The following is a 144,179-nucleotide window of genomic DNA, read 5'->3' on the forward strand; positions in this document are numbered from 1 at the left end:
AATTTATGGGGCTATTTTTGAGACTTCTGAAATAGATTAAGATACAGATGTGTGGGTAGTTCGGGTATCTGAAATGTCTGCAGTTATTTTCTACTCCACCGAAGTTTTCACCAGGGCCTCCTCTGGGTAACAAAATAAAATGGTTTGATTGTAATACTACTTCTCCATAGTCTAACCTCCCATGTGAAGAATAGTGGCCCATTAAAAGCTGACAAATCCAGAGAAGAAGAAGGGAATGGGAGCCTGGGTCATCATTAAATGTTGTTATATCCAACCATGAATAAATGAGATGATTTTCTTTTCAGCTTTGCCATCAGCTTGACCTGTGGTGACTCAGAAGATCCTCCCGCCGATGTGGCAATTGAACTCAAAGCTGTCTTCACAGAGCGGCAGCTACTCAGAAATTCTTGCATATCTGGGGAAAGGGGTGAAGAACAGTCAGCGATCCCTTACTTTCCATTCATCCCAGACCAGCCATTCAGGGTGAGTGCCTGGAGAGCTTCAGCTCCAACCCCTGGCAGGAGGGTGATGTTCTCATCCAGGGTGTGCCAAGAACACTCTAAGCAGCCAAAATTTTTGCATGTCCAGGAAATTTGTCACCTGATGGTGAAAAGAAGAAAAACAATCAAAAAAGCTCTATTTGCCAATATGAATTAATAATTAATAATAGCTCTTGGCTCTGTTTAGCCAATACATGTAAATAAACCCACATTTACATGTCTAGATTGTTAAGAGTAAATACATTTCTATGTAGTATTCAACATAGTACTAGGCATATAATAGATACCTGTCCCCAAATATCTATTTGATTAATAAATAAGTATCTAGTATTTTCCTCATTTTCTCCTCAACCTTTGAGTAGTACCAAACCATATAAGTTATGTCTTTTTTAAGAATATAGTGATTATCATTTTATTTTCTCTTGTTCCGTTTGCTATTGAGGCCTGGTCATGTCCTTGTTTCCCTTTCTGGGTTAAGTAGCCTCGGTCTATTTCATTGTCACAGGCCGTGTAGCTGACAAATTCCTTCCCTTGGGTCTGGATGAGTATAGATTTGCTCCTCACTATCTAGCAGGCAGGAAGCGCAGCTCAGACTTTCATTCCAACCAAGCAGTATTAGCAGCACCTTCCTCTTTGATGGACAATGCATGCCAAGTAAGACAGGCAGGTCAGTAATGTGTTAGGAAAGGATTTGTTGACGTGTCAGACCTGGTGATGAAGTGTCCGCATTACACCTTGTTAACATACATCACAGTAATGACAATTCAGTTAAAAGCTCTGTGTTGCATGTATGCCTAAGAAAGCAAAACTACCCTTAACCTGTTGTTCCTCATCTAGAAATTTACTATGGCCTTATGAATAAGTCATAATTTATCTTGCCATCTTACAGTCTGGGGGAAAAATAAGAATCCGCAACTTTCACATCAATGATGTAATTGAGACTGATTGCTCTTCTAATCATACTCTGGGAGAGGCACCCCTCCCCTTCCTTCTCTAGAATGGAAATGACCCTGAGCCTCCCCTGGACTGTGACAGTTTCTTAATTGTGAATTTTAATTCAAAGCTCATGAGTGTGAGTAACCAGAGCTTCTGCCAAGAGGAACAATGCTCCCCAACAACAAAACAAATAAAATCAACCCTTCTTGGTGATTAATTTTAGTAATAATATGAATTAAATGTGACTAATATCACATACAGAGTCTCTCCTTATATGATGAATACAAATGTTTTTAATAAATACATAGCACAGAACCAGTGATTAAACTCTATGGTGAATTACTTAAAGAAAAGAGGAAGAAAAAGCTTTTACCATATGGAATCAGTATTTCTGTTTGGCTTAACAAAGCCTTGTTAATTACACATCCTTGGTCCAAGGGTAATCACTGTGTGACCTTCTCTCTTCTTTAGTGTTTACCATGCTAGAGTGTCTAAACTATTATTACACATTACTAGTGGGTACCAGTTCTGCCTTGTGAGGGGCTTCTCTGAAAGTAGAATAGAATTGTTCAGGGGATGAGGGTGGAGGCATTAAGTGCCATATAAATAAATCTTTACATCACTTCTAGCATGCAAGAAGAAGGGAGAAATGTTAAAGCAACTTTAAATCTTTAAAGGACATGAAATAGTGTAGAGCAGTTGTTCACAAAGTATGTCCCTCATTCCAGCAACACCAGCATCACCTTGGAACTTGGTGGAAAAGCAGACTCTTTGACCTTACCCTAGACGTACTAAATGGAAAATTTGAGGGGTGGAGCCCAGCCATCTGTGTTCTCACAAGCTTTCTGTACGATCCTAGTGCACTCCAACATTTGAGAACCACTGAAGATAATTGCCTTTGTCTTAAATGAAGTGTTGCTTGTTCGTTTTCTCCAGCAGGGTTCATTGGAATTGTGAACTGAGATGGTTATTCTGTTTCTTCCAGGTGGAAATTCTTTGTGAGCACCCACGTTTCAGAGTGTTTGTGGATGGACACCAACTTTTTGATTTTTACCACCGCATTCAAACGTTATCTGCAATCGACACCATAAAGATAAACGGGGACCTCCAGATCACTAAGCTGGGCTGATGTTTAAACCACATCTGTTTCCGATAGCATCAGGGGCCACAGCCATCTGACCCTTGGTCTGGAAGAAGTGTCCCAGCAAGACCTGAAGACTGAAAGGGAAAACAAAAATGAAAAGGCTGGCTTCACTGTTTCTTCTTCCTGTGCAGTTCAAACCCAAAATGACTTCAACGGTGATTTGCCCTTAGGAAGCTGTCGGAACAAAGACACCGAGCCATTATTCCCGGAACAAAGTAATACATTTATGCTGGATTTTATTCAGACTAAACTGAAATGGATTTGTGGTGATCTGTGATTTGGTAGTAAGTTGTTCATCTTTTCAAAGCAAGGTGATACTTAGAACAAAAGTGCTAAAGACTTAACAACAAAGACGGTACACCGAAATCAACTCATTTCTGCACTGAAGTGGAATTGTGTAGCACAACCAACATTTTAGTCAGGGTATTTAACATAGAATGTAGGTTGTTCCAGTTTTGGGTTTTTTTGTTTGTTTGTTTTTTGTTTTTTTTTGCACAGCATAATGTTAATTCAGATTTTTAAAGCTTTCTTATAGTTATTTATTTATACTCAATGTACGTATTAGGGAATGATTAATGTCTCAAGAACAGCAAGTTATAAACTTTTGAATGTACAATTATCTTAGGTGTGAGGGGGGAAATTATATATTACAATCATGAAAAAGGTGAATTTCTACCTTAAAGAGTTGAGTCTTCCTTCATACTCCTAAATTTAGGATCTCTTGATACAAATTGCTGTAAGTGCTTTTGGGAAAACTTTGCAATGTTTCGATAAGACTGCTTTTCACGTTTTTGATTATGTAATTCTGTTTACATTGCTTTTTCTCCTTACTGTGAATTAGCACAGTATTGGCTTCCTTCAGACTGATTAACTACTTTTCCCTAGATCTACATAATAGCTCATTAAGTTGTTATTAAGCATATTGAAAACAGGTAAGAGGTGATTGCATAGACAATTTTTTAAATGACTATTACATAAACTTTTAAAAGTCTCATATGAAAATGATTCTGGAATGCAGTGGAAAGCAGAAGCAAATGGCCCCAAATAACTTACTTGGAAATAATTTATAGCAACTTAAGCTGTTAGCTCACTGTATCACTTATTATGTGACCCTCACCAATATCCCTTAGCAATGCCTTTGGAGCTTCAGAATTGAGGGTGCTTCCTACTGTGTTGGCTCTGCTGAGATATTAGGATAAGATGGGATCCAAATTAGGAAATGATCCAGTTAGGTTATCTGAAAGGTTAACTCCCAGGACTCCAGGTCTTGCAGTCTAGCCAGTAGCTAGACTGAATTGAATGCTTCCAATTAAGCTGTAGGAGTTTCCCTGTACTTGTAGAACTGACAGACAGCAGGGAGTCTCCGGGGAAGCCTGCAGGACTCTAAACGTCACCACAGGCAAGGGATGGTTGGAGTCCTGGGTGCTGGGTTTCACATACTGCATTGGCCCTGGAGAGAAGAACCCTTGGCATTGCTTTGGTCAGGTAGTTTGGGGGGAAGAGGGAGTGCTGGGGTAGGGGTGTATTTATATATAATTTAGGTTTTGTTTGTACAGCATACTGCATCTTGTTATGACACGTCCTTGTCCTGCTTTGCTTTTGAGTTTTTTTACACAACATGCAGAGGCACTGAAGTGGCCATGTCATTTTCACGTGTCAAGAATGTAGACAGTGTTTCAGTACCAAAGTCTAAGAAAAAGCAAACTAAAATCGTGCATTTTTTAATAGATGATATATTTGGATTCTTCTCAACTTTGAAACTGTTTAGCACAGTTCCATTGTGTTATATAAGAAGATGCTTTATCCAACAAGACTGGCTGAGCATTGAAAAGCTTTATGTACCTGCTGACTAAACCAGTCATATTCAGCCAGGAGGGCTGTTCTGTGGCTCCGGGTATTTTTGAGCCTGTGATTAACTTGTAGAGCCACTAGATTTTGAGGAGTGTTTGTAGAGAGACTTAGAGGGCCCCCTGAAATATATTTATAGGGGTTTTGATTCTCCTTATGGTGGAAGACCTCCATAGGAGTTCTCCTTTGAGTGGCCATCCATTCCTACCCATTGCATAATTCAGCAGAAACTAGAGAAGTTGGGAGTGTAACTTCAAATTGACACTATTCTACCTATCAGCTAACTGGTTAGCAGCCAAGCCCTTAGGCAGCTTAGTGTAAAGATACACTGTTAACCCTTTGTTTCTTTACGAGGTCAGTGGGAACCTCTTGGTTAAGCCTGTTGAAACTAATCTAAATGAAGTGATGGTTTGATTCAGGTATGGTTAAATTAGCAGGGGGCTAATCCAGCTGTACTAATCATTAGTTGTAAACTGGAAACAATGTTCACATCCTCTCATTAGCATGTGAGGTCTAACGTGGGAAGTCAGGATGGAAAGTGCAATTTTAAGCTTCACAGGAAAGCATTTGGGTGTGTAAGGTGTTACTTCTGACCAGAGCCCTAATTTAGCAATATGACCAAAACCAAGAAATATGAATAACAATCAGGCTCTGGGGGAATAATAGACAGGCTTTAGACAATCTGTCCATTTCTGCATCAAATTGGAGTGAATGTATATAACTACTTAAAAAAAATAATAGGCTTTAGACAATCTGTCCATTTCTGCATCAAAATTGGAGTGAATGTATATAACTACTTAAAAACTAGTAGAAGTGACTTCTACTTTCTGGGATAGCCCGGAATTGTCTTAATTTCTTTTTTAATTTGAAACCCCATTTCAAAATCTTGCCAACCTCAGTTCAGAACCTCCTAAGAGATCACTCTTAGAATTGTTAGTGATTTGTTAAAATGGCAAATCCTCATTTGTATTAAAAAAGAAAATGTCCAAAAAGGAGGGAAGGAGCCCTGTTGCCTTGAAAGAAACAGCCTTGGCATTTTCCAGCTACATTATTAATGTAGAAATAATGTTCCTATGATGACATATTTTCAAAGAAACACTTTCTTACTTACTGCGTGGTGTAAAATGTTGCTAAATGTGTTCTTACGTTATTATGTCACTGCTGAAAGTTATTTGCACTAAAATAAAGGAATTTTCTACAAAATGGTTTCCAGTTTGTAAGGTGCTAAATTTGATACCAGGTGTGATGTACTTAGGTTGGACCATACGGTAGGGCAGTCCTCCCTCACTTACACACACACTCCAAGACCACTTGTTTGTGTGTTGCCCACATTAATAAACTGACCAAGGAAGGTAAGTGTGTCAAGGCACTCAGAGACCTAATGTGTTCATGTTGTGAGTGCAATGGCTTCTTTTTTAAATATAATTTGTGCACAGTAAATTCACATTTTTCTTGGTGTGCAGTTTTATGAGTTTTAACACATGCGTAGATTCACATAACAATCACCTCAATCAGGATACAGAGTCTTTCCATCACCCCAAAGAATTCCCTTGTGCTACCCCTTTGTAGTTAAGCTTATCCTGCACTCCTAACCCTAATCAGGCAACCACTGACCCATTCCCCCTCCCTATAGCTTTGCCTTTTCCTGAATGTCATATACAGAGAATCATGCAGTATATAATCCTTTGAGGTTGACTTCTTGCATAATGCATTTGAGACTCATATTGTGTGTATCATTTTTTCTTTTTTATTGCTGAGTAGTATTCCATTGTATAGATGTCCCAGTTTATTTATTCACCTAGAAAGTGTGCAGTGGGTTCTTCATAAATCATTCATATAGTTTTATTAGCACAGTGCACATACAAAAGTGAGACTGCATTTCACTTGCCTTCTCTTTCCTGTGGTTTGAATGATTAGGAAGGAGACTTGATCCCTTAGCTATTTTGACTACAAATCAAACTATGGCTTGTAGAAGTTTGCCAACCTTCAGTTATGAGTGGTTTAACAGATAATTTACTCGCATGCTGGATTTAGGGTCCTACCTATACCTAAGTTGGTTTTATTATTTCCTTCCTTTTTTTTTTTCATTTTTATTTCTTAAGGGTGTAAAGCTGTCAGGCTGGTCTTTTTCACAGCTTTTGCAGTGTAGTATAGGCAAAGAGAGGTCTGTCAAGGTGAGGACAATTTGCTGAGGCTGTTGGGCAGAGAGAGGAGAGCTTCCCCTGCCCCCTAGCCTAGACAGGATGGTCCCTTGTGGGACATGACATTATAGTTAGTCAATGACAGCATATTGAATGGGACAGTCTGGAAGATACTTAGAACTGGAGCCGCCAAGTACCAGAATACTTGGGGCCTTCATTCATTCAGCAGGTATTTCTTGAGCTGTGTCAGCTTAACGTGCTTAATTCTCACCCAGGAAGCCTCCATATGGGGCAGAAGTCTAACCTTACCCTGGGTGGTTATGTTTCAGTAGGTCTGGAGTAGTCTCAGGACTTTGTGTTTATAAGAAACACCCTGGATTGTGTCCGTAGTCCCAGATCCCAAATTAAGCAGCTCTGCCTTTGGGAATTCCTTAAACATTCACTGAATCAATCTGTTGAATTGTGCCAGACTGTGAGATTCGGATTTGTGGATATCTTTCTGTGAAAACACTGAGGCATCCTGCTCTGCCAAAAAACAACCATGCAACTGTCACTATCTTCATCCCTGATTTAATCTCTCCTCACTCCCGCCCCTACCTCAATATAAACACTGTAGGAAGTGCCTTTCAACAGAGTTTTTTAAAAATCCTCCTGATTGGGATTGGTTTAGGATCTCAGTAGCACGCTGACACCTATTTTAAGCAGTGGATGCTCCGAGAAAGATTGAGGTTCTGGGGAAAGCCTCCCTTACTTCTTGATAAGCATTTCGATTAGTTAATTCATTGCAAAATCTCCAGGGTGGGACTTAATTGTTCTATAAGGCAAATACACAAAGTGGCTTATAACTTGTAAAGAGGACAGCGGGCAAGTCATAATGGCCCACATGAGCTGCTCACAGCATTTTGGAAATGATTTTCAGGTCTTCCTTTCACAAGAAAATGCAGCTGAGTTTGTATACTGCACAGCAAGCCTGCCTTACTCCCTAATCACCATGTTAGTTTCACAGTGATTTTTTTTCCTTAAAAAAAAAAAAAGGCTCCTACAAAAAGCAGAGAACTGTCTTGCAAGGCATGTATTTCATAATGAATTAAAATGGGTGTATACAAGGTGCTGAAGCAATACTCAACTGAGAGAGAGAAGTGGAAGAAATAGCTGCTGACGCTTCGTCTTGCTTTGATACACCCTTCCATCTCCCAGGGAAAGATGGTGACGAGGTGAGCAGGCAAGAAGGTAAGGAGGCATCACTGTTTGACAGGACAACACAGACAGTTCTTAAATAATAGGCCCTGGGAAGCGGCAGGCCGACCACAGGCCTTGGAGATGATGTGGGGTTTTGGGGACCTTCCAAGTTTTCATGAGTAAGAACAATAACAGACACTTGCCAATACAACCTACAATGGAAAAGTATCTGAAAAAGAATATATATATGTGCGTATATATGGATATGTGTAACTGAATCACTTTGCTGCACACCTGAAGCTAACACAACATTGTAAATCAATACTTCAATTTTAAAAAATTTTAATGAAATAATTTTTTAAAAACGAAAAGCAAAATAAAAAAAAATTGCCAGTAACTCCAGCAACTCCTTTTCTGTTGGTATTCTATCATTAATTCTAAAAAGACAGATGCAAATAATCAAAGCTTCTCTGAACACTTGGCCTGGGAACGGGAGGGAGAGAAGCAGCAAGGCTGCGAGCGGGCTCAGGCAGAAGGCAGGGCCCCAGGCCTCAGGGAATTGGTGGGTGTGCTCAGGTGGGCACTTTAAATCTCCCAACCTTCATTGGCCTCCTGTGGGAAATGGAAATAATGGCACTTGTGACATTGTGTTTGGAGAGCCAGAGGTGATGATGGGTTGTAAAACATTTCTCACAGCTGGTAAGGCCAGAGTTAAAATAATCTGGTACCAATTTCTACAGTAATCCATCATGATTTTGTAAAGAAACAGCATGAAAGGTGCTAATCCTTGAGACTGTGTCTAATTCATTGGAACACACTTTTCATATCATTTCATTAAAAACTATTTTATTTAAAATCTAGCCAAAATTAGCAGTGCATTAGGCAACATTTAGAATGATGTTTGTAAAATGTACTCGGATATTTTTTTTTACTCTGAATTATTACAGCTGTATCAATATTACAAAGCATGGATTTCTCCCAATGCAATGAAAATTTAACTCAGCACAAAATGATTTTTAATGTTGTTTTAAAGTGAACAAGGATGATATGCACAAAATATGGAGAACCTACCAAAAAGAAATAATTTTTAAAAATGAGACTTCATAGAGGCATGTGGTCTGTTACTCTAGGATTCTAATTAACCATTCATTTATCCTGTATTTTTTAAATCCTCAAATTAAAAAAAAAAAAAACCACGCATATACACTATGAAACACAAGACCACAGTCTCTTTATTTGAGGTTAGACAAGACCACAGTCCCTTTATTTGAGGTTAGAAATAAACCTGCTCTTATAAGGCTTCAATCAAAGTCAAATTTGAGGAATCTCATGGTTTGGGGTTTTTTTCTTTAGGCAACTAACATTCTTTTTGCTTTTGTAAGTGATGTAAATTCCTGACTTGGGAGTCCCCTTGCAAACCTCAGCTTCAAAATTAAGTAAATGATTTTTAAAATTCAGCTGGCTAAGTTGAAAGGGCAAATTCTGGCCTTTTGAGCAGTTAATGCTCTTAAAGCCTGTCTGTAGGGTTAGTTCACATCCTGTGAGAGAATTACAACCGATACGATTGAAGCTGGACAGTAAAGCATCACTCTTAAGTGAAGGCACCATGTTAGATTCTGTGGGTTATAAAAAGAGATGGGTGATGTATGCCACCTGCCCTTGAAGAATTTATGCTCTAACTGGAAAGACAGGTCACGTACATATAAAATATACATGAAGATGAACGTCAATAAACAGGGCCAGACTGAGTGGGCAGAACATTGCACATTGCAGGAGTTTCAGAGGACACAGCTTGCTGCTCACTGGGGTGACCCAGGAGGACCTCTGGGTCTAAAGGACTCTAGCTGGGCTTCCAATGCCCCTTGCCCTCTGTGCTGCCCTCAAACACCCCAGGATATATACCAAGCACAGTTTCCCTCTCTGAGAGACCAGTGTTGTGTTTTCCAAAGCTCAGTGAAGTAGCAGAAGTTCTGGCCTCCCAGAGAAAGAGTTCAAGAGGGAACCTGATATTCTTTAGTTACAAAACTCTTGGAGCAGGGAGGGTACAGCTCAAGTGGTAGAGCACATGCTTAGCATGCACAAAGTCCTGGGTTCAGTCCCCAGTACCACCTCCAAAAATAAATAAACCTAATTACCTCCATCCCCCCAAAAAAACTAAAAAAAGACTAAACTTTATTTAAGTTTCATTAGCTTAACTTTAAGTAGCTACACGTAGCTTGTGGCTACCGTACTGGACAGTGCAGGTCTGGAACATTGGACCCTGTTGGGCTTATGTTTGGTCTAGATCCTCAGGGAATATTGAAGGTAGAAGTTCCTGTTTGAACCTAAGCCATGTTCACCCTCAAATGCAGGAAAGTCTAGGCACTTTCTGAAGGCTAGTGGAGGCCTATTTATAGACGAGACCAAGGTGCCCACCCCTGGGAAAGAACTCACCCCAGGAGAAGAAAGAGCCCACAGGGTGGTTTGTTTCAGGAAAGCGGGCAAGCCTCAGAACAAAGTGGCAACTCTGCACTCAGTTGTGTTGTCACTCACGTTGTCCCAGGCCAAGTTCAATGGAGCCATTCCTGAATCTCAGAACAAGGGGCTCCAATAAACACCCTGCTTTCTCGTGAACCCCTGTCCCTGGAGCACTGAAGGACAGGGGAGCCGCAGCACAGGCAGCATTTAGTCGTGCGTCCAGCCAGCATTCCCTGAGCTTCTCCTAAGTGCCAGGCACGGTGCCAGATGCCAGTGGCGCTGACAGCTGCTGCAGCACCTGCCGGGGCCTCGGCCTTCAGCAGCCTCTGTACAGCTGTCAGCAGTAACGCTGATGCCGCTGGTGAGCATGAGGGGCACAGCTGTCCATTTCGGAATTGCAATGGTGATCCGAAGCGTTTATTTATCTTTATGATTAACACCTTTCTAGTCATGCGTTTGTCTAACCCATAAGTGGCTGGTCTCCTGTGAACAGCCTTGTGTTCACCTGAAGCCAGTCTTGAAGGAGGACATACCCTCCTTTGTCATATTGTCAGAAAGCCAGCCTACTCCAGAAAGCGTTAGGGAGCAAGAGATTTTACTGGCCATTTTGTGGGAGGAAGAGCATTTCACCACACATTTCACCACCTGTTAGACTTTTTTCTCCCCAAGTCCCTCTTTAGCTTCTAGCCCTCTCCAGCTCTCTCCTTGGCTGCTTCTTCCATCTCCCCAATTCCCTTCCTTATGCAGAGCAATTTGGCCACTACCAGCTCTCCCAGGGGGCTTTTTAAAGCATTCACCCAAAGGTCATTTTCTCCAGTGGGTAGATTCTTCCCCTAAAAAAAAAATAAGAATTCTCTATCATTTCATTTTTTTTTAGTTTATTTAACACCCTGTGTCGTTTCCAGAAGAACAAAAGGCAGCCAAAAGGGAGGGTATCAAGAACTTCTGGTTCTTTCCATCCTCGAGACTCAGGTTTAATGCTTCTCTTCAACTTCCCCAACAACTTAATTTTAAAGACGCTGACTCCTCCCTCTCAATGATCTCTTACTTGTTTGTTTGCCTGTTTAATGTCCATCTCTCCTGCTAAATGATCACTTCCCTCAGGGCAGGTGCCAGACTGATCATGCTCACTAATATATCCGGAGCATGTAGTTTGGGGCTTTTCATGATAAATAATGGATGGATATTGGATGAGTGAATGGTAGATAAACGCTGTATTAGTCATCTATTGCGGTGCAACAAATCACCCCCAAATTTAGAGGCTTCAAACAAGAAGCGTTCATTGTCTCACACAGTTTCTGTTGGGCAGGGATTAGGAGCAGCTTTGCTGGGTGGTCCTAATTCAGTATCTTTCATGATGTGACAGTTAAACTATCACCAGGGCTACAGTCATGTGAAGGCTTGACTGAGGCTCTAAAATGGGTGCTTTCTTAGTATTTGGCAACATTTTCGAGAGGAATCAGTTTCTCTCCACTGAGAGACACTGCAAAGGAAAAGAGCTTAGAACAGACAGACTGGCATTCAAATCTTGCCACTTAACAGCTCTGTTATCCCTTGTATAAGTTTTGAGAAGTCTGAGCCTCATTTTTGTCTTCTGTCATATGGGATTACACAAATCTTCTTAGCAAGTTCATTGGGATTAAGCAGAAGAAGGTCCATAAGGCACTGAGCATAGTGCCTGGTGTGTAATAAAAGCTCAGTGAATGCTTGTTGTCAGAAGTACATCAGAGCAACGACTCCGCCACCTGATATGTTCTACTCTGGACCTCAGCCTAGCAGGTCTGAAGCTACCTGAATAGCAGAGCTGGCAAGTCCTCATGTTGCAGGTGAGGAAAACAAGTCCGGAGCACTTAGGTGGCTTGTCCACGGTGTGGCTTTGCTCCTTACTGCTTGCCGGGACCCTGGGCAGGGCGCTCTGAGGAGACACAGTGGGAACCAGCTCGGGAAGGGTGAGGAGTGGCCAGAGACAACCATCTTCTGCCTGGGCTCCCTGAGGCCATTCTGGGGTGAGCCGGGGCTCTGGTTACTGGCTTGGTTGATTCTTCAGGGGATGCTCATGGACCTGACCCACCTCCCAGTGATGGGTCGAAGGGATTAATTAGTGGCAGGTAAAACAGCAGCGACAAGGCATCCTTATTCCAATGAGCCACCTGAGGGCATCCAGCAGCTACACCCAGATGGAAAAAAAGCACCTAGATCTTAATGAGCTTGCTCGGATGTAATTTGGAGGAGTCCTGAGAGCCTTACAAATCATCCTATCTTCTTATTGTTATTGTTTGGGTTTTCTTGGTTTTGTTGTGGTTTTTTTCTTTGTTTGATATTCTCTTTTAAGGTTTTCCTCACTGGGCAGGTTCCTGCTTTGATTAGTCATTCAGGCTGTCACATTCTACTTTCTGGGTAGATTTTTCAGTCATTTGCAAATGTGAGATTATGAGACTGGGTTTATATTTGCCTAGTTTCAAACTGCCTTCAATTCACCTGAAAGGCTTCATTCTTTAACCCAAAGACCCACACACTTCGTTTTGAGTCTATTCTAGAACCTACTGCGACCTACCCAAGGCTCCAGAAGAGAAAGGGGCCAGATTTTCTCTTTTTCAGAAAAAAATAACTCTCTGGTTAAGCGATGAATAAGGCACCAACCCTTTTTAGGTCAGGAGGGTGGGATGGGGTGTCCCACCAAGATTTGTATGAACAACTCTGTATATGAGACACCACTGTGAAAGTTAAAGTCAATCTGTGTTCACACTACTATAGGTTCAAGACCCACCCCACCGCCCCACCTGTGGCCTAAAAGAGGGAAAACTCCTACTTAGACGTGAAGTATCTGGGCCAGGAGAGGGCCACTGAGACGAGCAAGTTCTGAGCAGCTGATTACTTGCCATGGAGGTGGACCCCACAAAATCAGGCTCCAGAATATCACTTGCCCACCCAATGTAGGACGTGGTGCTCCCACCAAGAGAGTCAGACTCCAGAGGCGGAGTCAGCCCCACCTCTGGAAGGCACCTGGGGAGAATTCCAACACAGTATCTAGAAGGACAGCATACTGGCCCTGCAGCACTGGGCCTTGAAAGAGTGGGTCTAAAGTGAGGGCTGGGGACAGGGGACGAGGTATAGCTCAAGTTGTAGAGCGTGTGCTTAGCATACGTGAGGTCTTGGGTTCAATCCCCTAATCCTCTCAATCCTCTAAAAATAAAGAAATAAACCTATAGCTCACAGCAAAAAAAAAAAAAAGTGACAATGAATATATGTATGTTCATGTATAACTGAAAAATTGTGCTCTACACTGGAATTTGACACAACATTGTAAAATGACTATAACTCAATTAAAAAATGTAAAAAAAAAAAGCTGAAGGAAAAAATAAATAAATAAACCTAACTGCCCCCCACCACAAAGAAAATAAAATTTAAAAAATAAAAAATAAAGTGAGAGAGGGAACTCAGAGGAGGCACAGTTCAATCTTGAGGTGATCTGATATTGCCATTTTACAGAGGAGAAAACTGAGGCCCGGGTAGATGAAGTCAATTGCTTAACATCATACAGTTTGCCAAAGGTAGATACAGAGATGGACTATAGATCTCTTGATTCCTAGGAGCAGAGGTGAGACGGAAGCTTCCAAGGCTGCCGGAGAGGCACTGGAGGGCAGGCAGCTGGGTACTTCATGTGTTTTCCAAGGAGAACCCCAGCTTAACAAGTAATGAAGGAGATCCTCCAAGAAATTGAATTTTGCTTCAAGGGTAAGGAAAAAAGATGCAGAAAGAGAGAAAGACCTATTCAATTTAGTTAGATGCCCTACAAAAGCGAAGGGCTGAGATAAAGCACCATCAGGTGAACTTGGGGAGCTGTGTGCAAATACAGTAGTCTGCTGGAAACACTGCAGGCAGTTCAGCTCTGTAGAGATACTTCCAGCAGAAAGTCTTGAAAGATAACAGATAAATTGATCATCTATGGTACCTAAGAATGACATAGTTATCCAAAGACGGGTGCCAAAGGCCAACTTTGCCAAGCGTGTCCACTGCCCACATTCCCAAAAGCAATTGGCTTCCAGGGATGGCTCAGCTGTGGGTCCTGGGATTCTCCACCTTGTGGAGGACTGTTGAAACAGGGAAGGGCAAGGGTTTCTTAGGGATCTCCCATGTTAGGTGGGCAAATGGGACTATGGAGGGGAAGAGGGTAGGGACAATAAGGAGGATGGAGATGTTGGACCCCAAATTCCCCTTAATGTATCGGGGCCACACTCATACACTGCAGCAGGGCCCTGAACAGTCCATGTTGCAGAGAGACAGTGTATGTATTTGGCTCCCTGACGGGTAGGAAGCCCCACTGCAGAGTTGAGACTGTGGCATCTGTGTGTGTCACTAAGGCCAAGGAGAACAGAGAGAGGGCACTGGGTTCTGCAGGGCCTCACATCTGCTATCGGGGCGTCTGTGGTTCTGCAAGGTGGGCACTTGTCCTCACAGCCAGATCCTCCAGTTTCTGGACTTGTCTTCACCACCACATACCCAAGAGGATGAGCATTTCATTTCTTCCCCCAGTAGTGGACCAATAACTTAATGTGAGAGCTGTGGGTGATAGTAGACACCATGGCCAAGTGTAACCTGGCTTGGCTCTGTGGCTGGGAAACTTTCTCTTCATCACACCCCACCAACCTCCCCAGCCCTCTCCACTTTAGACAGTATGCTGCAGTCATAAAGAGCCTTCGAGTCTTAGTGACTGAAAACACAAAGGTTTACGTCATGCTTATGGTCACAGGTCTATCTCAGGTGGATGGAGGGTGTTGGGCTCCCCATCACCATCACTTGAAGACCCAGGCTGATGGAGCCTCCACCATTTACAAAGTCACCAGTTCCCCTGACAGTAAGCACTTAGTAAATGAACCAGTGTTTTCATCCTGGAGTCGGTTCTATCAAAGATGGTGGAACCATGGATGGAGAGGATGAGCATGTTCAGGGCAGTGGGAAAGCCACCAATAAAGATTCAGGAGACTCATCCCCAATTTTGAAGCTGCCAGTTACTAGCTGGGTGACCTAGGGCAACTCATACATTTTATGAACTGTTTCTGTGGCCTTGATTTTGGTCATTGTGCTGATTACATTATCCTCAGTGTGAGTCTAAGGCTTTGTCATCAGGCGTAACACATTCTGGCTCTCGGTTCATTGGTGGTTCTCAGGTCATCGGTGATGAACCCAGTCATCTAGGGCTTTGGCCCATGCAGGACTCAGGTCCATCTCCATTCCCAGGTGGGAAGGAGCCAGGGGGCAGCTTTGTGTGTACTCACTTGGCCAGTGTCACACTCCTGCAGCCATCTTATCCTACGGCCTCTGATCTCAAAAGGGCTCAGTTTCTGGTGAAAACACAGCAAAAAAAAGTCCCTCTGCTTGTCAAACTTCACTTTGCAAGTTCCGAGGGGTGTGGACACTGAGACGTCCTCTTTTCTGTTCCTGGTCTGACATGCAAAGGGCAGCTGATGGGCCAAGAGGCTGTTCCAGATCAAAGACCCCCGGACAGGCCTCCCGTGTACCTGCCGGCACACCGCCTCCTGCTGCACAAGATGCCCAGGCCCATCTTCCCTGTCAGGAGTCTCACCAGCACAGGAAGAATCAACAGGCTTCCTGAAAGCATTTGATAAAGTGGAAGGGAACACTTTTGAAAAATCAAACCTTTGAAAACAGACACTCTCAAACAGCGCTGAGAGAAGCGAGCATTGCAGAGCCATTTGGCAAAAGGCATCAAAAACACCAAAAGTGTATCTGCAATTTGAGCCAGAAATTCCACTTCTAGGAACTTACCCCAGGGAAACTAAGATGTGCCCAAGATGGAGATGCCAAGGAATTCGTTATAGGCTGTTTAGAATAGAGAAAAAGCTGGAAATGACCTAAAAGGAGAGCAGCTTCTACAAATAAGTGATCATAAGAGGAGTCCTACCTAGGCTGCCACTAGAAGTGATGTCCCAAAATACTGTAAAGTGACACAAAGGAAAACGGAGGTGGGGGCATGGAGGAGGGAGAGAGAGAAAGGAGGGAGGGAGGGAGGGGAAAGGAAACAAAACTGTATGTACAATAAAATCCTATTTTTGTAAAAATGTATGAAGGACACATTTCAAGAGGTAGTTGTGTGACTATGTGTAAATTTTATTGTCTTCCTTTTGCTTCTCAGTACATTCTCATTTTTCTGCAGAAACGTAAATTCACTCAATCTTTCAACAATATATGTTGAGTAACTACTTGGTATCAAGGGCTGGGCTAGGTCGGTATTGAGAGATAAGATTCATGTCCACCAGAACTTTTTGGTCTATTGCTACTTGTGCAATTTAAAAAAAAATGTTTTTAATTGTACTATTTAGTACCATAGTACTAATAGTAGGAATCATACAATTTAGGGATTTTTCAGTCTAGAGTCCAGGAGGTGAGTTTATACCAGAGGCTCTCCCAGCGTTTTTGTCTACAAAGCACCTTGCCATGCTGAAAAGCCACAGCCGTCCTGCCTCTTTCGCCCACACCCCACTCCTGCTTGTCATGGCAAAGCACACAAAAGCTTTGGAAGGGCAGGGGTAAAGCCAGACCTGCTTTGGGAGAAGCCTATACTTTTGTTAAATATCAAAAGGCATCACTGATTCATGTGGGAAACAGGATACCTGCGGTGACAGATGGAGCAACTGGATGAGGAGCAAGGGTGGCTGCGGTTCCAGCCCAGTGAGATGTATGGGTGGCTTTCAGAAGTTCACTAACATCTCGGGGCCACACTCTCCTTGTGGGAACGTCTGCCTTGCCAGTGTTGCCACATGTATGAAATGAGGAAAACCAATCTGCCCTGTCTACCCACATAGGCATCGTCTCAGGATGGGCTGTGTTTCAGACCCAGAGTGGACACCACCCTCATACAGGCCCAATCAGATTTCCTCTCCTGGAATTTTAGAATGAGCACCAGGGGGCTCAGTCTCAGTCTCGGTGGGTTTTTTGAAAGGAAGAAATGGAAAACCTCAGTTTCTGGGCTTAGCCATCTTTGAGAGAGGAAGCTGGGTTATGGAAGAACAGAGCATCTCTCTGGGAGAGACAGAGCTGAGAGACAGTCCTGACAAATTTCCAGTTCCCAAACCCTGGCTTGGCCAGAGGCTGAGCTTTCTTCCTAGCTTCAAGCCTTTACTTTTTATCATAAATTCCCCAACTTTTCTTTTGGTAGCTTAAATGGTCACGGCTTCTCATAACTAAAGGGTTCAAACTAATATTTTTGTTCACAGAGCTACTATGGAAATCAAATAGTCTCTTTTGAAACATTTGAAAATTCCTTTAAAAAGATCCTGAATTTGCAGTTAGGATCTTAGCTCCTGACTGGCTTTTTATCCCAAAATTCAAAAAATTCTGCTGATTTCAACTCCACCATCCCCTCATGTTCAAAAGTACATGTTAGAATATGAAAGCAAACATATGTGTATATATGCATAACTGGAAGTTGTGCTGTATATCAGAAACTGACACATTGTAATGGACTGTACTTCAATTAAAAAAAAAAGTACATGTTGCATCCAATTTCTGAGTTTGGGGGGGGGGGCCCGTGACACAAAGTAACATGATTCTTGGATTCTATATTACAATAGGTAACCCCAGCTGCTTTATCAACAAACCCCTAATTCTCAGTGATTCGCAAAATAAAAAGTTGATGCCTGCCTCATGTCAAAGTCCAAACGTGTTGGCAGGAAGCTCTGTTCAATCCTGTTATCTGGGAACTCAGGTTTCTTCTAGCAAGTGCTTTTGCCACTTTGCATACCTTACTTCCAGGGCCTCAGAGTTTCCACTGGATCTCTGTACCCAGCCAGCACACAAAGGAAAAGCAAGTGAGAACACAGAGATCTCCTGGGAAGACTTTAAGGGGCTAGGACCGAAAGTAGCATACTTCATTTCTGCCCATATTCCACTATTCAGAGCTCAGCCACATGGTCCCATCTAACTATGAGAAAGTCTGGGAAAATGCAGGCCACCCACACATCCTTAAGGAAAAGGAGATGCCAGTGACCACAGCAGTCCTGGACTCCATTCTTCCAGCCCCACTTGCCCCATCTCTGGTTTTCAGCTGTCTCTGGCCTGCTGTCATTTAACCAATAATACAAGGACTGGCAAACAACAGGCTGTGGGCCATATCTAACCCATGGCCTGTTTTTGTAAATAAAGTTTTATTGGCACACAGCCACACCCATTTGTTCACTTACTGTCTTTGGCTGCGTTCCTGTGATAATAGCAGCGTTGAATAATTTTGACAGAGATCATGTAGCCAGCAAAGCCTAAACCATTTAGTACCTGGACCTTTACAGAAAAATTTGACAACTCCTGCAAAAATACATCAGCTTTCCAAATTCCAAAAGTGTGCTGATCTCTCTGGACTGTGTCTTTTCTTCTGTTTCTTTCCCCTTGCGGGTCAGCATGCTGTGCTGGGCAAACCAGCAGATGAGAACCCCTCTGGAGGAGGGTTCCAACATGCTGGGGAAGAACTTGGATGCTTGCTTATTCCTGGGGTCACTGGGGCCATTCTGGTCATTTTTGTAACATTGCTGGAGTTTTCCACATTTTTAGGTTTAAGGAAACTCTTTCTGAATTTAATTCCTTTCTTTTATTCAACCTCCAAATGAAGTTCCCATATCACCTGGAAGTTTTATATATATTTTCAACTAGTGGAACAGAAAGCAAACAATATGAATGTGGTCAACTAAAGGACATAAGATGGGTTATAGGAAGAGCGAAAATTGGAAAGAAAGATGAGGAATGTTATAAGGCTCACAAATTGCGACCTCTACTCTAATATCACCTTACATTGTTACTGAAAAAAAGACTAACTGCAAGAAATGATTTACTGCATAAATTGTGCTATCTTTGTAAATTCAAAGATTGTATGTCACTTAGGTCATTTTTAATTCACAATGACTATATGTTGCTTCATTTTCCTTTATTATACATAATATTATTAAATTTTGCTGTATGGTTAAGTCTTCTTGGACCCTTTATTTAATAAAGATTTTGAGACCTCAAAAGAGCCTGCCTTCCCTCTCAGATGGCCTCTTCTTGCCTGGATTTCCTGTGATTCACTGAAGCACCATTCAGCTCCCCCGGGGGCTGGGCCAAGCCCTGCTGCAGAGTCTCTAAGGACAGAGGTTTGGTTTCAAAAGCACTGACACCTCCCGTCTCTCCCAGCGCTCAGAAAATGTTTCCACCTTCTGGTTTAGGACTTTGGCCAGAGCCCATGCTTTGTTGGCAGATGTGCTGAAAGGGATCACAGGACCTCTGGTGGAGGCACTGGAGTGGCTGGTGGGGAGGTGATGTGGTCGCTGCCCCGCCAAGTCACAGGGATACTCTGGGTTGGGGCTGGAAGATTTGCAGGCTCTTCCACTGGGCTCCACCTGAAAGAGAAGTTCTAGTCTATGAAGCAGGGGAGAACTTTTTGTTTTCTGCTTTGTCTTTTCCACTAATCCTCCTTTTCCCTGGATCATTGAGGCTGAGAACAGTTTCCAGGTGTTCTTGCTGAGACCAGAGGAAAGGATCCTGCGAGAATGTCAGCTCCATAAAGACAGGGACTTTGTCTCTTCACTGATGGATTCTAAAACAGTCCTAGTACGTATTAGGTGCTCAATAAGTATTTGCTCAATGAACAGCTCTTAGATTTCTAATCAAATGGTACGTGGGAATGACTCTGTCTGCTTACTGCTGCTTCTTTTTCATTTCTTAGACCAAAAAACCCAAAACACACAAAAAAAGATTTTATTTAGGGAATATTTACGCACAGAGAAATGTACAGGTCTTCAGTGCACAATACGATGAGCTTTGAAAAATATATTCCCTCTGCAACCAATATTCCAATCGAGATTTAGAATATTTCCATCACCCCAGAAAAGAACAATGCCGTTATCAATCACCTTGGGGTCCTGCCTCACTTCATATATCCCCCTTTACAGCTCTCATTCCATTTTTCCCTATTATAAGAACTCAAGTCAGCCTTCACCTACCAAAGTATAATCTCAGTGAGGCTGGGGATACTGTGACCCGTCACAGCCTCTCCAGAGCTAGGCAGCTAAGTAAGTGTTGAAGCACGCACTCCTGGATAATCCAAAGATAAGGCTTACATCAAGGATGCACTGGGGTGCATGTGACCTACTTCTGAGTGCAGTGCTGGGTGCAGAAGCACAGAGAGGATCCTGGGTGGGGAAGGAGAAGCTCCCTAAGTTAAAGAAAGAATAAAACTGTTCAAGAAGGTCCACACGAGGGGAGAAAAAAAAAAAAGGAGGAAGGGCCAGACTATGGGACACACAGAGACCTCACAATTTTGCCTCCAGCCAGATCTGTTCTTAAGCAAAAGGATGCCCTTCCCAACCATTCAATGAAGGTTTCGCATGCTTAATCTCCACACCAAAACCCACAACCCAGGTTTGTGAGTTATCAGTACCTGGCACCCAGTAGATGTTCAACACAAGATTCTTCAATAGAGTTTATTGACTACTTATCTATCTCATGATACAGCTGTACCTGACCCAGATAACTAGGACCCAAAGGACCCTGCAGGAAATGGGCGAAGATTGAGAGCCAGCCGAAAGCATCGCGGGGAAGAACCCGGGCACTGGAGCCAGCTGGCCGCCTTCAGATTCCAGCACCACCACTAGATGTGCAGCCAGGCAACCTCTCCCTTCCACGGTGGCCACATTTGTAAAGCAGGATGACCAGAAGGACGAGCTTCTTGTGAGGATTAATGAAAACAAAGCACATAAAGAGCTTAACACAAGCCTAGCGTATTCTAAGCACTCGGTGCAGGTTCTCATTATTAGCAACTCCTGGCCATTTTTGGCCTGATGAGAACACTCCCCCTGCAGGAGTTGAGCAAAAAGTATCTCATCCATTCCGGGACCAGCTACGACATCAGGAAGATGTGTCTTCAGCAGGTCATAGTCTCAGCAGAGAAGGAGCCTTGGAGAATCCGGTAGGAGGCAGGGGAACAGCCCAAGGAGCAGGGACAGAAAAAGCTTGGAATTCAGGGGCAGTGGGGATGGAAGACAAGCCTGGGAGAAATATTTAAAGAGAGGCTGGAAACTGAAAATGAGTGACTTGCCCTAGAAATGGGGAGGCAGTTCTGCCCCCATTTTTTTTCTTATTAGGCTATCACACCAGGTATGTGCTCAATACTGTACATGCACAAATACACCACATGTCTGTCATGATGAAAAGATTATGGCAAGAAATATAGAATATTGAAAATACAAATGGAAGAAAAAGAATTTGTGATATATTTCCTTGTTAGTGGTCCCTGCTAAAATGTGATTCTTGTCTCTATAAATTGGATTAATATTGAAATGCAACTGTCAGTTGGTCAGGACTGTGAGAGGTGGGTCTGGAAACGAACTAAGCGTCACGGCCTCCCTAGATCAGAGCAATGCCTGGCGAGAGGGCACAGGCATGTCTTGGATGAGAAGCTGGTCCATGTAATTTTGTTCCTTTTACAGGCCACTTTCTCAATAGGACAATTATTAATTATCCATTTCTATACTTCCTATGAAGGATCCCCTCCAGGAAAAAAGCAGTTGACCTTTAAAAAAAATGTAGTCCTTTAAAGGTTTAGGGCTATGCCTGTCTGCTCTGTGATGTTTAAAAATGCTTCCCTCAGCAATTCAGCTATGACTCACGCAGCACAGAACAGCATTTCAGAGAAATTATTTTCCTGTCTTTGAACCTGGGCCTGCAGTCTAGTCTCTGTTCTAGGTTTCTCTGGTTCAGCTGTTGAGACTTTATGGTGCCATCTTGGTGAAGGAATTGTTACCGAACCAAACCTGGGTCCACTTGACCACACACGCAGTAAACCAATCTACTGACACTGAGTTGTGGTGAAGGTTTATTGCAGGGCGCCAAGCAAGGAGTGCAGGCAAGCTAGTGCGTAATAGGCCCGAGTTCCCGAAGGCTTTCAGAGGAAGTTTTTAAAGACGGGAGTGGGGGCTGGGGGGTAGGGGAGGGGGGATGGGAGGTGCGTGATCAGCTCGTGGACGTTCTTCTGATTGGTTGGTGGTGAGGTAATCGGGAGTCAACATCACCAACCTTCTGGTTCCACCTGGTCTGGGGTCTGCGAGCTTGTGGGCAGCATACAGTTAACTTCTTCCACCTGGTGGGGGTTTGAGTCTCTGCAAAACAGCTCAAAGGACATGGCTCAGAATATTACGTATAGCCCTTGAGGAGGAAATAAGGTCCTTGACTTTGCTTGATAGTTAAACTTTTATTATTTTGTCTTGCTTAACTGTTCTCCTCTCTGCATTTTCTCACTTCTCTGGTTAAATGTGCTCCTTGGAACTTGAGGAAGCCTAGGAGACTAAAGTTTTTCTATGGATAAGAGGCAGGTGGAGGACATGAGGGGAGTGTCTGTCCTGGGATGGCCCCGTAGGGGTCCTGCTCTGTTGCAGAATCAGAGTTACATCTGCAAATGGAACCCCTCCACGCCATCACATGTCCAACTTGGTAGCAGGAGAAGCCAAGGCTGAGGGTTCTTGTTTCTTGGTGAGGAGGCCTGGGACATCCTCTCTGGGCCCTGAAATTCCTGGTTGGCCTTCTCCGCCGGGGTGGCTGTTGCAGGCGCCTGTGGCAACAGGTGGCACTGCGCCGACCCTGGCACGTTCAGCCTTTGGTTTAATACAGAAGCAATTTGACTTGGAGAATGAAGAAGGGATTCCTTCCCCAAGGGATCTGCTTAGCTGGCAGGAGGTCTCATTAGAAACTTACCTGTTGGCACCAAAAGAAAAGAACTGAGTGAATTCTGTGAAAACTGTACAATCAAACAGGTCAGCCTTCTCAGAATGAAGGCCTAATGTTGGAATCGGCCCCATGCCCCACCAGCAGACAAGCACGCCTATTCTTGGATAAAAACAATTACCTGTGTGCTGCAGCGGGACGAGCATGCTTTGCTCGTGCCCCATCACTGCCACTTCCCTGCTATGTGATCTTAAGAAAGGTATGTCAACTCTCCAGGCTTCAGTTTTCTTATCGTGGAATAGAACTAATAAAACCAGCCTCGTGGGGTTTGGGGAAATGATTAAATGAGACCAGTCGTGGAAAGTGGGTTGCAAAGTGCTTGACACATAGTAGGCCCTCATTATTGCTAGTTTCTCAGTGGATTTCTCTTCCCTCTTCCTTTCCCTCTCCTGCTGGCTTTTATAAAAGCATAGGTCATAGAAAGAAATAAAAGATACAAAGAAAAAAGTGCAGTACAAACAGGGAGGAAGACAGCTGGAAGGAAGACAGAGCTGGAAGGAAGAGTCTGAGAAGGAAAGCTTAGGACATCCAAAAACCAGAATAATGATGGTATTTTGTGTTCTAGTAGGTTCTGTGCCAGACATCTGTGTATTTTTTCTGCTCAGTGTCCTTCCTCCCTGTATTGGTTTTCTATTGCTGTATAACGACGACTCCAAAATTTAGCAGCTTAAAGCAATGCACATTGATTATCCCAGAGTTTCTGTGGGTCAGGAGTGTGAGTGTGGCTTAGCTACATCGTCCAACTCAGAGTCTCTTACATACTGCAATCAAGTAGTTGACCAGGGCTGCTCTCACTCAAGGCTCAGATGGGGAAGCACCCACTCCCAAGCTCACTCAGTGGCAGTTTCTTGTGGGCTATTGGATTGAGGGTCTCAGTTCCTTGCTGGTTATTGGCCAGAGGTGACCCTTCATTCCTTACCACATAAATCTTTCCATAGGGTGGCTTGTAACATGGGAGCTGGCTTCATCAGAGTGAGCAAGGGGAAAAGGGGGAACACAGACTTTGGTAAAATAATGTCAGAAGGGATATCCCATCACCTTTGCCATATTCTGTTCATTAGACATGAGTCACTAGGTCAAGCTCACACTCAAAGGGATGGGATTACATGAAGGCCTGGACACCAGGAGGTGGTGATCACTGGGGACCTAGAAGGCTGATTACCTCACTGCCCTTCTGGTGAGAGCAACCCACGTTCCTCTAAAAAGGCTCATGTGATTCTGATAGGACTGCTCTCCATAATACCTGCCGACCCCCCACCCCACAACACAATAAGATAATGTGAGACCGAGGTCACCAATCATCACAGCACCTCTAGTTGACCAAAGTGAATGGTCCAGGAAATATCCATGTGACCCAAGCTGGGCCAATCAGAGACCTTCCCTGAGCTGTATATATACTGAAACAAGGAGACAGAAGTTGTCTCTTTCATCCAAAATCACTAACATGGAATGATGCAGCCTGGGGTTTCCTGTGGCCATATCCTCTACCAACCATATAAAGGAATTCCAACTGTACCAAAAACAATTGAAACCATCACATTTTGAAGTAGGGACAAAAGGTCTGAGATTAAAAAGAGCATAAACTAGTGACACTTATATTTAATCCCTGAAGTTATTTCTACCCATAGATGCTAATATATCTCCCTTTCTCACTTGAGATAGTTTAAATTGGGTTGTGTCTCTTGAAGTAAAAAGAATCTTGGTTAATTCAGCCTCAGTTTTTGCATCTGCAGAATCAAGGAGCTAAACCAAATGATCTCCATGGCTTTTTCCATATTTCAAGTTCTAAGCTTTGGAATTGATCCGTCCAATCCTTTACTAAGAAACAGATTTTTCAGCAGCGGGGAACAAGTGGAAGGAGCAGCCTGAAGGAAGAAGGGTGCATAAGAGGGACAGGGGCACTCCTGTGACCAGTGGGAGTCAAAGACCAATTCTGCCTTCTTCATAATTTAGCAAGGCTCCAAATTTTAACTCAGAACTTTAAGAATGCCACCAGAAAGGATTCATGCCTCTAGTGACCCAGGGTGAGACTCAGATATTTGCTTGTTTCACGTGCTGCTAGAACCATGATAACACAGTCTCAGGGACATGGGCTTTAGAGGCAGTAGCCCTGGGCTTCATGATTAGAATAATAAAATAGTAGTACCTGCTATTTACTGAGCGCTTACTGTGTCCCTGGCGATATCTCACATCCCAGCTTCTTGACTTACTAGGTATGTGACCTTAGGCAAGTGACTTAACCTCCATAAGCTTCTGTTTCCTCATCTGTAGAATGGGGGTAATAACAATTCCCTTGTCACAGGGCTGTTTTGAGCACTGCCAATGAGTCAATGCAAGTAAAGCACCAAGCACTATACCTGGTATGTGCTGTTCTTCTGAAACTGTTCCTTCTTGCCTTTTACACCCAGTTCAACTATCAACCACTCCACAAACCTTCCCCTTCCTCTGCCTCCTCTGTGCTCCCACAGCACTTTACTGCTGCCTGCTTTTCTAGCCCTATGGTCCTGCATTCCGTTTACCTGTTCACATAGTTATCACTCCTGGCTGACCGTCCCTTATTTCTTTGGGTTCCTGAAGCCTAGATCCATGCCAAACACATGCTAGGACCTCAACAAATCCAGATGGGTTGGTAAGCACAATATTTATCAGTCTCTCAAGCAGAGGAGTAGACAGTCTGATTGGGACCAGGACACACCTCTTGGTTTCACTGCCTCTTTGGGCATTTAGGACTTCTGTCAGGCGAAACTCTGATGTGTGTTTGTAAAACTGCTCCGCCAATGAAACCACCTATTGCTCAAGTGAAGAGCAATGATTCCTCACAACCGGCCAGCCAACCCATCAGTAACTAGCATGGATCCCAGTGGTAACGGGTGCGGTGCTGCTGGTTTGGAAGCTGACCAAAGAGACAGTAGGTAAACATGACGGTTGCCCGGGTGCATAAACACCAAACCAGCTTCTCACTGCCTCATCCCTGAGACGGTGTCACAGCATCCACAGATGTAAAAGGCAAATAACCCCCACACGCGTGGTTACTTGTCAGCTCCTGTCAAGTGCAGCGGCAAGGGCCAACCACCCCCCAAAATGTAGCTATTAAGGACGAAAGCACAGTAACAGCAGTTTTCATAAGCTAAGCTGTGTGTGTGTGTGTGTGTGTGTGTTCAGAAAAAGTGGTATTTTTCTAAGGTGAGGATAAGACAAGGGCCTGTGTTAAAAGAGGAAACATTCCTCTGCTTCTAGGACCACATTCTTTTCTCCAACTAGAGGTGAGCAGGGCTAGCAGGGAATATTTGTTAGAATTTTGTACCCACTCAACCGACTACAGGAAGGCCCTCTAGGGGACAGTCTGCTGTATTACATGGGGCTGACTGTGTGCACTTCACTTCTCATTAGTGTGGGTTTTAGGGGAACAGTACAAAGTGCTTTTGGAATCTGTAAGGAGAGTAGAGAAGGAAATGAGAGCATGCCTGACTGGGTTGGCATGAATAATGGAATAAAAGATTTCAAATATAATTTTTATTCCCTTGTGTTGGTTGGAATTGAACTCCAGGGCATAGTAAGGCTTACAGGATTACAGTGGGTGGCCTCCCACATGACAGGGATTCAGTGAAACTCTCTTACCCCCAATTCCTCTTCCATATCTGTTTCTTTCTGTTCATTCACTTATTCGTTTATCTATACTCTGCCTGGTTCCCAAAAGCATTGCAGCCTCATACTCTATAGGCCCTAGGGAGCTACCAGTGGTTTTCAGGCAGGGGAACTCCATGGTCAGATAGGAGTTTCAGAGCACCTAGAATCTGCTAAGGATGGAATCAGAGAAAACAGAGGCTTGTAGCCAACCAGATGAGTCCTAACTAGTAGCTGCAGAGGGGAGAGGATAAAGATGATTAGAGATAGAGAATAATTAGGATTGCTTGGCTGCCTGAGTGTGATGGAAAGTTAACAAATAGCTGGAAAGTTTCTTGTTTAGGTGATTTTGTGAATGATGACACTACTAAAGAAGACTGACAACACAGGAGGAAGAGAATTTTGAAGAACAGAAGATTAAAAGTATGAGGAACCTCTTTAGTGAAAAGTGACGTATAATGATGTGTCCTGTTACCAGTGCAGGGGACAGATAATATTGTGAATGGGGGTCATTTGTGGCTCCAGTGGTCTGTTGTGGGTTGACCTCCAGCTGCATCACGTCAGGTAGCTCGTTCCCACGTCCATAGCTGGTCTTACACGCTGATCGTGCCCCATGGTAGGATCATTCCTGCCACTAGAGGAACTTTGAGTGTGTGAATGGGGCAGACCAAGCCGAGGGCCACCCTTAGAGACCCAGCCAGAAGCCCTCTCCTATTGATAGTGGGCCCTGCCTGTACCACTTTCCCGTCTTCTAAATATCTGGAGGGTGGACAGAAATCTGCGGGTAGTGAAAACTGTGTACAGTAGGATCGGTAATCTGACTGTTGTGATCGTCCTCAGGCCCTGCCTTGAGTCTCTACCCAAATCTGACCTCAGAGCCTGATGGATGGAGGGGGAAGAGGAATCCTTTCCAACCAGCCTCTTCTCCTCTCTTGTCCCCAAACACCTTCTGTCCACCTCAGAGCCTCAGCTGCTCCTTCCATGTCCCCAGAATGGCTTTCTTTTTCACACTGGGCAAGCTTCCTGCATGGGAGAGTTATCTGTTGGGGCAGTCTTTGCTTGCTGCTCAAATAGAAGGCTTTCGTTCAGCTTGCGAATTTTTTTTTTTGTATCGCTTATTTATTCTCACCTTGTTTTATTTTTTCAATATATTTTTAGTGAAGTATAGTCAGTTTACAATGTGTCAATTTCTGGTGTACAGCACAATGCTTCAGTCATACATGAACATACATATATTCATTTTCATATTCTTTTTCACCTTAAGGTATTGAATATAGTTCCCTGTGCTATATAGTACAAACTTATTGTTTATCTATTTTATATATAGTAGGTAGTATTCTTACCTTGTTTTAAATAAAAGTTTGAGGCATCTTGCAATATTATTGGATTTTTATTTTATTTTTTGTAAGAACATAGGGACTGAGGGATGCCTTGCTTGGGGCTGAGCGCCCAAGGAGCAAATGTAGAGGCTCCCCCTGCTGGCTAGTTTTGCTCCTGCAGCCCTCTGCCCGTCAGATCGCTTTAGTCTTTGAGAAGTCCTGTGCAGTTTCACAGGCGAGAATCACCCAGCTTCAGAAGATCTTGCTTTCTGAGAAACAACGGTCAGTGCCCCTGGTAGACTGACCATGTTTAAAACTCATTCCATCACTTTCTGCCCTTTTCTTTCACTAGCTATTGTACAAATATTCAGGGTCTTAATTTGTAGGTCTGGAGAACGCTTCCTGGGCCCTGACGCTGAGCCAGCACTTTGCTAGCAGTGGGAACATTAAGGCGAACGAACCACACTCCCTGCACCGGGAGTCCAGCATTAGCAGAGCTGCCCTCTTTCGGTAGCAAAGCCCTAGCCAGCCCAGGCTGGGAACACTCAGACTAAAGGGGCTCCCCTGCCAAGCGCCCAGACCCAGGCGGGTGAGGTAACCTAGCATCTATTTAGGATTTTCAAGAAACGGGAGTAGTTTTATTGGGAGTTAACTCCGCAGTTATCCCGGTCCTTCCTCCAGGCTGAGGCAGAACCAGGCTGCCCCCTACAGGTAGGAGGGAAAGGTGCGCATCCTGAAGGCTGCGCTCCACCAGGTGATCTTCCTCTCAGAGGGCTCCTCCCACTGGGCGGAGGAGGACGAGAGCGGTGATGCTCAACGCGTGATCCCCAGACTAGGACAGCGGCAGCACCTGGGAACTTGTTAGAAAGGTAAATTCTCAGGCCCCACCCCAGTCCTACCGAAAGTCCTACTGAAAGGGGGTGGGGCCAGCAGTCTGCTTTAACAAGCCCTCCGGGGGTTTCTGATGCACTGGTCCGGAGAGAGCGGTGCGGCCGCCTCTGGGAGCCCTATTTGATAGCTTGGTTTCATGACACTTGGCCCCTCCTGCCTCATATCAGCCTCAGAACCACAGCATTTTAGAGGTACCTACTGCACACCCCTTTACAAATGAGAACAATTAGGTGCAAGGATATGTGATTTGCCCAAGGCAATCCTGTCAGGGACTTCTCCCCCAAACCTTCCACCTTGTATGAGAGGAAAAGGGTGGCTAGTAAAAGTGTCCCTCCCGGGGTTCCTCAGACCTACCTGCTCCCGGTTTAAGGGCTCTGGTCAGCCTCTTGTGCGGGTCTGCTTCCCCCACGCCCGTGCCTGGGGTGCTAGGAGCTCTGGGCCCACGGGACAGGCTCTCGACCCCCCACCTTTTCTTCCTTTCCTCGGGGCAATGTTCCATTCAGCCTTCTCTTGGATTGCGCTGGTCCTGCCGGCCACTCATTCAGAGATGGAACAGGAAGGGCCCAGCTGTGAAAGGATCACGACAGGATTTGTTTTTGTTTTTCATCAGTCTCCAGCATCTAAAACTGCTTGTCAATCACAGAAAGAGAGGAAGTCACTAGAAAGACAGGAAGGATTCAAGGATGGAAATGCCTCCCCCTCAGCCTGGTCACAGTGCACAGATGTCTTTGCAGATAAGCGCCAGGGTCTTGCTGGCAGGCTGGAATTAAGAGGATGCTCAGCCTCCCCCTCCTCACAATGTTCACGAGCATTGATTTTCTAGAAGGGAGATGAGGGGAGGAAAAAAGGAGAAAAGAATAACATCTTTATCAGTACGAGTATGCTTGTTAACATCATCAGAGGGCTTGGGTCCCCAAGGGGAGGTTATACCTTGAAGAAAGCTTTCTCTCAAGACTGGAAAAAACAATCAGCCCCTTTTCTAGGCCTGCACTCAGCCACAGAGGGCCCTCCTCTACCTCTCTGCTTATTATGTTGCAACGGGTCCAGGGCTCATTTGTTTCAAACATCATCACAAACACTCTTCGATCCTTTCCCCAGTGGGTGGGTTGGGCAGCGGAGGCCACTTTCTACAGAGGAAAAGCTATCTTCATCAAAGGTGAAGGAGTCATTTTTGTAGGAGGCTTCAATCGAATCCTGCAGCTGAAAGTACTGAGGAAGCTCTGGGGGAAATCATCCAGTAATGGATGATTTTTTTTAAAATTTAAGAACAGAGGGACTGAGGGATGCCTTGCTTGGGGCTAAGAGCCTAAGGAACAAATGTGGAGGCTCTCCATGCACTTAGCCACAGAGGATCCTCCTATTCCTCTCTGCTTGTTGTGTTGCACTTGCAACATAACACTTGCAGTGGGAGCTCTGCTCCCTCCAGCCCCCTTGCGAGGTGAGCTTTGCACAAGCCTGTTCCATTCGGAGGGGCTTCAGCATGTATGTGTAGCATGGCCGGACTTCGGGACCAGAATTAAGACAAGGAGAGGGTCTCGCAGAGGTGTGGGAAGAGGGGTTCAGGGCAGAAAAGACTTTTTCATCACACACCCACATTCTCACATGCAAAGCTAATTCTGTCTTGTTTTCTAGATATCCCAATTCCTCATTCCAAGAAAGTGGCCAGTCCTTGTATTTCTTACCCTCAGAAGTACTTGCTAAGTGGAAAGCTGGTGTTTCTAAAAGATAAACTCTTCCTGGCCTAAATGAAAGTTTAATCTCACTGAGGATATTATGTTACTCTGGAAGCAGGCAGTGTTTAGGGAAGGGATGGGGGGTAAGCTGGAGGAGGAGGCAGATTCACGGGTTCATTGAGGACTGGGACACACACTCTGTGCTCTCTCAGTGCCCCCGGGGGGAGCCAGCATGCCTCTGGGAGAAGTGATGCACCTGGGGGAGGCTAGATGTAGGTCTGGGGATACCCGGTTCTCACGAGGAGAGTGCAGTGCTTAAAAGAAATCAGAGGGCCTGAGTTTAAACTCAAGCTCCGCCACTTGCTAGCTATGTGCCGTGGGATAGTTACTTCCCTTTGTCTGCCTCAGTTTCCACATCTGTAAAAGTGAAAATTCTTTACATATTTCAAAAGCATGTATTGAGCTATATGCCAGGTAGTGTTTTAGAGGCTTGAGAGATAGAAGTAAACATAGACCCTACCCTTGCAGAGCTTACATCCTGGTGGGGGGGATGCAGACAGGACACACTATCAGTATGTAAATCGCAGAGCCTAGAATCGTAGAAGGTAAGTGCTAGGGGACAAAAGTAGAGCAGGGAGGAGGGATGGTGAGTGTGCGGGATGAGGCGCTGATGCAGGTAGTCAGGATGGGCCTCACAGAGAAGGTAATGTTTGGCAAAGACTTAAAGAAGATGAGGGAGACCTATGAGTTATCTGGGAAAAGTAGATTCTAGACCAAAGGTTAGTTGGTTCATATGAAATTTATTTATGTAAAGCAGTACTGAGTCCCTGGTGCTTTAGTAACAGTCTATAAACATTTGTTGTTGTTGTTGTTGTTGTTAGTTTCATGCCCAAGGGTAGCCCAGCGGCTACCGGATACCAGGTCGCCACTTGGTCTAGAACGGTGAGCTTAACCACAGCAGCCAGCCTGCGCTGGACTCGGGGGCCCCCTCCAAGTATTGTGCTCTGGATAAGAGCCCCAAGACCTTTTTCTGAATCTGGGATGAGGGGAGGAATCCCTAATAAGCACTAAGACTGAATTTCCCTCCAGCCCTGCCAAATGGGGACTCAGAGTTAGACTCTATGATGATTTAAAGAAAATAATGTAGCTCTCTAACCTGCATTGATAAAGTAAGGTTCCTACCCATCCCAGAGGAAAATGGAAGGAGGCAGAGAAAGCAAGCACAAGCTAGACACACAACAGGGTCCTGGCATGGAAGATCTAAACATGTTTTAGTGCTTCAGATCGAGTAGCTATGACTTTGGTGAGGTGTTGGAACAAGAGAGGGGAAAAACAAATAGGAGTTGGGCTTAGAAAGAAGAAAAGTGTGCCAATAAGGATCAAGTTGGAGGACACATCTGGAGATACTAGAAAAGAGATACAAGTGGCTTTGCCAACAGGAGCAGGTCCTGCACATGTGACCAGAACCAGCAACCCCCAGTGGAGGTGCGAGCAGTAGACACTGTGAGTCAGAGGGGCTGGTGGTGATCGGGGCAGAGTGGCGTGTGGTTCCAGGGAACCAAGTTTGCCCACAGTCAAAAATGTCTGGGCTCCATAGGTCAGTGGCCTTACATGTGTTAAGAGTGCTGAAATGTTAAAATCCTGGAAAGGGTTTTACCGCTTATCTCATCTGACCCCCTCCTCTTTCTCAGTGAGGAAGCAGAGACTCAGAGACATGAAGCAGCTTGCCCAAAGTCACATTAGACTCATCAGAACGCTTCCATTCACAACGACAGAAACCTAACTCAAGCCAACTTAATCAGCAAAAGGGAGCGTATTGGCTGGTGTAACTGTGGGGACCAGGACTGGTCCCCAAGCCAGGACTGGGACAGAAATTTGGGTGCGAACAATTCTAGGATTTATAGCAGAGACAAGGTGAGAAGTAGACTTCTGTCATGGTATCCTGTGAAGATACAGGCAGGCCAGAGGCTCCCTGGAATTTACAAGACATTTCTTAAAAACTCATTGTCATCCGTTTCCCAGAACACAATACAGCAAATATCTGCTTTGTGAGAGGCAGGAAACTGCTTGCAACTCTCAGGGGCACTTTTCTCCAAAGACTGCTCAGTAAGGGTCTAAAACAGAAGTTGTAAACTCATGACCCATGAACTAAATCAGATCTCCTGCTGTGCTATGTCTGACCTACGTATTGGGATGTTTTAAAAATTCATTTACTTAACAAATAAATGTTGAACACTTTCTGTGTGCCAGGTATAATTCTAGGCACTCAGCATACAAAAGTGACCAAAACAGGACCAAAAAAAAAATCCTTGCCCTAGTATACTTTGATTATATTGGTAGGAAATAGACAGATCAATAAGTTTTTTAAATTATTATTTATTTAGAAGGTAATAAATAGTATGGAGAAGGGGGGAAAAAGGAAGGGGGAGAGAGTATAAGGTGGGAGGGAGAGGGAACTGTGGTTTTAAAGAGGGTGGTCAGGAAAGGCTTTGCTGAGAAGGTAACATGTGGGCAAAGTCATGAGGAGAAGAAGAAATAGCCTTGTAAGTGTCTAGAGAAAGAACATTCCAAGCAGAAGGATCAGCAAGTGCAAAAAACCTTGAGGCAGAAACATACCTATGATGTTTAGGAAAAAGCAAGGATGTCTTTTTTTTTTTTTTTTTAATCCATATGAGCTTCCAACAGTTAAAAACTTGGGAGGTTTTACATCCATATTCAGGGTCCCAGCTTTTCCTGAAAAAAAAATTCAATTAAGAGGTGGCCATACTGACTATTTACAATAGCCAAGACATGGAAGCAACCTAAATGTCTTTTGACAGATGACTGAAAAAGTGGTTGTGGTATACATATAATGGAATACTACTCAGCCATATATATAAAGGAATAAAATAATGCCATTTGCAGCAACACAGATGGACCTGGAGATTGTCATACTAAGTGAAATAAGCCAGAAAGAGAAAGAAAAATACCATATGATACAACTTAGATGTGGAATCTAAGAAATGACACAAATGAACTTGTTTACAAAACAGAAATAGACTCACAGTCATAGAAAACAAACTTATGGTTACCGGGGAGAAAGGTGAGTGGAAGGATAAATTGGGAGTTCAGGATTTGTAGGTACTGACTACTGTAAATGAGAGAGAGAAACAAGATCCCACTGTATAGCACAGGAAACTATATTCAATACCTTGTAATAGCCTATAATGAAAAAGAATATGAAAAGGAATATTATATGTGTGTATAACTGAATCTTTATTCTGTACACCAGAAATTAACACAACACTGTAAACAGACTATACTTCAATTAAAAAAAAAAATAAGACCTGGCAATGCTGGCCGCAAATTATCCCATAAGAGGATAAGCTAGTTCTGAATAGCTCTTCTCCTATAATGGGACAAGCTCTCCAGCTCAGCATAGTCCCCTCCCCATCCCTGTCCCTTCTGGTCAGGCTCTCCGCCTCCTCATTCATTTCAATTGCCTGCTGGCCAAGCCCCTGCAGGCATTTAAGGCCTTGTAGCTACAGAGGCCAGACTACAGTCATAGGTAAAATCTTGACAGCTCAGTGGCTCAATTTAACAGAAGACTTATTTCTTGTTCACACAAAATCCAGGAGAGGTGGGGTGATTCTTCCAGACATCTGTCCTTCATGAAGTGATTCCAGGATCCAGGTTATTTCCATCTTGTCACTCTGCCATTTCAACTTGTGGGAACCTTACGGTGTTTTGACTTTTGCAGCACATTCCTCAGACAAGCCAGAGAGAAAGAAAGGTGAGAGGGAGGAATCACATGGTGTTATGGAAACCATGGTAAGAATCTGAAGAAAGAGAGAATATCTAACTTATCTTCCACTCCTGGATATGGTCTTGGATTTGGAGTAACTTGGGTTCTTTAGATTAGAAAAAATTGGGGTGAGCATTATCGATATGCCTAAGTCCAAAGAAGTAAGGGAACCTCCTTGTGGGCTCTGGGGTGTCTGTTTAAAACCCCAAAACAAAAGCCACATGGCCATTCCTCTGCCCAGGCAGTGTTGCATCCAAGCCCACCAGGATGGACAGGACATGCTGTCCTGGCTCTCACAGTGGGACCTGGAAGCCAACTCTGTTCCCCTCACCCTCCAAAGAAAGAACAAAGCCCAGGGCCTGGTGTGTTTCACTCAGCTTTACCTCTTCAATGACTGCTTGCAAAATTGTACTTCCTTCTGGAGTTTCATTTATCTCCTCCTCACTCGCTAATCTCCACTGTCCCCCTTTTCTAAGCATGGCCCACAGTCAGGAGTGTCAAGAATTACAAAAATTGTTGGATGTGGTGGTTAAGCAGATCATTGATAACTTATGAGGGGCCCGTTTTAACAAAAAATGTGATGTAAATCAACTAGAGCCTACACTTTCCAAAAAGACAGGTTAGATTCTGATATGGAATAATAGTCGTGCTGTATAGGATTCTGCAGTCAAGAACTTAGGGTATATTTTCAGGGAGCTAGAGGAGAATGGGAACTTGAAGATGCCAGAAAGAGGGAGATAGTAGTCAATGGAGGTGGAGGTGGAGAATTACTGGTAAAATCAAGAACTCCAGAAAAGGTTAGCATTGGGAACAAGGATACCATATGGCTTCTCTGGGAGTAGGTAGAAAGAAGGAAGGAAAAATAAAGGATGGATGATGATGTGGACAAAATTGAGACCCTGGAGAGGAGAGTAGAGGCCTTGACCTCCTCAGTAAATGAGGTGTGTAGGTCATGTGTGGTGGAGGGGTGAGAATTTCTTTGAGAAGAGTGAAAAGGATTTGGAACAGCTGCCTTGAAGAATTCAATAGAAAGTCAAGAGGAATAAAAATGCTCCTCTAACAACAAAATGACTTATGACTCTGAAAAACAAACATGTCTGGATAATGCATTGGGTACAGATTGATTTCCTCCAGAAAAGTCTTTACAGGTTTCTGCCTATTGTAGTGCTTGTTGGAACATCTATCTGAATGTCTAAGTCTGATAGAAATCTTTGGCAGACTAACTAAGGCTGGGATAACTATTAGCATGCACTTCTCAATACTTAGAGAAGTGAAATTTTCCACTCATAGTAAGCTGTTAAAATCCTAATTATCCCCTTGGAGCCCAGCCCTCGCAATTTCAGAAACTAGCTCCTTTACAAAGGAAGGAAATCTCTCTCTCACACACACACAAATACCCATTCATACACACCATGAGTAAAATAAATGGATCTTCACTTCCTCAGCCAGTGAGGTACTCTAAGTCACTCCTTGACACGCTAACTTTCTGGTAATCCCATCATTGCTCATTCCAAACGAAGTAAGCTTTCTACCAGTTCCAGTGACAGCAACCGCTGGTTTTTGTTGGAAGATGCATTTATGTCAACTATGGAGAACATTTACTCCCACTCCCACTGTGTCCCATACCACACTGTGGCCAATTGTGAAAGAAAGGCCATTTCCTTTCCCCCTGGGCTTTTGTGGAGAGGCTGAGAAAATCATTTCCTGGGGAAATGAAGGTTGAAAGCCCTGGCAGGGGAGAAGATAGTTATCCAGAGAGGGGTAGGAAAAGTTTGGCAAGGGGAGCGATGTAAGGGACTGATGCCAGAAGTGAGGTACCAAATGATGACGAAACCTTCTTCCAAGTCCTAAAGGGCTTCTCCATGGGCTCGAGCTTCCAGCAAATGGTAGCCTGTGCAAAGCAGCAAAGAGAACTGCCTTTACTTGTTTCCGAGAACAAAGCCAGAGTGATGCAGCCTGCGAAGCCCCAGGTCAACCAGAAGCCTGGTGGCAGGTTGCCCAAAGTGGACTCCAAGAACAGAGTAGGGCTTGGAGGAAGTTTGGGAAGCAGAGCTATCCATGCTTTGACCAACAGGTGAGCAATGATAGAAGGAAAGGGAATAAAAAGCCTCCCTGCATGGTCATCCCTGCACAGGATATTGAATTAACTAAATTAAGAGGCTCAGGTAATACTCTACCATATTTAGCATTTGCAACATTTTGTTATTTGGGAGCTGGTGTTAGATTGCAGTTAGACATGTAGTTTAGTATATACAGATCATATCTGTTATAATTTTTATGAATCCACCAGTGGTTAAAAAAAAAAGAAGAAGGAACTGGCAGGGCTATGAGGAGGAGGGAGGCTATGGGGACATAGTTATGGACAGTTAAAGAGTACAAAGAATATGGAGCTAAATGAATGAAATGGGGCTACCCCCGGGAGATAGAGGTAAACAACTGAGTTGAAGCACAACAAGACAGGTGATGTACTGTGTTCTTTCCCAAGGTTGGCTGTTCTTTAATTGTGCTGTTTATCTCTTAAGAACACTTGAGTGTTTGCAAAGCAAACTTCTGAGCTGAGAACTGAAGAACTCTAAGTCCACTTACAGCCTCCCGATTGCTGTAGACACCTTGGTGTGGAATTAAGGACCTTCCTCAGATTGGCCTCAGCCCACCTTCCTGAACTAAGGCATAGAAGAGCCAGTTGGTAAGGTACTAGGAGGAAAAAGATGAGTTAACATTGGACCTCTCTAATACTACGTTGGTAGTTGACAGAAATTACTGGTTGCCTGAAAAGGAGTGAGACGGTGGGAAGAGCAAGGCTTGCTGATGGGTCCTGGCATCGTCCCACCTCCCCTGCTGCCCTCTCCACTGCCTCCCTCCTTTACTCTCACCCCATTTCCAAGGCATCCAGTTGTGCTCTGGAGGTGCTTTCTGAAGTTACCAGAATATCCACAACTAGGCTGCAGCTCTTTGACATGTTCCATATTACTACCTGTCTTTCTTCCGCTTTCTACCCCACTCCTTAGACAAATCCATCAAGAAATCACAGAATTATTTGTCAGGGCAAAACACAGTAGAGACACCTTAATGCTAATCATCATGGGAACTGGTTAAAACAAATTATAATCAGCATACTATGAAGTACGATGCAGCCATAAAAAGCGTCATGTGTAAATTAGTGGAGGAAATGTCCAAAATAAATTGCTGAATTTAAAAAAAAAAGTAATTTGCTCCAAACTGTGTCTGGAGTCAAATGATTCCATCTTTGTAAAATAAATAAAACAAAATAGAAGTTTATAGATGTCTTGAGACCCCAAGGGTAAGCTTGAAGAACAGAAGGTGGTCTGCTTGGAGAGAGCCGGAGGTTCACCTTGCTGGACTGGGTTGAATATACACACACTTGAGAGGATCTGGAGGTGGAGGTGGTGGAGAACCAGAGCCGGTTCTGGCTCAGAGAGGCTGGCAGGAGGCAGGTTTGGCAGGAGGATGGGCAGGAGAACAGAAAGGGCTAGAGAGAGGCCATACCATAGGGAGGGGGACTACTTCAGGGATACGCTGACAGTTACTCTGCAAATCACCTAGGGCTGTGGTGCGATTGCCACTGTCTAGAGCCAGTTTCTCAGTTCAGATTATTCTTTTGTGCACTGTGGAAAAACAGAAGTCCTCACTGAGTTTTAGGTTTATGAATTATCAGAACTTTTATTTATTCACTTTTAAACCACTGCAGAAGGAAGATAACAGAGCTGGTGTTTGCTGCTTCAAACATCAGAAATCACACTGTATGGTCTTAAAGAAAAAAAACTCAGAGAACAGTGAGAAAGGAGAAAAAGTGCTTTGAATTTAGTGGAAATTCATGTCTGTATCTCCATGTGTTAATAATAGGTATTTCATGAACCATCATCATCTCGTCTAATTTTTTATTAATTTCCATGACTGTCTAAGCCTTTATCACAAGCCTTTACATCCATACGGATGTAACAGATTTGCGTTTGTAGAAAAACCATTTGACAACAATGGCATTTTTATCCCTTTATAACTAATGAGAACACCTGTACCTTGATGGATATCAGTGCACAAATTTATTCTAATTTGAGACCCGCAGCTTTATCCCCGTAGTCAGCTCACAAAGGATTTTTGTTTAGTTCATTAGGTCCTCATTTCAGCTTCCTTATCAGCAAAGAGCAGGGCATTTACAATACAGCACTGAATAAACAAAATATTTTAGGTGCAAGTGATTTGTTTCATAGATTCCATTTAATAAAAACTGATTCGCTTCTTAAGAGAAAATATACTTCTGGTTTTTTGTTTCAAATTCAAATAGTCTTTTCTGAGTTATCCAAAACGTTCCCAACTGCTGTGTTCTTCTAAGGAAGAATCAGGGTGTCTCCTCAAATAAGAAAGCTGATCTTAATAGTGGGGTCACCTTCGGTGACCAGGTCGACCTGGCTGGACCATATCCCTGGAAGAGGCCATGTCATCCCAGCATCTCAGTAGTTTCTGCTAAAAAAAAAAACAAACAAAAAACAGAAAGAAAGAAAAGAAAAAATAGTACCTCAGTCAGAGTTTTACTTGCTCCTGATCATTTTGTCACTGTAGCCTCTGTTTCCCACAAAAGACAGAGTGTAAAGCACCCCAAAAGTTTATATATCAGTCAAGATCCAGTGAGAGAAACAGTAGATCAGTAGAGGGGATGGATTGAATACAGAGAACCAGTTACCAGCATTGGCAGAGCTGAGATACCAAGCCTGGGCAATGCTGCAGCGCAGGGATTTGCAGTAGCTGGAAGTCTCCACCTCCCTTAGGCAGGAGGGATAAAATTATTACCAGAGCCCAAAGCCAAGGCCACCTGGTCAGAGGTGGTGCCACAAAGAGGGGCTTTCTCATGGGAGCTGGACCACAGAGGAGGCACAGATCTGGTTGGAGAAGCCACTCGAAGCAGATAAAAAGGATGAAGGAGAAATACTTAGGCCTCCCCCTTGCACCGTCCATCCAGCCTCTCACCAGTGCCTCCCATGAACTGAAGCTACCCAGAAGCCACTGGCAAAGGAGCCTAGGAGTTAAGCAAGGCACCATCGAGGCACTAGGTCCGCTCTGAGTTTAATCCAGTCACTGCTGTCTCCCACTTGACTTGTGCAGCATCCATCTACTCTCCACCAGCCGGCTTTACACTGCTGCTTAAAGCTCCCCAGTGGCTCCTGGCATCCTCAGGTGCAGTCCAAGCCAGCTCCACCACCCTCCTGATCCACCCTGCCACCCCTCCTCCCAGACCTCTTCCAATCACCATCCCCAATTCTATTCTCCCACCAGACTAAACCTGCTCATAGGGTTTTTTTTCCTTTACGAAAATTTTCAAAAATACAAAAACACAGAGAGTAATATAGTGAACACCCATGTATCTACCATCAAAAGACACAAAATTTTACAAATGCAGTTGAAGCCCTCTGTGCAATCTTTCCATGATTACATTCCCCTCTTTGACCCACAGACAGTGAAAGTCATTGTCCTGAAATTGATGTTTATCATTTCCAGGTACGTTTTCATGCATTTATTACGTATGTGTAAGTATCCCTAAATAAGCAATGATATAGTAAGGTTTTCAGATATTACATATATAATACATTGGATGTGTCCTCTGGCAATTTATTTTTTTCAATCAACACCACATTTAAGAAACACATATTGTCACCAGAAGGGAGAGGGAGAAGGGTAGGGGATTAAAAGGTACAAACTACCATGTATAAAATAAATAAGCTACAAGAATATATTGTACAGTAAGGGAATATAGTCAATATTTTATAATAACTATAAATGGAGTGTAAGCTTTAAAAATTGTGAATCACTATGTTGTACACCTGGAACTTACATACTATTGTACATCAACTATACCTCAATTTAAAAACTTTTTTGAAAAAGGAACATATACTGGAATATACAATGGAGAAAAGACAGTCTCTTCAATAAGTGGTGTTGGGGAAACTAGACAGCTACATGTAAAAGAATGAACTTAGAACATTTTCTCACACCATATATAAAAATAAATTCAAAATAGATTAAAGACCTAAATATAAGACCAGAAACCATAAAACTCCTAGAAGAAAGCATAGGCAGAACCCTCTTTGACATAAATGGCAGCAATATTTTTTTGGACTTGTCTCCTAAGGCAAAGGAAATGAAAACAAAAATAAACAAATGGGACCTAATTAAGCCTAAAAGCTTTTGCACAGCAAAGGACACCATCGACAGAACAAAAAAGACAACCTACTAAATGGGAGAAAATATTTGCAAATAATATAACCAATAAGGGGTTAATATCCAAAATATCTAAACAACTCATACTACTCAATATCAATTAAGCAACCAGGTTAAAAAATGGGCAGAAGATCTGGATAGACATCTTTCTAAAGAAGACATGCAGATAGCCAATGGCCACATGAAAAAATGCCCAACATCACTGAGCATCAGAGAAATGCAAATCAAAACCACAATGGAATATCACCTCACACCTGTCAGAATGGCTATCATCAAAAAGACAACAAATAATAAATGTTGATGAGGATGTAGAGAAATGGGAACCCTAGTACACTGCTGTGGTAATGTAATCTGGTACAGCCACTATGGAAAATAGTACGGAGATTCCTCAAGAAATTAAAAATAGACCTACCACATGATCCAACAATTCCACTCCTGGCTATATATCCGAAGGAAACAAAAACACTAATTTGAAAAGATACATGCACTGTAATATTCATAACAGCATTATTTACAATAGCCAATATATGAAAGCAACATAAATGTTCATCAAGAGATGAGTGGATAAAAAAGATGTGGTACCTATGCGCAATGTAATATTACTCAGCCATAGAAAAGAATGAAATTTTGCCATTTGCAAAAGATATGGATGAACATGGAGAGTATTATGCTTAATGAAATAAATCAGACAGAGAAAGATAAATACTGTATGTTATCACTTATATGTGGAATCTGAAAAATAAAACAAACTAGTGAATATAACAAAAAAACAGACTCACAGGTATAACAAACTAGTTGTTACCAGTGGGGAGAGGGAAGGAGGTAACAGCAAGATAGGGGTAGAGGATTAAGAGGTACAAACCACTATGTATAAAATAAATAACCTACAAGGATATATTGTACAGCACAAGAAATATAGCCAGTATTTTATAATAACTATAAATGGAGTATAATCTATAAAAATTTTGGATCACTATGCTGTACACCTGAAACTAATATAATATTGTAAATCAATTATACTTCAATAAAAAAATATGTAGTTTATACATGTAGCTCCATGTTGTTCATTCATTTTTTTATTGAAGTGCAGTTAATTTACAGTGTTAGTTTCATATGTACAGCAAAGTGATTCAGTTACACATATGCATACATTTTTTTTTCAGGTTCTTTCCCATTACAGCTCATTACAAGAAACTGAATATAGTTCCTTACGCTATACAGTAGGTCCTTGTTGTTTATCTATTTTGTATATAGTAATGTGTATCTATTAATCCCGAACTCCCAATCTATCCCTCCCCTCCTCATTCATTTCTGTTCTATACCATATAACAGCACCATAATTTATTTATCCATTCTCTTGGATGGTGATATAAGTTGTTTCCAAATTTTTGCTATTACAACCAATGTTGCCATCAACATTCATATTCTTGTCTCATTATACTGGTTTGCAAGTGTTTCTCTGAGATGTACTCCTAAGACACAGTTGCCACTGGTTCATGGGGGTACATGCTATTTGTTTTACCAGATACTGGCAAATTGCTCTCCAGAATGAATGTACCAATTTACATTCCTACCAAAATGAAAATGAGAGTCCCTGTTGCTACACATTCTTACCAACACTCAATGCTGTCAGTTGTTTTTTTTTTTTTAATTTGACAAACTAATAGCTGTTAAATTGTGTTTTACTGTGATTTTAATATTTTTTCCTGATGACCAGCAAAGTTGGGAACCCTTTTATGTTTATTGGACATTTGAGTTTCCTTCTTCTGTGAATTACCTGTTAACATTCTTGCTTGTTCTATTTTGGGATGTTTACCTTTTCCCTGTTTATGTGTAGGAATCATTTATATATTCTGGATATTAATACTTGTTAAATACATTACAATTTTCCTCTCTTGGTTTTTGGTGTATCTTTATACTTTTAAAATATGATGTCTTTTAATTTATTAAGGTTTTAAGTTTTAAATTTTAATGTAGTCAAATTTATAATCTTTTTATCTGTGGTTTACATTTTTTGTATTTTATTTAAGGAATATTTTCTTATCATGAAGTCATAATATATTCTCCTATGTTTTTCCTAAAAGTTTTTGAATTTTGCTTTTCATTTTCAGGCTTTTAACATCTGGAATTTATCTTTCATTTATTTTGAAGTATAGTTCTAATTTTATATCCAAACGGAAAATTCAGATAACCAGTTTTGCCAGCATCATTTATCCCATTGCCCATACTTTCTCTACTGGTCTGCAGTGACAGCTCTGTCATATATCAAGTTTCCATCTTTGTGCAGATCTGTTTCTGAGCCCTCTGCTCTATTCCATTGGCTCACCTGTGTCTCTCTGAGCTAATATATACTGTTTTCAAAACTATAGCTTTACATTAAGGCTTGATCTGATAGGGTATATCACCCACCTTGTTCTTCAAATGTTTACTTTTCCTGGCCCTTTGCTCTTCCAAGCAAATTTTTAAATCAGCTTCTTAAATTTTATGGAAAAAAAAGACATATTTTGATTTTTGTTGGGAACTCATGAAATTCGTAAATTTATTCGTGAAAAATTGACTACCATATTGCAGCTTCCTGTCTGTGAACAAAGTATTCCTCTGCATTTATTTGTTTGTTTGTTTGTTTGTTTGTTTGTTTGTTTGTTTATTTATTTATTTATTTATTTATTTCCTCTGCATTTATTTAGGTTGGCTTTAGTACATTTCAAAAAAGGATTTATCATCTTCCTCCATAGAATCTTGCCCATCTTTAAACATTTTTTCTTTTTGTTGTTGTTGCTATTATGAATGACATGTATATTTAAATTATACTTTTCTCACCGTTGCTTATGTATAGTAATGCAGTTGATCCTTGCATATTAATCTTATTTCTAGAAAACTTGTTTAGCTCCTACAATTTGTCTATAAAGTGTTTTAGATTTTCTATGTTGTCATTTATAACTTTTCTTCCAATTTTCCTTTCTTATTTTTTCTTTTTCTTTCTTTCTTTCTCTCTCTTTAATTTTCTTCCTTTCTTTCTTTCTTTCTTCCTTCCTTCCTTCCTTTCTTCCTTTCTTTTCTTTTCTTTTCTTTTCTTTGTTTTCTTTCTTTTCTTTTCTTTCTCTTTCTTTCTTTCTTTCTTTCTTCCTTTCTTCCTTTCTTTCCTCTCCCTTCCTTATCTTACCATGTTGTCTAGGACCTCCAATACAATACAGAATAAAGCAGTGACATCTTTGCTTATTCCTGATTTTAAGAAGAATACTTCTAAGATGTTACCACTACATTTAATATTTGTGGCAGGTTTGGTAGATACCTTAGTCTCCTGTTTTTCTTCTTCAAAGGGGAAGTGGTCTACATTCTTACTTTTTTTCCATGGACATCTAGGAATGGCCAGGCTTGAGTAAGTTGATGCTTGCTGACTACACTTACGAAAGACTGACTAAGAGTGTCAATTAATTACTTTACAATAAGAAGGATAAATATAGGGTGAACCAGATACTGGTGTATTTTGTCTGTGGCCAAATCTTTCTAAGAAATCAAATTATTATCAGAAGGTAGCTTAGTGTGTGGGAAGAGTTCACTAAAGTGTCATTGACTGTGATAGTTCATTGCTCCCTTCTTCACTATAGGAAAAATCAACTTAAACAGCACGTGGTCAAAAGCCAAGGTTCCTCTGTGCTGGACAAGGTAATGCTGTGCTTGTTTCTTCTACTTTTTGTTTCATGGGTCCGTTACTGGCCAGCCTTTTTCTGTGTGATATATCCTGCAGTTTGCTTGTAACTTCAGTCATATTAAGACCTGTTCTGATGGTTTGGGGAGAACTTCATATATTTCTCCTTTGATCCATAGTGTGTCAATTTCATAGTTTGACACTCATAGGTCAATTCTATTTCACCTAATTTTAAGAATCTGGATCACCCAAAATGTGTACACTCTTTAATCTTGCCATTTTAATTCTAAGAAATGGTAGGTTAAGTCTTCAAAGATGCGTGGGTAGAAATGTTGCAGTGCTATTTTAACATTTAAAAATTGAAACATAAATATACCCTGACAGGGGACTGGTTACATTAATTAGGTCTATCCATTCAGTGAAATACAACACAGGTGCTAAGGAGACTAGGACAGGTTTTTATATTCTTATACAGAAATAGGTACCCAACATAATTCCAAAATTTCTATAATTAGAAAAAAAGCAGATCATAAAATAGTTTTTATAATATCATCTTACCTGTATTTTTTTAAATGTGTGTGTGTTTATATAGGCCAAAAAGCCTATGGCTACATCCCCCCACATATTATCAAGCTGCTAACATGGGTTCTCGCTGAGAGGGCGGAATTGTGGGGTCAGGGTAGGAGGAACTTTCCCTTTTTCTCTATTCCCATTATAACGTACTATCTGACAGAAAACTATTTCTGGATGTTTTTGCATTTTTATAATTTAACTTTTATTTTAAATTATGTAATATAAAGGCATAAAAATTACAAGTATATGTTATGGGGGTAAAAAATAAAATACCTCAGACTCAATTTCAAAGCAAGCTTTTGCTATTTATAAGAACTGCGCTGCCAAAAGGGAGGAGGAGAGGGCTGCTGGCCAACGGCTGGGAACCGCCAGCCCCAATTCCTTAGTGCATTGATTTCATAGGTTCTCTTTTATACCCAAGTACAACCCGACATTCAGCCTGGTCACCGCCCTACTCCAGGAAACACTTTGGGAACTACAGGAGAGGAAGGGCTCTGTGACACCTGGAGCACAGGTCCAAACAAAGCACCTGCTAGGAAAACACAAGCTATTCGTCTTTGGCAAACACCCAAGCTGGAGGAGAGAAGTGAGATAATGGAGACCCTGTCTCCACCCACACTCGGCATTAGTGGACTCATGACTTGCCTATTAACAAGCTTCAAACACTTATTTAAAAGGAAAAACTGAAAATACACACTTGAAAACAAAGGGAGTGAATATTTGTTCAAAGAACAAGTGTCAGTAGGACATTAAGGAACTCTTCATTTCAACCTTTAGAATGTGTGACATGAAGTTTTTGATTATAGAAGGACTTTTTCCTCGTTACAGACCCCCACCCGCTTTTGAGACTATGCAGATGTTGACATTTGCCTTCCTTACAACTGTTATTTCCTTTTTTTAAATTAAATATGGCAGATAAAACGAAGTCCTCCCCTGAACCTTCCCCTCATCTCCCTTCCCAGAAATCATCACAAACTCCCAATCCATATCTCCCTTTCCAGAGATCTCTCTCCATTATCCTGAAGTTTGTATGTAACATTTCCCATGCAGTGTAAAATAGCATGCACCCTATTTTATGTTTAAATTTATATGGACAATTTTCATGCTACATGTCTCCTTTAGCTACTTGCTTTCTTCAGTCAACCTGGTTTTTGAAATGTATCCATTTGTGCATGTAGATCTAGTTCATTCATGGTAAGTGTGGAGAACCACACTTTATTTACCCCCCTCCCCCTCGCAGGAGAACAGTCAGATTGCTTCCACTATTTCGCTGTTATAAACAGAGCTGCAATTCTTACACTTACTCCTTGGACACAGATGCTGGAATGGTTCATGGGAGTTATTGCCACAGACTTTATGAACTTCTTCCTCATGAGCTCATAGGAAACATTGAAATGAATATTTTATTTATTAAAATAAAAACAACATTATTATTTGTAGAACATATCCACCATTCTATGAGTGTGTGTGGTCTCAAATGTCTCTGGATGTGTATGGTTTGATCCCTCAAAGTTTGTTAAGTTAAACTTATACTAAGATGAAAGAGAGTAAAGTCAGTGATGATGGCTCTTTGCACCTTAGAGAGGTTGAATGTTATATCATCTAACCCCTGTTTGTCTTTTTATGTATTTATCCTATCTCACCAGTTAGCCCATGAGCCACTTGTCAGAAGTAGCTAAGTATTAGATTCCTTGGAATTCCCAGCAGCTAGAAGGATGCCCTTCACATAGTATAATCTCCTTGTTACTCAAAGTGTGCACCTCAAACCAGCACCATTGGCATCACCTGAATGCTTGTTAAAAATGCAGAATCATGGGTCCCACCTTGGACCAACTGGTTCAGGTTCTGCATTTTAACAAAACCTCCTGTGACGTTAAAGTTTGAGCAGTGCGGGTGGAAACAGAACGTTCCCTGGACCTTACCAGCAGGTGTGGCTAATTTTGATTGTATTAACCCCGGTAACTGATATTCCCTAATCCTCCCTTTATTTTGTTCTCAAGGACCTTAAACCTTAACTATTACTGTGCCATGTGATGTGTCACCCAGGGTGCTATGGGGCACAGAAATAGGGCATTCTCAGATGGGTGAGTTAGAACATCTTCCCAAAGTGGCCGATGTCTTAGCAAGTCTTAAAGGACTCATAGTCATTAGCCAAGTAGGCAGGGGAAGGGTGTTCTAGGCAGAGGAATCAAGTGAGAACATGTATGTGTGTTTGAAAATATTTAGGGAGCTCCAAGTAATTGAGTGCACATGAAGAAATAGTGCAACAGGAAGCTGAAGGCAGTTTATGAAAGAGCTTACTAAACAAGAGTTGTTTTTATCATTCAGGCAGGTTGGGAGAAACGAGCAAAGTATTTTGGTAATAAACAACACAATTACATTTGTAATATAGACAGGTCACTCTGGAAGTAGTTTTGAGGTTGAATATGGGGGACACTGGACTGGCAGAGAAAAAACAATGAGTGGCAAGGTGGCCAACATACCCAGAAGTGACCTGCAGACTGGAGTCAGCAAAGGCAGGCTTGAGAAATACTCTCCCTACTTGGATGAAAATTCAGAATCCACGTGACTGCAGATCTAGCTGCCGATCTGTGATAGAGCTGGCGAGAGTGAGCTTCAATAACACTTCTCCAGCTTGGGTGTTACAGAAGATGTTAATTTAGATTCTCTCAGCAGGTGCCTTGGTAAAATCAGTGCTCCCGTTGTTCAGGACAGACACATTTCTGGGGAAGGTAACACAGACTTAATACTGCTGATGCATTTGAGATGTATTTGCTCATTCATTCAATAAACATTTGAGCATCACATGGGCATTATACTGACAGAGGGATAGAAGCACTATGGTAAACTCATAAAAGCTCCCAGGGGACAGGAATTGCTAGTTCCTCAGTGCATGGATTTTACAGGTTCTCTCTCACACCTGAGTACAACCCAAGATTCAACCCTGTTTCACCTCACTCCAGGAACTGCTTTGAGAACAACAGGGAAGAAAGGGCCTTGGGACAGCTGGAAAACTGATCCACTTGAACTCATGCTCAGGAGTCCTGAGGCGGACCAGAGTGTTCAAAGGTATGTCATGACTTGTCTCTCTCAAATTCCAGGCAGCTGATGTAGCAGGAAGAGATGGGCCCTGTCTCCCAGTCGGTAAGGGATGCAACGCCGTGGAATAACCACAACATCAGCAACAGCCAACATTTGCTGACACTTTCATGTCCCACGTCTTGTGTTCAGTACTTTATTCACAGCATCTCAGCTAGACCTCAGACAGATCCATGAGGTAGACACTATTATTTTTTAACAATTGTTTTCTGGAGGTATAACAGATAGAAAAGTGCATAAAACATGCAAAAATCTTTACGTGTATGTGATACCAGGCTGCAGACTCCTAGAGGACAAGGAGCATCTGATTAACCTTTGTGCCTCCAGAGTTCCTGGGACGGCGCCTTGACATTCTAGTTAATGCCGTTAAGTGGTTAAATAATAAGCTAAGAGCCAAAAGAAAAGAGTCCCTTGTCTTAGCAGTTCTCAACGTTTGGTGTATCTCGCCATCACCTGTGGAACCTCAGATGACACAGCTGCCAGTGCCCTAGGCCTGGGGACCCTGATGTGGCGGGAGAATTTTGACCCAGTAGTTAAATTCTGGACCATACAAATATTTTCACTCACCTTTAACCCCGTGCTCTTCTCAAATGAGAACACGTTGGACACGACTTCACTAAATTATAAGGTCAGAAGCTTGTGTCTAAAGTGACTTTTCTTATACGACTCTTGCTCTCAAATACTTAAAGTACTCTAGGGAATAGCACTAAATGGCTTTTTAAAACCTATACTTCCAACGTTTTTACATCAAAAAAGAATAAAAGTAATCATTGGGATAACAATCAAAATTTCTCTGGCAGTGCATAAAAGGGGAATAGTTACCAGGTTGAGATGGAATCTATTAAGATTATGGATATAAGTAATATCCAAAAAATTTACAGAGGTAGTTCATAAAAGCAATCCTCTAAAATTTGCTCTATTTTTTATTGTCAGTAGAACTTTATCAATGTTCTATTATAAGAATGCAAATGGTAAAAAAAAAAAAAAAAGAGAGAGAGAAAACTTTGAAATGATGCCTATTTTATGTTCAGAGCTGTTTTAACATACTGAATTTCATACCATCAGTTGCATTCATTGAATTACTTATTCATTCCAACAAATGTTAGATGAACACTACATTAGGCACTAGAGATACAGAGATACAAAATACAGTTTTTTCCTTTAAAGTCTTGAGTTTAATGGAGTAGACAGTTTCAGAAATAGGGAATTACAATGGCTATGAGAAGAGCAATATTATGGACATACATAAGGTACTATTGGGGCTTAGAAGAGGGGCAGTAAATTTGGGAGGGAGTACAGAGAAGATATCAGTGAAGGTTGCCAGTAAGAGTAATTCTTGAGCTTTGAATTTTATCTTAAGGATAAAAAGAGAAGCCAGCTAGTTTCAAAGGAGTATCTGTCAGAGTCCTTAGTCACAAGCAACAGAAATTAAAATTGGCTGATTAAAGAGAAAAGAAATTTATTAAAATGATAGTAGATAGCTCACAGAATTTTCTGAATGACTCAAGAACCAGGCTCAGAATCCATGCAGCCAGAAACATCTCCCAAAATCATACCAGAGATCTAGTCCAGTGAGGGTGCTACTGAAGCTGGAATTGTCAGGGCCACTGGCCCCAGATATTCAACAGCAACTAGCCCCTGCCGCTTCAGAAGTTCAGTCTCGCTGCAGCTGCTACCATCACTGTCAGAAAAAAATTCTCTGTGGTTCTCACTTCTGTGTGTCATTAGCTCCTAACTCAAATTCTGGGAAGAGGCATCTGGTCAGCAAAGCCGTGGCCACATGCTACACCAGGCTGCAAAGGAAGTTAGGAAAGCCAACATCTGCCTGCTTTCTCTACCCACTGTTGCATAGCAAACCACTCCAAATCTTAGTGACCCCAAGCATCAACAATCAATATTATATCTCAAGATTCTGTTGGTTGCCTGAGCTCAGCTGGACAGTTCTGCTCCAAATGGTATCTGCTGAGTCTAAAATCATCTGAAGACTCATATGCCTGGAATGTCTAAGATGGTCACTCACATGGCTGGCTGTTGGCTGGGAGCTCAGCCAGCTAACTAATAATAACATTTTAATAAACTTATTTTCTATTTAATTAGCCAATTAGATTGACTGAGCATTACTCGGTTAAGGAAAAAACAAGACTGAAGGAGAGATGGAACTGTAGCAGGTCAGTTCTCTTCCATGGGCCTCATCGCATAGCCTGGGCTTCCCCACAGCATGGGGCTGCATTTCATATGGTGTCTCTCTCTTCCAAGAGGGAGCATTCCAAGCAGGAAAGTCAGATACTTCAGATCTCTTAATGTTCAGCCTGAAAAGTTACACAGCACCACCTCCACCCCTTCTGTAGGTCAAATCAAGCCACAGGCTAGCACTCAAGAAAAAGGAAGATGAACTCCTTCTCAAAATCAAAGAGTTGTGAAACAAAACCAAAACAAACAAACAAACAAAAACAAAACAAAAAAACAAAACAAACAAACAAAAAAACCAAAACCCTGCAGCTGTCTTTAAGTTCCCACACTGGCACTCTTATCTCTTACACTTGGCAGAAGTCTTTGCCTCCCACCTAGTCTCATAAGTTAGAGATTTTCCTAAATGTATGAAAAGGGGTTCAGATGCTGAGCCCTAATAAAGAAGACAATTGTCCACTGTAAGAAGCAGGAAGAAGGGCATTCCACGCAGAGGGAACAGTATTGGGAAGTCACGGAGAGGGCTTCAGTTGATCCTGCCACTTAAATAGTGTACTACTCGTGATAACATAATTCCTCCTCTTGTCTTTGCATCACTGCATTAGAACAGCTCTCTGTTGAGCAGAGCTGTAATTCTACTGTATTTGTGCGTATTAGAAGGTTTAAACTAATTACAATTGATTTGGAAGCTGCAGTCCTTGCTTTTTTCTCCTTTCTACATCTTTAAAACCCTTTACAAGCTCACTATTTACAAAATCTGCTCTAGAATCAGAAATGTGTATTAGACAATGATTGCCTAAGGGGTACAGTAATTTGGAAATAAGTGTAAAGGAAATCCAAACTTTATCTGTATACTCAGCTATTTTTAAAGTATAAAAACATTATAAAATAGAAGTAGAAAGAGCAGTACAATAAACACCAAGCTATCTACCACCTTGATTCCATAATTGCTAGCGTTTGCCATAGTTGCTTTATCTCTATGTACATGGGGGTTTTTTATTTTAAAATAAATTATGTACGTCATGACATTTTAGGCACCTCCAAAAAGTAAGGACATTCTTCTACATATCCATAATTTCATTATTATAGCTTTTAAAAAGTTCATAATGATTCCTCAAGAGGATTTAATGCCAGTCCATATTCAGATTTCCTCAGTTATCCCCAAAATGTCTTTTATAACTTGTTTGTTCAAATAAGGATCCTTATCAAGAGTCACGCATGGCATTTGGTTGTTATTTCTCTTAAGTCCCTTTTAATCTAAAAGAGCCCTTTTGAAGAGACCGAGTTATTTGTTTTGTAGAATAATCTGGGCACTAGACTGATATGATTGTTTCTTTGTGGTCCTGTTCAACTTGTTCCTCCAGTATTTCCTCTAAACTGGAAGGTAGATTTAAAGGCTTATTTAGGTTCGGGGTAAATATATTTGGCAAGAATACTGTGTACTCCTGTGATACGTGTACTTCATCTGTGATCTGTGCACTTCATGCTGAATCACATCAAGAGGCTCATTGTGGCCATTTGTCTTTGTCGTTTAGTTTGGGGAGGGGAGAGCAAAAGTAATGTACACCAGGTTGGATGAGGCAAAATAGTCTAAGACAGGGTCACAGCAGGACTAAAGGTGTGGAGAGAAGTCATAACCAGCCCATAGGGATGTTGTCTGCTTCGGAGCCCTAAGCTTCAAGCTGATTTGCTCACATAAAAGGAGAGAGATTCATCTTGATGCTATTAATGAAGGGAGACAAAGATCCCAGCTGGGGTCTGAAGACAAGTCCTCCTCTCTAGGTCAGAGAAGAGGAAGGTCCCAGCATAGTCCCTGAGTAAGTCTCTGTTGCCCTGTTCTGCGAGAAGTCTGGCCTGATTTTCTAACAAGGAAAGCAGTACAGAAAGATTCACTTCATGGAATCTACAGAGTGGTAAGAATTTCAAGTCTGGTGTACTTAAATGGGCCCAGAAATCAGAGCACCAGAATTATTGTCTCTGTCAGCTCTAACATACCAGTAAGAAGCCCAAAATGGCAGTAAGGAATCCTCTGGCAAGCTGGTGCAGAAAATTGGCTCCTGGAGTACTTTTAAGTTTTTAGGTACGGTAACAGACACTTGAGGGCCCCAGTGTTAGCAGCCCCAGGGGACAGAATTAGCCAAAGCAGTACAGTAGCAACTGACAGCATCAGGGTGGTCTGGAAAATGATTTATGTTATTTTTTTGTACTAGGTCTTCAAAATTCTGTGTGTATTTCATACTATAGCACATCTCAATACAGACTACACACATTCCAAGTGCTCATCAGCTACATGTGGCCAGTGGCTACCAGATTGGATAATGCAGATCTAGTTATTTTTAAGTAGCACATTTGATTAGCCAGTCACTTCTGTGATGGTTGTTTCAGTATGTCTGTAAATGAAAAATACTGCAAACCATATTAGTAAACAAAGAATGCTGAAGCCATCAAGTCATCAGCAGCTGCCCGCACTCCCCACAGTGAGCTCTGTGTGTGGACAAGCCTGCAGCCCAGTCTTGCAGCCACCCTGAGGGGATTCAGAACAAGAAAGGGCTGCTCACTGGCCCTAGATAGCTAGATGCTTGTCAAAGGATGACTTCAATGAGCTCAAATGTTTGCTCCCTCCCATACATAGAAAAGCGCTAAATTCTTTAACTTGAGATATCTGGTTTTCTTCAACAGTAATCTTTAATGTTCCGACTACCTGGTCTTTATTGTAAAACTCCTATATATCCTGGCTCCTCCCCTACCTCTTTGGAGCAGTCCCTCAGATCAATCTGGGAGGCTGTCATCCTGGGCTCGAAGGGGTTGTGTCCTCAAAAATGTCCATCGAATAAAACATAACTCTCAACTTGTAGGCTATGTATTTTTATTTCAGTCAACATGTTGACTAAAATGCCAAGTAAAGAGGAGTCAAGTTTAGGCATTAGCCCTACTTCCCCCACGTCTAGGAAACGTCTTTGGGGTCCTTAATTTAAATGTTAAATTGTCACTTAACTTCTTAGGACATTATTAATCTTACCTGTAAAATTAGAGGGGGAGATGGGGAGGAGACTGCTTTCAGACTAGGTGATTTCCCAAGTTGCTGAAATTTTTTCCTGCAGATTTTTCAATGGCTGAAATTCTATATACATAATACTTTAGATTGTAGTGAAGTTGTGTTCCATTTATTAACTACGTTCATTGTGAGAAGGAAAAAAAACTCTATTAGAAAATAATTGAAACATTAAAAAAAAAGAAACTAATCAAAACATTAAGACAATGGGGACAGTGTATTAAATGACGAAATGAGGCAAATTGTTTTTACTATGAGGAAACTGAGGGACTATAGCAATACTCTTCTATAAAGTGAGAAGGCCAAATGGTGCAGGAGGAAAGAATTGTGAATCAGGAAATTACACTTCCAGTCTTAATTCCACCTCCACCTTTTCAATCTTGTACAAATCCCAAAATCTGTGATCACATCTTCTGTAAAATGGCATGAATTGGCTCTATGGGGGTCTATCTGAGAATCAGAAGAAATAATATATTTAAAAGCACTTTGAAAATCTGTGCAAGTTTAAGGTATTAGCATTAGCATAATACAACAGGAACCATCTCTAGAATGCTGTTCACAATTCATGGTTTTAAACTAACTGGTCTGGAAAAGTTACTTTTTAACCATGAAAAAAATGAAGGCAGAATATGTCAGAGAATTATATAACAAACACCCTCGTTCCCTCTACCTGGAATTCAGTGTAAATGATTTGATCAAAACATCAAGTTTTACGCCTTAAATATATACAATTTTTATTTGTCAATTATATCTCTATATAGAAAACAAAGAAAAGACGTAATGGTTTTTCACATTTGTTTCAGATTTTTTAAAAGATATAAAACATTGCAATTACATATAAAATCCTCTGTAGAGTTTTCTGACCCATTCCATACTAGCTTGTAATAAATGATTTGTGTATCATTCCAATCCATATTTTTATACTTTGTTATTAAAATGTACATCCATAAATAGTAAAATATTGGTTTATTTTTAAAACTCATATTGTAAAATAGTATTATGTTATACTCATTTTGAAACTTCATTCACTTTTGTTTTTATAATCTAACCATATTGATAGTTAATAGTTTTAGTTTATTTAAGTGCTGAATTGTATCCTATCTATGAATATATCACAATTTATCCACTAAAAAGTATTATTTAGACAGAAAGTGTTTACTAGGTTATAAAATAAAATCATAGGAAATGTTTAGATGTGGGAAGGACCTTGGAGATCATCTGGTGCAGGGTTTCTTAAGCTGCAACATAGAAACTCTTCCATGAATGAGAGTTAGGAAGTCTAAGAAATTTGAGCAACCATGGGATGAGCATTTTCTGCAGAAAGGACCAAAGCTTTGATTGTGTTCTCAAAGAGATAAATATGCTAAGTAGTTATTTGTCCTAAGAGAGTTGAGAATCTGTGGTCTAGTTTTACTCTCACTTAACTGAATGAAAAGAAGACTGAGCTCTAGAGAGATTAAGAAATTTACTCAAATCATAGTGATAATAAAGCCTATTCACAGACCTTTTCCAAAATACCACCTGGGTGGGGTTTTCTGCTTGCTTGTTTGTTGATTTCTTAAACCATGTATCAGTTAAGTTCCTTTCAACTTTTAGTCTAGAAAGCACAATTCAATCTTTTTTTTCTTTTAATTATTATCCACTGCTGGTGAGGAGGTCGTAAAATTGGTATGCTCCTATATTCCTGGAAGCATAACTGGTTTATATAGACTTTTGGAAAAATAATATGAGATGATGAAGTGTCAATAAAACGTTCATAGCTCAGTCATTTTTACACTGAGAAAAAAATTCCTAAAAGTGGGGAAAGTCACAAGCACAAAATGTTCAATACAGTATCATTTGTAATAATGGGAAATACCCACTAGTAGGATAATGGATAAATCACAGTACATCCACTCCATTGAAGTACAGAGGCAATTAAAATTAAGGTTTTATAAAAAAATGTTAAGCAATAGAAGGAAATGCTTACAACATAATATTAAGTGAAAAAAGGGATACAAAATCAGCTTACATTATAATTTTGTAAAAAATCTGCACAGGAGAAAAAACTAGAAGTAAATACAACAAGTAACTGGTCATTTAATTTTTCTTTCCTTGATGTAAAATCTTAAGTAATGTAGTTTTGGGTTTTTTTTTTTAAGTAATTAAAAACAATACCATCATTGGATCCAAGTGCAAAGAATTTTAGTAAGTATATTTCCCACAGATTCATCATCTTAAAAACATTCAGAGATACTTTCCCTTTGTAATACAATTTCATAACCATTGGAATGCTGTCTTCAGAATTATGTGTAAGATTACCAATTACAAGTTCGTTGCTCATTAGTCAGCTGGCCAAATACCTACTCAATTTCTATATACAAAGATGAAGACTGATTTTTGAATCGTCCTTAAGTGAATAGAATTGGCTTCTGCAGTCACCTGACAAAAATTATCATTTTGTAATCATGTTATTTATGAAATCAGGAAGATTTTTTTTTGAAAGCATGGTTTTCTTTTGAATATTGTGATGTTTAAATCTGTTATTTCAGTTTAAACATTTTCTCAGTGTAGGGTCTGCTTTAGGATTTTGTCATAGGTTTTTATCTGATATTTCTGTTTAGTTGACTTATCAAATTAAAACAACTATGTGTCCACCTAAAATAAATTAATTTCGGGCGGGGGGGGTAGGTTATAGTTCAGTGGTAGAGCACGTGCTTAGCATGTATGAGGTGCTGTGTTCAATCCCCAGTACCCCCATTATAATAAATAAACCTAACTACCTCCCTCCAAAAACAACAAAAAAATTCTTTAAAAAATTAATTAATGAATAAATAAATTCATTTCCATTTTCTACACACACACATTTTTTTTCTTTCCTTCCTGGTCAATAAACGTTTAGAGTGACTTACGTATTTTTAAGCCTGCACGCCAGCCAAACCAGCAGGGGGCGAAATACAATAGGAATAAATTTGACAAGCCATATAGATTTTTTCTTGCTTTAGTGACTGAGCAATAATAAAAAATCCAGCACCACCACAAAGCAATTGGTACTCCAATTGAAAGTGATGCAGTCTCCGTATATCTTACAGCGATTAAGTTGTAAAGAGACAAATGCGGGTCTGTTTTAGCTCTCCAAGTTAATTTGTCTAGAACATTGCAGAGGCGGGATAAACCGTTATGAACTGCTTTTGTCCTTATCTTTCCCCTGATTTGTATAATTCCTCCACTCAAAGGGGTGGACACTTCTCTGTGGCTGAGAGGGTGTTTTCCATCCCTGTTTCTTTGCATAGCTGCTGAGCTTTACTGTTCTGGAACTATTTTAAATTATTCAAATTGCTAGCACAGCTTTGGCAAAAGTAAGCAGAATGAGCACCCACAGGGTTCATGATTGCAGGACAGGATCCCGGGATCATCATACAACAATAATCCTTACAGCTTTGTAGTCTGGTTTTTACAGTGGCCGGTGTTCTAACAGATAGTCATGATAAAGGAGGGGGAAAGGTTATAAAAATATAAACGACCTAGACTGATGAGAAAAAAAATATGTTATGACCTCTGTTAGAGAAATGCGGAAGTCGACTTGATTTCTTTAGTTTCATCGAATCGTTTCCCACAGCATTTCTGAAAAACGAACACCGTCTCGATCCGTTAGCAAAATCCCCCCATATTTTTGTTGCTGGTGGTGGTCGTCTCGAAGACGATTTGTCAGTTCTGCGGCTGCTTTCACTCCTTGCGTTCTCATCTTAAGTTTGATTTATCTCTTCTTTGTTATATATCGGCTGACTCTCTGTCAGCTTAAATTAAAAGAAGAAGGGATTTAACCTGTGAAAGAAAACGTTTTTCGGAGCGAAAGGGCAAGCTGATAAGTGCTCTCCAGCAGGTTTCTGATGGAGAAGATACGGTTCCGTATTTCAAAACCTTTGCAATTTTATTTGCAGAGCAAGAGACTTAACTCGGTCCTGAGCAGAACGTAAAAGTTAGCCGCTGAGGAGCACCTGTCTCTCGCTGGGAGCGCTGCCTCAGGGGCGGCGGAGGGCGGGAGGACGTATTCCCCACAAAACTCGCTGGGAAGTCAAGGAAAAGGGCAGTTTGCCCGCATCCAAAATGGCGGCCGGAGCTTTGCGCAACGGCGCCTGCGCAAGGATAAGCGTTCTGTGACACTGATTCCCCTCGAGTGTCCTCCCCCACCCCCCCCAGCGCTCACCAGCGCATGGCCCCGACCTAGCCACCTGCGCCCGGAAGTGACGTGTTGGAGGCAGCGGTTCTCCCGCTGCATGATGGGAGAGTGTGTGGAGTGGGCGGGGGGTCTCCGCGGAGGAGGAGGTGGAGGAGGCGGCGGCGGCGGAAGAGGGCGGAGGGTAATGGGATGGGGGTCTCGCGGCAGCGCTGAAACTCCGGGTGGGCGTCCATGGTGCTGCCTCGCTGACAGGGCTGTGAGCAGCCTGCCTTCCGCTTTCACCACCTCCGTGTCGGACTAGCCGGTCCTTCCCCGGGGAGCCAGTTCCTCCCCGGGCCCCTGAGCCATGCCCATCGCGGCCGCCCCGGACGAACCAGGTAAGCGCCACCGCTCCGCTCCCAAGCCGTGCGGGGCAAATAGAATGGGGGACCCGGCCCGGCCCGCCGGCCAGACCCTCGCCCGGGCCAGAGGCACCTGCCTGCCGCGGAGCCGGGGGCTGCGGAGACGGTGCCGGCTCCGCGGGCCTGCGGGCTCCGGGCTTGGGCTCTGTCCGCGTCCGCGGCGGGTGCGCGGACGCCGGCGGCGGCGCCCGAAGCGCACTGCCCCCTCCCCGCTGTCCCGGGCACCGGCCAGGGAAGTGAGAGCGAGTCCCACCTCCACGGACTCCGCCGCCTCGCCCTGACCCTCTGCTTCCACCTGCCCACAGCTCCGCGCCGGCCCCTCCCTCCCGGGAGCTTGCTGAGAAGTTTGGGGCTTTGCTCCAGCTTCCTCCTTCCTCCCCCACTTCCTCGTGACAGGTGTAAACACTGCCTGCTTCTCCCAGGCCCGAGGCCGGCTGTGACCAGGGTGTGCTGCTTCCTAGGGTTTCTGAAACAAACTGGTTTTGAATCCTCCAACAGGCAGAGGAGACGACCCCGAAGCTCGTGCATCCCTTCCTGAGAAGGACCTTTTCTGTCCCCTTCTTGTACGCCTCAAAAAGTCATCCGCGTCCCCTCCCCAGACTGCGTTAGAAAAGTTGGCCATTATTCTTTAAGTGCCCAGTTTGGCAGGTGTTACGTCTCTTGCTTAGGCAGGGAACAGAGTATAGGGTGAACGGTGCTAGGATCCTTTCACCATTAGGAAAATACTGAGAATGACCAGGTTTTTCTCTTGTTGGTTAATGCAAATTACAGCTTGGTTTCCCAATGAATCTTCTATTGGGGCCGAAGGAAGGACTAACCCATATTGTAAATATCTTACTGGAGGCAGGGGAGGTGGGCAAAGAAACAAAAGCAGTGGTTCCGTTTCAAAGTTCTCACTTTAGGAGAAGAAAAGTAAAACTTTACTCTGAACTTTAATCTTCCCTTTCACCAGCCACGTTCCCGTTTTTTTGTAGGATAGAATGGGTAGACAGTTTAATCCTTGATGTTACATTTAATTGTTGCTTTCGGTTAACCTTTTAGACATAAATATACGCTTAACTCTAAGGGAAACAACTGTTTCAGCGCTATTGTGTTGATATAATCTACACAGTTTATCTACATTTTATATACTTTGCCGACTTAAATGTTGGCTTTTGTAGTAGTCATTTTTAACTCTTTGCAGAAGTAGATGTATCAGATTTTGTTCATAAATTAAAACTGGCTTAAAAAGAAGATTCTGGTAAAACATCTAGCCCAGTAAATGGCACCTATTAAATGCTCATTAGATGTATCATTAGATATATTGATCTTCGAAGCAGAAGTACATTTTATAGATATCTATAAAAAACATATTTTGGTAAAAAGCATAGATAAATATTTTTAAAGCTCTTGAAAGAAATTCACTCGAAATTCACATAATATGTAGGACATTTAAGTTTTGATGTTTTCTGATCTTTTGACCTAGAGATTATAAAAAAAAATTCTTTATCAAAACAAAGAAAATGTGTCCTCAGTTGCATTGATAAATTTGGCAGAATCCAGTTGTCTATGAAAATCTTGTAATCTCAGTGAATCCCATCTTAAAACATCATTTTAAATTTTATTTTTTTCAGCTTACAGTTAGTTAAAAAACTTGTTCAGAAAAGTAGTGAAATTTATCAAATAATGTTTTATTTTGTGTGAAATCTAAAGTTCCTCTACTAACAGTCTAAGAAGTCTTTGCATAGCATCTCATTACCCCTTCTCTCCCACGCCTACCCCCAAAACCTCATAAAAGGAGGACATTAAGTATTTAGGTATTTTTAAACAGTCATAAATTATTTAAATCAAATGTTTGTATTCTAATGTTGCCTACAATTTGTAAGTTAAAAATGTCTTTTTCTCTCTACGCTTAGCACTTTCAATTCCTCTTTTTAGGCTAGTGAACCTTTCCAGCCTGAAATTTATAAATATTTCTAGTTTTTACACAATTTTGAAAATATCTGGCATTATATGGATTATATATAAATATCCTTTTGATAACTAATCTTTTCTCAATCAATATATACACATGTATACATACACATAACACAGTCACAGGTTCCTTTGCAACTTTGTATGATAATTGCTGACACTGATACATACTACTTCCTATGAGCGAGATACTTTCCTGAGTGATTTTTATGCAGTATATTGATTCATTATTTAATCCTCACAACCATCCTCTAAACTTGGAGGTGGTGTCATTCCCATTTGTCAAAAAGGAAACTGAGGCACAGAGATATTAATGTAACTTGCCTGAGGTCAGACAGCTGGTGACAGAGCCAGGCTATAATAGTTTTATTTATCATGTTTATATATTTTTATATAGTCTTTAAAACATGCCAGACTATACACTATCTTTTATGGGAATTATGTAATATGTAGCAAAAGTATGACAACATCATTGGAATGATAAACTTCAAATCAGAGTAAAAGTTACCTTTGGAGAGCTGGAGAGGAATAAAGGATCTAAGAATTGCCCATGGTTTTTTTTAAAGACTTTACTGTCTTTAAAATAAATCTGAAGCAGATTTAGTAAATAAATAAAGTTGAGGTTTAACACAGCCAGGTGATATGTAGTTGATCATTCATTAAATTTTTTCCTTAAATTATATGCATAATAAAATACAAAGTTCAGTTTTTTTTATTTAAAAACCAAGTATCACTCTTTTTCAGCAGTGTATGTTTAAAAAGAGGACAATAAGGAGATAGTGTTATTCTCTGTTGATTTTGTTTTAAAATACAAGGAACTCTAATTTGAAAATACTTGAATTAAGAATTGCTGCCCTCCAGAGTTTCCTCCGCAGTAACTTCCCTTGCCTGGGCTCTCCTCTAATTACTGCCAACCATCTCGACAGTCCTGCACCAGACTCCTAGTTTCTGTTTCTGGCCTTAGCCTAGGGTAGGGCTCATAGGTCTGGATTTTACTTATTTCCTGGCAAAGGGAAAAGATCAGAAACTATACATGAGGAGGAAGCAGGAAAGTCAGGAGTTTAGGGGAGCTGAAAAAAGAAGGAAAATAGGAGATTTAAGACTCCATCCTATCGTTCCTCAGTCACCACCACTCCTATTCCAAACAACTGACCTAAGTAAACCTTACAGAGATAAATAGTTGATCAATTAAAGGTTGTCTGTATGTTCAAAGCTTAATTTACAAGCACTATTTTGGTGAGTAGTTCCCAGAGGAAAATTAAGTAGTAAATTAGAATAAATTCACTGCATAGTCTATTTATGTAAATGTTTACATTATGCCATGAACATTTTAACTAAATATCTACCTCGTGATATTCTCTTCCTTTCATTTGTACAGCACTCATTGTATGTCTGGTTGTGTTCTAGGTGCTTGGGACATTGAAATGAACAAATTTTTTTAACTAGCCCTCAAAGAGCTTCAGTTTCTTGGCATTTGTATATGTGTGTGTGCGCATTCATGTTTGTCTATGTGTGTGGGAATAGACACAGAAAATATAGAGATGGCAGGTGATATTCAGTATCATGGAGAAAAATAGGATTGGGGGCTAGGAGAGTACAGACTTTTTGACTTTGAGCCAGGAGTGGGAAGTTGTTGGAGCTTTCTGTTTTATATAGTGTGGTGTCAGAGAAGGCTTAAGACCTGAAGGAGGTGAAGAAAATAAGGGGAAGAGTGGTAGAAGCAGAAGTATGCCTGGAATATTCAAAGAATTGCAAGCGGAAGAGTAGTATCTGTGATCAGAGAGTTAGAGGGTGAGAGGGCAGTATTGTAGGGCTTTGTAGAAATTCTAATGACTTTGACTTTACTGTGTGAGAAGGGAAGCCCTTGCAGGGATTTTGAGTAGAGCTATGACATCATCTGTCTTTTAAAGGGATCTGTCAGGTTGCTGTACAGAAAATAGACTATAGGAGCATAAGAGTGGAAGCAACAAGATATTGTTAGGAGTTGGTGACAGTGATACAGCCAAATGATCATTTCATAATGTATACAATTGTCAAATCAGTGTGTAATACACCTGAGACTAACAATATTGTACATCAAGAATATTTCAAAAATAAAAATAAATAAATAATACTGCAAAAATTAAAAATAATTAGATGATAGTAGTGGTTTGAATCAAGATGGCAGCAATAGAGATGATGAGAAGTGGTCGGACAGTTGAGACCTCTAATAATTTCCCCACTGCTAAACTCAGAAAACTTAGACATACAACAAACTATTATATTTAAAATACATAAACAACAAGGTCATACTGTATGGCACAGGGAGCTATATTCAATATCTATAATAAACTATAATGGAAAAGAATATTAAAAAGAAAAAACAACTTAGAGATACATACTCCCTTCTGAAAAGTCAAGACCCTCACAGCCTACTTTCCCAGCATGCTGCCTGCTCCCTTCATCTATCCTACATCTAGCCAGACTGTAACATGCTGTAATTTGACTTCCTGCTCTTTGACAGTTGCCCTATGTTTTATCTTTAGTGCCTGCCGTTTCCTCTGTCAGTTAATATCCTTCCCATTTCAAATTCTCTTTTGTGAAGCTTTTTTCTCATTTTCATCACTCTTCCCAATCAAGTGAGATCTTTTTCTTAGAATCCTTATAACCACATTTTACTTCATTTGATGCTTGTATTTTGCCTTGTATTAATTACTTTTACTGTATATTGTCTCTCCTAATTATAAATTTCTTTAAGGTTGTGACTCCATTGACTCAGTTCTGTCTCTTATAGAACCTAGAAGTATTTATTGTATGTAGTAAATGCAAGGTGTATATAGTTTAATTCTAAAAAATAGTCTTTTATTGCAGAAGCATACAGAAGCATTGTAGAAAATGGAAAAGCAAAAAAAAAAAAAAAAAAAAATTACATTTCCATTACCCCGAAGTCCCCACTGTTAACAGTTTAGTGCATATCTTTCCACACAGTTTATATACACACATACATATATAAATATAGAAGTACAGTTGATTCACAGTGTTTCAAGTATACAACAGAGTGGTTCAGTTATAAATATATATACATATATATATTCTTACAGTTTTTATACATGTGCACTTTTTACCAGTGTGAAGTGTTATCATACAGACGTTTGTAGGTTGTTCTGTTTTAGTCAGTTAGACCCCTGCCCCCTTACCATTTCAGGAAATTTTCCTCTAAACTAATATTCAAAGCCATATTCAAATTCTTCCCCAGTTGACCCCAAAATGTCCCTTTACAGCTGACTTGCCCAAAACAGTATCCACTCCTTATTTTTCTGTATATTGAAATTATGAAAGTATTATGTACTTTTACTATAGAAAATTTGGAAAATGTGTAAAGTATAAAGAAATCTGGTATGCCTCTTGATAGCACAGATCCATTTGTTTTAATGCCTGGGACAGACTAGCACTCAGTAACTGTATTTAAAGGAATAATGGAAGAAATATGTCATTAGTCATCATTGCAAAGAAATAACTATAAACATTTTGGCTTACCTTTATTTTTACTTTTTCCCCTTTGGATATATGAGTGTCATACACACATATATGTATGAATGAATCATATTGTATCTCAGTGAACAAATTTGTAGGTAAATCTTTGTCTTTGGTTATTTCTACAGGACTGAGTCTTAAAAACAGAGTTACTAAGTCAAAGGGAAAGCTAGTTGCTTTCTAAGAGGTTGTAATAAAATCATTTGTACCAGCAATGGGTGAGAGAACCTATCTTCCTTTAATCTCCTTAAATGCTCAATAAATATACAGTTTTAAGATTGTTTTCCTGAATTTTTATTTTAAATTCAGGCTTTTCAGCAGTGTGGAATGTTTGCATAATTTAAACATTTTGAAGGGTTTTGAAAGGTGAGACATATCTTTGTTGATATGAAATTAAAATTGCTTAATGCCATGCTTTTTAAAAAAAATAACTAATTTTGTTAACAAGCTATTTAAGTACATGAAATAGAATATTATCTTCTAGAACTGTGTTGTGCAGTACAGAAGCCACTAGCCACATGTGGCACTTTAAACAAAGCTAGTCCAAAGTAAGATGTGCGTCAAGTGTAAAATGCACACCAGATTTCACAAACTAATGTAAAATATAAATTTAACATTGATTACATGTTAAAATAATAGTGATTTGGATACTTTGGGTTAAGTAAAATATAATTAATTTCACCTGTTGCTTTTTTAATTGGCTACTGGGGAATTTTACAATGTATATGTGGCTTTATTTTATTTTGATTGGACAGTGCTGCTCTAGAGCATGATGTTGACTTATTTTTATCTATGGACAAGAAATACAAGATAACTTCATTGTTTTAGAAAGTAGTTTTTTTAAAATTACCTAATTTTAGAAATTTAAAATAGGTTTCTTAAAATTCCTACTTTTAAGCTTTTAAGTGTGTTCTTCATAGTATACAGTCATTTTTCAAATTACAAGTTTTTAATTACAAACTATAACTTATTGCAGTTCTTGTGCTCTGAAAGAATTATGTATAGTAGTGATACAGGAAAAATGGGGTGCAAGAGGATGGCCATGTCCCAGGTCTCAGGTGAGTCCTTGGGATGCGCCCCGCCAAGTGAAGGTCCTTGGCTTCGCACAGGAAAGAATTCAAGAGCAAGCCGTAGTCGAGTAAAAGTAGATTTATTCAGAGAGATACACATTCCATAGACAGAATGGAGGGCTCTCAGAAGGCCAGAGAGGCCATGAGGCATTGGGTGGAGGGAGTGTGGTGTGGTTAAAGTAAATTTGAAATAAAAGTAGATACACACTCCATAGACAGAGTGCAGACCTTCTCAAAAGGCAAGAGAAGGACCTAGGAGATACGCATTCCATAGGCAGAATGCAGGCTATCTTAGAAGCATGGCTTCAGAGCATGGGGTTGGCTAGGAAAAATGATATCACCCCTGAGGTGTTATTAATTTTAATGGGCTCGGTAACTTCATATGCCAACAAGTGGGAGGATTATTCCAACTGCTTTGGGAAAGGGGCTGGGATTCTCAAGAATTGGGCCATCACCCACTTTCTGACCTTTTATGGTCAGCCTTGAAACTGTTGCCATTTAATTAATTAATTAATTAAAATGCTAGATAGGATGCTGTTGTATTTCAGTGAGTATATTGAAGCTCAAGGTCTATTGGGAGTTGAATGTTCCACCATCTTGGTGCTAATTGCTGTGTCATTCTTTTAATGGTTGTGCCCTGCCCCCTTCCCTCCTGTCTCAGTATGAGTTGAGGGAGGATGTTAGGAAACTTAGTAGAGGAATTGATTCCTTATCTAATTTTTACCTAAGAATTGAAGCATGTGTGAGCATGTTTTAAGCAGTAGGGCTACGAGTCGCAAAGGCCCTGTGGCGCAAAAGAATGTTATTGTCTGCCTTTCAGAACCTGAAAGATGGCCCAGTTTAGAGCATTGAAAACAATGGGGGAAGGGAGAAGGAGTCCATGACTGGAGAGGTGAGAATGGCTTAGACTTTATTAAAGATTTTTTAAAAATCTTTATCACAAGCAGGGAATTGATGTGATCAGATTGACTTTTTTCAAAATTGCTTGGGTCAGGCATGATTGAATACTAACCAGGGAGACTAGTTTAGATAATGACAGCCTAGGCCAGAATGGAGTCAGAGGAGTTGGAAAGAGGTATAGGTATTACAAAGTTGAGGCATTTATAAGATAAAAATCATTCTTTAGAGATAGTGGTGGGTGGGGAGCTTTGTCAAGGATGGCTGTGAAGTTTCTGGCTTAGTGACTAGGTAGGTGTTGAGGCCATTTGCCCTGGATGAGGACCAGGTTTGAGGAAGAAAAGCTTGAGCTCTGTTCTTGTTAAGCCAAGTCTTTGAGGAATTCAATTGGAGAGGATTGTAGTGAATTGGCTAGTCTGGACTGGAGTTCAGGTTTGAGGTCTGGGCTGCAGGGAAAAATCTGGGAGTCCTAAAATGTGCCACTTAAAGCCTTTAGGTGGCTGAGATTGTGTAGGGGAGAGTTGAGTAAGAACAGAGCCTGATGAAGCCTGCAAGAACTTATGCTACTAATTGAAGTCTGTTTAATACTTGTAAGAATTTCAGTTTGTTTTGAAGCCCACTTGTAAAAGTGAAAGTAAGGAATAAGTTGGATCAAACAAGTTAAATACTTATGTTTGACTTAATGTGTACTTGAGTAGATAATCTAACACAATTCTTATTTGATTATTTGGAAATACACATTTTTCCTGCAATAGAAAACAAAACCCTCATATCAAACAGGCTGATAATGCTTAGGAGTAAGTATTGGTTTTTGCTACATTAATATTTTTTGCTACATTAATAGATCTAAGGGAAAATGATGTAATTATCTCCATAAATACTGAAAAGGCATTTTTAAACTCCATTACTGATTTTTTTTGACACAGCAACTTAAAATAAGAATTATTGGATAATTCTGTAGTATAATAAAACATACATACCTCAAATCAAAAATCAGAATCTTAAGAAGGAATTCCAGATGCCTTTCATCACCACTACTGCTATTGGAGGCATTAGCTAGCATAGTCAATAAGGAAAAATGGAGACATAGGGGTTAGAAAGAAAAAGGTCAGATTACCCCAATTTGCTCATGATGTGTTGGAATATACAAGTGCCAGGAACTTTCAATTTTGTAAACAGTGCTCAGCAGTTAGAAAGTAAGATAGATGAGCATAAGGGGACAACAAGGTAAAATATCCAGCAATAAACTTAATAATAACTGTAAATACTCTACATTCCTAAGTTTCAATTTTATGTTAAATATAATTAACAGTTCTGTTCTTAGGTAATATAAATCATTCCTAAGCCACATCTTATTCTCTAAATGCCAACTTTAAATGATACTTTTCAAAATAAGACTTCCAGGAGTAGATCTTTAATGTTTGCATACATCTTAATTAGACCAGTTTTTTAAATGGGTGAAATGAATAATATTTCTGCCTCACTCACCCTCCCAATTGGGTATTTTTGTTGTTATTTTCTTGGTCATTGCTTATGTTTTGTAGTATTTTCTGTTTTGCCATGGTTTCTCATCTCTTATTGTAATTGTGTGAATGCAGAAGTGTTGACCTGGAGTATTTGCAGATAAAACACTTCTTTTTTAGCAACACTCAAAATCTGAAGCATTGATTAATTTTCTTAAGGCTTTTGTTTTTAGTAGCTACTTATAAAAAGTAATGAGCCTATCATTAAGAAATAATTTAATTCTTTTTACACTGAATATTTTTAATAGCATCTTTGTTCCTTAAAAAAAAAGATTATACAAGAGATTCAGGTATCAAATTCAAATTTTCTTTTACCTGAAGCCCAGACAGAATGTTTGACTGTTCATTACTTTTTACTTGTAGTTAAATCACCATTTCTTCTTACTCCTTCCCATATTTCAAACTCATTTCTCTGTATCATAATTAGCCAGCAGATGATAGCTTTCTGTCTCATTAGGTTTCAGAAGTTTAATGGAAGCCCAGTGCAAGTGTTACACCTAAATAAAAAATGCAGCTTTTAATCAGATTACCAGTGACTTTGGTTTCTGGAAGTGGAGAAACATTGCTATTGTTGCTGCTGTTCACATGTTCATTTCTTAGTGTTCAACAAGTGAAAACTGAAAAACTGATTCATTAAGATGTGGTCTCATTAAGATGTACACAAGTGAATCTGTGATTAATTTTTAAACATGGTTTTATTTTTTCCCAAGAATTCTAAAAACATTTAAATTGTCTACATAATTATAAATGTTTCAAGGATTATTGCAGTAGTTTAAATTTGATCCTTTCAGGAAATTTTCTAAGTTTCATTTTCAAGCAAAGTATTGACTATTTAACATGAACTCCTTTCTGAAATCTTACGAGTGTTAAATTTCATAGTGATATTCTCAGGTATGTATACTTACAGAATGAGTACACATTCTCAGGTATGTGTACTTTAAGAAATATTTGTACAATCAAATTGTAAGTAAGGGAAAACTTTTTATAAGAAAAAGTACTTTTTCATTGATTTATGTATGAGTTCAACAGTGAAGTTTAGAGACATTTATATTATCCCCAATTATAAAGTTCAGTAATATTTATATCCTCTGGAAAATTAACACAGTGGTTCTTAACCTTCACCTACCATCAGAATTATCTTTGAAACTTTTTTTTTAATGCAGATATTCAGGTCTACCTTTTTATTTAAAAGAAAAAACTACAAAGATTGAGAAGCATTGGTTCATAGCTAGGGGAGAAAAAACACGGAAATAAATTTGATTCACTGTGTTAAATGTAATAAAATACAGATACATAGAAGAAGTAATTCAGACAAGCAACCTGACGTAATGAAAAGAACATATATCTATAATATTATAGCCCTACTTTCCGTAGTTACTCTTTGTGGGACCTTGAGCAGGTGTTTTGACGTCTCTGAGCCTGTTCCTTTAAAAATGGATAGTTGAGATTAAATTGGATAGTGTTTGAATAAGCACCTTGCACAGTTTCTATCATATAATAACTTGATAAATATTGGTGATACCACTTCACAGAAAACTCTATGCCTGAATAGAGTTTTGAAGGCTTAGTAAATGAATTCTGTGGATCAATAAGAATTGTAAATTAGAAGAAAGAGCGTATGTGACAACCTGGAGGTAACGTGGTGCCGATGGAGGAACCAGGAAGTAGTTTTGTCTGTAGAAAAGAGGGACTATCTTAGCCAGCATGGCTGAAATAAAAGAGTTTCAAGTGAATTACAGGAATCCTGGCCAAAAATAATGAGACTCTGAAATAACAGCATTGGTCGTGGAATGTTAAATATAGTAGGAGATATGAAGGACTTAATTTGTAGTTAATTTAATTTGAGTGAGGGTGATGGAAAAGAGGGAGCAGTCAGAGATAATCCAGAATATTCTGTAGGAACAAGAGGTTTCTGTTTGTTCTTTGAGTAGAGGTTAACTTCATTTTGGGAATTGGAGAATATGAGATGTATTTGGGACATCCAGGTAGAGATATTCAAAGAGGCATTGGGTAGGCAGAAGTTGGGCAGCCACAGATAGAAGTTTGGGCATTAAAAACATACAATACCAAACAAAAGGGGTAAAAGATCTCTCAAGGATAAGAATGTAATGAAGCCAAGGCCTGGGGAACATGGACAACTTACAAGGCAAGCAGAAGAAACAGATCCCCTGAAGGAGGAGAAATAAAGGATATGATAGGTGGAGAATCCAGAGAGAATATCTCTTCAGAAGGCTTTTTCACTTAAAAATGTGTTTTAGACACCTTTCACAATTAGTAACATAGCTTTACCTTTTTTAATGGCTATACTTTATATTTACCCTAATTCCTTATTGATAGATATTTGTTTTCAGTTGCTTCTTTAAAAACAAACAATGCAGAAGTTAACATTTTTTGGGAAAAATCTTTGCTTATGAATGCATCTGTAGAATACATTCTTGTAGATGAAATTGCTTAGTCAAAAAAAAGTGCATTAAAATTTTTGATGTATTACTAAATTGCTTGGAATATGTGAACCAGTATATATTCCCACCAAAATAGTATCTTTAATTTTATCTTTAAAATGGCTTGCTTCCTAGATGGAGGGTAGTATGAATTTGAAAAATAAATATTTTTTATTTATTACTTTTACACAAAATTCTATAAAGAGAAAGGGAACACATTTCATTTTATCAGATTACTTGGTTCATTCAAGTAATGTAATTTAAGAATGCATTTTGTCCTTGTAAGCACCAGATCAAGGAGTTCTTTGTTTTAAAAGAAGCTCTGTTTCCTCTTCTTACATACTGGGAGCAATAATTGGACTTAGAGGAAGTGGATCAGAAGGAAAGAGAACGATAGTATTGTGAGGTGGATCAAACTTGAAGAAAATTGATGAATACAAATAGTTCTTATCATTGTTGTAGACATAATGACATTGCCAACACAGTTTCTGTTAAGATTTTATACAGAAATATTTTGATTGAATTTTTTTCTTTTTGCTTCTTATGTAAACTTTAAGCAATGGCTTCAAGACTATAAAATGAGTCATTTTATAAAATAAGTTATTCTTGTAAAGTTGATCATAGGACAAAAATGTCTTAGAAAATACCCAGAGTAGAAATACTGCAGAAGTTTTAAGTTGCCCTAAATTGTACTGCTTACACAATTTAAAGGTAAAAACCATGGACAAGTTTCACAGCTTGTTTTTAATTTAATCACGTGACACTGTTCACAGCCCCTGTATTTACAGCACCAGTATGGAAGGACCCACCTCCTAACTTCAATGATATTAATAATATTGGGGGGGACTTGATGTTAATTTTGTTCATTTTCTCTAAATTCTTTAGTATCCTTTGTGTCAGATACCCCCCTTTTTTTTAATGGGGATCAAACCCAGGACCTCATGCATGCTAAGCATGCACTCTACCACTGAGTATTCCCCTCCAATTTTTTTTACTTTGGGTTATGATCTATTTCTAGTTTGTAAAATGGATTTAGGGGATTATGACCAGCTTTTAAGGAAAAATGAAATAGAATTAAAAATATCAAGAGTACACAGAGGGTATATACTGTTTAGTGAAATTTTTCATTTTAATGTATATATTTCTAATGTGAGTTATGAGGTGGGGGGGACTTTGAAAAATTCTGCTTTATATGACAGGCTAGGCTAATTCTCAAATGATTTCTAACCAAAGATATAATAGTACATTGCAAATAATAAATGTTACTTTTTTTTTTTTTTTCTTGTTCTTTTTACCCTTTAGTCTTTCTACTTCTCAGGGGAAAGTAAAACTTTAAACAAACAACACCACCTAGCTAGGAATCTGTCATGGAAATTACTGAAGGAATTCCCATGAAGTTATCAGTATAGGTGGATCTACTTGTGGTATGTAACACACATGCATGCAGTCATGAGCACTGTTTTGGAATGTGTTTACGTTTGATTTCTCAGATATGCAAAGCTTTTGTTTTATGATAATTCACCCCAAGATTGCCATTATATGTTACTGTCTGTGGATAATTTATGATTATTTTCTTAAGCCTGTTTCATTGTCTCGTTTCCTTCTGTTACCTCATGTCTCTAGGTCATCTACTCAATTGATGGGTAGGCAGGGAACAAATTAAAGTAGAACTAATAGTACTCAGGAAAGATAATTTGTGAGGTAAATCTGCTGTTACATAGGTCATATTTTAAGGCCAAATTTGTGAATTTTAGATTATCTAGGATGTTGCTTTCTTTCTCATTAGCTCAGATAATTGAAATCTAACTGCGTTTGGTTGCAATTTTATAACTTGCTAGATTTTTTTTTTCTGTGAAAGGTTAGTTGCTCTCATGGCAGGCATTTATGATATAGAGTAACACTGTCAGTAAAAGGGCAGCTGCCAAGAGCTGGACAAGGTATACATAAAATAGTTACAGACTAAAGTGGCGTCTTTAGTTTTGAAAGCCCATAAAGTAGGGTTTGGGGGTTTTTGAGTTTGTTTGTTTTTCCCAGAATACCCTGGACTCTTGAGGTTTAACTCCCCAGTCTTGACCAGAAAGCTAATTTAAAACTTTACAGCAAGAAATTTCTTTCAGAGCATGTCAGCTGATGGCAGAGTCTGTGGGGTATTTTACATGAAGTCCTGATGAAGGTTGCTGGGAGCAGAAACCAAGAACAAGGGAAATTAGTTGACTGTCCTGAGTAGCGTCACGCACTGGTGACACTGGCTGACACCTCTACTTATGCTGAGAAAGTGCCTCAAACTGAAGCAGATATTTATGTCAGCTGGTCTTTTAAACACACATGAACACATTTTTGTCCTTTGGCTGTTCCCCCTCACCCCCAAGCTTGCTTATAAGTACTGGTCCTCTCCACACATTCTTTCCTCAGACAGATTGCAGCACAAAGGACTGGATTTGTTTTCTTTCACATGTGTCATATTTCAGGCCAGCCTCTCTTAGACCACACTTCTTACCTTGATTGAACTTAGTTGCTTCCTGACTTACTTGGGGGAGCAGGAGGGGACCGGAGCTAGGGTTATAGAAATACAGCAGGGGTGTGGAGGAGTGGGGAGCTCAGGAAGGGTCAGAGGGCCGAATGCCCCAACAAGAGCAAAAGTAGTGCATTCAGTTCCTGCTGTGAGCCAGGCCCTGAGGATGCAGTGGTCAACAAGAGAGGCCTGTGCCTGCATGACCTTTCTAGTCTTTTGAGCTCAAGTAAAGTAACTCTTCTAAGAGCAGTTTCCGTGGAGTGGTAGGATGGAAGCCAGATTGTGCTGGGTTGAGGAGGGGGTGGGAGCTTGGGAAGTAGATATAGTGAACAGACAGAGCCCTTTCAACAAGCTTGGTGGTGAGGAGGAGGAGGAGAGCTAAAAGGGCACGGAAGGGAGGGGTTTGTTTTGTTTTGCTCTGATTTGTTTGAGGATGGAAGATTCTTGAATATTTTACGGGCTGATGAGAAAGCATCAATAGTAATGGAGAAATTCAGAAGCACACTGAGCAAGCAATTGAAAAAGAAAACAGGAGATCTGGGGTTATCTGTAGACTGTACTGCGGATGTAGGCAAGATTTTAGTGAAGGGGTGTGAAATTGAAGTAGTTTCTGCTTTTAGATTCTATTTTCAATGTAAAGTTTCAGGGATACTAGGGTGGAAAATTAGAATGGCTAATTTATTCTGCAGCTATGTAAGAGCAGAGGGTACTAGAGGAAAACACGGTTTTCGAAGGGCTGACACTGCCCTCGTGGCTGCTTCTATTTTGTTGCCTTTGTTATCAACAGTTATGCGGGGTCATTTATTCAATGTCAAGGTGAAGTACCTTTTGGGAAAAATAGCTAGTAAACTCTTAAATATGGTCAGTTGATATAATGAGTTAAAGGTAAAATAGTTTCTAATGTTTTTATTTATCTTGTTTAATTTTTACCATGAAACCATAAAAATATGAGTAAAATACCTTATGGATTTGTGTAAAAGGTTAAAATATACAGTGAAGGAAATGCTCTTTCCTATGAATTTTTGAAAACCAGCTTCTATAAAATAATAACTCTTACTGATATTTAGCAACATTTATTGAAGAGTGAGGTGGTGGTGCTGCTCACGTTGTCTTTTATATTATGTATGGAATATTTGTGCTTTCGTGAATCGTCCTGACATCAAAACCAGGGAAGATAATTTCCTTGTCCCTTTTGGCAATCTAGCCTTCTGAGGGTGATCAGCTTAGGTATAAAGATATTTTGCTGCTTATTTAACTGTTTACCGCATATTTTACCACTATGTACATTATTAATATTGAAACAAGAGATTCATTTCTTGGCATTTTTGTTCATTATACTTTCTTCATCTTAGTTTGTAAGCATCTTTTTTTCTCCCAAATTACTGTGGAAGTTTCAGAAACTTTTTTCTGAACAACTTAGAAACCTTTTAGAGACGACTCATAATTCTGATATTTGCTGTCAGTTATTTCTGCAGTAAGACATTTTTCAAATATTTTATTAGCTTGTGACTGAGTCACCACTTACTAGTTATACTACAGTGAGGGATTTTTTTTTAAACTTCTTTAAGCTTTTATTTCTTCATCTGTAAAATGAAGAAAATAATTCCTGCCTCATACCATAGTGTGAGGACTAAATGAAGTAATTCATGAGTGCTTTTCACAGAGTATTGACTCATGGTAAGTGCTGAATAAATATTAATATTGTTTTTGATGTAAGCAGAGAATGAAAGTATGTGGAATATACTGTTTATTTAACAGATATTTTAAATAATACCGCATACTATTAATACAGTTGATGTCAGTGATGTCTTGGGGTTTTGTTTTTAAATTGGTGAGTTCTAAGGAATTATGAGATCTCTGAAAAATACTCAGCCTTGGGGAGTTGTAGAAGTTTGATTTAAGTAGCCTTGAAGTTTGCAGCCTATGTTAAAAGAATGATGATAGTCCTAAAAACAAACACCACTACCTTTCCAATTCTTTAGTAAAAGCTTCTATTTTTAGGGCCTCTCTTTGTTAGCCGCCATTGAGCTAATATGCTGAGGACAAACCACTCAAAAAGAGGAAAGAAAATTATCATTTTTGTGGAGTTTACATTTTAGAAGCATGAAAACTTTTGTGACACCATGGTTCAGTCATCTCTAGATGTAGTAGTGAAAACCAAAAAATTAACTAAAACTTAAATTTTCATATGGCTCAGAGGAAGGGTTCCTTTGTTTCTTTATGACAAAGTTGATTCTTAAGCAGGAATGTAGGCTGGTTAGAGTAATTGACAGTGCATTCTGATAGTATCTTAAAATCCACATGAGGGTATTATAGTAAAGATTTGAATAATTCGAACTACTGCAATAACAGGCAGTGTTTGTAATGCAAATTGATGTTGATAATTGCTTATGTAATACTTCAATTCATTTTTCTAAAGAAAATACAGATTTTTTTCACTCACCCAAATGATTTAACAAGTCATTAATTATAAACCTCAAACATAGTGTGGTAGAAAGGTAATGATTTTGTGTATGTGTGTGATCCATTAACTAAGCCTTGCTAGTGTGCTTTGTGCTGTTTAAATCAGTAGCATGACTTCAGATACAGTTGTTGGTCTTCCTTTTCCCTTTTTTCGCCACTACCTTTCCTGCTTGTGTTCTTCACCACCACCCTCCACCTCCATCCACCTCCATCCCAGTCCCTATAAAAATAAGTTTGGAGTGAAGGGTCCTTGGTAAAGCTGGATCATATCATCTAGAAGTATTATCTGGCCTTGAAGGTTGATGTTCACATTGATGCACCTGGACTGGTGTCCTGTAAAAGATGGAAATTTCCTCTCTGGTGAGTTTTTAGTTTGTTTGGAAGGAACTCTCAATGGTTGATTCTGGGAAATTCCTAGAGGGCCTGTTAGAGACCCCACCACTACCACCCAACGTGAGCTCATGGACCTTTGTTAACACTTTGTGTGAGTGGTGGATGGTAGAGTGTTGGTCAGATTAACTCTCTCCTAGTGGAACATGTAGAATCCTTTCTGTCCCAACCAGGCACCTATCTTAGAAGCTTTTCTTCTTGTGATCTTTCCTCTAATTTGAAAGTATCTGCAGCCAGTATACTTCAAGGTACTGGTGATAACTTCTGGGTTGCATGTCCTGTTCCACTTCAAAATTTCCATCTCCTTTTTTTTTTTTTTTCCTCCTTCTTGAGTGTTGTGATGCAGGGACCGGCGCCCATGGCGGGACGCCAGAACCTGTCCAGCTGCGATGTATGTACAGCGATTGCACGGAGCCTGCTACACACGCGCGTGCACACATGCACGCGCGCACACACACACACACACACACACACACACACACACACACACACATGCACACACACGCCGGCTCCTGGGCGCGTGGGTTCTGGGGCAGAGCCAGGACCCGGAACAGAAGACTCAGCCCAAAACTTTCTTTTAACAGAACTACCACTGATCTCATGAGTTGATTCAGGGATTATGGTCTCAGTCCTTCAGTTTTAGGCATTGTTTCATATTTTCTAAGGATTAGTTATAGAAATTAGAAGTTAAGTCAACTTCATGTATCTCAACTTCATGTATCTTTAACGTGGTTAGTAATATTTTCTTAAATGACTTAATCTTTTGGTGACCTTTTACAGAGTCATGTGAATGAGCCAAATAAGCAAACATTGGCTTAGGTTTTGTTAAGGGTAGATTATGATTTAAGCCACAGACTTCGTGAAAGTTCAAATGTGATGATAGTTGATAACTTACCGAGTGCACAGAATGTGCCAGGTACTGAAGGTCTATTACCTATAATCCTCATAACAGCATTTAAAGGTAGGGACTGCTAGCTCCTTTTTATGGATGGGAAACAAGCTCAGAGAGGGCAAACTCACATAGTAAATGGGGAAAACAGAATCTGAACCTAGGATCTGTCTGACTAGGTTCAAGATCTTTCCCCCGTACCATACTACCTCTTGAGACATACATATATAGTTTTAAATCCCAGAATAAGCCAAGGCATAAATAAGCAAAACTTTTTTAAAAAATGGTATATTTGTAACTATAGCCATATATTCATTCAACTTGTAAAGTAACTGCTGTTAATATAGGTATGTTGATTTTCTGAGAAACATTTTTTGACTTAGAACATTTATATAGTAAATATAATAATATATATAAAATCTTAAGTGTACAATAGGATGAATTTTTACAAAAGTATGTCCCTGTATAACTACTATCCAGATGAAGAGATAATATTATCTCTATTAGCATTCAGTGAGCTCTTTTATGCCCCCTTCCAGTCAATATTCTACCCCTTATAAATAACCACTGCTCTGAATTACTACCATGCATTAGTTATGATTGGTTTGAACTCATAGAAATGAGTTCAAAATTCATACATGGTGTATTTTGTGTGTATTTATGTGGTTTCTTTCATATATTATGTCTATGATAGTCACCCATGTTATTGTATGTAGCAATAATTCATTGCCATGTGTGTTTATACCATGGTTTATTTTAACTATTCTCCTGTTGGTGGACATTTGGGTTATTTTCAGTTAAGAATAAGGTTGTCATGAACAGTCTTGTACATGTCTTTTAGTGCACACATATATACTCATTTTTGTAGGATATAAACCTGGTACAGTTTTAGTAGATACTGCCAAACAGTTCTCCAAAAGGATATACCGGTTTACACTCCCACCATTAAAATATGAGAATTCCATTTGCTCCACATCTTTGCCATCAGTGGTTATGGTTAAAATTGTCCTAATTTTAGCCATTCTGGTGGGTGTGTTGTTGTGTCTGGTTTTAATGTGTATTTCTCTGATGACTTTTTATAGGCTCATTGGCCACATGGTTATCCTCCTTTGTGACATATTCTTTTATTTAAGTATTTTGGCCGTTTTTCTTTTAGATTGTCTCACATTGATTTGTAGGAATTTTTTACATATTCTGGATATGAGCTTTTTGACAGTTACATGTATTCCAAATAACATCTCTCAGACAACAGCTTGCCTTTTCACTCTTTCTGTGTGTGTGTGTATATATATTTTTTATTGAAGTATGGTCAGTTTACAATGTTGTGTCAATTTCTGGTATATAGCATAATGCTTCAGTTATACATGAACATACATATATTCGTTTTCATATTCTTTTTCACCGTAAGTTACTACGAGATATTGAATATAGTTCCCTGTGCTATACAGTATGAACTTGTTGTTTATCTTTTTTTTTTTTTTAATGGAGGTACTAGGGATTAAACCCAGGACCTTGTGCATGCTAAGCATACACTCTACCACTAAGCTATGCCCTCCCCACCACCATTTCACTCTCTTAATTCTTTTGATGAACAGTTTTTTATCTTAAGTCTAACTTATCAATTTTTTCTTTTATGATTACTGCTTTCTGTTTCTTGTTTAAAACATTTTGCCTTCCCTAAAGTCATGGAAATAATCTCTTAAATTATCTTCTGGGAGGTTGATTGTTTTACCTTTCTCATTTAAGCCTGTAATCTGTATGGAGCTGACTTTTGGGTAAGATGTTAGGTAGAATCAGACTTTTCCCCCAATTGATCTAACACTATTTGTTGAAAAAGCTTTTCTTTCCCCACCATGCTGCATTGGCATCTTTGTTACCACATGACCATATAGCTTTAAACCAACTCTTGGTATCTGGTAGGTTAAGTCCTCTGACTTTGTTCTTCTTGAGAAACTATTTTTAAATGGTCACATAGTCTTAGATGATAGTCAGCCCCATCCCTCTTTATTCTTCTACCTTCCCAAGCCCACCTTGTCGCTTGGCCCCAGAGTTTTCAACCTAGAGACTTATCATCCTTTTTTTCCAATACTGTTTCAGACTTGAGGCTAGAACTCCTTAAGCAGTTGTGGCTCCTCTTGTGAGAGATTAATACTGAATCGCCTTCAGTCCTTGTATCCCCCATCACCCTGGCTGCTGATCTGGCACTGGGCTGCTCTGGCTGCCCTCAGGATACCTCGTTCACTACCCAATCATGAGAGCCTTGTGTATGCTGTGGCTTGAATCCTTTCTGGATACTCCCATTACTTGTTTACTCTCCTCTTAGGGTCTTAGAATAAGTAGACAAAAAAATGTCAAGTTGAGCACACACATATTTGTGTTTGTTCAAGTTGTAAAGAAATTGGATGATTGATTAGGACTCCTCGTGTGTGGAGTAAGTAGTCCATTAAGAAGGATGAAGAGACATTTATTGAGGTTGTTGTGTGCCAGGCACAGTTAAAGTTGCTCATCTGTCTTTTTTCTTTTTCCTGTTTAGTAGAAATAGCTTCTTAAAAACCCATATTTTCCTGTGTTAAAAAAAAAAGTGGATTTGTCCACAGACTTAACATGTAAATTCCTTATACAAATAATACTTCAGTTAACAATGAACAGATGCACTTCAGTTAACAAATTTTACTGGATTGGCCTGGGCACAGAAGAATCTTCTGGAAAATTTCAGGTCTTCTCCACACTGGCTGGCATTCTTGGCTGAAACTTTGGAGCAGAGGCACTCTCTTAGGTTTCTGAAGGGTGAGTTGGGCCAAAGCCAAGACCTTGAAGGGGAGCCCACGTTCTTCCCATCAAAAAGTGGCACATTTTTGAGGAATATGGAAATGTTTGTAGTCTGGGGGAGCTGATAGAGCCTACTGCACCCAGAAAAGGGAGACCTTGCCAAGGTGTGACAGAAGGAAAAACTACTTTGTGTTGTTGGTTTGGTTATGAAGTTCCTGATTCAGATCTTTGTATTTGCCTTAACATCTGAGTTTGAAATAAAGCCTTTAAACAATAATTTCATTTCATTTTTCAAACAATAAAAAGTTTTAGGAAAAGTGGTAGATTAACCATGAACAGATGGTTCTTTAAAAATAAAGTATAATGAGAATGATACAGCACAGTAAAGTGATACAGCATTCTAGAAAATAGTTTGGTGGTTTTTTTTTTACAAAACTAAACATACACTTACATAGGACCCAGTGATTATACTCTTGGGCATTTATCCCAAAGAAAAGAGAACTTACGTTCACATAAAAACCTGCACATAAAATGTTATATTCTTAGCATCTTTATTACATATACCATTTAAATACACTATGAGTGTATATGTTATCATGTAGTATATATACTATTTATAATAATAAAATGCAGTGCTATTTATGTAACACTCTTGAAATGATAAAAACTATGAAGATGGAGAACAGATTAGTGGTTGCCCAGGGACAGGAATGGGGTGGGGGGTTGGGGGCAGTTCTGTATCTTGATAGTGGTAGTTGCATAGATCTGTATATGAGATAAAATTGAACTACACACATATACAAATGGATGCAAGTTTTGTTTGTTTTTTTAAACAACAATGCAGGTGAAAACTGAGTAAGTTCTGTAGTCCAGTTAACAGTAATACCAACATTTCCAGTTTTGCTGTTGTACTAGAATTATGTGAGATGTCACCTTTAGGAAAAGCTGGGTGAAGGGTGCACAGGACTTTACTATTTTTGCAACTTTGTTCACCTGTTATTTAAAAAAAAATTTTAAAAATACGGTATGTTGCACACTCATGTTTATCACAGCATTATTCACAATAGCCTAAAGATGGAAGCAACCCAACTGTCCATTAACAGATGATAGTACATGCATACAATAGAATAAAATTCAACCTTCAAAAGTATGAAATTCTGACACATGCTGCAAACATGTATGAACCTTAAGGACATTACGCTGAGTGAAACAAGACAGTCACAAAAGGACAAATACTGTATGATTCCATTCATATGAGGCACCAAGAGTAGTCAGATTCATAGAGATAGAAAGTAGAGTGGTGGTGCAGGATTGGAAGGAGGGGAAATGGGAAATTATCATTTAGTGGGTACAAAGATACTTTGATATTTTGGAGGTAAAAACAGTTATAAAGATTGATGGTGGTGATGGTTGCACAACAGTGTCAAGGTACTTAATGCCACTGATGGTTAAAATGGTAAGTTTTATGTTATGCATATTTTGCCCCAATTTTTTAATAAAGTATTATTGTATAAATAACCCATTTATTGTAGAACATGCATATTTAAATGAGAACATAAATCTCCTGAATGCTTTTAATTACTTTCATTTTTAATTTTGCAACAATCACAAACTTATAAAAAGTTGCACGTTCAGTGCAAATGTGCTTTTTTTTCTGGAACAGTTTGAGACTCTTGCCAACCTGATGCCCCATCTCTTCCAAATATTTTAATCTGTATACCAAAGACATTCTCTTACATAACCACAATATTACCATCAAAATTGAGAAAAATTAGCATCAGTATATTGCTGCTGTCTAATTCTTGGGCTCTACTCAAGTTTCACAGTCATCCCAGTAATGATCTTTATGGAAAAGGAGCCAGTTGAAAAGCAGGTATTGTATTTACTTGTCACATCTCTTCAGTCATCTTCAATCTGGAACAGTTTTCCAATTTTTCTGTAACTTTCATGACATTGATACTTCTGAAGATTACAGGTCAGTTGTTTTGTAGACTGTCTCTCAATTTGAATTTGTCTGAAGTTTCCTCATGAATCAATTCAGGTCATATATTTTTGGCAGGAATATTCCAGAAGTGAGCCTGTGTCCTCATTGCATCTTGTGAGATGATGCATGACTTCGCTATTTCCATTACTAGTGATGTTCACTTTGATCACTTGATTAAGTGTCAGGCTTCACCACTGTAAAGTTACACTTGTTCGCTTTGTAGTTAAGTGTGTTACGGTGAGGTATTTTGAAACTATGCAGTATCTTGTTCCTCATCTAATGTTCAGTTTATTCACTTACATGCTTATATCCATGAGGACTGATAGTTTATTATTTTATTCAATGAATTATACTCCATCATTATTTTGATGCTCAGGTTGTCACTGATTTAAATAGTAGTAACCCCTTCAGGCTGGCTTTTGTGTCCTTTTGACATGTTCCTATCATTATGAATGCTTCTAAATTGAAAAAGGAATTATGATATTAATGATTACATAGTATGCTAGTGTAATGATTTAGCATAATTTGCTTAAATAACCCCTTTGGAACATTTTGTTTTACTTTAAAAAAAAGTTTGTATAGTATAGCCTTCTAGAAGCCTTGTAACAATTTACACACCCACCATCAGTATGTGTGTACAGGTGTCCCTTTCTCCACACTCTGATTAATAATCAGAGAGTATTTTTAAATACTAGGAACTTCATGCTTACAAGGGAAACTGTTAGAGGTCAAATGACCCTGTACATCCAGCATTAGAAGAGATTATCGGGGCCTCTAGACAAGAGAAAGTAGGGTTTATATGTATCTTTTACTGTTTTTTGTTTTTCTTTTTGCTTTATGTCAGCAGAAAAGAAGATGAACTTAGATAAATAGGTGCTGATTTTGTAAGGCAAACAATTTAAAGTAGATACATTACAATGGAGTCTTTTTTCTCATGACTTGCTTATTTCTCTCAGCAACTGACCAGTCATTGACCTCAAAGATCTTTTTGAAATTCTGAAGCCATTTTCTGCTAACCAGCTGTATGACCTTTGATAAGGTTGCTCACCAGTAAGCCTCGTCTTCCTCATCTCTAAATTATGTGGTATCCAACATACCTTCACCCTAAAACTGAAAGATTTTGTGAAATTTTATTCTGAGAGTTGGAAGAAAGTAATTTTTTTGTTAGCTTGCAAAACTGGTTGAACTTTATAGTAAATGTTTTCCTCATGTGTCTAACTTGATAACTGAATTGCAGTATCAATTCATTGCTTATTGGCTGCTTTTATTTTAAGACTTTGGTATTAGTCTTCCCTTTGCTTTTAATGTTAAGTCTGTCTTGTGACACTGTTTAGAACAGAGGAACAAAATAACACTGACATAGTTTCCTTTTAAGAATTAAATCATAAAAAGATATCATAAATGAATAGGCATGAGAAAGGTTATTCAGTAAATAGGATTATGATAATTGCTTGGCTGTTTAGAAAAATTTTCACTTAGACCCTTGCTTTAGACCATATGCCAGAATAATTTCTAGATGTCTTAAAAATTAAACATTGAAAAAAACACTCTAAAAGAAGAAAATAAAAGTGGATATTTATTAAATCTTAAGCTTATATGATAGCAAAATAATGAAGAAAATTACTAATGAAAGTAGTCAAGTTGACTTCTTAAAAATTATCTTGAAAAAATAGTTTGGCTTATAAAGTTAAGCACACATCATGTGACCCAGCATTCACACTCATGGGTATTATCTTAAAGAAATGGAAACTCATGTTCACATAACAATGTGTACACCGATGTTCATAGCAGATTTATTTATATTTGGAAAATAGGGAAAATAACCCAAGTATCTTACACGGAGTAAATGGAGAAACAAGTATCTATACAATGGAATACTACTTAGCAATAAAAAGGAATGAACTGTGGAAACATGCCACAACATGGATGGATCTCGAGGGCATTAAGCTGAGTGAAAAAGCCAGCTTCAAAGGGTTACGTATTACATGATTTCATTTAGATAATACTCTTGACGTAGCAAAATTATAATAATGGAGAGTAAACTGGCGGTTGCCGAGAGTTAAGGTCTAGGGAAGGGCATGACTAGTAAGGGATAACACGTGGAACTTTCTTTATATTGATGACTATTATTGAACTATTTTTCCAACAGTGCTTATCCCAATTATAGTGACAGTTACTCAGATCTAATCTGCCCCTGTGATCAACTTCATTAAAACTACACACACAAAGAAAAAAAAAAAAGTGAAATCTAAACAAGATCTGTAACTGAGTTAATAGGTTGTACTGATGTCAGTTTTGTGGTTTGATCATATACTGTTGTTATTTACCATATTCTTTTTAAGAGTAACTGGGTGGAGTATACATGAGAACTCTCTGTGCTGTTTTTGCAACTTTTTATGAGTCCTAAACGATTTCAAAGTGGAAAATTACAAAAAAATTAACTTATAAACTGTGGTACATCCAGACAATGGATTATTCAGTACTTAAAAAAAAAAAGAGCTATCAAGCAATGAAAAGAAATGGAGGAAGAACCTTAAATACATATTACTAAGTGAAAGAAGCCAATAATACAGTTTTTACAGGCTACATACTCTGTGATTCCAACTATACAACATTCTGGAGAAAGCAAAACTATGTAGACAGCAAAAATATCAGTGGTTGCCAGGGCAGGGGAGAGGGATGAATAGAATAGGTAGAACACAGATTATTTAGGGCAGTGAAATTATTTTGTGTGATATTACAATGGTGGATATGTGTCTTTATGCATTTGTCCAACACCAAGAATGAATCTTAATATGAACTATGGACTTGGGGGAATAATGTTATGTCAGTGTAGGTTCATCAACTGTAACAAATATACCACTCTAGGAATATGTTTATAATAGAGGCTATGCATGAATGGAGGTAAGAGATACCCCCTTCTGCTCAATTTTGCTATGTACTTAACACTTCTCTAAAAAAATAAAGTCTGCTAAAACAAAAACAAAAGCTAATTTGGGTCAGAAATAAACACTGAAAAGCAAAGTGAGGGAAATATTGGTGGCCATTATTAGAGATAAAATTTTCATGTCTTTTATTTATTAAAAAATTCATACAACTCCGTAAGGCAAGTCCTGAGTCCCCAGTGAACTGGAAAGAGAGCTTAACAGAACAAGTAAGTGCCCCAAGAGAGATTTTTGTAAATGTACTTTTGTAAATGTTTATTTGAAATTTTCTGGAGTCCCCAAATTCAGTAACGTACTACCAATGCCCTTAGAAACATAACACTGGAAGAGAGAGAGGTTTTGGGGGCGGGGGGGTTGCCATTATATTATAGCTGTGCAGAGTAATCTCACCTAAGATAAAAATAGTTTAAAAGATAAGTAGCATTGTAAATTTGCATTGTTTTGAAGTTTCTTTGGGAGAATTTTGAAAGACTTTATTCTATGTAATCTGTTCCCTCAAAAAAATAATCTTTTTTTTTTTCAGGTGTAAATTAATTATTCAAAGCAATTGAACAATGGAGCCAGACATCATTCGAATGTACTCTTCATCCCCACCACCACTAGACAATGGAGCTGAGGATGATGATGACGATGAATTTGGGGAATTTGGTGGGTTTTCCGAAGTTAGCCCTTCTGGTGTAGGGTTTGTTGATTTTGATACACCAGATTATACTCGTCCCAAGGAAGAGTTTGTACCTTCAAACCATTTTATGCCAATTCATGATTTCTCAGAAAATGTAGATAGCCTTACAAGCTTTAAATCCATTAAAAATGGTAGTGATAAGGACATCACTGCTGGACTTTCTTCTCCTGTGAAGGGACAGTCTGATGTTTTACTTTCTACCACCAGCAAAGAAATAATTTCATCTAAAACTTTAGATACTTCCATTGATGGCATAGAAAGTCCAAGAGATTTTAATAAAGTAGTGGAGCAGAGACAGAATGTTGGAACACCTGAAAGTTTCTCTCCCAGAGATTTTAGAACTGATCTGAATGTTATGCATCAAAACAAGCAGTTAGAGAGCTGCAATGGTGAAAAGCCTCCTTGTCTGGAGATTCTAACAAATGGGTTTGCAGTAGTGGAAACTGTAAATCCTCAGGGAACAGATGATCTGGACACTGTAGCTGATTCAAAAGGACGAAAACCTCTTAGCACTCTTAGTACTGAATATAACTTAGACTCTGCACCTAGTCCTGCTGAGGAATTTGCAGATTTTGCCACATTTTCCAAGAAAGAAAGGATACAGCTAGAAGAAATAGAATGTGCAGTTTTAAATGATAGAGAAGCACTAACCATTCAGGAAAACAATAAAATTAATAGAGTCAATGAACTGAATTCTGTAAAAGAAGTGTCTTTAGATAAAAGCTTGGACAGTAAGGGAAACATTGCTGGAGAGGATCAGGTTTGTGTTTCAGAAATAAGCATAGCAAGTAACAGAGGTGTCAGCAGTGGAAAACAAGGCCTTCCAACATTGCAGCAGGATGAATTTTTAAATTCAGGTGTTCAATCAAAGGCTTGGAGTTTGGTAGAGTCAGCTGAAAATTCAGAAGCCAGTAGGAGAGAACAACGTAAAACTGAGGAAGAACTTGATTTATGTACTTCTAAATGTGCTGACCTGTGCAAGGATTCTACAGAAACTTCTGATGCTGATGATAAAGTTGGTTCTTCCAAAGAAGAAAGTAGAAAGTTTACTTATTCCCAAAGCCTCAGCATTGATCCTACAGAAGAAAATGTTTTGGATGATTCTGTAAGTGTAAAAACTGGTGATAGTAGTAATGACTTTGTGACTTGCAACGATACCATTGAGGATGATTTTGGTGACTTTGGCACAGCCAGTGGCACAACTCCACCTTTTGTTACTGGTACTCAAGATTCAATGAGCGATGTCACTTTTGAGGAATCCTCAGAGCACTTTCCACATTTTAGTGAACCAGGTGATGACTTTGGTGAATTTGGGGAATCAAATGCTATTTCCTACCAAGAGGAAACTATATTTACCGAGTCAGACCTAAAACAGACCTCTGATAGTTTATCAGAGGGATGCAATTTGGCAAGAAAATTTACTGGGACAGGCACTGAACCTGTTTCAAAACTGAAAATTGGGCAAGAAGGTGAGTTTGGAGATTTTGATTCTGTGCCAAATATTCAAGATGACTGCAGTGCTTTTCAAGACTCTGATGATTTTGCGGACTTCAGTTCAGCTGGTCCTAGCCAAGTTGTAGATTGGAATGCTTTTGAGGATGGACAGAAAGATAGCTGCTCTTGGGCTGCTTTTGGAGACCAGCAGGCTACTGAATCTCATCATCGAAAGGAAGCCTGGCAGTCACATAGGACAGATGAAAAGATCGATACTCCAGGAACCCCCCAAACACACAATGTCCCCTTAGCGACTTCCAAAGGAGCAGTTGCTGGTGGTCATTTACAGGAAACAGCCACTTCGGTTCAGGTATTTACTAATTTTCTCTATTTTGTATGACATACTAATTGGTGTGGAGGCTTCTAATTCAGCTTTTCAAAAAGTATTTTTTAATTGGGTACCTGTTAAAGGAATCTCTTTATGATATGTAATGATTGCCTGATTTGTGGATTAGTTACCTGTTTCACATGTAAAAACCCTTTGGTTAACTTTAAATAGACATTCCTGTAGTAATGCTTAGTAAGATTTTTTTTTTTTACCTCAGTGAGTTTCTTTAATATTTACAGAAATTCATCAACTTGGTTTTCTGATAAGTGTAAATACCACTTATGTAAAAATCCATTAATTAGCTAATTAACTATTCTAGCAGGTCCTCCAGTTTTTACCTTTATAGTGATTATAACAGAAGGTTAAACTGAGATTTAGAACACTAAGTTTCAGAAAATAATGTCTCTTAATTTTGTCTATCAGAGACCTAGTTTTGGCTGCAGAAGAGAGCAAGCAGAATTTGAAACTTCCTGTGCTGAAGGCTATAGGGCATTGAAGGGTAGAAAAATAATTTGAAAAATGCAGATTTGGACCTCATAATATAACAGCTAATAAAAGCCTTTGGGGAGAGTGAGATGGGTTAAGGGTTAGACCTAGAACAAGAAACAACCATAGTTTGACTCATTGTGGCTGTATTTATTTGCTTATAATTCATTGCAAATGTACATTTATGTTTATTTTTCATAGGTAGTAGGTTTGTTAGGGAGAATATTCTTACCCCTTAGCCCCTGCTCTTTATCCTTTTGTGGTCCAGACTCTTTCAGAGAAGATTCATTAACTTATTTGGATGTAAAGTAGCCCCTAGAGGTGCAGTTTGACATCCAGGTTATTCTTGTTCCCAGTCCTGAGTTCTACACTGTGCTAAATTTAACCTTTCTTTAACCCCACGGGTGTGGAAGAGAGCACTCTGTTGGAAATCACTGCTTTTTACTGACACTGATATATGTAACACTTGGTCCAAGGGCCTATTTTAAAGATAGTGAGAATAAAATCAGAATCTATGAATTCTGTTTTTCCAGTTACCTTTTGCTAAGCAAGCCATTTTCTATTGGAAATATTTCCAAAGTATAAGTATTAATTAAAATGGTTCTACGGCACTGCTTTTCATATCTTTGATACATTAAGATATTATAGAAATTATGGTATTATGGTATTAGTGTGCACAACTAATCACTTTTCATTTGATGTTGAGTGTCTGAATAGTTTAATTTGCTAATTCACTTATTACATGGTTTAGCTAATGTGTGTTTTTCCTGTTGAGTAATTCATTATTGAGGGAGAAGCTTACAATTTTAAACAAGGAATGAATTAATTATATAATGCAAAGAGAAGACTGTTGGTTTTGACCTAATCCTTTCTCGATTTAGTTTCATCTTACTAGAGTATAGGGTGACACTGGTATTGGATGTTCTTTAATTTATAGCTTAGAACTTTTAACATCATCAGATAATGAATTTTTTAAAGCATGACTTCAGAAAGGAATTTTTTGCATCATACAAGATGATTGAAGTTATTTATGTGTAATTTGATGACAAGATATAGGAGGTAATAAAGTACATGGGCTTTATGGAATCTGAGTTTGAATCTTGACTCAGAGTCATGTAAGCGTTATGATTTTGAACAAGTTACTTCTGAACTCAGTTGTCTGTAAAAAGGAGGTAACGTCTACTGCAATGGACTTTTGTGAAGATAAAATGACAGTAAATTTTAAAACAAGTGAAAATCTACTGAAGAATAAGAATTTTGTGGTATGATTCTATTTTGTAAAAATAAAAACAGTATAGATGTGTCAAAATACATTAAGACTTCCTGAGATTTGTTTGGCTCAGTCCTCAGGCTTTTACTTTTGCTGAATGGGTTATGCACAATGAGCAGAACTTGGAGATGGATGCTAGAAGGGGGGCTGGAAGAAGTTTGGAAGGAAATTGAGGTAGGGAAATGGGTAAGCCCTGCTGGCAAAGTGACTGAGTTGGAAAGTGACTTTCATTCCTATCCTGCTGTTGGGAAGGAGGCTTGTGACTTGCAGTCTGTTCTTTTTCCAGAATCTTCTAGGAATATGCATTAATCTAGTCCTCTAGAAGAGGATTATATTTATTAATATTTTTTCTTAAAATGTTTCTCCTAGTTGCTACTATTTTGGGGATGGCACAGAAGTCTCCACATATTAATGACTGTAAACATTTTTTAATGGTAAAACTTAGAGTGGTTTCTTCCTATTGAATCTTACCTGGATGCAACAATTCTGTTCTGAACAGAATGCCATCAGATTCTGCTTTTACAGAATGTTGTGAGAATCTTTTAAAATTCATAGCTCAGTTAATTCAGTTAAACAGACATGGGGAACAGTTCTTTTGTGTGAAGTCAGACAAATGATACAGTTATCATTTCAGAATTCTTTGACTTTTTGCTATGTAGGTGACATTGTCCAAGTTCCTATTTTTTTAGTACTTTGCTTTTTTTCAGCCTACCAAAAGGATATCTTAACATTTTAATAAAATCTGTCTTCCTTGGGTCAAGAGACAATTATTGCAGCTTTATTGCAGTAATTTGTTACTTAAGGAAATGTTAACCAAGAAGAAATATTTCAAACTTATAACCGTACTTAGTTAAACTAATTCTCAGATGTGGGTCCAGCAAGCCTCGAGTGTTCAGGCCGTGATGTAAAAGCCATAATAACCATTTATTAAGAAATACTCTTCCCCTTCAGTGAGTATTTTTTTCTGAGAACCCAGAGTTCAGTTTATTTCATTCTCTTGTTAACATTATTATAAATTGTAGAGAAAAGCAAGTTAATGGTATCTCTCTTGTACAAATTGTAAAAAAGTCAAAACTATTCTTCACTTTCATGGCTAAGATTTTAAACAAAGCAAAATGACAATAACAAAAAACAAAATCCTCCTTACTTTGAAAGCAGTTCTTTTCCCAGAAGACCATTATGTATATTGTTTTAACAGTGTTTTGGGTTTTTTTGTAAGCTGTTAATGTTTCAGAAAGGAACCTTGATTGAAGTGGCCAAGATGCCTTTTCTTAGGTATCTGGTAAAGGAGATAATGTCATAAGCACTGTATTAAACTCTGAGCTTTTGTAAAATTTTTAAAGTATTGCTGTGGGTGTTATTTGAGAATTTAGGTAGTTGGTAAGTAATCTCTTTATATTAATTGGCTATAGAAAAGGAAGCTATGAGTCATTTTCTTTTATTAGCCATCTAGTTGATAATGCTTGAGAAAATGTTATTAGATGAAAATTTATCTTGAGAACTTTCAAAATTAAGAGTACCACAGAAATGAAAAAGAGAATCACTAATACTTTGGCTTATGTTATTTTGCAATTAAGTTATTGGTTTGCTCACCAGAGTCTAGTCAGGGTTCTCAAACTGAGTGTAACTACATTTTCACCTTCATTTATTTAATCACTTACCTAAGATTTGTGCAGGTTTTCCTTTCTGTGGGTGAACACTTGAACTCTTGACTGAAAACATAAGTAAACAACAAAACAAATCAAAGTGGTCAAAAGCTACAAACTTATAAAATAAATAAATAAATAAAGTTATAATATAAATAAATCCTGGAGATATAATATACAGAATGGTAACTATTATTAATAATACTGTATTGTATATTGGGAAGTTGCTAAGAGTAGTTCTTCGAAGTTCTCATCACAGGAAAAGAAAAATTTGTAACTATGCTGATTATTTTGCAATATAAACATATATCGAAGCATTATTATGTAATGTTATACATCAATTATATCTCAACTTTTAAAAAAAGAAAGAAATTGAGATTTTGGTCTTACAGCTCTGTGCTTGTTGCTTGAAGTCTTTGGAGAGCAATTCCTTTTGTTATTTTTCCCTCAGAAAATTTGAAATTCTGGCCTTTAATTCCAAAACAGAAATATTTTACTAGCTTTATCCCAAAATTGTACAGAAGGGGCAAACCATCTTTTAGAGCATAGTGAATATTACAATTGATTATTCTTATTATATAGCTTGAAATTGGGGATTGATAAGTATACAACTGTAGAATGCACTTGATATCTTACTTAATATTTAATAGTGTTAAGGAATAAGGTATCCTCTTAAATGGAAGATTAAATTGCCCAGTGGATTTTATGTTTCTTCTAAACTTCCACTTAAGAACAAGGCCTGGTGCTTCAGTATTAAAACTATTGACATGAATCAACTGCTGTTTGTAGGGAAGGAAGGAAAATCAACTAGAAATATATTGAAGGAATTTTAGAAATTACCTTAAATACAAGATATTTTAAAGGAAGGAGTGTTTGAGTGGCCTAAGTACCAGAGTCTAGGATCCTCAGTGCTGGTTTATACTCTCCTTTGGAAAACTGAATGAGAATTTCAATACACTTAATCCTTTTATACTCCAGTGTAGTCATTTACAAAATAGAGGTGAATTAATCAAGGTTCTCCAGAGAAATAGAACCAGGAGGGTGGATGCATGCGTGCATGGAGAGAGACAGACAAAGAGTGATTTATTATAAGGAATTGGCTCATGCAGTTATGGAGGTGATCACAGAAGTCCTAAGATCCACATTTTGCAAGCTGTCTTCAACTGATTGAATGAGGCCCACCCATGTTAAGGAAGACAGTCCGCTCTACTTACTCTACCAATTGAAATATTAATTTCATCCAACAATACCCTCACAGGCATATCTAGAATAATGTTTCACCAAATGTCTGGGCACCTCATGGCCCGGTCAAGTTGACAAATAAAATTAACCGTCACTAGAGGGAAGCCATATGCCCATATATACAGCTTTCAGGATTTTTGGAAGACTTGTAACCTGTTTGTAACTGAGCCATATCAGTTGAGAAGCTTTGCATTAAATAATATGACTAATTTGCACCAGTGGATAAAGTGTAATGGCTGCTTGTATACCCCAGTGTTTTCCTCTTCCAAACCCAGACATGGAGATTCAGCAGAACTGGGAATGAGTATAAGTGAATTCATGCATAGTGCTCTCCCCCACTGATGAATTCAAACACTGGGTAGTCATTTCTGCTTTCCCAGAAATCCAATCTGGTTTGAAAAAAATGAAATATAGAGACATTCAAAATAATGAAGGACCTTGATAGGAAAAAAATATATATGAGAAATGAGAAAATTGGGAAAAATAGAGAAATCCTATAAAAGCCAGTGTACCTTTGGAGACTGCTATAGCCAAGACCACATATGACTTTTGTGAGCCCCTTCCCCATAAAAGATATTTAAAATTCTGTTTTGTAATTTGGTATAAAGATGAGTATGTTAATATTAACGATTAAAACATTTTTATGAACCCCTAAAATTATTGTGGGCCCTCGGCCCTGTGCCTGCTGCGTAAGTTGGCCGTGGTTATAGTGTAGTGCTTAAAACGTAAGACTCTGGGGTCACACTGCTGGATTCAGATCCAGGTTTCAGCACTAACTTGCCTTAGCCACTTCCCTGAACCTGAGACTTAGAGAATAGTAGCTACTTCAAAACTCTCATTACAAAGATAAAATGAAATTGTGCATGTAAATGTGCTTAGTGCAGTTCTGCACATAACAAGTGCTCAGTAGGTGTTAGCTGTTACAGAGTAATCTCAGAAACACACTTCTTAGGAAATGGTCTTCAAAAGTGCAGGAAATAGTGTTGCCAACTGGACTTTTTGGTGAACAGCGAAAAGTAAAGGGGGTCAAATGAGAATTTGTGTGGGAGTACTCCTAGTTCTGGCTATAAACTCACCTGTCAGACCATTTAGAGAGCAAAACTGCTGCTTCTGGCTAGTTTCTGCTCTCGGAATAGTTTTGAAAGGTAGGAGCTCTTCTGAGCACAAGTGCTCTTCTCTGCAAATAGTAGACCTCTGCCTTTGGCTTCCTAGTGCTGGACACGATAGAGAAAATGAAAAGGGAGCCTGGTACCTTCCTGGAAGAGCATTTAGCTTTCATCCCTGCATTTCAGAGATCTTCTGTTCTTAAAATGTTTCATGGCCAGATGTGCTGCTGTTTGCAGGCTTAAAATTTGGTATGTGTATGAATTGACAGACATGGCTGCGTTACATAAACTTACTCACCTAACCAGTCACCAGTTTCCTAATTCCAAAATCAAGGGAGAACTGATAACTACTTTGACTTTGAAGTTAAAGACATTTGAAATTTAAGTGATTGGTGTGAATATTATTTTATTTAGTTTGTTATTTAGTTAGTGTTGTAACCTCAGCTAAATATTTAGTATGCTAAGTGTGTGTGTACTTATTTTGTTACCCTCACATTAATTTAGAGTGCAGCACTGACTCTTTAATAAAAATTTACAATTTGCTTTGTTGGAAACCATGAATTGTAGTGTTAGATGAATAATTTGCTCATGCACAATAGAATACATCAAAGTCTAAATAATGTTTCACTTTATTAATATATTAATTTTATTATTGACTTGATTTAAGGCTGTTGAGGAAAAATTGAGTATATTTTAAAACAGTTAAAATTATTTAATAATTAAAAAAAAAGAAAAGAAAACCCAAAACCTTTACCAGAATCACAGTTTTTGTATCACAGTTTTGATATACGTTTAATCTCACGCTCAAATTTTATGCTCAAAATAACAAAGAGTTTTTTTTAATTTAGTGTCTGATTACAGTCTGTTTGGGAAAATCTGTTTTTTGAAAGAATCTATCTGCTTGGTCACAAGGGAAACTATTCTTGTGGTGGGTTAATTTCTTTTCTTAGCATTACGTTAGTTATATTCTTGCACCTTTTAAACTTACCAAGTTACTTAGACTATGTTCCCTCATATTTTTGAACTTTGAACTTTTTGTACTTCTTGGGAAGTGAAGCACTCTTAACACACCTAATGTGTGGTTTACACACTTTGTGTTTCATAAGATAGTCAGGATTTAAGTCACAAATGCCAACAATCAACCAAAATGTTCACCAATTTTCAAAATTTAAAATACCCAAGGAGGGGTTGGGTATAACTCAGTGGTAGAGTGCATGCTTAGCATGCACAAGGTCCTGGGTTCAATCCTCAGTACCTCCACTAAAATAAAAATAAAAAAATAAAATCCCAAGGAGTAGCAGTAACAGGCTCTGTTTATATAAGCAGCTCTTATGATAGATATTTTTAAGTTAGGTACTTTTTTCCCAACTTGATAGGATGATCTTGGGGAGGATGCAAAATATTTGGATTATTTAATTTCTTAACAATATGGTAGAATTGATATAAATTTAGATGAATATTTTCATAATGATTTAGAATGCTAAATAGTGGTGGAGAAATAGCCTTAGTGAGATGAACTTAGTTTTGACATTTATTTTATTTCTTGGCAGGCCACTTTGTTTATATGTATCATCTGTATAATAACAAGAGTAGTGATAAAAGCTACCACTTCTTGAGCATACACTGGGTGTCAAGCATTTAATCCTCTAATTTATTATTCACCCTGTGAGGTAGGCTCTGATAGCTTCAGTTTATAAATCCTGAAACTGAGTCTCAGGCCCTTGGGTCCACAGTCCTCTATTGAAGTGTTGTAATTACATCAGCCATTTACTTACTGGAATTAACTAGTAGTAAATGAAATTTGGCATTATTTATTACCATGAACAAGAAAGTAGCTAAAAGCATCAAATTGGTCTTGTAGATAGTTGGAAATTAATATGCTTTAAAAAAGTAGAATGTTAGGAAATAAAATTTTAATCAAAATCTTTGTTAGTTCTATTGGATGCTTTCTTGTTGGGTTGTGGAGGAGTTCCTCCTTGTGGTGGGTGGTGCTATTCATTAGTGATTCTAGTTATTTGAATTTCTGTTGGTTGTTTATTTATGGCTCTGCCTTAGGGGTCGACAAACTATGGCCTGGGAGACAAATCTGTCCTGCCATCTGTTTTAGTAAATAAGGTTTCATTGGAACACACACTTACTTGTTTATGGATGACCTACAACACCAATATAGTCACTGTCTGGCCCTACAGAGAAAAAACTGCTGACCCCTGCTCCACCTCATTCAGTAAAAGATTTGAAGCAACTGACTGTAGTATCTAATCCTAAAGATATATGGGACTTCCTTTTAAACTTTCTATATAATTTATCTTCTTTATGAGAAAAGGTTGAGGAAGTTTTTTTTTTTCTTCTAAGTTCAAAAGTGATTAGGTTAAAGTAATGTTCTGTTTACTCAGGTACATTCCACTAATTTGAGAATCTGCTCACTGGTATACCTAAGACCTGGTTGTTATGTGTAAAGATTGTTCCGAATGATTGAATATGTTTTGAGATTATTTCTTTCTTCCTTTGATAAATGGAAGAAATGTTTTTTCTACCCCATTAAAAGGATAACAAAGAGGATACAAGAAAGGTTCTGTTTTAATTTACAGAGAAATAAAATTCGGTCATACGTGAGTTTTTGTTTACCTTCCCTGCCCAGGAGGAGCCAATGCTTATCATGTTTCCAATTAGATGGTTATCTGATCCCTTTAAAAGTAATGTCTGTCCATTCCCTCTGTTGAAGCAAGTTGGGTCCCCTTGATGCACTCAAGTTTCACAAGCCTTGGGATCTTGAGTCTACTTTTTACTCTAGGTTTCATAATTGATACTAAGAGCCTTTCCCCATATCACACACATGACTGTAATGAAGGTGTTAGAGTAACTTTTATAGAAATAGCAGAAGAGTATCCTGAGACTAATTATGCAGTGCTAGGTTTTTCGCTCTGATACTGCTTCCAAAAGAGATTTTGTTTTGGTAAACATGTATGTGAAAATTTTTCCTTTTCCTATTTGCTGACTATACTAAACAGAAATCAAACATTAACTGGTTTTTGTTATGTGGCAGGGAGTACCACCATGATGTAGCATTTTCTTGTAAACTGGGTGTTGTTTCAGTAGTACACTTAATGTTCCAGCAAGCTTAACAGTTTGTATTTCTAGTTGATGTTTGAGCTAAATTGAAAATATTTTACATGTGTCTGAAATAAAGTTAGAAAAGTGGGAATGAATGTTATTATAGGTTGCATATGTAGAATAAACCTAGTAGTACCCCAAAAATGTAAGTTAATCTAAATCCAGCAAATTTTAATAAATAAAGATACTCCAGAATGCCAGTGTTCTTAGTGCAAATACTCTAGGGAATATGCAGACTTTGCTTGGAGGAAAGGCAGTGTTCTATTAAAAAAAAAATATACACACACACACACACACACACACACACACACACACCATAGAAGAGTAGAGAAATGGAATTTCTAAAAGATAACACAAATCATCAGAGTAATAAATGAGCTGTTGAATTTTTTAGTAAAAATGCAGACATTCTTTCCTACTTTAGTTTGTTCTGTTAGCAGCAGAGATATTTCTAAAAGGCTTTCAAAATTCAAGTGTTTATGTCCAGGTTCTGTCCAACTATAATAGCATAGCACTTTTTGCAGGCAACCAATCTTACAGTTCTAAATATAGTATGTGAGTGGTAGTAAGAAAAAATCCTAGTGTGGTGGGAAGAATATGAATACTGCCTTTTTTTTAGTTTTGTTTTTGCTTTGGGCGGATTATTCAAACTTTGAGATTGCCTTTTCACTGTAAATTGGGGTAGTAATTTCTTCTTTGTAGAATTCTGTAATAGATTAGGTAAGATAATGTTTTTAAAATGCCAGGCATGATGCTTGGTGTGTAACTACATTTATATATCACCATAATTATTTAAAGCTGTTCTATGAGTAGTTATACTCCTTTCATTTAGTGTTTCCTATATCTTACTGGTAGGCCCCCCACTTCATAGTAGTGGACAGGGTGGGGGTGTATAAATGTGTGTATAATAATGATAAAGGTATGACATTACTAAAATTACAAAAATGAAAATAAACTTTTGGGGGGTGTTTTGATGCAGACAGCTTTACTAAACCGCCTGGAGCGAATTTTCGAAGCATGTTTCCCTTCCATATTTGTCCCTGATACTGAAGAAGAAGTTACTTCCCTGAAGCACTTGCTGGAAACAAGCACCTTGCCAATAAAAACAAGAGAGGCCTTAGCTGAGAGTGGGTAAGTAGTAGATACTTTCCAGATAGTGTGTATATTTGTTAGTTTCATCTGTTCTAATTTGTAAGGTTATCTATGGTTATCTTAAACCATTAAGGTTCTAAAACATGTTAAAGCTTAAAAAATCATATTGTGCTAAAAGACATGATTTAAAAAACTCTCTACTTCTCCATTTTTGAGCTTTTAAAAAAATTATAAATCAGTTCAAATCAGTCAATTTTATATATATATTTTTTGATTTCCCAGTAGGACCGATGAGAGTGTAGGTCTTACATCTGCTATTCATTCTCTTCCCTTCATCTTCCCAGTACACTTACATCATAGTTTTTGGTTAAATTGTTGCTTGGTTTTTCGTTATTATAATCATGCAGTATTCACAGCTAAGCCACTATTTTCTTTATAGTACACCTTTTTCCTGAACGTAATAATTGCCTCTCTTTTTTCATTTACTAAATCTTTCCCTACCCTCCAACAGCCTGTTAAGATAATTTTACTTGTGATAAAACCTATCAAGCTGGCCATTCCATTTTTTTTTCCCTGGAGTCCTCCATCTTCCAGTTTCAGTCTAGAATGGATCAGTCTAGGTCTTCTAAACACGTGTTACCTTGGGATTTCCCATCACTTAAATCCCATTTTGGTGGAGCACATCCTCTAACACCCTCCTGAGAAAAAAGGGTACACAGGAGGTAAAATTTTATTTTACTCCATCCTCACATCATATTTATAATTAAGGGTCTTTTGTTGCTGGTGCTCTGAAATTTCACAATGAAGTATCTTGATAAGAGTATTTTGTCATTCATTGGACTGAGTACTAGGTAGGACCTTTCAATCTGGAAGCTTCTCTTCAATATTGAGCAATTCTCATATAAAGACAATTACCTTCCCTCCATTGTCTTTGTTTTCTTTCTGGAACTCTTATTAATTATTAGATGTCAGAGGGTCTAGATTGACTTTCTAATTCTAATTTCAAAGTTACTCTTATTCCTGGACTTGTCTCTTTTATTTCATTACTTGCCACCCCTAGAGGGAGTATTTCTTAATTTCATTGAAAATGGAGATGATTTTTGTTTCTTGGCTTTTGTTTTGGGGTAATTTCTGAGAATGGAAGGGGACAAAAAGGTTGATATTTTGCCATCTTTAAACTGTTTAGATATATATTTTTAAGTATGCTAGTCGTACAGATAGTTCATCTCTTAGACCCAGGAATCTCTCCAAGAGATTCTCCATTCTAAGGAAACAACACAATTCTACGATAACACACACCATAAAATACAGGAAGATATTTTTGTCTTACTAGGAGTAGGAACCGAACAGTAAAAAACAACTGAATTAAAGCTGTAGGATTGTGGCTAAAGGAATGGTGATGCATCTGTCTAAAAGAACCTTACACAACCACTGAAAAAAATACATATATAGGTGAGGAAATGCTTAAAATCTGAAAAAAGAATACAAAATTATATATATGCTGTAATTACAAATGTGTGTTTGTGGATCAAGACCCAAGGAGAAAACAAATATTAAATAGGTCTAGTAAGATGGTGGAGTGTTGGGTGATTTCTTTCCTCCTTTTAAATATTTTTGTTTTACAATTAAAAAAGAATAATGTAAATAAACTTTTGCTCGATTGTTTCATATTAAACTTAATTACTTTTCTAATGACTGTAAGTGTTGGTTCTTGATTTCATTCAGATAGTTGTTATATGCTCATGTTAGACACAAGATTAATCAGAATGTATAGTATTTCAGAGTCACGTTAAAAGTAGGATTCATGGTGAAAGGTATTGAGTAACCCATTGTTTGTGGCTTCGTCGTGACCTTTGCAGGGAACTGCTGGATGTGTGGACTGAGCTACAGGATATCCATGATGCCCATGGCTTGAGATATCAGTGGGGTGGCTCCCATAGCAACAAGAAGCTTTTGTGCTCCTTAGGAATAGACACTCGAAACATTGTAAGTTTATTAGTACCTTGGAAAATCCTTTAATCAACCTATGCTTGTTTTTAAATTCTGTCACACTTCTGTTTAAACTGTGCTAAATTAGTTCCTCAGAAAGATAAATATTAGTTGGTTTAAATGGTCGTGTATTTTGAATATGTCAACTTTTAAGCATAAATCTATCTAGATTTTTCTCTATTTCTTATTTTTAGAAGAAGTAAAGTTTTTCCTTAACTATAAAATCAATGAATTGGACTAGGAGACCAAAAATACAACCCCATATGGGCAATTTAATAACTTCTTCAGTGTATCATTCACAATATATGTAATAAAGCATTACGTATTTTGGAAACTTTCATTGTATGACAGATCATTCTCTAAATACACGTTATTTCTCTTTAATGTGTGTAGCTCTTCACGGGCAATAAGAAGCAGCCTGTTATAGTGCCCATGTATGCAGCAGGACTGGTAAGTACAAGGATGTCTTCGCATGTATGTATCATTGCTGCATTTATTCTGTAAAATCATCTTGCATAGCATGACATGGAAAGGGTATTTTAAGAGGCATTTAGTGTGGTGGGAACGTTAAGAGAATAAATACGGTATCCTTTTTGATCTCATAAATCCCTTCAAGTCTTGATCTGAGGACAGTTTTCTGTATTCTATTAATTACACTTTTGTTTTAGATTGAAAATTATTTTTATCTTAGTAGTATTAGTGTTCATACTTTTTGTAAGTGCACCTTTGGAAATCTCTCTGTCTCCCTCTCCCTCTTTAATTTGCTTTTAAAAAGAAGAAGCTGAAGTATCTGAAGTATTAAACGTGTTGAATTTTGTTTTTTCAGATATGCCAGGTAGTCCAGGATAACTGAGGAATTTTCTTTCTGTACCTTATCAAGACTCAGTCACATTTTATAGTTTGATGTGTTTGTTTTTTGGCATGTCTGAGTTATTGGTAAATAAAGATGTCCTATCAAACAAATTATTTTTAAATTCTTTCACCAATAATTTGAAAATAAGGTAAAAATAACTGTTTAAGAAAGAGAAAAAAATAACTAAGGAACCCTTGGTACGGAATTTAAGTTTAAAAACCCTTTATGTGCATGTGAAAATGAATTTGCTGTGGAATTTGACCTTTTTTTAATATGCAGACTTTACCATGCATAAGCTATAATTATTGAAATGTTTGCTTTGTTTTGTTTTGTGGAATTGGACAAAAACTTCTGCGCTTGAGCTTGTCTCTTTATCAGTTTCTGCTCCTTTATGAATGATTATCTTGTATTTTCAAAACATGTTGATCATCTCTACACTTTTATGTTGTAGATAAACACAATTAAGAACATTTCTTTAACTTTCTGGTTATTTCGATCTCTTCTCAAGGAGTAGCATTCTGGGATTGCTGGTGGTGGTATTGTCACATTCTGAGTAGGAAGTAGGAATTTAGTTTGTGGGCACTGTCTTTCAGCACTTTAGGGACTACTTTATGGTATGAATTATGCTAGGCTCAGCACATTAGCCAGTTCTTTAAGTTTTGAAGGATTAGAGACTAATATTTATGCTTTGTTTTCTTATCTGAATTACAGTCTTTTATTAGTAATAATTTTATCATTTTTGTAAGCTTTTAATACCAAAGTTGATTTAGCTAATGTTATCATCTCCTCCGTCTTTGTGATGCCTTACATTTAGAAACTTTTTTTTTTATATCTGGTTTCAAATTTGAATTACACCTGAATTTTTCCCATGATGCTTTACACATATGAGATGTTCAGTATCTTTTGGTCTCATCTGGAGGAATAGTACCTGAAATGCTCAATTAAGTCACTGGTTCTCAAACTTCAGTGTGCATTAGAATTACTTGAAAGACTTGTTAAAACACAGAATGCTGGGCACCACCCCCATAGTTTCTTATTCAGGTCTGGGGTAGGGCTCAAGAGTTTGCACATTTGACAAGTTCCCAGGTGATAAAGAAGCACTGATTGGGGACCCCTTTGAGAACCACTGGTTTAAGGGATAGTTGACATTAGAAAAGTTGGCTAAGACTAGTAATCGCTTGCCAAATGCATGGAGTCCTTGTAGAAGGGCACACTAGAAAGCCTGTAAAATGTATATAGTATTGAATTAGACCATGATTTACTTTCATTTTTTTCAAGCTGATAGATTAAAGCCTTTCACATGTAAACAAAATCTGTAAATTGCTTAGTTTATGCTCGATTTTATGAGGATAGGAGGATGCTCCTGAAAACTTGTTTTTAGAAATGTATAAATTCTAACCTTACTGGCTAGGCAGTTTTGATCCCCCGTCCCCCGCCCCAGTAAAGGAGGACTTTAATTTGGTTGATCAAGAGCTTGTCAAGTATTATTTTAAAATGTGTAAAACCTTGGGCCTTTTTTCAGGTCAGTAACCTGGGTTATTACCAATTATTATTAGTGTTCGGTAGAGCATTGCTGCAGTGCTGATTTTTTTTCTTCTTTGTTTCTACACCCATCTTGAATGCCTTCCTTTCGTACTCAAAAAGTGTGTTAGGTTTTCAACACACATGGAAAGTATGGGATGTTTTCTCTCTGTAATGACTACTCTGCCCATCCAGAGAACCAAGAACTGAGGCTCCCATCCTTTAGTGCAGCCAGGATCAAACACTGAATTCACAGTAAAACATACAGACGTCATCACACGTGGTGTATTTTAGAATCAGCTCTCACTTCTCCAAGCCAGCACCATGGTGTAATGTGTTCGAAGGGTGCCCTTTCCTGCGATTTCAGGTCTTAAATATCAGAATAGTGTTGGATTCTTAGGGCAGGGAAGTAATGTACTGTTGTGCTCACCTCTTCCCCATCTCCCTGACCCCTGACACCCCAGGAGCTTATGCTTTTTTGTGACAGTGAAAACCAGGCACTTTAAAACACATTCAATTTAAATTACATGGTCTTGTTTCAAAAAGTTTGGGTTCCAAAGGTGGTATTATGAAACATTTCCCAATATAGTGCTGTGAGAGTTTCACTAGACAAAAATTAAAACTAGTTCTTTTTTGTCTTCAGTACTTTCCAAAGGACCTGTTTTCTTTCTGCTAGATTAACTTTCCTGTAAAGTTTATGGGCTGATTCTCTCCCCACCCTATTAATGGCTAATTTGCCTTTTTTAGGGTATGTTAGAGCCCACCAAGGAACCATTGAAACCACTATCTGCTGCAGAAAAAATAGCTTCCATTGGTCAGACAACCATCATGTCACCAGAAATGAACGCATGTGCATCTGACCACTTTCAGGTAAAAATATCTGGATGTGTATAGGTATGCTTGTGCATGTATGTGCACATATATCCACACACGTTGTTTCCCTTAATACATGACTTTGTTTTAAAAATTTTTAAACTTAATTTCATGATGGATGTGATTTTGATTACATATTAACATCCCTTGAAGTACAATGAACAAATTCTCTTTAATTTAAAAAAAAAAAAAGAAAAGACAGTTTGAGAACTGGCTGGTTGTGGGTAAGTCCTTTAAACCTATCCAGACCTTAATCTTTTTACCTATAAAATGAACTGAGCATCTCTAAAAATCCCTTGCATCTTGAACATTGTATGATCATTATTACTGACACACAAATCTGGTAGGTGATAGATTTTCCCAAAAAAATGGAAAACACTGCATTTATGCCAGCTCTTCAAGTCTGCAACTTGCAAACTTTTGCAACCTGCAAAAATTTTATAAAGTAATTAAATTTAGGTGTGTTTATTACATCAAAAACTTTTGAGAGTTTGAATTAAATTGTTATTTAAGTTGAAAATAATGTAGTCTTTAAAAAAAACATTCTATGGATTAGGAAAAAAAGAAAGCTTTCTTGTCTTTTTTTATCCTTTTTTCTTTTCCCCCTACCTTTTTATCCTTTACCTTCTTAGCACATTTAAGCACAAGTCATATTTCAGTCAAGTATGTTTAATATCAAAGCCTTCCCTCTCACTTTTTATCTGGGGAAACAGCCATTTTGGTTTGCTTACTTTTTTGACATCAAATTAGAAACTGACTCAGTCAGTGCTGGTTAAATATTGTTTTTTAAAGGTTAATATTCTTAATGAACATTACCATTTCTAAAACATATTCTTTGTCATCTCTTAACCCTAAAGTATCATCTTCAGTTATGTCTAACACAAAAAATGTGTGTTTGGACAGCCATTCCCAAAATGTGTGTTCCATTGAATACTAATATCCAGAATGCTGCACTAAAGCACTAAAGAAGGGTTCCATACTGAAGTTTAGGAAATATTTTATATCATGTCTTACAACCACCCTTGGAGGTTCACAACACACACATTAAGGACTCTGAAGAATCATTAATGCATTTCTCAATTTTTAAAAAAATTTTTATTTATTTGTTTGCTTATTGAAGTACAGTCAGTTACACTGTGTCAGTCTCTGGTGTACACCACAATGTCCCAGTCATGCATATACATACATATATTCATTTTCATATTCTTTCCATTAAAGGTTATTACAAGATATTGAACATAGTTCGCTGTGCTATGCAGCAGAAATCTTTTGTAAATTATTTTTATATATAATGGTGAACATTTGTGAATCTCAGACTCCCAGATTTATCCCTTCCCACCCTCTTTCCCCGGTAACCATAAGATTGTTTACTAAGTCTGTGCTCAGTCAGCATTCTTATTCCTACAGTGCTAGGCTTTAGGAAAGTAATTTGAGTAACTGCCTAGTACATTTTCTGGAAGTGGAGCTGTTCTTTTTTGAGGCCATTTGTTGCTACTTTACTTGCTGCCTTCTCTTCTTCAGCCACTTCCACGTGGTATAGCCCCATAAGCTGTTGCTTATTTTATCAGAGTTAGCTGTCACCTGTCATTTTGCTCCTAGCTGGTTTGATCTACCTTAAGTATTTCATTCCAGTCGTACCTCATACATACCATCTTTCTTATATAACTTATAGATGTGATTAAAAGTAGTCTAGATGACCTAATAAGAAAAAGCATGTGTGTTAATTTAATGAAGGTTAGTTGCAGCTCCCTATGTATTTAGCTGTTGCCATCTCTATACATACACACCCCTGTCTACTTATAATCAAAGGATTGTCTTCCAGTTTCTATACAGGCAAGTATAGAAATTTTTGGCAACATTTATGCATATCAAACTTTTTTGCTAGAAGATGGAACTTGGTCTCTTGCTTCTTATATTTTTTAAAAGTTCTTTTAAATGAAATTTCTATTTCATGCACACGTTTCTCTTTTTAAAAAATATACATAAATACTGAATTAACAAGTTTATTTTGTACTTTGTTTTATGGTAGTTTGTGATCCTCATTGCCTTTAGTTTTTAGGCTTCTGTGGAACCAGTGAAAACAGTATTTCCCAATGGAAATTGTTCAGACTTATTTCTGAATTGATTTGAGCCTCTGTAGGTAACATATACACACACTTAAATGAAGATTTTTAGCACGCATATCAGAATTTTGTGCTGAGATGTCTGACCTCCATCACTAAATTGCATGATCTTTGCTTGGTGCCATACTTCTGATTCAGGTTAAAATACTTAACACATACCTGAAATGCAGTGTAAAAAGTCTGTATAAAGTGATTTTTTTTATCACTGTTCTTTGGCATGCAACTTATGTGTATATTTTTTAGCTTAACATTTTGGCCATGCAGAGATACCGTTACATCTTCCTACTAGTGATAATTTTCAGATGAAACAGCCATAGCAGTTAGTGCTAGAAGCTTATTAGCAAAATGTGTCAGGAAAGAGCTGTTCAGTACCTGATCTGTTTCCCCAGAAAACGTATAGCAAACCTCCCTTTTATGTTCTTGGTTTTGGCATTGCTGTATAGTGACTTTCAAACTTAGCATAGTTGTATAATTCTCATATGACTGCATGCTTTTTGATCTGTCTTTTCTATCTCAATTTGGTAGCCATTGAGTTTTTCTCTTCTTGCAAATTGGTTTGTACTCATTAGTCTTGTTGCCATTGCATCTCTTGTTTAGGAATTTTATATTTTACTAACAAAAAATTTTTTTAAAAAATACTTTTACCTGAAAAAACAGCTTACAGGTAAAAAGCAGTAGTGATTTTTTGTTGTTATTTTTAAAATCTTTATCCACTGAATATCAAGGTCACACCATTCATGGTGCCATTACTGATTCCCCCCTTAGTGAGATCAGTACTATAACCATACTTTATTTCACTGCTGAATAGAGTCAACTCTGGCTACCAGTTATCCAACCAATCACCACTAGCAAACTTCTTCTCTTAGGCTGCTTTGTCACTATTACAGTTGTGAATCAGAATTTTAGAATTAGAAGGGGAAAAATAACTATCTAGCACTATTCTTCTCTTTTACAATTAGAAAACATATTTGGAAGGACAAAATGATTTACCCGAAATCACACATTGGTGCTACGGCTAGGACTAGAACCAAAGTCTCCTGTCTCTAGTCTCCCCACCCCACTGCCGTCTTTTTATTATGACCTTGTCTCCTTTCTTTTGTCTCTGCAGTAATCATTCATACCACATTGTTTCAAGTTGCTTTAAAATGTTTCATTCCAAAGCTTTCTCTTTGAGTTGCCTACTTATCAATACCATTAGCTAGCCTGTAATTACTTAGGTATCTGTTTTTCATCTCTCTCATTTCCACTAAATTTTGATGCATGATTTAGCACCTTATTATTGTAATATTGACTGTGTCTTCAAATGCCATACACCTGTATGAGAAGCTAAAATTTCAGAAAATAACTGAAATATTTCAAAACATCCAGCTACTTGACATCATTTAGATAAAACATGTTAATGAAAGGGCTTTGCTCCATTTGCCCAGGAATTTTGTTATTGCATAAATCTGGGTTTTGTCCATCCAGCCAGTACTTAATAGTTCTAAAGGTGTCCCTGATCTAGAAATAGAATAATGGAAGATGAATCTGTTGGAATGCCTAGAGCTTTTTGTTTGTGTTTGAGAGCAGCTAAAGATCTTTTCTAAATGTTATTTATCAGTCTGGCAGGTGGGTTATAAACCAGATTTTCACCAGCATTTTAAAAAATTTTATTTGAAATTTTATAGATTTACTAGAATTTGCAAAGGTAGTACGGAAGAAGTGCCTGTACTTTCACCAGTTTCTCCCATGATTACATCTTACATAATTATAGTACAGTATCAAAACCAGGAATATGTCATTTGTACAATGTGTGTGTGTAGTTCTGTCATTTTATCATGTGGATAGATTGATATGACCACCACCACGATCAAGACACAGAACTCTTCCACCACCACAAACAAGCCCCTTAAAGTATTCCCCCAACCTGCTACCTGCTCCAACTCCCACAACTCTTAACCCCTGGCAACCACTAATGTTAGCTTATTATTTTGTTTATACCTCCCCCTCAACCTCCAGGCCTGACCTGATATGGAGGAGACTAAATGCTTATAGCACATGCCTATCATTGGTTATCAAGACAATTATAACATCGTGGGATTAGACTTTCAAAAATAGCTAGTTCATGTTCCTTTCGTATAGGCAACAATGTCTGTCTACAGAGAAAAAATGATTATAAAATTTTAACAAGAGCCTATACCTTACAATAAAGCAGGGTGGTGAGCAATACAGGGGAAAAAAAAAGATACGTTGATACTGAGTCTAATAAATAATAAAACACAGGTTATTTCAATAAGTGCTGCCAACACCACCCCCAAAATAAAAGAAAATTTTTTAAAAACTAATTTTTTGTCAAGAATATTCTTAAAGTAAAGCAATGACCTTTTTAAAAATATTTTGTACTACCTTCCATCTTATATGTACCATTTGCTCATTTCATCTTTATGTGTTTGGCAGTTAACAGAATTTTAAAACTTAGAATATTCAAATGAGTTCTGAGTGTACTTTTCAATACATTATTTTAAAAATTAAATTCTTATACTAATTTCTAAATTAGAGAAGATGATTAAAATTTTTTGAATGTTTATATATAAGGAAATTAATTAAATTAACCATACATAGCTATATATATACTGGTTATTTAATAGTCTTTAATAACCCGCTTGCCTCACTTTCTGTATGGTACCTTTTCTATTGCATTATATTATCTATTAAGAAATTTTAAGTGGCTAGTCATTTAAAATAGATACTCTTTAGTGGAAAAAAGTGATTTTTTAAAATATTTTCATTGTAATCAAACCAATAGTTAAAATCATGGTATGAGAGTAGACTGAAATCTTGAGCTAGAATCGGTCCATAAATTTGTTTGAAAATGTAAAGATAATTCCATTTCTCAGATACAGCTTTTTTAATGTCAGCAAGCTATACTGTTTGTAAATTTTGCAATTTCAGTTTGTGTTAGTATTTGTAGATAACCTTCTGACATTATAAATTATCCCAGTTTTTTCTTTAGATAGTTCATTGCCTAATGATCTTGCTGTAATAGTGGCTTTTTGTTTTTGTTTTTTAAGGATTCTTTATATTGCTACAATCTATACTGATTAATCTTGATTTTTTGGTTTTCAACTCTAGGAGTCTCTACCACCCGTCCAGTTTGACTGGAGTAGCAGTGGCCTTACTAACCCTTTAGATGGTACGTCTCTCCGTAGAGCCTCTAGCACCAGAGCTAGAGTTAAGAAAGCTACAAAGTTCAGACAGACTTCTCTCTGCTGATTTCCTTTTTTGTTTGAACATAACTTCTTATTCTTATTCTTTGGAAATTCAGGCTTTCTTTCTGAATAGTAATTGCTCAAGAAGCCAGCCATTACTATTATTAATAGTGTTAATATCCATATATAGGTAGTAGTAACCAGGTAAAATTTTAATTTCTTAATTCAAAAACAAGCTTATTTTTCACAAGTATCTAGGTAGTCTACATGATATTTTAGGTAGGACCAATTTACTTGAAATTTTTTTCTGTAATTTTAGTTTATGGAATTTTCTTGGATGCAAAGTGTTGTGTCTAGAGGCTGCTTTAAAGCACAAAGCACAATTATTTAACCAAAAACAACATGCAAATAGATCGATAGTTACTGACTCAAAGTAGTTTTCAGATTTAATAATATTTTATAGAGCACTTATATGCAAATGAAAAACGAATGATTTTAATGATCCTTTTCTAAAACTTATCTCAAAATACTAGTAAGTAGATTCAGAAATTATTGGTTTCACTTATGGCTTTAAAAGAAAATCATGAAAAAGGAAGAACTTTTTATTCCAGTAATGAGGGGGTCTTTAAAATAAATAACACAAAATTCCAGTTTTCCTGTGTGTTGACATGACAAGAATTAATTGGACTCTAAGGTACAATTACTCTTACTCCTTACACTTGGGTAAGTTGTTTGAGCCATTGTCTAAAACACCTGTCATTCTGTCAGCTTTGCCTTAGAGTGGGGGATCCTAGGATATCTGGAAAGCATCCAATTGACTAACAGTGCTGAAGGAAAGCCTGGATGCACCTTTTGCTGTTGTCTGGTGTCTTATTCAGTCAAATCATCGTGCTTTTTATTAACAAACAACTTCTTTAAAAATGTATACTATTTCTGATTACTGTTTCAGAGTTAAAGGGGAACAGTACAGCTTGAGTTGCACATCAGGGTAGGGCAGTTATGACATTCCTTATTACGTTATTTTAAACTAAGTTAATGAATTGGTGTGTGTCCTGAAACTGACAACTTTGTCACTTTTAAAAAGCACTAATTAGAAACCAACACTACTAACATAAAAGGTTGATTTGGGCATGTATGGTGACTTAATGTTGGGTTGAGATTAAAGTATTGTTTCCCTTTAACGGGTACACGTTCCCCTTGGTCTTTCTGGTATGGCTTCGGTTTCGACTGAAAAAAACGAGCTAACTAAAACCTTACCGAGTGTTAAATTATTTACATTGTACATGAGAAAATGTACATGGAATTAAATTGTTACTTTAGAAATGTCCTTAGCAATGAAAAACTAATACTGTACACATTGTTTTAATGTTGATTTTAAAATGTGTAATGACTACTAATTATAACCTGCATGTTCAAGTGTGTGTCTTACCCCTTTTTACACATAACCCCTCCTCCCTTGGCTTACCTTCTGTGTGGCTGCCTACCAACACGGTCACTGAATTTCAAGCTAGTGGAGGTTCCACTCTTCTGAACCTTGATTTCTTTGGGCCCGTGGATGACAGTAGCTCTAGCAGCAGCACCACAATCCCAGGTCAGCAGAGTGTTAAAACCACAATTCTAGTTTATTTACTAAAAGCATGACCACATCACTTGACTTTCCTATAAACAAGGAAACAAATAGACTGTATTCTCTATGATGTCTTTCTAATACATTTCTTTCATCTGTCTGTTGTTATTTTCTAGTATCTGACTATGATAAATGACTTATGTGAAATGTATTTTAAGGAAAGCTTTGTCAAGCTGAAAATAGTTTCTAGATATAAAATAGCCCTAATGTCCTTACACATTTAAAGGTAGGGAGTTTTTTTTCCCTGTAAATGGAAAATGTGATATTTTGTATGCTTTTTTTTTAAAGCATATTCTGCAAAGCCATTTAAAAAAATAGAAATTTAGAGATATATGAATATTTTAGTACACAAAGATGACTTTACATTAGTGTCTGTGACAATAGAACCTCTGCAGATTCTAGCATTCAAATAATTGTTTATTCGTGCTGCTAAATGTACAGTTAGGTTCCCACATGTTGGAGTCTAGTGCTTAGTTACATAGTCCCACACAGAATTATTATTGGTTTTATGTAGCTCTTAAATAGAAAGTTTACTACTAGTTTTCCATGGAGAAAAAAAAAATGTTAAAGCTAATAGTAGAAAATAATTGCTACAAGACACTAAAAGCAGTGCCTGTTAAATTAATGTTCAATGTTCAGCCCTGTGGAAGTTCAGTTCATGACCAAAGGAATAATGTACTTTGTCATTTTCTAACTGAATAAAAGATTAAAATGGCATTTTTATGTTTACATTTTATTTAATATTTTAATGAGTCCCTGTCATCCCATCGTGTGATCTGGTAATCATGCCCACTGATCACCAGATGGCTGTTGGGGTGTTATATGGAGGCTAATACCCGGAATGCATAGTGAGGATCCCTCTCTGTCCCCACTAGGACCAGTTACACAGCCAGCCTGGTTCCTAAGAATTTGTTGGTTTTGTTCTGTTCATCTAGATAACCCTGCCACCCACTTCCAGCAGTTTAGGAGCCATGATGGGAAATGGGGGAGACTGAGAGAGTCAGCTAAGGGTGAGCCTGGGACCTAGGATGCCCTTCTCCAAGATCTGGTTATAGAAATCTGATTCTGCTAAAAGGGAAGTTCCAAGAGCATTTGGTGGAATGACTGGATTCCTCAAATCTAAGTCCGTGGTTATCATTCTCATTGTTTCTAATATTTTGCAAGCACGTAAAAAACCAACCTGTCTGGTTTTGACTTCAAAATGACATTTCACTATTTAAATTACTTCTGAATACATGTGAGCTATTGAATGACCTGGGTGAGCTAATTAGCTTTTAATACTTAATGCGGGAAGAAAAAAACCCGTAACTTGTATATCAGTTTCCTTATTACTATATTCCCAAGAATGAATTACCAGGCTCCTATTTTTAATTCGCTCTCAGCTTTGTTTTATCATGCACTGAATTATAATTTAAATGAGGTCACTATTTTTGGATGCCTAAAATCCTGGTTTAAATTCAATTTTTGATTACGTTTCAAACTCAGTTAAAAAAACATCCATAGTAGGAGCACAAATAATCTGACTATATAAAGAAGTACAAAAATGACCTGATAACCAGGCTCTGTGCACATACACAGCTTCGAGAAGAGCGAGTGGTTTCAACTTAGAGCTGTTATGGAAGTGAAATTAGCATGGTCAAATGTGGTCGTCATTACTTTGGAACCTTTTAAATATTTTCATTCCGTATTTTCATTAATATGCTCTAGCTGCTGTGTAAACTTGATTACTATAAATTTGCTTTGGCTTGTTTTATTGCTATTGGGTTTTGTTAAAACTTACCATCAAGCTACAGGTATCAACACTTTCCTGAGTATTCCATTTCACCACTTGCTTGCACTTTTTCTGACTTGTTTCTGGGAAAGTCATTCTGTCTCAGCTTGCGGTTATTTAATTATTTTGTGTTTGAGACTCAGGAGGTTGGCGTAGAACTTGGTTGGCTAGCTTTAGTAACTAAACTATGCCTCATTAAGGTTCTGTTTTTAAAAACTCTTCCATTTAAAAAATTATTCTCTAGTTAATTAGTGTAGAATAAGTAGTTATCTTGTTTTTGAAAAATATAAAATACAGCCATAGTACTTTATTTTTTGGTGACAATGGTTGTTTGGGGACTGGGGCGAGGTTGATTTGTTTTTTTGTGTTTTTTGTTTGTTTTTAAATATCCCACTTCACTGTTTGACAACCAAGTGGCTGGTATTTTACAAACCCAACTAAATTTTTACAAGCACTTTCCTGTTGCCAGTCAGAATGCAGTTGTTTATTCTGCATTATGCATTAGACAGCTTCTTAAATTTTGTGATTACTTGGAATCTAAACTTCCACAGTGGAGGAAGGAGTTGCTTTAAATTCATTTGGTCCCTTTACAGGCATCTATTAATTTTTTTACATTTTAATTGCAACTTTTATACTTACTATAGAAATACAAAGATAGGGCCTTTTAAATTATATTTTTAAACTGTACTTACCAAAATATTAAGAACTTGGGAGAGTCAGCAAACATTTTCTATAGCCTTCCTCCCTTGTTGGACATGGTAACTGTGAAAGCTGCTTTTGCTTGTTTGATTTCTGTAAACATCTGAGATCTGTGTTTACATCTGCTTGTCATCTGCGAAGTTGGTTACCAGAAGGCAGTTCCTGATTTTTTTTCTTAACCTTGAAATATCCCAAAAGGAGGAAACTTGTTAATATCAATATGTACATTTATATGTAATTTTGTCTGCTGACTTTTCAGGGCTTTTTTAGAAATAAGTAGAAATTGATGAAGCTATAAGACATTTTTCCTTACAATCTGCTTTTCTGTTATACCCTGAAACTGCTGAGTTTGCTGAGACCAAAGAGTGTAGGATTTTAAAAATTTATCTGATTATTTTCCAAACCTTAGCTTGAGTTAAAGATATTAGTTACTTGTTTTTTGTAGTCATCATATTTGCTATATATACATATATCAGTATTCAAGGGAAATTTAAAAATATGTACGTGTATTTTAATGAAGTCAGATGGGGAGGATTTTAATAGACTTTAACAGTAAATCTAATTCTCTTAACTCAGCTTCATTTTGAAATTCTCTAATAAGATATTTGAATTATTAGCCACTAGATTCAGCTGTGAGACTACAGAAATATAATTAGCCCTTGAGATAATTTTCATTTTGTCCAAAAGTAGTACTTTTACTCACTTTTTCTGAGAACATTTTACCCTCCCCACTTTTTAAAGAACAATGTGACAATTTTTCTTCAGTAATAATTTGATGCTTTGAGTAATATTTCATGTCCTCAGATAAGTCAGAATATATTTAAACTATAACTGAATCATTTACTGTATCTGAGAGTTTATATTAACTTCCGAATTTTGGGGTATGGATGAAAATAATAGAGGAAAAATGGTCAGGGAGGTGAGGGAGAGGGAGGTTCAAAAATGGAGTTAATCAGTCAGTTTAAAAATGGATGTGTCATATTGTATAACAAATGATGTGTATTCTATTGATAAAACATTGGTAACTTTCATATCACAAACTAATTCAAAATGAAGGGAGTTTTCTATAGCAGATAGAATTTTTAGAAGTATTTGGATGGTATCTGCTACATAAATGCTAGATTAAATAAGGCTATATTTAGAGTGGAATTTTAAAGTATTTTCCTACTTCATAAAAATTCTGAAAACAGGAATTTCCAACTTAAAAAATAAATGCAATATTATAGTTTTCTAAAAATGTGTTACACTTATAAAAGACTCAGATGTTTACAGAATAATTGCCTTTTGCATCTTGGATTGTGGCTAATTGAGTAACCCATTGCAGCTTGCCATCACTGACTATGATTTTATACTATAAGGTGTGGATCCAGAGTTGTATGAGTTAACAACTTCTAAGCTGGAAATCTCCACCTCAAGCCTCAAAGTGACTGATGCATTTGCGAGACTCATGTCCACAGTAGAGAAGACAAGCACATCTACCAGGTAAAAGCTAGTGTTCATTACACCCTAATTATGAATTCTGTGTTGAACAAAGCAGCCCAGATGGGAAAGCACATAAGTTGGCAGTATTTCAATACATTGTATTAAAATTCACTTTGTATTCATAAAAACCGATAGATACTAATTCCATAAAATAGTATGAAATTATGTTTAATTATGAACTGTATTAGAGCAGAGCAGTTCCATGAGGGACTGGAAAGGACTGGCAGATAGGGGTTTCTCTCTTTCCCTACCTTCTACACCCAACTTTGTAGAGAAGAATCTGATTAAAGCATTGAGGTCATAAAGCCATTGCAGAAACACTCCCTTTTCTTTCAAGACCACTGAGATGATCATCCTTGGGATCCCAGTTTCACTCTCCCAGTCACCTAGGCTAATCCTTTCACTTCCGGGCTAAGATAGATTAGGGGATGGCCTCTTGTTTTCTGAATTTTCGCTGATGTATATATAGCACCTCTGATTTGGGTCGTGAGACACTGCTTGTTAGTTTTCTGGGAGCCCCTTCAGGGGCATGGCCTTTAGAAAAGCAGTTGTCTCAGATACAAGGAATGTCCTATGGGCTTTGTGTTTACTATTCAGGAAACCTGTAGTTTTACTAGTTAAGCACTAGAATAATCCATTGCTTCGACTTATTAGCAATAAGAATAAAGCAGTTCCTAATAAGAAGGTAATCATCATGAACCAGTAAATCCCTACCGCAGGAGCAAATACTGGTTGATTGGCATCCAGCTCTGCCGTCCCACATCCATGATTCATGAGCATTTTTTGAAAACTCACTTCTAGTTTTACTTCTGATTAATTTTGGGGGGGGGGGCGTAATTAGGTTTACTGATTGATTGATTGATTGAGGTACTAGGGATTGAACCCAAGACTTCGTGCGTGCTAAGCACTCTACCCTCTCCCCTAGTCAGCATTTTAAAGTATTTACTTGATGTTTGCCCTTTGGCAGAAACAGTATAGCTCTTTTCCTTGAATAATACATTCCACTCACATGTCAAATTCAGATTTACCTTTTAAATCAATTCTTCTATAGAAAAACATTCATTTAAAACAGCTTTTTTTTTCCCCTTTTCCATAATAAATGCTTACTTGTCTTTAAACTTTGGCTTGAATTATCATATTGCCTTTTAGAATGCATTGTGTGCTTAAATATCCATTCAACAGATCAAATGTTAATAATATACTTAATATTCATAATTATGAAAAGCCATTCTTATTCTATAATTATGTCTACCCATAACTTCTCCAGGAGTGGGTTTATAGCCTGCACATTCTTGTTCATCCAGATCGCCCTGTGCTCATTGCCCCTCTTTCTCTGTAATACTGCTACCTGGCATGGTGAGAGCCTCCTGTTATGGTGAACCTGCTTGTAATTGACGCTAGTGTGGATTTTTTGCTTGCTTTCTAATTTTTTCTCTTTCCAAATCATATTTTCAGATTAAAGTTCTTCTCATACAAATTTCTCATCCATTTATTCTGTATATGTTAACCAAAAGCTAACGACTTTAGGAAGAAACAAGAAGAAACTCTGATGCTTTCTATTGTTTGGGCTTTCCCCTGCTATTTTTAGGACAACCTTTCTCAGGATAATCCTACTGTTCCCTCACCTTTTCCCCTCTGCAGTCTTACTGAAGTGTTCAGAGTCCCCCGATGAGAATGCATTCTTTGTGCCATTAGGAGGAGCTCTAAGCCACATTGTTAACTTGCTTGCTCTCAACTTTTCAACACACTGTTGAAACACTGCACACTAGGGCACTTTTCCAGCTTCTTTTTAAGAAGTTATTTTCATTTTTCCTCTTATTCTGTACTATTATGGAATGAACTAAAACTATAGTATGTATCCTAGAATCAGCGTTGTAACTGCATTGAATTAGTCTCTTGTACCTGTCTGTCTAGCTTCATATTTAAAACACAACAGATTGAAATAAGTTGCCACCTTTGTATTTTGAGGGACTATTTGAAAATGGTGAGAAGTGCAAATATTCCCAAGTCTTACACTTAGAAGGTAATACTGTAAAATGCCCCCATGAGTGATTCTTAGTTGTAAAGGGAAGAGAGAAGGGGTTGGCATCGTTTCAGAAAGAATTTTAAGTATCTTTGTTGTTTTTAGGTTTTATTTTATTTATCTTTTTGTTTTTGAATAAAATAAACATAGAATGTTAACCTCAGCAAAATCTGATTGGCTCTTGATAATACACAAAAGACAGAGTGAAAAAGCACTGAAGAACTGTAGAGTAAGAAAAGGTTAAGGAACAGCAGTCTGAGGGGAGGCTGTAGCTCGAGTGGCAGAGCACACCCTTAGCGCACACAAGGTCCTGGGTCCCTGGTACCGCCTCTAAAAATAAATAAGTAAGCCTAAGTACCCCAAAAACATTTTTAATTTAAAAAAATTTTTTTAATTAAAATTTTTTTTAAATAAAAAAATAAACAGCTGTCTAGATAGAGGAAATTTGACATGTAGCAAACAACATCTCATACTCTTTTCCAAATTGCGTATGTAAGAGAGTACATGTGCTCTCTTTCTAAACGTATGTTGTAAAGTGATTTACTTTTTAAAGAATTGCAAGTTCTTAGCTTTTAAATAGTTTCATCTTCTTGCTTAGCTTTTCTAATAGAGAAAAATTACTTCCTAATCTTAATTATTGGGTGGCCAACTAGTTACTAAGCAGCCACAGACCTATAACTGAAGTTCATACAAGCCAGAGGACTACTTGCCAAAAGGGACAATATGTCTTTTACTTTTTTCTCCTTTTTTGGGGGGGAGGGCAGGTGGGGAATTAGCTTGTTTTACTTTTTTTAATTACCTTTTAATTGAGATATAATTCACATACCATAAAATTCACCCCTCTCAAGTGTATAGTTCAGGAGCTTTTAGTATATTCACAAGGTATTGCAGCTATCACCACTATTTAATGTCAGAACACTTTTAATTATCCCAGAAAGAAACCCCAAACCCACTAGCGGTCACTCCCTGTATGCCACTCTTCTCAGTCCCTGGCAACTACTGATCTTCCTTCTATGGATCTGCATACTCTGGTTATTTCATACTAGTGGAGTAATACACCATGCAGCCTTTTGTGCCTGGCTTCTTTCACTTAGCTTATTGTTTTCAAGTTCAGCAATGTTGTTGCACGTATTAGTCACTTCCATTCCTTTTTGTAGTTACATAATATTCTATCGTATAGCTATACCACATTTTGCTTATTCATTAATCAATTAATGGACAATTTGGGTTGTTTTCACTTTTTGACTATCGTGAGTAATGCTGCTATGAACATTCATGTACAAGTTTTTGTGTGGACAAATGTTTTCGATTTTCTTGGGAGTAGAGCTGCTGGGGCATATGGTAGCACTATGTTTAATTTTTTGAGGAACTTCCAAACTGTTTTCCAAAGCAGTGGCACCATTTTACATTCTCACCAATAATGTTTGAGGGTTCCATTGTCTACACATTTTCACCAAGGCTTGTTGCTGTCTGACTTTTTGGTTACAGCCATCCCAGTGGGTATGAAGTGGTATCTCATTGTTATTTTACATTTCCCTGATGGCTAATGATAATTGAATATCTTCTTAGGTGCTTATTGACCAGTTGTATCTCATCTTTAAAGAAATGTCTATTCACATTTTACCTGTTTTCTAATTGGGTAGTTTTTATTGTTGTAAGAATTCTTTACATTTATCAGATATATAATTTGCAAATATTTTTATCTCATTCTGCAGGTTGTTTTTTCACTTCCTAGCTAGTATACTATGAAACATAAAAGTTTCTTAATTTTGATGAAGTCCAATTTATATATTTCTCTCATTACTTGTGCCTTAGGTATCATATCTAAGAAACTATAGCCTACTTCAAGGTTAGGATAATTTGCACCGAAGTTTCCTTCTACGAGTTTTATAGTTTCAACTCGTACACTTAGACCTTTGAACCATTTTGAATCAATTTTTTAATATGGTGTAAAGTAGGGGTCCAGGGTCCAGCTTTGTTCTCTTGCAGGTGGATATCCAGTTGCAACATTACTGGTTGTTGAAAAGACTGTTCTTTCCCCATTTCCCTCTTGTTGAAAATCAATTTAACCAGAAATTATGGGTTTATTTCTGGACTCTTAATAGTATTATATTGGCCAAAGGATAAACCTTAACTAGAGAGAATATAAATCAAAAGTAAGTCACTGCCTTTGGCTTTGAGGAAAGATCTACTTTTAACCTGGTATATCTACCCCACTTCTGTTTGCTTTCCAGTTTACTAACACTAGCTTGCTGAAAAAAATTGATCCAGTTGTCCTGCAGAACGTCCCAACCTCTGGATTTGTCCATTTGCTTCCTTCAAGTAGTTTTTAATATGTTTCTCTATTCCCCTCATTTTCTGTAAACTGGACATTATATCTAAAGGTTTGATGGATAAAACACTTTGGATAGAATACCTCATAGGTATTGTATCACGTCAGAAGACACATAAATGTCTGGTTGACTCCATTGTGAGAGACGCTGAGATTGACCGTTGGTGGGAGGCTGCCCTTTCCCGTGTACTCTTCCTCTTTTTCACTTTGAGGCTGAAAAGTGAACTGTCTGGTTTTACTTTAGAATAATGTAGATACTCAGTTTGCCATTAGACATCCACCTAATAGTTTTGCCACCACTTAATTAAACATGTAGATTTTAAGTCAGAAAAACTTTGGAGTGCTATTCCATTCTTCTGAGAAACCCTAAAACTGAGTTCAGTATTGGCTGATCCACTGATGGTTTCTGTGTGCCTGAAGCTGAGCCCCTTACTGAAAATCTTTGGTCCTAAAAATCTGATGTTTGATTTTTCAGTCATTCTGTAAAATCTTTCTATTTCAGCCTGAACTCAAGTGGTAACAGAAAAGTCCAGGTATAACATCAAGGCCTACATCTATCTTTCCTTTCTTGCTTCACCTCCTGACTTCCTGCTCCCCATCCCCAGGACAAAGGAAATACTTAGGTGGAAGAAATAACTTGTGTCACACCTAGCAGAGTACCGACTATCCTTTGCCGTAAGAGACAATTGGGCCTTTTGGAGTGAACAATGTTTAATGAACTTTGGCATAAAATTAATATCTTTATGACTGCAGTTATTCTTTCAGTATATTTAACATCCTGGAAAAACTAAAAGTTGGATTACAGTCAGGTGCTCAATTTGAGCCACATCTGAAGCTCAGTTGGCATTTGCTGCGGCTCACCTGCTGGGAAGACCCAGGTCACCAGGAGCTGGGCTGCACGCTGCTCACTTCTTACATTAGGGGCACTTCATCCACAGGACCCATAGGGTTGAGATTTCCCCTCTCCCGAGCCCTTTCCGCCCGTGTACAGCCTCGTCTTCGGCAGCTGGCCCTTGTGCTGCGGCTTTTGGACCTGCCGCAGGTCTGCATCCCGGGGGGGCAGAGGCTGGGTGTTTCTGAGCTGAGGGCTTTCTGTCCCGGAATTCCCCTTTGGGGATGAAGAAAGCCTGAGGTCAAAGTGACTTACCAAGTCTTGTGCCAGACATACTTTGCTTTATGTTGAGGTAACTTCGGTATTTTTTCAGGAGGCGGGGGAAATCCAGCGGGCAGGGCGTTACTAGGACTTCAGCATTATATTTCTTGGTGACATTTGAAGAGTATGCCAGGGTAGATAGATGCTTTCTAGCCTTAAGCAGAGCTGTGAGCTGTACACAGTACACACGAATGTGTGTGTACACGCCCGACTATAATGAAGATACATAAATCCAGCGGGGATCTTCCTAAGAGACTTGGCCTCTGGCACAGGTGGCACCCAGCACAAAGGTTTCCCGAGGTTCAGGAACTGGCAGAGGAAAAGACAGAGTCCCCACAGATCACTGTCTACCTTGAGAGTCTATTTTCTCCCATTTAACCTACAGCAAAGCCACTTTAACACACTTCTCTTTTTCCTTTTGTCAACAGAAAACCGAAAAGAGAAGAGCACCTAAGCGAAGAAGCCATCAAGGTGATCGCCAGCCTCCCTGACTTAACGTTCATGCACGCCAAGGTGCTGATGTTCCCGGCCACCTTGACACCTTCCACAGGCTCCCAGGAGAAGGCAGACTGATAACTGATGTGAATCGGACAGTTTCAATTGCTTTTCCTTCCCTCCAGCCCTTCCCTACTGTCAAAAGCATACTTGCTCTAATTAAAAAAAAAAACAAACCCAGTTCAGCTGATTTGTTGGTAAGCCGCACTAGAAAGGTATACATAGTAATGTATATTTATTTACATACTGAAGTCCTAAATTTATATTAGAAAAAATGTAAATAATCGGGGGTGAACATTTTTGAAGAATTATTCTTTTTGTGTTGCTGGGGTGTATACATTTATGTCTTTGTGAAATACACTGGTGGTGTCCTTCTTACAAAACTTTTGAAATAAAAAAAAGAAAATTAAAAACTCAAATCTCCACTGTCTGTGAAATCCCCTTCAGTCTTTTCAGATTGCATTGAATGTCCTATTAATTTTTCATATCATATGTTGAATTACTTTTGCTATCATAAGTAAACTCCAAGTCCCCGTTTAATTTTTTTTTTAATTTTATGCGTGGTGGGTTTGTTTCAGATCTAGCTTTTGTTACCATTTTTGTGCTCTTTTTTTAATCTTTTCAATCTGACCTATTGCTGTTTGACCTTTTGTAAGGTACTTCATCAATTGCTCTTTTGTTATAGGGTATGGATCATTGTCAGAACTCAATTGGAGGGATTTAAAGAGATTGTGTCTGTTTTAAATCAGTTTGGTTTGGAGAAGGACCAAATTATATGAATGTCTTACAATGAAATTTTACTTGTTGCTGATTTTTTTGTTCTATCATACCACTATTTTTTGAGGATTTTGCACAGTGTAAAATGACATAATCATAGATTGCTATGGTTTAGGCTGTATATACAGTAAAAACTATGGGTTTTAAATGTTTGGGGAAATTCCTATGGAAAAAAGAGAGACATGTAGAAGAACCTCTAACAAGGTTAATGTGCATGCCCAAGGTCTTTTGAGATTTCAGTGTGTAAATTTCCTTTTAGCTTACAGAAAAATAAAATAATTTAAAAGAAATCTAGCCCGGTGTCTTTGTACTTTGTACTGAGGGAAAAATGTAATGAATTTGGATGTTAAATTTTATTTCATTTTAATGTATTTCATTCAGTCCGGAGGAAATCATTTGGTAGGGTTTCCACTTTGTTTAAACAAAGGAGAGTTTGATTCCAGTTCTTTTTTTGGGGGGGTTGGGGGGTGGGAATTAGGTTTATTTATTTTTAGAGGAGGTGCTGGGGATTGAACCCAGGACCTCGAGCATGCTAAGCATGCACTCTACCACTTGAGCTATACCCTCTCCCCTGATTCTAGTTCTTATAGGTGATATTCTATCCTTTTAGTAGCTGAACTGTTTTTAATGTAGAACATGAGATCATACAAGAAATTCCCATAATTATGAACTATTATATACCAACAAGTTGGACAGCCTAGAAGGAATGGACAAGCTTCTAGAAATACACAGTCCACCAAAACTGAATCAAGAAGAAATAGATAATTTGAACAGACCAATCATTAGAAGTGAAATAGAACCTGTAATTTAAAAAATAAACAAAAAAACCTCCCTGCAAATAAAAATCGAGGACCAGATGGCTTCACTGAGGAATTCTACCAATCATACAAAGAACAATTTACACAAATCTTTCTCAAACTCTTCCAGAAGACTAAAGAGGAGGAAACACTCCCAAGCTCACTGTATGAAGCCACCATCACCTTGATACCAAAACCAGACCAAGACACCACCAAAAATTATAGGCCAGTATCTTTGACGAATATAGACGCAAAAATTCTCAACAAGATGTTAGTAAACCAAGCCCAACAACACATGAAAAAGATCATACACTACAATCAGGTTGGATTCATAGGGTCACAGGATGGTTCAACATATGCAAATCAATCAATGTGTTGCACCACATCAACAAAAGAAAGGGTAAAACCCACATGATCATCTCAACAGATGCAGAAAAAGCATTTGATAAAATTCAATATCCATTCATGATAAAAAACTTAACAAAAGTAGGTATAAAGGGAACATATCTCAACATAAAAAATCTGTTTATGACAAACCTACAGCCAACATAAAACTCAACCATGGGAAGTTGAAAGCCTTTCCACTAAAATCTGGAACAAGACAAGGATGCCCACTCTCACCAATTCTAGTCAACATAGTATTGGAAGTCCTGGCCATAGCAATCAGACAAAAACGGGATCCAAATTGGAGGGAAGAAGTATCTAAGTCACTATATGCAGATGACATGGTACTATATATAGAAAACCCTAAAAAGACTCCACACAAAAACTACTAGAGCTGATAAATGCAGCAAGATGGCAGGATACAAGATTGATACACAGAAATCTGTTGCATTTCCTAACTATACTAATAATGAAATATCAGAAAAGTTAAAAAAAAAATCCCTTTTAAAATCACATCCAAAAAAGCAAGTTATTTAGGAATAAACTTGACCAAGGAAGTGAGAAATTTATACACCGAGAAATAGAAAACATTCTATAAAGAAAATTAAATATGACCTAAAGAAATGGAAAGATACCCTATGTTCTTGGATTCGAAGAATTAATATTGTTAAAATGGCCATTCAACCCACAGCAACCTACAGATTTAATGCAATCCCTATCAAATTACCCAGGACACTTTTTCACAAAACTAGAACAAACAATCGTAAAATGTATATGGAACCATAAAAGACCCAGAAATGCCAAAGCAATACTGAAGAAAAAGAACAAAGCTAGAGGAATAACCCTCCCAGACTTTAGGCAATAATACAAAGCTATGGTAATCAAAACAGCATGATATTGACATAAAAACAGACATATGGATCAATGGAGCAGAATAGAGAGCCCAGAAATAAAGCCCCACACCTACGGTCAATTAACATTCAACAAAAGAGGCAAGAATATACAAGGGAGAGAAGACAGTCTCTTCAGTAAATGGTGTTGGGAAAGCTGGACAGCTGCATGTAAATCAATGAAGTTAGAACATTCCCCCAAACTAAACACAAAAATAAACTTGAAATGGCTTTAAAGACTTAAACTCAAAATGGCTTAAAGACTTAAACATGATAAGACCACCATACATTTCCTAGAAGAGTACACAGACAAAACATTCTCTGACATAAATCATAGCAATGTTTTCCTAGATCGGTCTACCAAGGCAATAGAAATAAAAGCAAAAATAAGCAAATGGGACCTAATTAAACTTAGAACCTTTTGCACAGCAAGGGAAACCACAAACAAAACAAAAGGCAACCTACAGAATGGGAGAAAATATTTGTAAATGATTCAACTGACAAGGGCTTAACTTACAAAATATATAAATAGCTCATACAACTCAATAACAAAAACAACCTAATCAAAAAGCAGGCAGAAGACCTAAACATTTCTCCAGTGAAGACATACAAATGGCCAATAGGCACATGAAAAGATGCTCAACATGCTAATTATCAGAGAAATGCAAATCAAAACTACAATGAAGTATCACCTCACACCAGTCAGAATGGCCATCATTTTTTCTTCCCAAGAAAAAATACATATATGAAATTAAGATGAGCAGAAAATTTATTAAAATTAATTTTAAAATAGTTATTAGATTAGATATTACTTCAACAAAAAGTCACATGATATATTTCATTATAAATAGGCAATTGGCCCAACAAGTAGTCCACCTCATGCTCTATGGGGATGGTCCATTGGAACTTTTTTTTTTCCAGAGGTAGGGGGTAATTAGGTTTGTTTGTTTATTAATTAAATGGAGGAATTAGGGATTGAACCCAGGACCTTGTGCATGCTAAGCATGTGCTTCTACCCCTGAGCTATACCCTCCCCTCTCCACTGGAACTCTCACAACTCAGTCACTGACAGAGCCCTGTGCTGCCAGGTTATCATACACGTGACTTTGAAACAGTTGCCTGAATGTAATTTAAGTAAGGCCTGGAGAGACAATAAAATTACCCAATTCATCTCCTGCCATTTCCTCAACTTTTTTCTTTCTTTTTTTTTTTTTTTTCTCCAGAGGAGTCTTTCCTTCGCAATAGTCACAAGTCTTCAGTGGCTGGTGGAAATTCTGAATGGAAGAATGAAAGTATTCCTCAGCAGACCTTTACATGTTTAAGTATTTGAAGCTTGAATGGCTGCTTCTACAGTTCCTATCAACAAAATTGTAATGGTAGCCTTCATCAACGTAAGTTCAGAGCCCATTTATTAGCTGTGATACCATGAGAAAGTTAATCAGCTTCTCTGAGCCTTAATTTTTTAAATTGAAATATAGTTGATTTACAATGTTAATGTTTCTAGTGTACAGCATAGTAATTCGGTCATTTTTTTAAATATTATCTTTTAAAATGGGGATTATACTATCTACCTGTGGAGTTGATGTATTAAATAATAAATATAAAACATCTGTCACATGAGGAGACAATCAAACAATAACCAGAGCATAGAGTCAGCAAAATCTTGAAAGGCCTCTAAGGTCTCGATAGATTCAAGAAGCAGTCACAGGAGAAAGGATCACGTAAAGTAAGTTACTGCGCTGTTATGGTTTAAAAGCGATCAAGGGGACCTTTCTCGTGAACGTGCCCCTGCTTTAATAACACACAAAGTGATTAGTCCATCTTATAACCACTTTTTATTATGCCAGATTTCCCTTTCACTTGTCAAATTGGCCTTCAATGTTTTTTTAATCACAACAGGTACATTAATACTGGGTTGTCATAGGTTAAGGTTAGGGCTCTAGTCCTAAGGACCAAAAGTGCTCAGCTTTGCACCAGACCAGGCAGGGCTGGAATTGCGCCGGAGAGCAACAGCAGGGCTGAGGCCGGAGACCCGAGAGCAACTCCCTCCCTGCCAGTCTCAGGTTCTCATGTTGCCTGCAAGCTTGTCTTGGTCGTCAGCCGCTTTTGGCAGCAGCTGCCTATTTGTCTTTCTCAAAGTCCACCAGGAGGGCCCAGCAAAGTTGGAGAGAAGAAACCAAGGAGTCAGGGGCCCTAAAAGCCAAACCACACAATGGAAACTGGTTTAGCAATCAGCTTTGTGTCTCTGACATCTTAAAACGAGCTCAACTCATCCCCTAGACTCTCATCTCACTTGACGGCCAGATCCAAATAGCCACACATAATTCTCCAGTTAAGCCAAGTCGGAGTGGGAAGTATAGGAGAGGCTTCCCTAAATTGAGTCATACGTCACTACTATTTTTATGAGTCATTCTTTTATAGAGGGACTTATTCTTCCCTCTACATGATTGTCATGCTCTTTATTTAGAACTTGGCGACTTCTTTTTTTGTTCCCTCGTGTTTCTTGAATCAGTTAGGATGAGGCTCGACTGTGAGTAACAAAATCCCAAAACACTGCATTTCATGTAATAAGACTCATACTCTTGTCACATTTGAACTTCTCTGAAATTGGAATGTGTCACACAATTGGATGGGGTAGCTGTTTAATTGGCAGTGGTTTCTTAGTGTTGTATGAAATAATGCTGTCTTAACATTCAGTGACAGAGCTGATGGAAAATGGTAATTGTGGCTTCAACATTAGAAGTTTCTTTCTCTTGCCTGTAAAACATGAGGAAACAGTCTAGGGCTGTAAAGAGGCTTCACAAGCTCATCAGAGATGGAAGCTCCTACGATCGATCCTGCTCCACCATTCTCAACAAATAGTTTCTACCTCATGGTGCAAGGTGGCTGTCGCGGGTACAGCCACTGTGTCTACATTCCAGCTATCATGGAAGAAGGGCATTCTCCTCCCACTACGGACGCTTTCTAAGGTATATATATAGTATTTCTAATTCCAGTCTATTGGCCAGAACTTAGTTGCTCTGCCATACCTAGCTGCAAAAAAGACTGGGAAATACCTTTATCCTGAGTGGCCATCACTAAATACGGTTTGGCCACTAAGCAGCTGTAAGATCTTGGATAAACCCCTTTTCTAAGTCTCAGGTACTTCATGCATAAAGTGAAGGGTTGGGGTCTATAGAATCGAAAGCTAAAGTAGGAAGAAACCTCAGAGAATTGGCATTTCAGGGCTGGAGGTTCAGCTGGTCCAGTGCTTTGCAAACCATTCCCAGGAGCAGCGCTGCGGGAGGGCGCAGCCCTGCAGTCAGGGGGTATCCAGTAGTCACGTGCCGGGCTTATATAGGGAGCGGCAGTGGGGAGGGGGGTGGGTTGCAAAAGATTTCATTTGATTAAAGGTTTCCATTGCTACCAAAAGATGAAAGCCAGTGATTATTAAAATCCCAGAACTGAAGAAATTGAGGCCTAGAAAAGGAAATTGGCTTTTGCACTATTAATCATCAATGACCAGAGACAGGACCTGAATCCAGTTTCCTGACTCTTGGTCTTTTCATTGACACCCTCCTGCATCTGCCCTCTGAATGGACAGCCAGTCCAACTGTTCCCTGGACATTTGCAGCGACCTCACACGGGCTCAGGATCTCACAAGGCAGCCAGCCCCCAATCATGTGTGCTTTGTTGGCTAGAACTGACTGTCAGGACTTCTCCTGAGTGGAAGCCTGGTTCCCCATAACCTCCTGTTGGTTCAGGTCATCCGCTCTCAAGCTTCATGGGATAAACCTAATCCCTTTTCCATCAATACTGAAAGACCATTCACCTGTTCCTGTCCTCTCCTACCAGGTCTCCCATGATGACATGGTTTCCAGGCCTTTCCCATGTATGCCATCCTTCCCTGGACACTGTTCTAGTTTACCAAAGTTCCTCTTAAAACGTGCTCCCCAGGCAACCCAATGTTGCTTCATCCAGCAAGGGGCTGCGATTTTATTGCCAACACTTCTTTTAAATGTAGCCTACAATTGCATTACTGTTTGTGTATAGCAATAACGTTGCCGCTTTAAATTGTGTCAACAGCCTTTTCCCCTTAACTGCCCTCAAGCCAGATTTCCTCCATCATCTACTTGTATCCTTGAGTTTTTAGATCTGAAAACAGAGTTCTGGATTTGTCCATTGATTTATTTTGTTAGCATTTGATGATCATTTCAGCCTGTCCATCTCATCAAATCTTTCCTTTTTTTTAATCTTTTTTCTTTTTCTTCTTGTCAGGGGAGGTAATTAGGTTTATTTTTCTTTAATGGAGGTACTGGGGATTGAACCCAGGACCTCATGTGTGCTAAGCATAAGCTCTACCACTTGAGCTATACCCTCCCTCCCATCAAATCTTAAATGTACCCTCTAGCGCATAGTCTCTCCCCTCTTCTCAGCTTTGTCATCCACAGATTGATCAATAAACTTTGGGATCCAAGTTACAGACACAGATGTACAAATCTCCACAACTCCCCTCCCAGAGCACCAGGAAGGCTGGGCATGTATGTCTTCCCAGCACAGCAGCACCCACATTTCTCCATCTTGCTCACAGATCCTAAGAACAGGCAGAACCTTGCCGAATCCCTCACACTCTCCCCGTGGCATTTCGCGGGCATCCTGAGCATTCCTGTTACTGAACCGTGTGCCTGATGCAGTCAGGCCAAAAAATACCAAACGAGGTTTGGAGCAGAGAAAGGTTTATTGCTGGGCCAAGAAAGGAGAATGAATGGCTTATGCCCCCAAAAAACCCTGAAAGGTTTATGCTGAGCATTTTTAAAGGCCCGCTGAGGGCAGGGTGTCCCAGGGTCTGTGATCAGCTGTGCACAGTTCTGATTTGTTGATGGTACCCAATCCTTAGACACCAGAAGCTCTGGGCGCTGTGAGCTCCTGATCATCAAGTAGTTAATTTCTCCTGTTTGGTGGTGGGTTTTAGCATCTGGAAAGCTCAGGAACTATGCATGAGACCCTGTCATCTAGGTACTTCAGAGAGGAGCTACAGCAGAGGACATGGGGGAGGGGTCTGTGCTGGGAAGGCCCCATAGGGGCCTGCTCGGTTACAATTCCCCCCTTTTCTTTGATGCTCCTCAATCTTGAGGAGAACAGGTGTTGGACAAGAAGGGGAATAATATTTTGGACAGAGAGGTTAACCACAAACTCGGCAGAGGAACTTGGTTTCAATCTCCAATCCTGTTTCATCCCTCCCCGCATCTTTCAAGGAATAGGGCGATGACTGCTCTGACTACTTCCTGCTGAAATGGGGCACAGTCCTACCAAGATTTGGGGAATGGACACCAAGTTGGAAATATTCCCAAATTCCAAGTCTTGGATCTGAGTCCTGTATGATCAAGATCTCATTTCCTGAGGAATTCAGGAGAATAAGCATGAACACAGTCTGGACCTGGCCCTTTGGGGGAGCCTTGTAGCCAGGTAGTCAGTTGTCTACTTTTATCTGAGTAGGTTTTAACTTTTGATGTGGTATTAACACATATATAACAAGAACTATTGGCCACTAGGCATCTCCTTTTTTCTGCTAACATCTGATCTAAAAGAATTTTATTGTCTAAAAATTCAATAGTTATAAGAGATTTTGAGGTCATAAAGTTGCAGCTGCCAGCAGACACAGCTTTTAATGGCTCTCAACACAGGAATGTGTCTGAAATCACATCCACAAGGCCCACCTAGTTTTACCTTTGATGCCTGAACCACACCTACTCCATTTTGACTTTCAAATGCATTCCCCTCCCCAAGGCAGATGTACTATATGCATTTCCAAAAGGCCATAAACTTTACTGACCTAAGTGGCCTGTTTTAAGTCAAACCATGCATAAGCCAGAATGTCTTCCTCATACTTCAATATGTGCAGATTTCCCCATCATTCCCCCTTTTGGCAGGGGCAGAGTATAGCTCAAGGGTAGAGTGTGTGCCCAGCATGCACTAGGTCCTGGGTTCAATCCCCAGTACCTCCATTAAAATAAATAAATGAATATGAAAATAAATAAACCTAAATACCTCCCCTTTGGATTACAAATCTTTCATAGAAAGCATTGATGATCAAAATATCTGTCCCTCTATGCTGGGGTGGTAGCTACTGCTCCAGGTTTAGCTCGTGTCCCTTAGTGCTAGGCTTCCTTTGTGTTTGCCTGGTTATCCACGTTGCGGGGAAAACTCATCAGATGTTGTAAACAGGCTCTGAGGTGTGTTAAATGGGTAAACATTTTGCAGGCCGTACATTTTATCGCTTATACCCAATTGCTACAGGAGCATTGTACGTGTGCTTTTAGCAATAGACCTAAAGTAGGCACTGTTCTATCATACATCATCAGAAGTCATACTCTGACAACTCCATTAGAGAATTCTCTTTCTATTCTAAACATTGGGCGCTATACTGATACGGTGACAAATATCTGGTAAACAGCTCAATTGGAAAGCAGATTAAAAGCCAGCGATACTTTAGACAACCAACAAATTAGAAGCATATTCATAATTTCACTCAATCCCATGCAATCAGTCCCCTTTACCAACAGTTCCATGAAATCCGAGTTTTCACTAGACTTCTTAAACATCCTCCTCAGCTCAGCCTTATGATTTATAGGAAACCTGTACTTGTCAAAAAAGTCCTCTTGGTGAATCCTCTGTAAGATGAAGCAGTTCTGCAAAGCATCAGCTTAGCTGTCTACGAATGACAAAAGACCCAAAAAGGCAAAGTAAAAAATCTGATTACAATATTTTTGAAAAAGGAGCTTAATCAAGTTGCTATGACAAACATTCCAAGATAATAACCAGGATTATGACTGATAGCATTATAGCAAGTCATATTCAAATTTCAGAAACCTTATGTAATCTGTAAAATGTCCATATAACAACATCTATCCATACTGTATAATCCGAAGAGGCTTATCACTCATTTGACAATTCTTCCCGTGCACACATTCAACATACCAACAAACCCTAGTGAAACATTTTTCTCTGAGATGTCTCAGGGGGCCTCTGCAGCATCACGAAGTTAGCTGAAGTCAAAAGAATTTTAATTAGAATTTGATGGGAAGTTTGTCAAAAATAACAAAACTTTTCACACAATCTGTCATCAGAAGCAAAATAAGTACACTTGTTCTCTTAACTAAGAGGAAACAAATCTAGTCCTGCACCAGCCTACTTACAATAAAATCCATTTACTTACTTAAGTTTAATCTCAGCTTGACCATACAGGGAACTCCTTTTTTAGGGCTCCTTTTCTACAAACTCTTCCACAACTCTGTATGCATTTAGTTTGTCCCCCATTTCTTTTCCATTCAGAAACAAGTGGCTCTAGGACCAAACCACTTTCTTTTATCTTAACAAAATGCAATTCCATTCCTCACACCCTCCCTCCACTTAAAACATGCATCCTCCTTTCCCACTGCACACCCAAACACCTCCCCCACTACTCTTCTTCCAGCACACATCTAAACTGGAATCCTCAGTCCCCCCCAATCCCAGTCTCCAGTGAATGTTTCAGTATCTTATTTCGTTTGGGAATGACCGAGCTAGTCATCTCCTCAATAAGCATCCATCATTTAACCTAATTCAGCCCGACTCCAAAATTTCAAGTTACCAAATATCTGGAGAGATCACTTTTAAGAAGACATTCTCAAAACACAACTATTTCTATTAAAAAGTTCACTCAAAAGTTTTTTTTATCTCACTTGCATTTAATTCATTTATAAGAATTTTACCATGCCAAGTTATTTTTCCTTTCTGCTGACAAACTGCAACAGAACATGAACTTACTGGCCTTCAGTAAGCCTAGGTAATAAAAGACTGTATTGATTATACCAACAAATTTAGGCTAGCTTTAAGATCAGTATCAGTACTGAATATTTCCTACATCACATGAACCTGAGATTTGTTCCGTCTAGCTTCTTTTATACTTAGAAGTATTTGTAAGCACTTACTTTTTTTCTTTCTATTTTCAATAAGTTTTATTAACTGCTAGTCACAATACTTATCTAAACAGGTGGCTACAAAACATGAGAACATACCTTACACATTTTAATACATTTTCTCAATATAGTACGTTCCAGAATGATTTAATTTAAACATCAGTGAAATTCATTCAGGCTCCTACTTTTTTTTAAACTATGAAATATATCATTTATTCAAAAAACACAAACTATATACATATGTAAAACATACCAAAAAGCAAGTTTAACGAATCAAAACATTAGTAACACCACTGAGGTGCTCTTCAGCACTTATTTTTAAGTCAATTAAATAGAACTTATTCACAAGTCAATTTTTTACATAAAGACAGACAGAACCAGAGATCTCACCGTTTTTCCGCTTGAGTTTTAAAACCCTTTTTTTAATTTTTAAACTTGAGAGCCCAGTTAGATCATCTACATCTCAAAGGCACAAAATGAGAAATGCAAATTCCTCCTCTAACTACTTTAACAAAACCCAACCACCTTGGCCATTTTCAGGACTTTTTTCCCCACCCCGTTCCCCAGTAGACAATAATATGTATATCATTTGCTTACATTCACATGCCTCACTTTCAGCAAAACCAGGAAGAGAGAACAGGATTTGGACTCAGGTACAAAACACACACCGCTGCCTCCCCCCAACCCCGAGATAAAAGCCAAAACAATCGCAAAAGGCCGACTTCGCTATAACAGCAGAGCCATTAGCAATTGTTCTCCAGATTTCAAGGAGTATGAGCCCACACAGCATCACCATAAAAAAAAAATATATCATTTTCTTTCACTTATGGGAACATAGCTGAAGATCTCCCAGTTTTCAAAATACACCCTACGGGGACTATGAGATGGAGCTCCGATAATCCATCCTTAATTATTCACAGCTGATGTTATCAACTAACAGGCAAACAGCAACTCAAAATGGTCTCTCAGGGTCAGTTTCCTAGCCCCACAAACGGGAATTCCCAATGCCCAGTCAGCCCAAAAGGGGAGAACCCCGACCAATGCCACATCAGAGATGAGGCTGAATGAATGACTAAGGCTAGAAAGGGAAAACCAACCAGCGTGACAGGGAAGGAGACCCTGGTGTCGGCACACGTGAGCCTCATTTCTCACCAAAGACATCTCCGCCGGCCAATGCCAGTACGGATACACACACGTATAAACAACAAACATGGTCCCACCAAAGACCAGATGAGGTATAGCCCCCAAATTCCACTTCCATTCCCAGACGGAAGCTTTCAGTGCGGCCTGGCTCCCGAAAGAGAAAGGGCCCAGAGGGGATCCCAATGAGCCCAGAACAGCTCACTTCCTGGAAGGGAACGAGCCCAGGTGGAGTGGGTAGAGTTTTCCCATCCTGCGCACCCTAAAATGATGCACAAAACAAGTAAGGTACGGCTGCACGGACACACAACCAGAGGAGGTGTAATCTAAAAATTCTACTTCCACTCCCAGACAGAGCCCTCCAAACAGACTGGCCCAGCTCTCGAAAGAGAACGGACCCAGAGCAGCTCACTTCCCTCAAGGGAACGAGCCCAGAGGGTTTGGAGAGGATTCCCAGCCTGCGCGAGCTGGAGCCACTCACCGACCCAGGCGACACTGAATGTGGACTGTAGTTCAGGACGTAGTTTCTTGGATCCAAACAGCCTGGTGCGGTGAGATGGTTGGCGTCTGTCGGGAGATTCCCCTCCAGTTCCCAGGACTGAAGTGAGCTCTGGCAGCTGCTGGGAACCCAGGGAAGTGGCTACCCCTGGCCAGGGTCAACTTGCGACGGGCGCAGACTCCTGGGCTGGCTTTGTAAGTCCATGTGCCCAAAGCTCAGAGAGGTCAATAAACACCAAACTAAGTTTGGAGCAGAGAAAGAGCTACTGCTGAGCTGAGCAAGGAGAACGAGCGGTTCAAGCCTCCAAAACCCCTGACTCCCTGAATGGTTTCAGCTGAGCACTTTCAAAGGCCCGCTGAGGGCGGGGCGTCCCGGCGTCTTTGATCAGCTGTGCACAATTCTCTGAGTGGTGGGTGGTGCTCAGTCTTAAAGCGCCAGAACGTCTGGGGGCTACTTGCCCATGATCATCAAATAGTTAATTTCTTCCATTTGGTGGTGGGTTTTAGCATCTGAAACACTCAGGAACTATGCATGAGACCCTATCATCTAGGTACTTCAGAGAGAAGCTACAGCAGAGGACGTCGGGGAGGGGTCTGTCCCGGAAACGCACCACAGGGTCCTTCTCGGTTACATTTCTACAGATGATCTCCAACACCTCGTCCCGCTGGAAAATTTCTGTGCCCTAGTGCTCCAAAAAGAGCATAAGGGTGATAAAACTAGTAGCAGGTAAAATGACATCTACTCAGGATGGGGGATTAAATGAGGATAATCCGCATAATCACCGGCACTTAGCAAGCCCTCGATAAACAATTTTGTGTTATGGTCACTCATCCGGGTCAGTGTTCCATCAGTGATGATGCAGGTAAAAGGCTGATGGCAGGAGACACAGCTGTCTTCAGAAAGGCTCGCCTGATGTGCACAATACTTGGGTTACCCTTGGTGCAGCTCATGCCTCAGTTGTCCACCACTTTACCTAATCTTTTCAGCTGGACTCTCTCTGAGGATAGCATCTCGTATCACAGTCTCCCCAGACTGGGATTTAAGGACTAGACGGGCGGTCCCCTTACCTGTCTACACCAGGGATTAGGTAAAGAATGGTGACACTGACTCCTTTGGCCTTCACCTCTGGACTTGCCTTTTTTTTTTTTTTTTTTTAAGTTTTTGGCTTTTTTTTTTTTTTTTTTGAGAGAGAGAGGGGGAGGTTGATTTAATTAATTAGGAGGTTTACTTAATTAGGAGGTTTATTTAATTTAATTAGGTTAATTTATTTATTTTTAGAGGCAATACTGGGGACTGAACCCAGGACCTTGTGCATGCTAGGCATGGGCCCTACCACTTGAGCTGTGCCTTCCCCTGGACTCACCTCTGACACTCATGCTCCTCTCTGGGGAGCAGACTCCCTCCTGGGGGCCAGTGAGGGTCTCCTAGCGTTCCCCATCTGGCTCCTCAGTCCAAGCAGGTAACAAACATTCTTGATGGAGATCCTCATCCTTGCCCCTACCCTGAGCTCTGCATGGCCCCACCATTCCACCCAGACACCCCACAGACTCCTGCCCTGAAGCCTGTGAGCCCCGAAGCCAGGCTCTTATCTGCCTCCCGCACCCGCGCCCCCACCTTGGTGGCCCTGTCTCCATTAACTACCCAAATTCCACGCTCGCTCTTGGCCTGCTGTCTCCCCTCATCCCGAATCCTACTGTTCCTGGAACCCTACCAGTGATGCCTCCTAAACACCCATTTCCTCCATCTTCAGGCTCCCAGAAACTCTGACGTAACCATGGTGACAGCCCAGTCTGGCCCTCCAGCCTGGCCTCCCTTCCCACCCAGTCTTCCACTGTGACAGCAGTACTCTTGCCCTGTTGGAAAGCCTTCCCAGAACCCCTTCATCCCGCTCCCCAACAAAGCCTTAACTCCCTGGCATGTTGCCCAGCACCTGAGAGCTGTGTCCCCTGCACACTGGGCTCTGCCAGGATGTCCAGCTTCTTGCCTGGACCCCACGTGTCCTCCCAGGGACGCTTTTCCTCACCACGTGGCCACCGTCACCTTCTGATGCACCACCCGCCTCGCCGCCTTGGCCAGCACCAGACAGCTGGTCTCCAGCCTCCCAGGGTGCTTGGCAAACCTCTCCAACAACACGAGGTTTAGTTTATTATCATCAAATGAGCCTGCGTTGTTAGGAGCACCACTGGGTGCCAGGCATGTGCTTTGCACACGCCCTCTCTCTGAATCTTCCCAAGAACCCTAGGAGGTACCTAAACTGTACGCAGGCCCAATTTACTGGGGAGGAAACCAAGACTTGGAACACTGTAGCACTTTCCCAAGGTCCCTTAACCAGGAAGCAGATGAGTCTAGAGGCCAGGTCTGTCTGATGCCAGAGGCTGAACACTTCACAGCAGCACATCAGCTCCTTGGTGACAAGGGTCGTCCCTGCCCCTGCAGCCTTGCCTCCCAGGGACCAGTTTGCTCATTTCTCCCTCAGGCCGTGAGCCCCTGGAGGGTGGAGACCGCGTCTGGCTCGGGTTGCCTCCAGTCCCTGGCACAGGGCCTGGCACATGGACAGACTTTTATCTTGTTTGCTTCCTAAACCATTTGGTGCTGAGCCCCTTGGTGAACTGGAGAGATCCTTCCAGAATCTGTGCAGTGCCTTGGCCTGCAAATATTATGAGCCCCACTTCAAGCTCCGTCTGAATTTTTCCCCCAAAATACCCTATTCCATTGATCACCGACTTGATTCTTCAAGCTCCGAAGCAACCAACACCTACCTCATGGGGTTTCCATTTTGCCGAGAGCCATTTTGGTTTGGTTGGGCCTCGCTTCCTTCCTTGTGCAAGCAGCAAGTAGGGGCTGGACATGGGGGATCTCAGCCGCTCCTAGGGAACAGCTCTGCCACCCACACGGCTAGGTGGGCCCCAGTTGGAAAGCACATGGCTCTGCAAGCGACTCCCAACCCTGGAATCCTAACCTTGCCCACTGTTCCTTGGGATTTGGTCAAATGTGTTTCCAGATGTCCTGCTGGACTGCATTATGGCCAAATCAACCATTTCAGTCATCCCTGAAATCCAATTGCTGAGGTCAGCCAATCCCACAAGAATTCACTGGGTTCATTCAGACAACTGAAAAGAAGGAACAGGCCTCTCCCCTGAGTGCATGGTGATGGGAAGTACATCTCTGAGCAAGGCCTGGGCGTGCTCAGAGGGGCTCAGAGGACCCCGCTTAGGAGTCCTCAGACAAAGCTTGCAATCCCTGAAAGCAGGTGTCACACTGATCGTCACTGAACTCTAGGGACACGACAAGGGGACCTTGAAGGCATGCTCCATGTTGAAACCTGCCCAGCCATCCATGGGCTTTCAACATCCCACCTTCTCCACCCTCTAGTTCTGTTCTGTTCTCCAAAGCAGGACTTCCTCGTGGGGGCCGGAGGTGGTGGGGACACGGTAGGGGAATTTCTTCTGACTTTTCGGTTCTGGGCCCAGGCTCCCCATCACAGCCCCAGCACCCCAAATCCAGCAGGATTACTGCCAGAGACAGCTACCCCAGGGACTCTCCTCCTGTTATAAATTCAAGCCTCAGCTAAATGGAGACATTTGACTGAAATCAGTATTTTTATTCAGCAGGAAGGAGAGGAGTATGACTCAAGGACCATCCAACCCCTGGCTTCATGCTTTGCTCATGGGAAGCCTCCGTCTGAGTGGGGTTAGAATTTGTTTCATTTTATTTTTGCTGAGTTGCCTTGGGAGCCTGAACTTTGATCTGGGTGGGAATCACTAATTCACTAGCTCAAGAGAAGACACAGACCAGCATTCCACCTCCTGTCAGAATAAACTGCTCCCCCTGGGCTCAAGGAAGAGGCCTGAAGGCTGTCCCCTCCCCGCACCCCAGGCCCATCCCGCCTGCCCACCTGGGTTATCACCTTTCCCTGCTGCCTGGGTCCTGTCAGGGCCGCACCAGCCACAACCAGAGAGCAGGAGGCGTTGTTCCCCTTCAGCTGCTCTCCTGTAACTCCCAGTTAATTTACAATCTGTTTGCCATCTCAGATGTTTGGAAAGAAAACTCCTTAGTCAGCAGCCTTGGAAAGCTTCGTTTTCAGTGAAATCTGGATTCTTTATTCCCACCCCAGATTTTTTTTTTTTTTTTTTTTTTTTTTTTGGTTTTGTGGCTGGAACCTAACATCTGTGGGGCAGGCAGGACCTCACGGGTCCTGTGTCACCAGACACCTGTTGAAACGATGCATTCGGGGGTAGAAAACCTGGGGAGAGCCCAGCGGTGACAACTGGTCTTTATCTAGTATCAGTCTCCACAGGCCACAAGACAGATTGGCTCTGAGCGAGGAGAACAGATGAGAAACAGTCCTTCCTGGTTCAGATGCTAGTGGGGACCGGCCAGGAACCCCTTCCCCTGAAGACTGACAAGAAGCCAAAGGCGCTTGAAGACCTGAACATTTTCCTGGCTGAAGGGGAGTGTCTGCCACCTAGATACTGAGAAGGGGTCCTCCCAGGCACTTCCACAAGGTGACATGTCAACCTGCCCGACTTTGAACCACCCTGTGGTGTGCTTCTGAGGATTGTGAAAGAAGGGACATGAGCTATTATTTTGGATAATCATTTCAACATGGAGCTTGGTAGAGAACAAAGGACGTAACTGGAGTGGCAGCTCATGGGCCCTGGGGCCTTCCCTAACTGCCCTCATGTATTCACCACGCCATGACTAAAGGATCCCGGGCCTTCAAGGACCACAGATGTGGCTGAACATTGCTGCTGGGAGAGAAGCAGGGATGAGGCAACCAGAGTTTGAATCTTGGCCCTGCCACTTCCTAATTGTGAAACGAAGTTTGTAAAATAGGGATAGGAATTAAATTTTAAAAAATACCAAAACAGGCTTCTTAGGAGAATTAAAGAGATAACTCTCATTAAACACTTACTATGACACTTGGAAAGAGTAAGTGCTCAATAAACGGTAGGTATATTATTATTATTTATTATTATTGAGGACACCAAGTTCTTATTTAGTACCTACGATGTGTTTCACCTGACTTGAGAGCTTTATGGGGTACAAGGCTGTTTACAATGCAGCACCTGATTCGATGAAATAATTAGGGACCAGCAGGCCAGCTGTTCATGACTGAATGATTATGAGCAACCGACTCTTGACTTGAATGGTGCCGAGGCTACAGAAGTAACTGAGCTCCATGAGGGGGCCTCCAGGAGATGCTGAAGGAGCTCGGGGATAGGAGATGGCAGCAGTGCCCAGAATCATCCAGGGAGACCTCAGAGGGCCATGCCTGGGGCATCCATAAAAAATGACCTTTGACAGTCAGTTAATGTTTTTAATTGTCTTGTGATGGGCTTGAAGGGTAGGTGGGATGTAAATGTGTGTATGGGGGAGGTGCTCAGCCAAAATCCATCCTAGGAGGTGAATCCCACAAAGGCTATCCATTCATTCATTCAGCTTCAGTTAAGCATCTGCTATGTACCAGGTGCTGTGTACATTTCCTTCCTAAACACACAGAAAGCATGTACCCTGGGGTTTTGTCAAGCATTTGGGACCCAGCCAAGCCTAGGAAGGTTAGCTATGTCCCCTGGGGTATCCCCTTTTCCTTCCTTAAGCCATCTTGAACCTTAGATAGCTTAGATTTTATTTACTTATTTATTTGCAATTTCAGGATAAATTATGGACATCATCACCTGTCACCCCCACACACCAACATCACATCCAAAATTTTAAAAAACATTCTAATTTCGAGTACTGTGACCACACCTACGAAAATTAACAATAATTTCTGAATACCATTTGAAACTTAGTCTATTCACACTCCTCCAAGTGTCCCCAAAAGGTCATTTAAGCTCAACTGTTCAAACCAGGGTCTGCTCAAGGAGTATGCATTCATTTAATTACATGTTCCTTTTAATGTAGAACAGTTTTCTCAGCCTTTTTTCATTGCCCTGATCTTTTTGAAAAGACTAGGCCAGTTGTCTTACAGACCGTCCCACATTCTGGATTTATCTGATTGTTTCCTGCTAGCATTTAGCTTTGTCCCTCTATCCCTTATATTTCTTATAATAGTGTCTTAGGCTCCTCAGGTTGCTTTCACAAAAACACTATGAACTGGGTGGCTTACGAACAACAGAAATTTATTTCTCACATTTCTCGAGGCTGGCAAGTAAGAGATCAAAGCTCTAGCTTGGCTATATTCTGGTGAGAGCCTGCTTCCTGGTTCATAGATGAGAAAGAAACAGCCCTGAGGGTGCTCTTGGCATGGCAGGGAGGCCCAAGGCCACGGCCAGGAAGGACCTACGTGCCCCAGGAAAGGTTCTGGCAGAGGGTTGAGGGTATTCAGCAACCTTGTCATCCAGAAGCCCCCAGCTGTGGGAACTGGCCTTTGTGTTGGGGCTGTCCCAACCCAAAAAGCACTGGCCACCTGGGGGATGGCCCTCCCTCTGCATGGCTCCCTCCCTCCCTCCCTCCCTCCTGCTCTGAACACTCACTAAAATGGTGTCCCAGCCCTCCCTAGCCCCCACCTGCTCTGATTTTTCTTCTCAGCACACATTACCAACATCTATTGTTTATTTTATGTTATCTGTGTCTCCTGCCAAGACTATAAACTTCATTAAGCCAGGAACCTTCGTTGCCTTGTTCACTGCCGTATCCCCAGTGCCTAGAACAGTTCCTCATATAAAGAAAGCACCTAGGGAATGTAGTTTGGTGCAGCCACTATGAAAAACAGTATGGAGGTTCCTCAAAAAACTAAAAACAGACTTACCATATGATCCAGCAATCCCACTCCTGAGAAAATCCCATATCCAGAGAAAACTCTAATTCGAAAAGATACATGTACCCCAATGTTCATAGCAGCACTATTTACAGCAGCCAAGACGTGGAAGCAACCTAAATGTTCAACAACAGATGACTAGATAAAGAAGTTGTGGTGTTTATATACACAATGGAATACTACTCAGCCATAAAAATGAATAAAATAATGCCATTTGCAGCAACATAGATGGACCTAGAGATGATCATACTAAGTGAAGGAAGTCAGAAAGAGAAAGACAAATATCATATGATATCACTTATATGTGGAATCTAAAAAAAAAAAAAAAAGACAAAAATGAACTCATTTACAAAGCAGAAACAGACTCACAGACAAAGAAAACAAATTTATGGTTACCACGGAAGAAAGCCAGGAAGGGATAAATTAGGAGTCTGGGATTAGCAGACACACTACTATATATAAAACAGAAAAACAACAAGGTCTTACTGTATATTCAATATCTTGTAATAGCCTTTAAAGATAAAGGATATGAAAAAGAATATATATATGTATAACTGAATCACTATGCTGTACATCAGAAACTAACACAACATTGTAAATCAACTATACTTCAATAAAACAAAAGACACCTAATAAACCTTGAATGAGTGAATGAATGAATGAATGAGCCCCACAACAAATTAGCCCAATTCCAAGCACATAATTGACCTCAAGTAAACAGATGCTATTTGAGGTTATCATCGTCCCAGGAACCTGTACTAAAATTCCAAAATTACATTTAACATTAAGTTGGGGGTGGGAAATCACATCATCCACAAACAGTAATAATAAAATCTCCCTCTGCCAGGCGTCTGACCTCCCCGGCCCTGGGTCACCCCTGCCCTCTCCTCCCTGATGCCAGAGTTTGGGCAACTCCTGGATGCCAGTGAGTCCAGGGCCTTTTGGCCATAAATAACATTTTGTCCCACTCAGCAAATAAGAGCCCTGTGAATTATGGCGTTTGGCTTGGAGGATGATTTGTTCTGTCTGATTTTTTTTTAAGTTGAGTCTGCTTTTTTTTTCCGTTTTCTTTTTTAGCCCTTAAATGCTGAACAGGTGCTGTATTCAACTCCTAGCCAAGGTTTGTGGCTTGGAGTGGGCGCTGAGCCAGGGGCCCTGGGAGCCGGGCTGGAAGCCGGGGTGCCGTGCACTGAAGGGTGAAGGAGGGGGACTGGCTTTTGTTTTGTTGGAGTAAAACCAACAAATGAGATGTGGGAGGGGGTGTCATCTAAAGAGGGGCTTCTCCCCCAACCCTCAGAGGGTCCAGGGATCCTCTGAAACTCTGTGCAACATATTGTGAATGTCTGCTTCTGAGCACCTTTCTGGGGAAAGGGTTTGTATATTTCATAAGTTTCTGGACAGAGTTTATGACACTGCCTCCCCTGCCATGGCCACCACCAAGAAAAGAAAAGAAAAGAAAAAAAGGTAAGAAAAACAGAGACAGCACCAGGTAGCTTCTCAGATATGTGACTTGACAAGGTTGCGTCAAACTCCACCACATCCCCTATCCCACCCAGGAGCTCAGGCTAGTTGGGGAGAGAAGGCCCGATGGGATAAAGCAGGTTGGGTTGTTTGGGTTTGTTTTTTTCTTATTTCTTGAGGGCTTCCTATATGTACAGTGCAGTGTTAAGCTCTGTAACAACAACAATAATAACAGCTGGCTCTTAGCTCACGCGTAGTAAATGGCAGGCACTATTCGAAGTGCTTTCCATGTATGAACTCGTTTCCTCTCCCCACAAGTCCTGTGAAATAGGTACTATTATTCTCATCTCATTGGACAGATGATAAAACTGAAAGAGGTTGAATAAGTTGCCCAAAGTCCACAGCAGAGCGGATTTAATCCCAGAGGATCTGACTGCAGGTCCCGGTGCCCATCTGCCCCCCAAGCTCTGTTATTGCACTTGAGCCAAACAACCTTGCCCTGAAGTACCTCCTATGATTATCTCCATTCTGTGGGTGATGACACTGCGGTTGGACAACCCGCCCAAGGTCCCCCTGTATGTTACACACATCCCCCTGTGAGGGCTAAGAGCCAAGGAAGAGTCCGGGGGATTCGGAGGCACGAGAGGTCACCCTGGGCAGGGTGACCAGAGGAGGAGCCAGGCGGAGGCAGTGAGAATCCAGAAAGCCACTCAACTCAGAAGCAGGTGCCTGAGGGACACCTCCTGGGGGCCAACAATTCAGGTCCCCCTGATCCCATGGCACTGCCTCCTTCCAGAGTCCGCAGCCAGGACAGGCAGTTTTGGAGGAGAGGTGGTCTCTAGGTTAATACTCACTTTCATTCCCCATTCTGCAACAAAGTCACAGGGGTCCCCCGAGGAGTGCCTTCTATGGGTGGAGAGAGATTAACAAGGCAGCCTGCCCAGCTCGCCCCTCCCCAACCTCCTCTTCGGGCCTAGACCAGGTGCCTTTTTGCAGTTCTGCAGGGGAACCCTCGCTCTCATGGGGAATCCCTGTGGTGCCAGAGTGCAGGCCACATGGAGACCTGGCTCATTAGGGACACATACAAAACAACTATAAGACAGGCCAGGCCCACTGCCACTGACCCCTACACACAGATGGCATCAAAGAGCCCATAACCACCCTACAAAGGAAGTACAGATGGAAATATGATCATTCCCACTTCACAGATGAGCTAAGTGAGGCTTGGAGGCTATACTAAGTTGACTGGCAGCCTCCTCAAAAGAGATGTCTCCCTGAAACCTGTGACTGTGACCTTATTTGGAAAAATAAAGTCTTTGCAAATATAATTAAGGATCTCAAAATGAGACATTCTGGATCAGGGTGGGCTCTAAATCCAATGACAAGCATCTTTGTAAAAGAGGGAGGGATGTGAATGTACTTAATGCCATTGAACTATACACCTAAAAATGATAAAAATTTTTTTTATTTTATTTATTTATTATATAATCATTTTATTTTGGCGAGGGGGGGGCGGTAATTAGGTTTATTTTTGGAGGAGGTACTGGGGATTGAATCCAGGACCTGATGCATGCTAAGCATGTGCTCTACCATTTGAGCTATACCCTCCCCCTAAAATGGTAAAATTTATGCTATGCATATTTTACCACCATATAAAAAATTAAATTTAATTCAATTTTTTTAAAAGAGGGAGAAGCAACACACAGAGGAGAAGGCAACGTGAAGAGGGAGGCAGAGATTGAAGTGAGGTGTCTTCAGGCTGAGGGACGCAAGGATTGCCAGCAACTGGTGGAAGCCAGGACAAAGGCATGGGAAGCGACTCTGCTGACTCTCTGATTTGGGACTTCTGGTCTTGGGCATTATGACAGAATAAATTTCTGTTGTTTGTGGTAATTTGTTACTCAGTCCTAGGAAACTACTAGGTTGAATGACATTAACTAAGGTCATGTGGCTCCTCTGTCATGGAGCCCTGGGGCTTCTAACTAAAAACCCAGCACTTGGTCCACTCTTGGGATATTTCCTGCTGCTGCAAGACGGGCCTCAGTGGTTCAGAGTGTAGGTGGGGCTCGAAGCAAGGCTTCCGTCTGTGTTTACCACCCTGGCCAGTGCAGAGCACCCCGCCTTGAGAGTGCAGATGACCCCTAGAGAAAACAAGTCACCGTACCACTGCCTGGCATCTCTCTCCTGAGGCCATGTGTGTGCAGGTACCTCCCGAAGATCTGTTTCTAAAGATCACGAGACTACTTGGTGTCCTGAATAACAGGAATGCCTCCAGGGGGCGCCCTCAAAGTAAACAGCACAAATGGCACCACTGGAGCTGCTGTGCACAGCCTGCACCACTGCACACAGTGGCCTTGACTACTTCTGCTGAACAGGTCAAATTCCCACATGACCAGCCCTTCAGCAGGCTGGCCCCACTCCGCAGGTCTCTGCTCTCTGGCAAAACTGACTGGTGGGTCCCAGCCTAAGAATGATGTAGGCTCCATCAGTCCTGGGCAGTGCAGGTCTTCGTATTTTGGAGCCATTGCTAGGAGGCAGGCCCTCATGCCCCGCATAGGCTCAGGCCCAGAGGAGCCTCTCCCCTGACTCCAGGGCCTGGGTAAAGCAGTCTGGGCCCCTGGCAGACCTTTCTCACATGTTCTGTGTGGTCAGCTAAGGATTCCCTTGCCCTAGATTTTTGAAGAAAAGTTGCAGTGAAACTTTAAGTTGTTGAGCTTGGGAGCTGCCATCAGAGTCCTGCAGCATTCCAGGCTCAACAACATCCCTGTCCTTCAGACTAGTTTTTAATATTTATTTAGACTCTATGAGCCAAATATACATATCAAATCCTATCTATATTATTATAGAGGTAGCTATATCTTTAAGCTAGTTGGAGAGGTGTTTCTACCACTTGCAACCAGAGTGTCTTATATACTTCTCTGAACCATCTGGACATTTTGTGGGAGCTTCCTTTCCTGCAGAGGGGGGCAGGGGTGGGTTGGGGAGGACATGAAGGCCTTTGGGTTAATGTGTTGGAAGCTGCTGCCAAGCTTATAAATTAAGAACGAGCATCTTTGAAATTACTGATTAAATCTATAGGAAAATGGATTTAAGTTGAAAATAATGTCCTTTCCGCAGGGTCTCGGGAGCACATGCATGTGGCCCCAAAGCTAGACTTTCGGCTGAGGAGCTCTCAGCCCAGTGGCAGCTGTGTCTCTGGACCAGGCTCCCCAGGGTCCTGGGGTTCAAGCAAGGCTTCGGCCTCCAGTGTGAGGTAAAGTCAAGGCTGCCTCCTGCCCAGCTGGATTTTCCAGTCCAGCCTGCATGTTCCTTCCCTCATCTTCTGGCAAACAGTGACTGCAAACCGAGCACCCAGATAGTGAGGGGCTCCCCAGGGGTGCTTCCCTGGGGTATGGGTGGGCCAAGGGCTCCACCAGCCCACCCTTGCAGGCTAGGACTGGGGGCTGAGCTGGCAAAGGTAGCTGGGAGGCCCCCCTCCTGCCTCCTCTCTTCCTTTCCTTCACCACGTCACAGCCCCTTCCTGTCTTCAAGCCTGTGCACCCTACTCAGACCCCTTCCCACCATCTGCCACTCACAGGTCAAGGTGGACAGCTCTAGAGAGCTGGAAGGAAGCTTAGAAACCATCGCCCTTCAACCCAGTTGCTTTACACAAGGAGAAACAGGCTAGGGAGGTGAGGTGAGCTGTTAAAGACCACATGGCTGGGAGGAGCTGTTCTGGGGATAGAATGTAGGGCCAGTGGCCTGGGGTGGGGATGGGCGGGTGCGTGTGGAGGCCTCCCTCCCCGTTGGCTGGGAGGAGAGCCCAGCGCTAGTGCCAGGCAGCAGTGGAGGAGGAAAAGTTTGTGAAGCAGGCACCCAGTCAGTCTGGACGTTCAGGAGGTACGCTGCAGTCCCGCCCCCACCACCACCCCGGAACGCTCCCCGGCGCCTTTGTCTCCCTTCCAGGCGGTGGGCGCAGAGGCCCGGGAAGCCGCTCAGGGCACCCCGGGGCTGCCGCGGGGCCGGGGAGGGAGGCCAGGTCGCCCGCATCCTGGGTGGCCGGAGGGGCCTCCTATCTGCCCGCCGCCACCGAGACCCCCGCCGCCCCCGTGCCACCCGAGCCGGCCAGGCGTCTGAGCCTCCGGGGCGGCCTCTCCCTCCAGCCCCGCGGTTCCGGCCGTCGCCGCTTCCCTCTCGGCACCGCCCCCCCCCCCGCCCCACCGCCCCGGGCCCGGCGTCCGCGACCCTCCGCCCTGGGTCGCAGCCCGGGCCTCCTCGCTGGGGCGCGCCCGGGTCTCTCCCTCCGACCTCCCGGGCAGGCGTCCTCTAAGTGTGGCCCTGGGACCAGCAGCATCCGCATCCCACGAAAACTTGAACTTAAAAGTGCAGCCTCGGGCCAGCATGGGATCTCTGGACCCGGCAAGCCGTGTTCACAGCCCCTCACCCCCACCCACCGGGGACCCGCACGATCGCGAACTTTGAGAACCGCAGCTCTGGAGCACGGACACCGCCTGGTCCCGCTCGGTATGGAGGGCAGACTGAGCAACTGGACGCCGATCCTGTCTAGGATCCTTCAATGAGCGGGTTGTTCGGCGCAGCCATTCACCTCTGCTGCGCATTGACTGTGAGGCGGGGAGGCTTATTCCTACAGGCAGCACTGGGGTTCTTTAATAAAAATTCTTTCCTGGAGGATGACCAGAAGTGACTCAGAAATTGATACAAATTACCTCAAAGAATTGATCTACTTAGCATCTCTTTAGATTAAATCCCAAATTGTTTACAAGAGCGGGAAAAGCGCTCTGATTGCATTGTCGACAGCCTCTGAGGGGCATTCAGCAACTGGCGTGGCTCCCATAGCCAGCCTTCTGCTAGAGGACCCTGGGCCTTTGCTTTATGGATGTCATTTATCGGCTGAATGAAGATCCACCCAAGAAAGTGTTGGCTATTTTTGAAGATACTGATCTAAAAGTTCAGTGAAGGTTATTCCCATTTCATAGAAAGAGACTATTTCCCTGACCTAGAAAAATGTGGAAAAAGTTGAAGCCATGATATTTTGTCTTTTTTCCCAGAATATTCTTTAATATGTTTACATAATGCCTTCAATAAAATTAGAAACATGCATAACTCTGTAATGTGTCCTAATCCTGAGGCTCAAGTCCCTACTGTTCCCCTAGTGAAAAAGTCTAGCCTGGTGGCCGTGGCTTGTGGGAATGTCTCCGACTAGAAGTCCCCTTTTACAACCAGCAACTTTGAGCCACACTGTCCTTAACCCGAAGGCGTGAGGGGGGAGATTTGGGAATAGGTTGACCAAGTCTCTCCAGTCCCATCTCCCAAGACCCTCCCACCTGCTTCTGACCATTTGAAAAGGCAGGGGGAACTGGTATAAGAGGGGGATCCTAGGGGATGAGGCCTTCTAGGTAGTTGGTGGGTACACGTGGGTGGGTACACCTGGGTGGATGGGGATGGGAGACGGTTTGAAAGCAGGGGTTTGTTCAGAGCCAACTGTGATGTGTCAAGAGCCTTGGAAATATCCTTTCTCTTTATCCCAACAATTTCACTTCAGGTATTTCTCCTATGGAAATAATCAGAGAGGCCATAAATGAACCACAACAATATGGGAGTAGTTTAAACAGGAGAGGCATGGTCACATGAGAGAACAATCTACAGCCACCAAAAGTGCCTTTTTCAAAGAATTTCTAATGATGTGAGAATTGCTCATGATATAAGGTAAAAAAGCAACATAGAAAATGGTATTGTAAGATACCTACTTTATGCAAAACATATATTTTTTCTAAGTAAAAATATATAATATAAAATTATATATAAATACTATATTACACACACACACACACACACACACACACACACACACGGACTGGAAAGAAATTCACCTAAATGTTAACAATGGTTTTCTCTGGGTAGTGGGACCACAAGTGACATTTGTTTTCTGCTTTATCTTTCTGTTTTCATTTTTTTCTATAATGAACACATATTCATTTAGAATTAGA

General features: G+C 39.8%; 2 protein-coding genes across 6 annotated transcripts in view; both read left to right on the forward strand.

Annotated features, from left to right (window-relative positions):
• Positions 1-5,631, forward strand: part of LGALSL (galectin like) — a 7,589-nt gene extending 1,958 nt beyond the window's left edge. Inside the window, exons 4-5 of the mRNA XM_074341221.1 lie at positions 306-483; positions 2,422-5,631. Of these exons, the coding sequence (XP_074197322.1) occupies positions 306-483; positions 2,422-2,565 (322 nt within the window). The 3' untranslated portion in view covers positions 2,566-5,631. The remainder of the gene's footprint in view (positions 1-305; positions 484-2,421) is intronic.
• A 51,697-nt stretch (positions 5,632-57,328) lies between these two features.
• AFTPH (aftiphilin) lies at positions 57,329-118,615 on the forward strand. Of its 5 annotated transcripts, XM_074341223.1 has the most exons (11): positions 57,331-57,585; positions 70,309-70,430; positions 83,482-85,444; positions 95,303-95,454; positions 97,275-97,401; positions 97,798-97,854; positions 100,526-100,648; positions 105,886-105,946; positions 107,470-107,553; positions 111,418-111,541; positions 117,478-118,615. In XM_074341223.1, exons 3-11 carry the CDS (start codon positions 83,513-83,515, stop codon positions 117,620-117,622), a joined length of 2,805 nt encoding a protein of 934 aa, XP_074197324.1. In that variant the 5' UTR covers positions 57,331-57,585; positions 70,309-70,430; positions 83,482-83,512; the 3' UTR covers positions 117,623-118,615. The 5 variants fall into 5 exon arrangements, with proteins under 5 accessions (XP_074197327.1, XP_074197324.1, XP_074197323.1 ...); XM_074341222.1 differs by lacking the exon at positions 70,309-70,430; XM_074341224.1 differs by lacking the exons at positions 70,309-70,430; positions 107,470-107,553 and adding an exon at positions 108,525-108,599.
• The last annotated feature ends 25,564 nt before the right edge of the window (positions 118,616-144,179 follow it).

The sequence above is a fragment of the Camelus bactrianus genome, chromosome 15, assembly GCF_048773025.1.
Source record: "Camelus bactrianus isolate YW-2024 breed Bactrian camel chromosome 15, ASM4877302v1, whole genome shotgun sequence".
In the NCBI taxonomy this organism is placed as follows: domain Eukaryota; kingdom Metazoa; phylum Chordata; class Mammalia; order Artiodactyla; family Camelidae; genus Camelus; species Camelus bactrianus.

Bases quoted from the DNA above. Each gene is read 5' to 3' on its own strand.
- AFTPH (XM_074341223.1), top strand. From the start codon at position 83,513: ATGGAGCCAGACATCATTCGAATGTACTCTTCATCCCCACCACCACTA. The intron at 105,947-107,469 runs GTACGTCTCTCC...CTGAATTTCAAG, and splicing joins CCTTACTAACCCTTTAGATG to CTAGTGGAGGTTCCACTCTT. The intron at 107,554-111,417 runs GTCAGCAGAGTG...TTATACTATAAG, and splicing joins CAGCAGCACCACAATCCCAG to GTGTGGATCCAGAGTTGTAT.